We start from the raw sequence: 107,261 nt of genomic DNA, 5'->3' as shown, positions 1-107,261 counted from the left end.
TATGACCACCTGCCTAATATTGTGTCTCCCTTGTGCCTCCAAAACAGTTGTGACTCATCAGAGAATGGACATGGGCCTTCTGAGGGTGTCCTGTGGTGTCTGGCAACAGGATGTTGTGGGGGCCTTTGGCTCCTATGGGTTGAGGGGATAGGGGCCTCTGTGGATCATCCCACAGATATTTGATCAGTTTGGGATCTAGTGAATTTGGAGGCCAGGTCAACACCTTGTTCTGTTTTTCATGTTTTTTTTTTTAGTTGTTCCTAAACCTTTTTTGTGTGTGTGCCTGTGTCAGGCTGCATCCTGCTGCCATCAAGGAGTGTCATTGCTATGGGGTGGGGGTGCCTGGTCTGGTCTAGGTGGGTGCTACATGCATGCCAGGTCCAAAAGTTTCCCAGCAGAACATTGTATTGTCACAAGATGGTCAATGTTATTTACCTCACCTGTCAGTGGTTTTAATGTTGTGGCTGATCGGTGTAACGGTCGTGGCCCTTTCTGACTATTTGCTGGGGATTTTAAATTCAATCAATCTGTTTAAAACACTCGGCATAGCGAACGATTGTTCTTCATTGTCATCAGCCCCAGCCATTGGCTAAAGAACACATTAAGTGTTTAATGCCTGTTTTGACTGAGGATAATTGCAATGTGTACGGGTTCTCAAAAATCTGCATAATAATTGAACTTGGTAATCAGAATCACTGTGGTTCGCAAATTGATGAGGAAAGCCATAATCACACAATTATGCAACATCTTCCAGGCACAGAAACACACACACACACACACACACACACAGATGAAAGGGGCAGAGGTGGCAGCATGCTGCGATGATCAACAACATGATTATAAATAGATGCTTTCTGGTGATCACATTACCACAGTTTCTACACAAAGCAGCGAGACCGTACTGTAAAAACCAGAGAAGGGATACATCAGCGGGCTCTAAGCCACTGAAGCAGTGATCCGTTAAATTGAGAACACAAGGGGACAAAGTGAAAGGGTCAAGCACTGCCCTGAGTGGAGTTCACCATATTAGACCTATGCAGGAACAAAGGAGAAGCGGCGTCATCTGTATTAACGCAAGCTTTCGTGTTTTCCTTCGACAAAAAAAATAAAAAAAAACAACTATTGTAAACAGTCTCCTGTTTGGCAATCACGGAGAACATGTGTGCTCGCTAACAGCTTGCTTCGCTGTGGCTATGTGATTATACGTGTCTCTTCACATGTGAGTTGCCACGATGCATCAACTTAATTAATGTGAATGTGCTCGGAGCAGCCCGGAGTCATTCCTGCCCACGGTAGAGAGGCTGTTACATCACTCACACACAGAGCAGGAAACACAGGAACACACACACACAGCTGTTTTTAAGATATTTCCCTGCCCGTAAAATGTTGGGATAACGTTCTCCTCCTTGCGTCCAACACAAATCCCTGCACGTTTGCTGTTCTTGGTGAGCCGCTTCGGCCTCTTTCGCCTCCTGCACAGGGCTGTTTCTGTGAGGTGGTGTGTGCTGTGGAGCTGCAGCTGCTGAGCCACACACTGACTTCTGGCTGCATTCATTAGCTCCTGTGTTTTTTAGGAGGATCTGGCTCACAACACCGCACAGCCTTTCAGTCCTCATCTGTGTCTCTCCTCCCCCTGCCTTCCTTGCCAGGCTGCAGGAGTAAACTCAGGCGGCGCGTGTGGTCGCCCCCACGGGTGCACAGCGGCATTGGGTGGTAGTTCTGGGTCCTCACAGAGCCCGTGGCCCCGTCTTTTAAAATGTTGTCCAGCACAAATTTGCGATCAGAGGAAAACCCATGTAGCGGCTATTATTTAAAAAAAAAAATTAGTTTCAGCTCAGAAGAATTTGATTCATGTTGCTGCAGGAATGAGTGGATGTCCCCTCAGACCCCAAGGCAGTCATTAACCCCCCTCCCAAAAAAAAAAAGTCCAGGAATATAGCTGTGAACATACAGTTGTGACAAGCCTTTGACTGTACGGTGTTATTTGCAATCTCCGAGGCATTTTGTGAACCTTAACATTACTCGCGGTTGGCTGCAGTTCCTCATGTGTCACAACAGTTTATAGTCTGTCCTCCGTGGACGCTCGCTAAATCACAGAAACAAAGCCCGGGTCATTTGTGAGGGTGGAAACCCTGAAAGGCAGAACATTCATTTTTATTTCTGAGACAGGAGACGTTCAGACGTCCTCTCCTCTTCGGTTTCTCGTTACACCTCTACCACTGTCGGCACTGATGCATGTCAATATAGACGACGTATAGATGACAGAAACTTTCAAAAATCTATTTGGAAAAGTTGCCAGTAAACTAGCGTGTACCGTGGTTTGTAGTAGCTCCTATTCTCGTTCATGCTTTTGCAAAGTAAGGTGTTGTGTTAGTCGAGCACTCCCACTGCAAACCGTGCACAAAGACGTCATCTGCCGCCACCCGGCCCGCTGCTCGTCTATTAAAAGGCGATAATAAACTCCTACTTCTGAATGACAGCAAATGTCAGACAGCAACTCTGACTCACGCTGCGAGGATTCGTCAAACCTCACATCATCTGCCAGGCACCGGGGCTGTCAGGAGAGAAGAAGAGCCTTTCAAGCTGAACCAACAAACTTTGCACGCCGGTGTCTCCAAATGGCAGCGAGCCGCCTGCGAAAAACTATTTGAACTTCAAAACCCACAAATCCTGTGAGGTGACGTCAGCGAACCAGACTCAGCTTGCCCGTGTTTACCCAGCCAGCGTGCGGGGATGTTAAGAGGTCTAATTTTAGTAAGTCGGCTGTTTCGCTTCCTGCGGGTGGAAGATCTTATGGCGTGGTTTCTCTGCGTTTGATACCTGATATAATGATGGCCTGGATCGGCTTGTTATCCGCTAACATTTGATACGTTACAGCGTGACACTCACATTTGAGCAGCGCAGACGGAAAACTACCTTGAACATACCTCTCATGCACTGCTGAAGGGAAAGCTTCCAGCATCATTAAGCAGAAAGCACACGTGTACCACTAAATTAATGCATTATGCAATATTCCCTGCTCTGTTTCAATCTCCACCATCTTCTGAGAGGAATATCTGGATCTTAAGCAGCTAGTTAATACCTTAGTGTCCCTCTTCAGTGCTGGATAGATGGTGTACACTGGGTCAAAGGAAGTGGTTGCAGGCTGCAAACTAAAACAATGGACTGAAACGCTTTAAAGCAGTGTAGTGTGGCCTTATTTAAATTGCACATTTTACTTCCTGTGACGATGAGCTTTATTTGTACTGTAATGTTGCAGGTTTGATGTTAGCTCCTCATATGTTGCTATTCTTTGGGACAATAATGTAGGTAGGGAGGTTATATGGGGAGCTGTATCATGGTGGTGGCTCCTCCCAGGGGCCAGAGGGCCCTTCACCCTCTCCTCATTGGGATGTGTGTTGGCACAGTTTCCCCCCCCGGCTGGCATCCAGCAGGCCGGGGGCCCTGGGGGCAGGGGGAGGTGAAATGTCAAGAGGAAAATGCAAATTCATGCTGACAAGCGGTGCAGAAAACATGTTCTCTGCAACTCGGGGAACCTTGATATTTCACAAAGTCAAATGAACATGTCAGCCAACACTGCAGGGCAACGATAGGGTTATTTAAAGAGGAAGGAGGGCCCAAAAGCAGGCCGGCGTTACATCACAGGCAAAAGAGAGTGTTTACGCGCAGCTCGGCGGACAAGGCTCGGCTCTGTTGTGGTCGTTATCCCCCTTCCCCAGTCTGCCTCTGTCCGTGAGCCATCCCCGACTCTCACGGGGAGACGCGGTGAGGTTGGGCCGAGGGAGGAGACTCACACTGGTTCGCTTTAGTCAGTCAATACCTCTCCGCCGCGCTCTCACCCGCCGAGCCCTCTGTCGGACCCAGCTCCTGTGTGTTATCCGTTTCCAGCACTGACCTCCCCAGAACACCAGCCATGAGCCACGCAGCCTGAGCTCTGAACGGCAGCCAGACACAATCAAGAATTAAGAACCAGAACCAGCCTCATTAATGCAGGCTGCGTTATAGCTACGGTATGCTGTGAGCTGAGCCATGGCTTTCCTGGGTTGCCACGGCAACCACAGCCTTCACAAACAGTTTTTTTCTTCTTCTTTTCGCACCAACGGCTGGTTAACACTTTATAAATATCATAACAGGCTTTTTGCTGTGAGAATGTGCAGTCAGCTGGACCTCATGTCTCATGCATAGACGTGATCAAGAAGATCCGTGGACGTCGCCGCCAGTCTGTCGATCCTTATTCCTGACTTCCCTTACAAACACCAGCAGATTAAAATATATTGACAGATCTCTTTTTACTAAAACTGTTTCCGTTTGTTCCTATTCCTCCATCTCAGCAAGTCAGTCACATCAATCTAGGTGGCAACACTTTTCTCGAAACGCTGTTATTTTTAAGAACCGACAAGAAATAGATTTAGCCTTTGAAATTACCCAGCTCTGAGCAATTTCATTCAGGACTGAGGCAGGAATCAGACCTCAAGGCAGTCATTACATTCCCGAAAGGTCCAAGAATACAGCTGTGAACATACAGTTGGTGACAAGCCTTTGCACTAAAAATACTGTCACTGTGGAAGCGTGTCTCTCTAACAAAGCCCGCTGCAGACTCGTGTTAGTTTTTCTTTCTGTGGACACAGTGGATTTTGTTCACCATCTGTTATGCAAAATGAACGTGGAAGGAATAACCTACTGAAATCACAGCAACCACGCAGCCTGTGGATGTTGTTCAAAGGCAAAATAAATGTAAATCTCCCTCGTAACGGGTTTAATTAATGCGTGCTGCTTTGCATCAAAACTAAAATAGATTTATTTTTGCGGAAAACATGTCTGAATAAAGCGTATTAAGGTCTGAATTGAATCAATAGATTAGGATCGCATCCTTCAGAACAGGATGTCCTGAAGAGACTCCGCACCGCCTGAGATCATGTTCCTTTCCGTCGTGGAGTGCATGTACCGTCGTTGGCTGTGCTCATGAGTAGCTCTGTTTATGAGGTCATGCCTCCTGCAGTCAGACGGGAAAAAAAAATACACTGATTTGTTATTACGACTCAGAATACCGAGCTGGATTGCAGCTCTTGACAGAAACTCAAAGCCGCAAAGGAGAACGTCAGCGCTGACAGATTTAAACAGAGCGTGCACAGACCACGCTGCATTATGGCCAAGAGGCGATTGAATCAGACTGATAAAACCACCAGCAGAGCTACTGTCCTGTGTCCTATACAAGGACTAAAAAAAGTGGCATCAATGTCTGAAAGGTTAACATCACTGCCCGTGTGAGTGTGCCCATGTAGGAGCTAATTGCAGAAGGAAACAGCACATTTTTAGGCTGTTCAGCAAAGCGGCGAGGGCCGTACCCAGACTGAAAGAAGGCAGGCGACTAAGCGACGTGAAAAGATTTCTGTCACTTGACACAGCCGGCTGCACGTTAGGCCCGATAATGGGAATATCATTTCCTTCATCTCCTGTCAGCTCAACGCCCGCTCCTTGTCGCTGAAGCAGGATGAAAATGAAGAACTCCCACACTCTGTGACAGTGCTTGAGGTGTATAAATAAAGCCCTCAGAGCCGGTAATGCCGGGGTTTCTCCCCTGCAATCTGCTGCATCACCGCTAAGCTGTCTTTAATGGAACAGTTTTACATTCTGGGAAATACACTTATTAACTTTCTTGCCGAGAGTCTGAAGAGAGCTAATTATACAGCCGGCAGCTAGCTTAGCGTAGCATTGAGGCAAGAAACGTGGTGGAAAACAGCTAGTTTAGCTCAAAGTTAATGAAATCCACCTGTATCTTTAAAGTCACATTCACACTTTGTATGAAATGAATGAATGGATGTCTTGTCTTTGAGGGGAAAAAATCTCTCCAGGTGCTTTGGGTGAACTGACTGACTGAGTTTAACTTCAGATGCATGTGGTCGATCTGTGAGTCTCCCTGAAACAACTGATGTATTGTCTTTGAGGGGAAAAAAATCCCTTCAGGTGCTTCGGGATAACTGACTGAGTTTAACTTCAGGTTGATGTGGTCGATCTGTTAGACCCCTTGAAACAGCTGTTGTGACTGTATAACAGTAATGCTGTGTAATCCAGACCAGGCACGAAAAGCAGATGGTGAAATCTGTGAAGTGAAGGCTGACTTGTAGTAAATAAAACAGAATAAAACGATCTGAACACCACCTCACCAGCTCACCCTCATTCTGTCACACATGTAAATCTGTCAGGTCCGGTTTGACATGCACACGGCAACTCCACAACAACATGTGCAGCCCTAAGCATCTTCTTCAGACTCGAGTCACCGGGCCAAAAAACAAAACAAAAACAAAAAAAACTGTGCCGGTGCAACCAGATTAAACCATGAGCTAATTTGACGCGTTTTCAGCCTGGCTGCCGTCAGTGGCACAGATCCATAACTTATTGAAAGCTGATTAACCCATCAATCCTCCTGCTAGTGCCAGCTACGAACGAGGAGCTGGGTGGTTGTCAAGACTACTTAAGTGTGAACCAGAGACTGAGGCTTCCAGATGTGGGATCCGAGCGTTAACTCTCACTCCTGTCACCACGCGCTCCCGTCAGAGGGATACTTCAAGCTTAGTTTCACATTTTAAAGGATACACAAAGTGATCGTGTTTCATGGACGTACAATGGTTTACTGTACTAGGATTGAAAAAAGAGATGATTAGGATGTAATGAGGCGGAGGCTGTGGAGAGCTGTGGCAGCTGTGGCCACGCTGAACAAAGTGGCCCTCAAGAAACTGAATGTCATTAAAGGATGCAGCTGTCTGTGACCTTTGACCTTTGCCATGGAAATGTGAAAAAAACTAGCGTTAAGAGTCCCTGCAATAACATCTAAGCTCAAAGCTCTGCACAATGCCTCCCAGTGGTGACTTTTGGCAGTCGGACGACATCCAAAAATTTTCCTCAGACGCCTAATGAGCTGTACTTCGCGTCAGTGAACGAAGGAGACAGAGATGGAGGTTGGGGTGGGTCTCGTGCTGCCATGGCAGAATGGTAAACCGGAGCTGCCGTGATAGGTCCTGACAGCAGCACAGTCTTGGCCATGAGCGCAAAACTGCCTCGCTTACATAACCGGCCCATTGTTACCACTCTGTCACTGCCATTAAAATTCATGGGATTCACATGAAATTACGCCAGAAACAACTGTTTGCTGCCGCGGCTGCAGGAGGAGATGCGGGAAGGGCAGATTGGTCAAAGTCAAAAAGATGAAATTCGCATGAGCTAAATGTGGAAACACGAGACACACGATCGGAGCAATACAGTGAGAGTAGAGGATTTCTGCTCTCGCTACGGCCTGTAAACGTCTCGTGATCCTCGTCGCAAGGCTCATAGAGCGGCAAATAGGTAAATCTAAGAGGTGTTTTTCTCTTTTCAGGTTGTGTGATGAGATTCAGAGGAGAAAGGAGGATACACACTAGGCGTATGTTTGTGAAGATTCTCAGGTCTAGATTATGTCTACTGCTAATACGAAATAAACAGGACTTGCTTGAAGCAGGGACACACAGTAGAGTACCAGTCAAACCAAGCAACTCCGGGGCCTTGTGAAAAAAATAGCACACATACGTATTTGCCTTGGGCCCCCAAGAACCTAGGGTCGCCACTGGATTAAAGTTTCTTGAAGAAGTTACATCTCTCATGTGAGATGCTTCTCCTGTCCTGATGGACTGGTGAGAGCTCTGGGCATTTAACCTCTTGAGGGATGTTATCCAAGGTGCTAACATGTGTTAACTGCATATATGAAAGTTTCTGAAAAGTTGTGTTGTCGACCACAAATCAGAACTGAAGAAATATAAAATACATCAACACCTCAAACAAAGAGGGAATGATGCTGATGGACAATTAACTGGAAGTGCTGTATTTTCCATCCTGTCAGACCTTTACATTTTCACATTTATTTTACACCAGACATCTTCATCTCAAACCCCGTAAGGAGCAGTCTTAACCACCAAACAGATTAAATATCTCTACTACAGAATAGGATCGGCGATCACGTCATAGTTTGTGATTTGTTTTGCTGAAGCCTGAATGACACACACTCACTGTCTTTTACCCAACTTCTCTGTGAAGGTGACCTTGAGCAAGGCACTGTCTGATCTGCTCAAGCTGAGCAGAGCCGTTGACTAAGCAGTGGCTGTGAGCCTGTGGATTCATTATTCATTATCTTATTACTGCTTACCCTCTAGAGGGCCGTAGGGGGCTGGGGATTATCCCAGCTGTCATTGGACGAGAGGCGGGGGGTACACCCTGGACAGGTCGCCTGTCTATCACAAAAAATAAACAAACAATCATTAACAATCACATACATACGGCTAATTTAGAATCACTGATTCACCTGATAAGTGCGTCTGTGGACTGTGGGAGGAAGCCGGAGCGGCCAGGGGAAATCCAGAACAAGTTAACTCTGCACAGAAAGGTTCAAAACCCAGATCCTCCTCGCTGTGAGGCATCAGTGCTAACCACTACCTCACTGTGCCGACCAAATCAGGGCCGGAGTGAAAAAAATTTAAATAAATTTTGTAGTATTATGCGCCCCCCCTCCTCCCCCAAGCAGTAAAACTGCAGTTTACATCCACGCCTGTCCAGACTCAAATGTAGTGGAGGAAGGAATGTCGACAAAGATGACTTTTTATTACCAAGCACAATCACCTGAAGCTAAACATCAGCAAAACCACCGAGCTTCTGGTGGACTACCAAATTGTGAGATCTTGTAATAATTAGCAAGTCATTTCTGTGAGTTTTGGCAAAGTAATATGTTTTGTGTGGTGATTAACGCTGTACTTAGTTTATCCTCGAGTCCAACTGGACATATGCACCAATTTTGAAATGACCTTGTAAGGACCAGTGTGTAGGCTTTAGCATCACCACAAATGGAATATATTAGGTTTTCATTAGCTTTCATTAGCAAGTCCTCTTCCTCTGTTATGTTTTTAAAGCAGCCAAGAAAAAACAAACCAAACTCTAATGAGGGTCGTTTGCAATTTTTAAGTAAAGCCCACTGTGGCTTCTCCTATACGCTTGCAAAAGCAGAGTAGTATTTACTCGACTGCAATGTGCAACCCAGGGGTCGCGTTAACCGAATATTTTCCGTCATTGATTGTTTTTTTTAAAACTTTGACGGGAAAAAATCTGAAGGCCATCTGTGATTTTGACAGATTGCAATTCACACCCCTGACCACTTGGTGGCGAGTGACGTTAATTGGCTCTTGTCTCTAATCGCAGTTTCCATTCCAAACATCGCGGAACATTTGTCAGCGCACGACTTCCTGGTACACCGATTACACAGACGCACACGTCAGAGCTCGGCTAACCATAGACATATATACAATATATATGTAGCCGTTAGCGCTAGCAGTCTTGGTCCGAGTACCATTTAAAGTCAATACTATTCTGAAAAAGTACTTATAGTTAATGAAAATTTAATGCCATTGAATATGTCATTATTAGCATTTTAAAAAATGAAAGCGACTGGATTTTTATGACCCTGTCAGTCAAAATGACAGACAACTAAAAAGTCTAGCGCAACCTCTGGTGCAACCTCACCGCACTGGTCCTTTAAGGTCTTTCTGAGTGGTACACAAAAACATGACGTGTTGAGGAATAAAAACAAAATCTATAATTCAGTTATGGACATATTCAAAGCGCTACTGTCGACTCAGCGGCTGGATCTCTGTGCTGCAACTTTTAAAAAAAACCTTTAACTAAAACCCCAATGGGGCGCATTTAAACACGTGCACAGAGGGAACAGCGATAACATTTACTCTCTCACACACACACTGATATAATAATGCAGGTGTTTCCACACTGTTCAGATGGAATGATTTATTCATAATTATGATAGCATAATAAAACAATGAACATTGAAAGCACTGACAGTTGAACCCAAGGCCTCTCACACACAGCATGCACCACCCCGACCCCAGTGTCCACAGAGACACTGAACATCCTTAACGCCAAGACACTTCCAGCTTCTGGAAGTCGTCTTTTTTTTTAGTCTCTGTCCTGGTCAGTATTTTCTGCGTTCTTTTTTTTTTTTTTTTCTTTTTTTAATCCTTTAAATACATTTTGATATAAAAACAAGCCCACGTATGACAACCATGTTTGTGAACTGCCTCTCCCCCTTCTTCTCCTGTTAGTGTCCTGCCCACCCCTGCGCCACCGCTCCAGCCATGACAGCCCGGAGGACGAACATGATACTGGCCCCCGTAACCCCTCGCTTCCTGTTCACGTGCTCTTCACGGACACTTGGAAAAAAACAAAACAAAAAACAAAAGTCTCATGTGGCGATGGTGGAAGTGGGGGGAGACGGCACTAAAAAATAGTTTAATAACCTCCCTGAAAAAAAAAAAAAAGAAAGCAATAAAAAAAGTTTTTTAAAAAACGTAATAAAAAAAAAATGAAACCACAACAGTCCAATTAAAACAAGTGTTGGAGGGGAGTCTGGAGCTCTGTAGACTGGAGGCACTTTGGCACAGAGCGAAGGCCCCACACCTGACACCGCGACCGAGGGAAAGCAAGGAGGGAAGGAAGGATGGAATGACACAGAGCTGGGCTGAAAGGCATGCAGAGCCACATGGTGACACGGGGATCCAGGAATGATAAAGGGGTGGGGGTGTAGAAGAAAGAGCACCTGACAAACGTGGAGGAAAAGGCCAGCCTCCCCTCCAGTTAATGCCATGTTCAGGAGAGGAGGAGGAGGAGGAGGAGGGGAGGGAATACAAAGAAAGAAAAGGGATCTTTCAGGTAGACAAACTTGGACCAAGTGACAGAGAGAGAAAGAGAGAGAGGGAGAGAGAGAGAGGGAGAGAGAGGGAGAGAGCGTATGAGCAGCGGCAGGTTTAGAGGGAGGAAAGGGCAGTGGCCCATCGAGAGAGGAGGAAATTGTCTGGCAAAAGCTATACAACACAAACAGGAAAACAGTCCTAGTGTGGAAGCAGAAGACGGCTGGTGGACGCCTGAGGCTGGGGGAGGGGCACAGTATGGCAGTCCCACGGGTCAAGAGGTTGGGCAGGCAGGAGTAAGGTTCTCTGGTCCCTCTTCCTCCTCTTCCTCCTCCTCCTCCTCCTCCCATTTTTACAGCTGTGCTGGGCTGCGTCTTGCTCCCTCCCCTCCTCTGCCCAAATGCGCCTTCCATCTGCGCCCCCTCTTCACAGGTAGAGCTCCTTGGCTCTGATATGCTGCAGCTTCTCCCTCAGCATGCGGAAGGAGGGCCGCACCACGGCGTCCAGGGTCCAGCACTGCTTCATCAGGTCGTACACCACGGGCGGGCAGCCGTCGGGGGCGTCCATCTTGTACCCCTTCTCCACCCGGGGCACCACCTCTTTTAACGGCTGAGGGACACAGACAGCGCAGTGTTGACATTAGGCTCTCTGCTTCTTGATCAATATCTGACGCAACTGACTCAAAGGCACCGCAACATCCCAGGCAAAGGTTATTGTGACTGAATGTAAATGTGACACGTGGTGAAGCATGCGGAAACAATTAAGCTCCTAATTTACAGTACGCGTTGGGTAACATTTTCGTCACCTGCTCCAACAGTTTAATGGCGTAAATCTAATTATTTTGAGGTCAACGCTGGAGACCCAGACACTCCACTAGTCGTGCACAAAAAATAAATAAGAAAACCAAACACCAGTTGCGGTAAATAAAGCCTGCCATCTGCTGGCGTACCTCAGACGCTGGCGAGCGGCAGGAAGCTGGAGGAGGTACTTACAATTCTGGGGTAAGGCACACGGCCAAAGGAGTAAATCTCCCACAGTAGGATTCCATAACTCCACACATCCGACTTGGTGGAAAACCTCTGTTGGACGAAAAGAAAAGCCCAGATTCACACACTGTACGTAAAGGTATTCAGAGAGCAGGTTGTTTGTGAACCCAGCAAAATGTTATATAATCTTAATCTTATTTCTGAAGCTCAAGTAAGGAAATGAATACTTAAAAAATAGTACTTTCACAGCACGCTGCTACACTTAATATTAGATATTATATTTTCTAAATTTGGAAAATATGTCTAAGGACTCAAATTCCATAAAGCAATGGTGCATGCAACTGAAAAGACTAAAAGAAAATAACGTGGGGCAGCAAGCGTCCTCTCAGTCTCATAATTATAATAGTTATCATGAGACGATCTCCTTTTTCTGAAGGTACAAAGCAGTTCCAGATTAGTCCTCTTCACTGAAATACTTTGTCAAAGCAGATGATAGTCACTCTGACTGAAGCCTTTAAAGCACACTGTACGCTATGTATAATATAGCAACATACGTCATTTGTTAGCAGTCACACACTCACGCTAAGTGGGCAGAATAAATTTCTCTGGGTTAGAGCTTTATTTAAGTCTTCATCTGTGCTGGCAGTAATTCTTGTCTGCTTGACAGATGATTTGATTTAGGCGCCGCGAGAACACGTCCACTTGTTTTTACTGATCGGGAATTTACTCTGTGACGCTCATCTCGGTTAAACTGGGCTAATGACAAACTGAAGCTGACAGAAAGTATTGATACCATAATGATACAGCATAATGAGATGCATTAGACTGGGGTTATTAAAAAATAAACTTCCTGTCTTTCCTCCAATATGACACTTTTGAACCCGTTTTAAATCCCACCACCCTGTCGCTTAAATCCAAGTTATTGAAGCAGATTAATATAAAGGCCAAGAAAAAGGAACAGCACATCGGCCCAGGTCTGCTACCCCGTCCCTCATCCTCTCACCTTCTCTCTTAGTGCTTCGGGGGAGGTCCATTTGACAGGCAGCTTGGCAGTGTCCTGTATGGAGGAGGCCTCCTTCGTGAGGCCGAAGTCGCTGACCTTGGCGATGTTGTCGTCGGACACCAGCACGTTACGGGCTGCCAGGTCTCGGTGGACGAAGTTGTTGGCCTCCAGGTACTCCATCGCTTCACACACGTCACTGAAAGGAGGAAAGATGAGTGAGGAGTTGATGATTGAGAGGCCACAGGCGACTGCTGCTGCTGCTACTTTTATCGTCTGCTCTTTTCAGATCGCATCAAACAACAACTGCAGAGCGGAGAAGCTAGTCGGAAAGGAAAGCTATTATTCATTGTAAATTCACTCAGAGTAGTTTTAGTAAAATTGCAGCAAAAAAAAAAAACAAAACAAAAAAAAACACACATCATTTTATTCCTTCACTTGTTTTATGACAGTGCAGTAATAATATATTATTTAGCACTTTTTAATAGGTCAATTACTACACAGCTTTCCACAGAAAATTAAATATGAAATACTGAGCCGTGGTGATATTAATGCCAACTAATCTGTAAGTTTATTCTCATTTTACGGTAGAACTCACTGCACTGTAACAGGTTTCCAACTGTTAGATTAAAAATAAATGAAGAGTTTAAAACCCTTGACTTTTAGACAAAAGAGGCAATCAAAGCAAGCAACAGCATGACGGCTGCTCGAGTAAACAAACGGTTCTTTTATGCTTCCAGTCAAGAGTGTTACACTGTTCTTCAGAAACGCAGCTGAATCCCTGACAGCTAAAGCAGCAGCCGTTTAGCTCCAGACCCTGAAATGTGTTGAAAGCGTTTTGTACAAATCTGACTTACGGCTACAATCTTCAAGTACATGAGGAGAGATGAAGAGGACTCACAGTGAGAACTTGAGTAAACAGTCTCCCCCGAGAACAGTCCGTCCTCTGGAGCGGAGGTAGTCCACTAGGCTGCCCTGTGGCACAGTTCAGATTATTAGCGCAACATGTGGACACGACACTTACACCATCCTGCGCAGGTACACGTTTCAGCATGAACGGCCCAAGTGAAAAACAAATCCCTGACCCTGTGAGTGTTATCAGTTCTCAGCCGAGTTACAGTTGAAGAAAACCAATTTATCAGTTTTCAGATTCACACCTTTAGGGAGCCGTGGTGGCAAACAGAAGCCATGTGCAGAGAGACCAAAACTGGCTTATTTGAAGCCTCCACCTTAATAAATATAAAATTTCAGAATATAATATTGAACACAAAATTAACACAAAATAACTACAAAAGACTGATAGCAAGGTGTGCACCTTGGCAGCTTGTTGGTACCCCTAAAAATGTGAAGACTGACCTCTGTGAGTTAAAACCATTGGTGCATGAACATCTAAAGAAAGACGAGTTGAATAATGTGGACATGTGAATTTGCTGTATAGTACGGCTTGAACTGGTCAGGAATGATCCTTTCACTTGAACGTAATTCGTTAAATAAAAACACTTCTTTGGGAAATCTTGATTTCATAAACTGTGAGAATCTGGAGTTTATGAAAACGAGAAGCAGACGTCAAAATGAGTGACTGAACAAAACACTTCTGAATAACCAAAAGTTTGTGGAGAGTAGCCTATATTACAATACAAAATTTAATAATGCTCTTCACTTTCCGTGGAGATGAAACAAACCAAATATAATGTGTTAATGAGTGAGCTTTACGGCAGCTGACAGGCAGATTCTCTAACTGCTGAGTAAAGCCGAGCTAACGCTCATGATTCACTCATGACGCTTTCAACTGCTTGTGAAAGCGTCATTAGCATGATACCCATTTTCTCATTTAACTCTAACACAGAAGAATCTTGATATTAATGAGTGTGTAACCTTTTCCACATGTTTTAAAATCATTCAAGATGTAGGAGTTTTGCATGAGAGAAAAGCAAGTGAAACTGACCTTTGCCATGTATTCTGTGACGATGTAGAGACTGCCCCTCTCCTCGACAATTACCCCTAGCAACTGCACCAGGTTGTTGTGCCTCAGTTGCCTGTGAACACACAGATGCAGAAAAACTATAGGATTAAGCACGCAGGAAAACACTAAGAATACTCCTCACCTCCTTCAGACCACAGCCATTTTTTCCTAAGTAAACTGAAAAACAGTCAATGAGCGAGGACAACTTGACATTTCAAGGAGAAAAAGGTGTTCTGACAAAGATAATAGCTGGAGGATCTTACGTCATGACAGAAGCCTCGGCGATGAAAGCCTGCGCCGTGGCATCGTTTTTGATACACTTGACCGCCACCTTGGTCCCTCTGTAGTCTCCTACCATCACGTCTGACAAGGACACAGAGCAGGGTTGTTTGTTTTTTTCAGGTTTCAGAACAGTCTCCAAGGTGAACTTGGTTGCTGTGATCAAAGCTCTGATATATGTAAATAACAACACAAAGACCCGCGTAGCTCTCACCTCCAAACTCCCCTTTGCCAATCGTCTGGATGAGTTTCAGCTCCTTTCTGTTCAAGGCCCAACCACCTGCAAACAGAAGATAGAACAACACTTATACGCATCGATTTTTTTTGGAGTGCAATCCTTTGTTTTATATCGGCCCCACACCATAATATTTTTGAGTTGTTCCTAAACCGATTTTGTACGTGTGTCTGTATCAGGCTGCATCCTGCTGGGGATGGCTGCTGCCATCAAGGAGTGTCATTGCTATGGGGTGGAGGTGCCTGGTCTGGTCTAGGTGAGTGCTACATGTCTAAGTAACATCCACATGAATGCCAGGTTCAAAACTTTCCCAGTAGAATACTGAATTGTCACAAGATGATCAATGTTATTTACTTCTCCTCCTAAGTGTCTTTTGTGATAAGAGGTGATATAAGTTTCTTTACGTTTTTTTTTTTTATTTTTTATTGTGCACACTGAAGATAACTCTACTGTATAAAATGTAGTATAAGACTGTATAAACTTTTTAAGCAATAGCTTGAAGGAATGTATTTCTTTTCTTAATGCTTTGCCGAGCTATTCAACTGTCAGGCATATGGGAATACGTTGGATTGATTTTGAAGTCTACTGCACTCAGTACACTCGCACAGTGCACAGGGGATGTAGGAAAACACAAGTCAGATGGGAAAAAACTTTTATCACCATGGAATCAACAGGAAAAGTTATTTGGTATATTTACAAAACATGCAAAAAATTGTTTAAAAAAAAGGATCAGATAGGGACCAGACTGGAGACAATAAAAAATTCCAGGACACCCGTTTAAATCGCCAAAAATCAGGTTGCGTAATATTCTTGTAACAATACATTTATATGATTTATGAGTAAGCAGTTGATATAAAATAACCAGGACTATATTATACATATTCAAAAAACCTGATTAAAATATTCCTTCTAACGTTCACGGAAGCAATCTTCTTGTCAAAATAAGTGCTCTACTTGGTGACGGATCTCTTGTAGGAGGACAAGTCTTAATCCATCCCACCGTCGATCTTCTCTTTTCTGTTTTTCCGCTGCTTCTATAAATTAGCGGGGTCATCTGGGCACATGGATGAAGACAGACAGCGGCGGAAGACGACCCAGATTGACCTTGAGAGCTGGTGAAGCTCAGCAGTTGCTTCCAGTAACGCAAAGATTAATCACCCTCTGTTGATTAATGCTATTAGGACTGCCATGATAGCAGAACCTCGCAGGAGATGCAGGCTTTGTCTCTAAAGTGTGTGTGTGTGTGTGTGCACCAGACTTAATGCTTGTGAGGGTAGCTTGGCAGTATATAAAAACAAGCCCAACAAAATGTCCTCGTGTGCATTGGTGCCAGTGTCCCTGCAGAGCAGTGTAATGAGCTTACTCCTGGAGAACTCGTCCTGCGCTGCCACTGTTCCCTCCATCAACTTGGGTTTAATCAGCCTGGTACAAAGGCCGTCGGCGTCTTTGGTGTAGTGCTGGACACAGAAGTTTGAGAGAATTAAAAGCGTTTAGGAAAAAAAGTCAGCAGATGTAGAAAATGACAATGAAAATCCAGGTTCTATTTAAATAAAGGAATCCAACGAATCCAAGTAAAATGTATAATGTTGAAAAGTTCTGACACTTTGAGGGCATGTGTTCATAAATTCATTCAGATTGGTGAATCTGTATACAAGCTTTTGATATACAAAACAAAAGTGAGGCTGGTGTTTCCTGCAACGCTCTTCAGAGGAACATGAAGGCAGAGATGAAAGGAAATTCGGGATGCGAGGAGGCTCCCTTCACCAAAGAGATGCAACATGACAGGTTTAACTTTTATCAACATGCATCAGCGTCAGGGAGGAGGAGGGCTGTCTTAAGGGACGCCAGAATCCATGCCTCATTTCCATATAAGAGATGGAATGAAACAGGGAGAGCTAAACTGAGAGAATATACAGAATATTACCAAGCGTAAGAACAGCCTCTGAAACCAAACAGATGCAGCAGTGAAAGGATCACACGTATGAAGTGGATAGACCTCTGCTGGAGAGCGACAGTTTTAAAGTCGTCCCAGTGTAGGCATCTGAGGAAAGCCGTGAGGCAGCTCCCCCACTGGGAGGGGAGGAGATGGGGAAGATTTGCAGTGGGAACCAGCCAACTGAGGTGGGAGTGCGTGGGTGTGAGAGAGGTCGATGCAATCTCGCTGTTCACACCCTCCACAAACAGAACGGTGCAAACCAAACAAACCCTAATCAATACCTGCTTATCATTAAACCAGGCTTGTGGAAGGAGATTCCTTGATTTGGCGATTCATATTTCACCAGCTTTAAATTTAGAAGAAAGAGGAACTGTGTGACTCAAATACTCAAATCAGTGTCTTCCTAACAGACAGAAGAGGTTACATCGGGTCAGCAAACCTCTGTGTGATCTTCAGACCTCAAAAAGAAGAAGTTCCCCAACCCACTAAACCGCTGTTACACAACCGCAGACTGCAAGCTGCTGTCACAACCACCAGGGGGCAGCATGGTGAAGGAAGGACGTGCTCATTGTACATTATTCAGCACTCAGGATGAATATGGACGCCGCACATAATCACAAAATACACACAGATAGACACAATTCAGCATTCTTCAGTGATTTAGCGACATAATTTGTGACGTGTGCATCACAAATCTTGGAAAACATACAGTGAAGGCAGCTCTGAAAGGAGCTTAATCAGACGCGATTGTGTAACAGATTATGATTTGAAAAACTTGCATTCAGTCTCACTGCATGATGACGTATTTTTAGTACACAATAACGTCGGCTAAATGAAGATCTTCCCATATGTAATCAACACGCAAGGGTGTGATCACAGTGTAAAAATACACAATGAGCGTCATAGCAGACAACACTTTCACTGTGCAATTACACCCTTGGAAATACCAGTCGGAGTCATATTGTTTTTTTTTCTGCGTAACATTCCAGTGGAAGCGGTGATTGACAGGAAGCCAGCCCGGTAATGCCAACGTGTGTTTATGAGCGCAGCGTATATGTGGAGGTGAATGCGAAGCCTGCTGCGACCAATCACGGCAGAGCTGAGCTGGGGGACAGCGAGCCAGCCGGAAAAACACGCAAGAATGCGAGGAATCCTATCACAGGCTATTACAGAGAGAGAGAGAGAGAGAGAAGACACTGGGGAATGCAGATGGGCTACGGGATACAGACGCAGAGGCCGAAAAAGAGAAAGACGGTGAAGGGGAAAGCAGAGAAGCGGCAGAGAGCAGAAGGTGAGAGGAAGGGATTGAGATGGGTAATGAGCAGAGAAGAACAGGAAGCAATATGCCAGATATTCATGAGGGAACACAAAGAGGGCAAGAAGGAGGTGGAGAAAGGAAGTGGAGGCAGAACCAAGCCTGGAGGGCGTGAATGAGAGTGAGAGAGAGTGAGAGAAAGAGAGCGAGAGAGAGATTGTGGGTGACTGATAACGAGAATGCACCAGGGATGTAGATGGTCACTACGCCAGCTGGCACATTCCTGTCGTCCACTTCCAACACCCCACAAGGCAAAAAGATGAGGCCCAATTAAGAGCGCGACAGCCGCCAATCCAGCTCTTCTTCTTATCTGAGAGGACGATGGGTCTCTCTCTCTCTCTCTTTCTGCTATCATGACTCCTGTTCTGCCTCTGTCCTTCCTTTTAACTGGCTGTCAGCTTTTTAAAGAATCCCTGTATTTGGTCTGAGTTTGAGGAGAGTCCATGGGGATGCTGTTCATGTGTCCTCCTGCTTACAGACTTATGTAAACATACTGCTGTTCGATTAATTGACTGGAACTAGAACTTCATTTTATTATTTGTACCGATATAAGCTTTGGAAAATGAATTCCCAGTCATTATCCCCCATTACTTTAATGTGGAAGAATACTGAAAAATGGTAATGATAATCAAACACTAGAAGACACTATAAGATAATCAAAAATGCCATTTTAACCTTACAGAATTTCTCACAACCAGAGTAAAAACAAAACAATCTGGTGGCATCGCTGAGCTTCCTGAGCAACAAAAGTTGGCTGCAGAAAATGAATAAGCCGTGATTTGCTCCAACCATCTCCAACTCCTGCGAGGGATGAGCCAGGTTTGGATAATGGAAGGACGCAGCGAGCACTTTTGAACATGAAAACAGTTGATCCGAAAAATAAAGACTAGAAATGAGGCATTCTCGAGGGGTCGACACGTAGGCTTTTAACGACATTGTTTCATGATTACTGCTTGTTTTTTTTGATTCATCGTTTGTCAGAACATGCCCACGGGGACGTCTTCAAGACCTATTTTGTCCAAACAGCTGTCCAGAATAATATTTGGTTGACGCAGCAGCAAATCCACATAAATGAGAAGCAGGGAACTGGGGAATATTTGGCATTTTTTCCCCTGCTGATTGACTAATTGCATAATTATATCTGAGCCGTAGAGTTTTTCTGAGGAAATTCTGTTTTAGAATTACATTTGTGGAAAAGGCTTTTCTCCTGCTGCAACAACAGTTTCAGGGAGGACTTCATCTCCAGTAGTAAAAAGGGGTTTTCTACCTCTAAGTGTCTTTCAGGAGAGAGGACGTAAATGAGGGATGATGCAAACACACTGAGATTCATGAACAGAATGTCACAGGCCCAGCTAAACTCTATGAGCCTTTCCTTTTTTATTCTTTTACTTTTAATTAAGTTTGTCAAATGTTTTCGGGGTATTAAGGCTGTTTTATTAGAGCCTAGATCACGGGTACATTGTCTACTATCCCTCACCTCCACCAGCTGCATGAGGTTCTCAAAGTACTCCTCCTCGTCGATGGTGAGTTTGCCGTCGTGGTAGATGATGCGGTAGTGCTCCACCTTGCCGTCGCAGCTCACACACAGGGTGTAATCGCCGGGATAGTTGGTGCTCTCCCTCACCAGGAACAAACCCGTCTCCGGAGGGTAGAGGAGCCGCTCAGCCTGCTCCCGAGTTATCTTCCCGTGAAACCATCTGGAAGGAGGGAAGAAAGAAGAAACATGAAGGAGATGGAAAAGAGATAGATGGAACATCAGACAACAGAGGAAAGGATAGGACAGCAAACTGGTCAGGAGATACATCAACAAATACTACAAATAACGCGTGTCGGTAAATCATCAGTCATACAAAAGAATCACAGTCAGTTGCGTCATCGTTTGCAACATTAACCATAAAGCAAGATCTACTTCCGCACATCACGGCCTCCTCTAAAACGAGAAGTGAAAAGTGGGGTGGTAATTGGAAGCTGGCAGAACGACTTCCACTCCGTTCAGCTTGAGTGGCGCAGGGGTGGGGCCGTCTCGTCCCGGGGAGTCACTGAGAAAGTACCTGAACCCAAACAACAGGAAACACAGTGCTTGCAAACACACATGCAAGGAGCCTGGGGGCGGAGTCGGAAACTGACATGTAGCCACTGCAATAACAGGAAAATGCAAACACTGCTCGGACGAGGAGTGGACTAGGACAGAGCCGAGGCACCGACTCCTGACTGTGGTCAGGGTGACGAAGAGATGGACTGACTGTTCATCATACTCTGTAGTAAAAGGAGAGAAAAAAAAATCTGCTAAGCCAAAAAGCTGGTCAGAGTTCTGGTGGTTTTAATGTACTCTGACAACAAATAAAGCTCTTGCTTCCTGATTTAGAAGCGAGCCCTATAACCCTACTTCGCCCTCGCCATATGGCCTGGTGGATACATCTATAGGCTACTAATGGATGGATTAGGCAGCAGCTTCACGCAGCTCTGTGGTCTTTTCTTTACTGAACAGCAAATCTGAAAGCGAACTGTATCTTCTCTGTGAAACTCTGTGAATTTGAAAAGGACAAAAGCTGAGACCCTTTTGTTGGGATTCTAAAATTCCTTTCCTTCTCTAAAGAAAACCCAAACACAAAAACCATCCACGCTAACTCAATGGCGAAACATGCAGCACATCGTCCCACCGAAGAAGGCCCTCCTTGTGTGTAAGCTTAAATTAACCAGCAACAGTAGCAAAGCAAAGGGTCTCCCTGTCCATGTTGGCTGGTCAATGGGTGGTAATTAACGGCTGTAATTGATTTGGCCTGCTTTCCCGTGGCTCCTCCGTCACTCCCTACTCCTCCTTCATACTCGGCCTCCTCAGACAGCAGAAGCCCTTGTGGCAAAGCTGCTTAATACGGGTTGAGTTGATTAGATCAGCGCAGGCAGCTTCTCCGATGGACAGCAGCTCTTTAACTCCCGCTAATCCGAGAGCAGGCGCCAAGTGCGGACGGCCCAGAGGAACACATAGCCCCTTGGTGGACGCACACTCAAGGCTTTGTCCCCCGGAAATCAGCTGCACTTTTCAGACATTGCATCATTCTGCAATAAAAGAAAATCCCAAAAATGTGGTAAACAGCTTGAACAGGGCAACATGGGTGGAGGAAGCAGGACGGCGGGGTTGAACGCGCCGGCGTTCTACAGGATGGTGCTGTTGTGTGGGGTAGATGTCTGCCACATGAGGGCAGCAGACAGTAGATGCCAGTAAGGGAGGCAAGGATGGCCTTCTGCTGCCGAGTATCAACTGGTCAGGGTGAGCATGGGGGCAGAAGACCACAGCTGAAGCCTTATGTAAGCCAGAAGAGAGGGAGAGGTCTTCTTTGAAACATCTGCTAGTGATTCACAACAAAATCAACAAGTCCCTGTGGATTACAGCTAATGGCTGCAGAGGAGCAACTTCTGATGGTTAAAAAAACACTTTAACTATGAAGCGATCTCGAAGGCAGCACTGAGGCATTTTTGCACGGTTTTTCTTGGTGACCTCATGATCGATTGGTCTGTTTATTCCCAACAATGCAAGCAGAATTAGTGAGCGAAATAGCTGTGACTGTAGCACTGACTAATGACTAATGTCGACTGTAAACTTAAACTTAGATATCTATTGTTAGATATCTATTATGCTGCTTATTTTAAGATTAACACTGATAACAAACATACATGTACCGTGATTACATTTTGGTAATTGCTACTTATAGTACAGGAATGATTACACGATCAACATGAGAGCGACTATCTGGCTGACGATTAATTAAATTTAGCCCGAGCCACTGCTCAGCTGAACCTTGGATTTGAGTAATTCACGCTGTTGTTGTGTGTTGACAAAGCCCCCATAGCTGCACAGGGCTAATATAAAGTTACCAGCGGGCCGACTCAGATCACAGACAACGACACGCCAGGGCTGGATGACACATTAACCAAGTTCAAAGTGGTGCGGACAGACAGCATGAGGGGTGGCACAACGAAAGGTTAGAGCTTTCAGCCGCAGTTGATCAAGACAGACAAACGGGTCTAAAGTCCATTTAAATATTTCCTGCCAGCGAGATGTTAAAGAGTCATACCACCAACTACTAAGTGCCCCAGGAGCAACATAGACATGCCTGCCATGTATATGACTACCAATGCATGGGCGGATCTTTGTGTGTGTAGACAGCAATCTCCCTTTATCACATTAATGATTTCCTCCTAGGAGCATGAGGACAGTTCAGTGTTGCTGTACAATGTACGAAATTCACACGAAAGAACAATGGGGTCCAATTAACGTACAGCTACTGTACTGTATATAACCCCACATACACTCTAAACTAAAACATGCCTTTTGGGACAAAATAGACAGCAAACACAAAAGCACAGCATGATGCAATAATAGAAAACTGACAAAGAGAAATGAAAATGTAATCCAGCTTGGGTTTGAGTCAGAAAGCTTGGTATGGTTCACTGTGGAATTACACACGCCCACACAATCGTCGCGGGGGAAAGCTTGGATCAGTTTGTGGTCACAGGGCAATCAAGACAAAGGTCTGACACACAATCAACACTTGTTCTTACAAACAACTAGTTTTGTGGGAAATTCTGAATTTAAGGAAATCAGGAAATAGTCAAATACAAAAGAAGAGCATCAGCAGACAGTGTGCATACTGGCATTTATTGCTGTTCTGTGGTCAGTGTACCACTCAGTTCAGTTTGATCAAGCATCTAGGCTGCACGCAGAAGATGTTCATGTACATACGAGGAGCAAGCGCACTGCTGCAGCTACATACCTCTGAAAAAGCAACAGTGTGCTGTAAGACAACTCTGCTGAGTGAGCACTCTTACAAAGACGCATAAAGTAAACTACTTGCTTATATTGGCTCAACTGTAAGGTAGTTGTATTGGTTTGTGGGTAACTTGTGTTTACAGTGTAAACTAACCACTCCAGGAAGCGTTTGCCATTTGTTTTGAGACCACCATCTCTAACCGGGCTCAGCTTGGTTCTTTTGTTCCGCAGCGCAGTGCGATTGCTGTGTTCACACCAGCCCAAACAAACCAACCTGGGGGCAAGCGTTGGTTTCGGAAGAACAACCCAAGTGTGAAAGCACCCTTTGCTGGCATGTTACCAGATTCATATTCTGATAAGAATCAAGTCTGGCAATACCAGTCTAACATATACCTTCATTTCACAGAAATTAAGAACATTCTGATTTCTGAAGTCAACATACTTGTTTATTACCACTTCAAGGACAAACACAAAAGGTTCGTCAGCTTTCATAACTTTCAGCATCTCACAGCGACAGTATGCGGTGATCTGAGCAGCAGCTTGGCTCTCCTGTCTCGTTTCATTTGCATATGCCTCTCGTTATGTTCTCCTCTTTTTGAATAGCTACGGTTTCAAAGAGCCTCAAATGTCACTCAGATGTAGCGCGCAGTTGGTCCTGGCCTCTGTGCCAGTCAGAAACACGCGACTGAAGACAAGGTAAAACGCAAAAAAAGACTGTAAGAGACAGAATTTCCATCTTTTGAAGTCAGCCCTACGTTTTCCCTCGCTGTTGGGAGCAGATCAAAATGGGGGTACAACTACCTGTCACACACATGAGAATGGAGAGCATATAGTGTGTGGCAGATGTACGCATACAAGACGCACAGCTACAGTTATTATTTTGTTTATGGCTGAATATCATCATCTAGGAAACACTTCACCAATGTTGACATTCTACTGTCATTTCTTACAGAAATTACATTCAGTATGATGCTGCTTTGACAACGAATTTTACCATGACAGAGAAAATGTTGGCAGAATAATAAAAATAGCACATTACACACGGACTTGCACCGTTTAGCTGGGTAAATTCTCTGTTAGCGCTCCTGTACTCACGGCATGAGACTGAGCTTCCCTCCTGACTTGACGCCTTCCCTTTTCTGGACATAGTTTGCCGGGATGGTGCCCTCTCTGCCCACTGTGTTCCTTGCTCTGTACCAGTTTGGATCCTGAAACCAACACAACACACGGTTAATAAGGTATAGTACCAACTTATTGTCATTTTGTGGATGGGGTTATGTTCACCGGAATCTCAAGATTGAAAGCTGACATACTTTTTCATGTTGCTCTTTGTTTTGTACCCAACATACACTCACTGGCCACTTTATAAGGACCTCCTTTTGGCCTTCAGAACTGCTATTGTTCTTTAATGGCATACATTCAACAAGGGCTGAAAACATTCCTTAGAGAGTTTAGTACATATTGACACCATAGCATCAGGCAGTTGCTGCAGATTTGTTGGCTGCACATCCATTATGCGAATCTCCCCTGTCATACGCCAGAGGTGCTCTATCGGATTGAGATCGGGTGACTGTGGTGATCTGAGCACAGTGAACTCATTGTCATGTCCTAGAAACCAGTTTCAGATGATTTTAGCTTTGTGACATGGCGGTTTATGCTGCTGGTAGTAGCCATGGACAACAACAGTACCAAGATGATTCAAATACTCAAGAAAGAAAAGAATTTTAATACTCAAGAAAGAACCCCCACACCATTTCACCACCTACGCCAGCTGGCACTGTTGATACAAGGCAGGAGGATGTTGCAGCAGAAACCGAGACACATCATACCAGGCGCTGTTTTTCATGGCACTAGTTAACTAATCGACTAGTCTGAACAATTCCACCTACCCACTCACTTCCTCCTTCTCGGTTCAAACTTCAGCAGATCGTCTAGACTAAATGCACCGAGTTGCTACCATGTGATTGGTTGATAAGATATTTGTGTTAAGAAGCAGTTGTACCTTATAAGGTGGCCAGAGGTCACATTTCCTAAGTGCATGGTTGTTCCGACGTGTGTTGATAAGCAAGACCCCCTGTTTGCTTACCCTGGTGACTCCGATGATGGTCAGTACATCTCCTTTACAGAAGGGCAGATCCTGTTCATTGGCGGTCTGGAAGTTATACTTGGCTACACACTCTGTGCCAGTTGACCATGGCGCCTGCATGATGCAAAACAGGAAAGCATTATTAATAACTGAAGTAACTCCGGTTAGCATGAAGAGTTGAATGACACCAGTTACAACACACAAACACAGAGTCAAATTTAGAGGGGGTGGTGGAAATAGTTGAGTAGACATTAGGGTCTATTTTCAGTCATTAAGACCACTGCCTGACAGTAAGACAATATATTATTACCGGGGGAAAAACGCGCACATGTGATGAATGTTTCTAAAATTATTTCTGTGGGGCTGTGCATGCTAATATCATCCGAAAGAACAGATTAACACAACCCAGGGTGGTTAAATCAATTTAGGCAAAAGGCGGAGGACGCGAATGAAGCAGTGAAGTTGGGCAAAAAGGTTTGAAAGTTTTCAGACACTGGTGACAGCTCAACGTTTCGACAGGTTGTAATGACAGTTGTACATTCAGCGAGGCTATGTCCTGTTTTGTGCTATACAGGAATAAAATAAGTGCACCACTGTGCCTAAGAATATCAAAACTCTTAAAACACTGCACTATAGTTGCACTGTCAGCTAATCTGACTTCTATAAATATGGTAGCGGCAAGAAACAAATGACAAAAAAAGAGCGAGCAGCAAGCGTGAGTGAGAATGAGGAGAAAGGTCCTTGAGCAGGCTGCTTTATTCACACAAGAGACTGAATGTGTCTGAAGCAGTCCGAGTCTGCTACGTGGGGCCATGCAGACGCAGAAAAACCTTGCTTTTCCAGAATTATTCATTTCCATGTGGCCACATTTAGAAAATAACTTCATTAAAACAAGTTTTACAAGAAAGAATGTTAATATAAATTTAAAATGTAGCCTTGTGCAACCCATACAACAGATGGGAAAAACAACCACAGCTAAATTTAAGGCTGGATTCATACATTTTTATAACAACGTCACTTGTTCTCCCTAATGGAAAGTGCTCGACAGGAGCGTAGACACCATCATTCGACACCACTTCACCTCTTCAACGACATGCAAGTCAGTTCGATGGTTTACTGTATTAGTTTTTGGTCATGAGCTGCTAACATTACCAATAGGTCACAGTGCTGCTCCTCAAAATATCCAGGGTCAAGATGGCCCCTGGCTACATGACATCCTCCAGAAACCCATTTGAAACTTTAGAGACACCCTGTCAGTCTTAAGACCAAAACACTGCACAATGTATTTATGTCTTGAGGCTCATATTTTTACATATTTCACGTTATCAGCTGCAACTCAACTCAAAACAACCTCAGGAAGTTAGTAAAAGAGTGCAAGAAAAACACATCACACATTTTCAACATAGGAAACACTTCCATTACTAACAACTCCTTAAAGGCAGCTATTTCCACAATATGCTTTTTTTTCTAGCTTCCATGGCAATATAGGGTGTCATCCTCAGAGTAGCTGTGAAAGTAACGCCATTTGACTTAGCTGGAATGTGGAATTGAAGCTTGGTGTTAATGTGCTAATTAGGAGGCTTCAGTTTCAAAATGGGTCACAATAGATGATACAGAGACAGGAACAAACTATGAAGAAATGAAAGTTCGAGCTTGGCATTTACGACAGACAGGACCGGGTCACACAGTGATAACAACCTTCGGAAGATCGCGGAAGACTGTGCTATACTGGAACAAAATCTGGCAGCTGATGCTAGTAAATACCCACAGTCAAGCGGTTGATGTGAAACCTGCTGGACCAGAACAGCGGGATTGCCTCTCAGTAATTTTAACAAGTGACTAATTGGTAATGGAACTAGTGAGACGGTCAGCTAAAGAGATAGAAAACTGCGCACCAGTAAGGTCTGTAAATTAGGCTTCACTTACGTGGATCCCAGACATGATGAAGGGAGTTGGGCAGCAGGTGTCCTCAGGCAGGTAGCGGTCACTGTTCAGCTAGTACCATCAGAGCTGTAACACACAAAAAGCGAGGCATTAGAAATAAAATCAATAACTGGCCATTTACACTTCGTGTGGCTGACTTGTCCTTGTTGGCATGATGCATCTCAATGCAGGAGATGCCATCGTTTTAGAGTCCTCTTGTTACCTCAAAATATAGTAACATATGTAGGTTGTGCTGGAGGGACTGTGGGTTAGAGGGAGAGTTCATCTATATATTTTGGGACTGTCCTAAAAATGTTTATACAATAGAGAAAAATCACAGCCAGATTAACAACTGAAACTAAATAAAGTTGTTAGAATATGGGCACCACTTGAACAAAAATGATGAGATCTCTGATCACTCCCCAAATTTTATTCAGTTATTTATTTGGTTGTTTATCTATTTATACCTAATCTAGATTCAAATAACATCGTAAACTATTTTCATAAGCTTCTAGGTCTGTTTAAAATTTGACTAAGCAAATCAGTACAGGAGTTGATGTAAATGAACTAAGGGCAAATATGTCTGCACATTCCTATGTGCTGCAAGGAAATAATACGAACAAATGTAAAAAAATAAATAAGTGAATAAGAATCAGGACCAAAATATAGGAAAATGTGCCTAGAATATCTGCAGAACATCCATTACAAATGTAATACAGATTCTCGACTATAATATAATCCCTAATGTCGCTGATTCCTAAGGTATAGCAAATATTATCTAAATAATTAATCCTCCCAGGTTCTCTTTTAAACTGGATGACTGGACTGGACCAAAGTTGGAAATTCTGAGTCTATAGACAATGAAGGTTTCATATCACAGAGCCTGTAAATGAACTGAAGACTGCTCCTTGATATTAGCCGACTCAGTTGAGCATCAGCCATTTACTAGTCTTTCAAAGGTGACCTTGATACAGAGACATAATGTAGAGAGAGAGTGGCAGACAAATGTGGAGAGAGAGAGAGAGAGAGATGGGGGAGCAAGAGTAGAAGAACGAACAGGCATTAACTCAAGTCAGTGAAGATAGTGTGTCTTAGTTTCCAGCTGAAAGGAGTTCATATTCCTGTGATTTTATGACCAGACCATTACACGTGTCGAAATGTGTTAGTAAAACAATGTACAGTGTGCTAGTGTTCCTAAAATAATCCACATCAGTGTGTGATGTACTGTTTGTGTGTGCATGCAATAATGTCTGTGAAGCCATCGCATGAAAACAATATGAAGCCTTCATTGTTTACAGCGATAGGTCAGTGGCAGAATTCTCGATATGACAATAGCTTGAAGGTATATCGGTAATTGTACAAGGTCTCCCACGGTAGCCTCCATTCAAAGCATCTCACTTCCGACCAGTCCATAGAACAGGAAGTTGAAATGGGGAGGGTGGAGAATGAGGAGGAGGAAGTGGCTGACGCATATTTTCCAGTGCTTTGTATGAAGTAAGGAGGGGCTCTATTTGGAGACCAATACGAGCATTGGTCCTCTGATCACTGCCTCCTTTCAGACTGACCACAACCACTCTTAATGAAGTCCTGTCTGAATCGGGCCAATAAGTGAAAAAGACAACAACAACCAATTCATAGACTGAAGATCCCCCAGGGTATTTTAGGGGTTATCATTAATGACAGTCCATAGCTTTCACTCCGATTTTATTACATGGAAAGTAACATTTTGTCCACTGAGCATAAGCCAGTTGTTTTCCACTTACAAAGTAACTTAGTGTGCCGTGTAATTTTAGACCCATGAAAATAAAACGTCTACTTCAGAAGGCTTGGCTAGTTGCTGGCATTCTCCCTGAGAGCATCTATGGCGAAGCTTCACAGGATTACTGTATCCTGTCTTGAAACAGGAAGCAGTCTAATTGCAGACCACTGCAGATCTGTATGCAAAGTGACAGAGCCAAAAATATCCGAGGCCAGGCTGCTCTGGTGAACCAAGAGGGCTTCTTTCTCTTTGCCATTCTTTACATCTAAAGCAGAGCTGCTGGAGCAGTGAAGCTCACCAACCCACAGTCACACATGCTAGCCAACAGAGGAGAGACAAGTGAGCGCTATTCTTATCTCACTCTAGTGCTGAGGAATGCCCGAAGGCTATTCAAGAGCCTTCAGCATCACTCTTCTTAAGTTAGTCAAGTGGTACTCAACAGGGGCATAACTTCTCCAGTTTTCTCTAGTAGTCTGAAGAGCAATGGGACTGTGTACAAACACTTTACTGTGTTTCTCACTGACCACAATGTAGGTCTAACACACATACTGAGAAGGATCGTATTGTGACACCATGTAGTATATGTTTGACACTGAGAAAGATGGTCCTCAAGGTGTTATGCTACTGCTCGGTGCAACATAACACTTGCTGAATATCTATGTAGACACTCATGGCTGGCCACAATAGCACTGCATCATAAAATAGGCCGAGGTACTCTCTGCATAATGCTACTCTGTGAAATAAATTATATCTGGTGTGTGTGACCTCGCATCAAATGGACTGGCTTGGACTGAATACAAAGTGCTGCCAGTTGATGTGTCCTTGCATTATGGCAAAGGTCAAGGCAGAGTCTGAATAGAAATGACTTCCTTCCCCCAACTTCTTCTTCCTGTGTGTGACTGTAGCCACCGGTGTCATGACCACACACTAAGGTGTATAACAGAAGCCTTTGATACAGAACTGCTTTTACCTTTGTTATGCCAGACGACGGTATTATTGGTACTATCCAAAAAGCAAAAGATAACTGGATGTTTCACCACCCATCAAGATGAATGTTGAGGAGTTAAGGTTTTTGTAAGGAACATCTGAAACTCATGACTAGGGCCTATAATAAACAGATCTACCAGGGTGGTGTCCCTTTTCTTTCACTAATAGCCAGAAATTCCAGACTCAAGGTGTGAATGGGGATGAAACTTTTAGGAGACTCTGATTTGCACCTTGAGTCCAGAGTTTCCAGCCATTAAGAGGTTGTTGCAGTATCTCTCATTGAGAAAAAACTCGACAAGTCCTTTGTTTTAACATTTTTTTTGGGAGATACCGTGACCTGGGTGACTGAGGCTGACTCAGTCTTATCTGTCTTTTATTACAACCAGTATTGTGCGCGGTTTTGCTCAAACTACATGCACAGGTCTTTGTGGTTCACATCTGCTGCTGCAACCTTCTGTGCATGATGAATAAATCTAGATTAAAGTGATGAAGTGAATATGGGGTGATCGTTTAAGATTGTGTATCCGTATGATCTTGTTTCACAATATCTCACTATACTGTGCCTCCCTGACACATTTTTGCATTTCCACTGAACTCACCACACAGCTGCAGAGATCAATCAAAAACATCCTCTGACGGTGTGTGACTTTTCTATAAGGTGTCCAGGTATTGTTAAGAGTTCTTACAAGTGGAGGCAAACAAATCTATTCTGGAAATAAAAGTAAGACAAGGTGACTCCTACACAACTTTATCATGGGGAACAACCATCCGTGACTGCATTTTCTTCAGCCCGATTTAAAATAAGCTATATAAGGTAAACTGTGGGTTTACAAGCCCCAACATATGGATCAGACTCTAACTTTTTTGACATAGACAAAGTGAATTTGTCCAGAGCACTAGATCTGCTGGAAATATAAGAGTTTGTTCCTTAACTTCCCACTAAAAAGGTTTAATCTGATTCAGTTAGGCCTCTGCTTGTCACATTGGTTTCATTTAAAGTGGAGTTTGAGAACCTCTTGGCAGTATTTTCTTCTCCTCGCTAAACACAAATTTTTATTTCTTACAAGAAATCCTTTTACAGATCCACTTCAGGTAGATCAGATGCTCTGAAACACAAGAGGCCGGCTTGAAATATTGAAATAATGAATGTTAATGATGGATTTAAAGCTCATATTCTTATTCACAACTGGCGGTGCTGCCATGAAATCATGCTCAACTGGATATAAAAGTTTAAATCACTATCCCGTAATGGCACAGTTAATTCTTCCGTTTCTATTCAGTGGAGCAGCTCTAGATGTATCCCTTAATGGTGCCAAGAGTCTTTAGTCTCCGTATTTTTGATTAAGTAGCAAGTTTTGGACATTTATCTCCCACTCTAATCCAGCGCTTACTGGCCGACACTCAGTCCAAGAATCACAGCACTGTTTGCATGGATGCCTTGCCATGTGCAAGCAACTATGGGAATGTTTAGCTGATTGTTGCTCTGTCAGCTCTTCCCGGATAAATAAAAACTTAAACAGAATTACCAGAGAGGTCTGGTATTTTACTCAGAATGCTGCTGCTGCCGCTTTCTAAAACTCCTGTGACAAAGCCTCGGGTTAAGCAAACAAAAGTCTCTTGACCAAGGCAGGGCCAAGGCCATCCACCGATAATAGAAAAGCTTTTACCGAAAGTTCTGAAAGTCTGCTTTAACTTGTGGTGACAAATTAGGTTGGTACAGATGTATGTCTGTCTAAATCATGTCATTAGTAGTCCTGAGGAAATTCAATTTACTGAGCCAACAACGGACAGCATTGTGTGTGTGTGTGTGTGTGTGTGTGTGTGTGTGTGTGTGTATATATATATATATATATATATATATATACATATATATATATATATATATATATTACCAGGGACCAATTCCATCAAATTCCATGTCTGGTTAGTCATGAAATGCGAGGCAATTTGCTGCTAAGAGAGCTCTATATACCGAACACAAAAGGTTCCTCACAGTGTCACGCATTCTGATTCAGGCGCAGCTTGTCAGCAGATAATGTGCTTTCAATGACAGTAGTAGACCTCCCTACAGGGTCCTCACCTGACACAAAACTCTTCACCCTCAATACAGTTACATGTCATGTGCTTGACTCTTTAAAGCGGTCAACTATGACAACGGCGCCCAATTCAAAATGAAGAGAAATCATCACTCAAGCAGTGAAAAGGAAAAGAAAAATGGAGAAGAGAAAAGACAGCAAGACGTTGGTAAGTGATGCAGAAAATAATACTAAACAGCTAACTGAATGCTGCTGATACAGCCTTAACTAAGGGGGAGAAATTTGAATAAAATTACTTCCATTAGCATCACATTATTTAGTTTCTTCGTTCTTTATGGTTAACCCAGCTCTGTTGTCCCTGACCAAGTCCAGTGTGGTCACTTTAGTCTAAGGCCCTAACAGACTCTAGGATCACCTAGGATCACATTTGCTATAATTAAGTAATTTGTTGATTCATTGGGAACACTTTTCTACACTGCCACAATGGTTTAATTATTTCCTCAACAGGACTCCAATCAATAGCTATGTTTTGTCAAAACATTTTTTCAGTCTTCATTACAGCCAGGCAGTTAATCAAATAAATTGATTTACTGACATTACGACTTTCTAACCGACCCAAAGATGAATTTGGCAATCTCTCACAAAGGCAATCAGTCAAACCTCAATGCTCCAAAGCTGCCTTACATTTGCCTATAACTTTGAATCAAAGCTTTTGATAAAATTGTCTATCTATCTTAACTTACTACAAAACTACCAATTACTGTTACCAGTCTTATCTAGGGCTGAAACGATTCGTCGAGTTACTCGATTAACTCGATTACAAAAATTGCTCGAGGCAAAAACTCTGCCTCGAAGCCTCGTTAAATTCCTATGACGCGCACTATACGCGCAGGGATATGATTGTTCCACACGGACCGTTGTTTTGGAAGCACCTATGCAAGCACACCACTAGCGCGAGATACATTTTGAATTTAGTTGGCGCGATGGCGGAGAGTAAAGATGCCCATAAACAGCAAAAAATGTCTAAAGTTTGGGATCATTACATTCTAAAAAAGGAAGAGAACAAAGTGCAGTATACCGACCGCGACCGGGCCGGCCGAAGGATTTACGCAGCGGATCACAAATTGAGCGGCCGCGAGGCGAACGCGACCGGCCTGAGCTTATCAGAATCATTGACGTTACTAAATTCTCTGCACCCTCATCTCTCTCACTCTTCCTCACGCACAGCACGCGTTCACAAACAAACACACAGGTTGCTAGGTTACCATAGCAAATAGGCTCACCCCAGAAATGATGTATTATTTGTTAGTAGCCTAATGGTAAATGCTGCAGGTGTAGAAATCTACATAAAACGGATATTTACTTTGATGTCAGGGCTAGACTACAGCATGAAACTTGTTGTGCATATTAATAAATTAAATTGCTTTTTGTTTTACAGTAAGTTCGCTTAACTGTATTGTTATGTAATTGTTGGCACTGGCACTTTTAATGGGTAAACTGCAATACATGGGCTTAGTTTTGGAGCCAAATGTTGGAGTTGGAGTTCTCTGTTTTTTTGAGAAATAAAAGGCAAATGCTTGATCATTTTACAGCCACATAATTTTCGTTATGCATTATTTGTCTTGGTTGTTTAAAAACGTAAAAAAAATATCCGATTAATCGATCGATAAAGTGCTAGATTAATCGATTACAAAAAGAATCGATAGCTGCAGCCCTAGTCTTATCTGTTCACCAACACACAACTTATTCGTTTCAACATATTAAACCTGACAATGCAGAATACACAACTGCAATGAAAATGAAGTATTGGAATTTTTTACTGAGGCAAATGTGGCGCTTGTGATGCCGTTTTCAGGTGACATTGAGCTCTTGCTCTTGTATACTCACATGCAGTACTATACTACTACTATATATACTGACGTGCACTCACTGGATGGAAAATAAGTAGAGGAAAATCAGGCCATAATTATTCTACCATCAACTAGATATGACGTGTGTTATACTCTTATTGACAGAAGATTGAACGTGTCAATCTTTGACAGATTTTAGCCTCGTCAAAGTCAGGTGTCTGTCTTTTGGGGGTTTTCTGGATGTCCTGAAACCAGACGTTTGTATCCACAGACACAAAGATAAACATCTGCTTATGTTCAGACCTTTCTGTGACTGCCTTCCTGTCTGATCTGACTACTTGGCCACAGCTGGGACGGATGCGAACAAGCCCAGACACCCAGCTACACTTCCCTCTACAAACAATCACAATTAATTCGTACCAAAATTAAAGAGGAACTACTGAAATTTAAATTGTAAATAAACACGCCATTTGAACATCATACCTGATGTGTGCTTAAAAGGTTTATGCGGGGTATTGTAAAACCACAGGTCAATGTGTAGACTGTCAATTATATGACCATAATATAGACTCAACGATCTCTCACATGGGCGATTAATATAACATCGTCCCAAATATGGTACCGATCAAGCCTCGACTCAGGCTCACTACAAAGTTTGTATTGTAGAGTGCACTGACAGAAAAAAGAAAGGGGGAAAAACATGGAAATGCGACCTAGTGAGTATGCAAATATACAATACAAGCTTATAAAAAAACGCTCAAAGGTCTGGAGCCTCTGCAGAGTGGACAGTATGGAACTGTCAACAACAAATGACTCGTGGCTGAAACGTATTTCCCCTTATGTAAAGTACTCGACAAGAAAGCTGTTCGCTGTTGGAAATGATGAACGCGTACATGGTGCATCAGGTGTGGCCTTTGGTACACAATAAACAAATATGATACTCGTAGATGGCAATAATTGCTAGCGTGAGAGTGCAGGTGTTTGTCTCTTGACCATTCTGCTATTCAGACTGTGAGCTTTGACTTTTGACTTTGAATAATGTTGAACCGCGTTGAAAAACATGACTCGCAGAAAGGAAATACTAAAGGTCAGTTTTAGTGCAAAAAGAGAATAGATACAAGTCTGACGCACAATCTTTAAAAGCATAGTACTAACAAGACAGTGTCTTCCTTAAATCAAAGCATAGAGCAACAGGCTGACAGTTCAGTAGAGATAGCATATCTGAGAGGGCAACACAACTACGAGGGCCAAGTGTCAAAAATGTATGGGAGGGGTTTTTTATTTTATTATAAAACCCAGTAACAAAATGGGCCAGAGACTCAATCGTCCAAGGACGGGACTAAACATTAAAAGACATGCCATACAATTCAGCATTGCTGTAGCAGTACATGCAGTAATGCAGGGATGGGAGGGACAAAAAGACAGCCTTTAGGGTGTGCATGTATTTTCCGCTGACCATCTACCCAAATATGCGGATATGTGTGTGTGTATCTGCGTGTCAAAAGACCACCGACACAAAACCAGGAAGTAGGTTTCATTTAGTGCAAACGCAGAGATGATTTGCACAGAGATTTAATAAGCCTCCGTGCCCTCATGTTCTTTTCATCTGGATGAGCTGTCTCCCACCGCGGCGAGCAGTCACTGCGGGGTCTCCACATGCTTCGGTGATCACATGACTCTGATAGACAGCGTTTAGTGCAGAGGTGCTGCAAAAGCATTGTGCCGAATAGAAACCAGTGAGGTGCCTTGAGCTAAAGATCGGGATACTTTCAGTTGGTTTTCATCAAGACTGCTGAGATCAGATAATACAAGGGTCTTCTACTTTGCATATTTGTTCATTAAAGGTCTAAATAATTGTCGACATAAATCTACTTAACCTCGCTATAAACTCTTGCTGTGATTGGGTTACATCCGTGTGCTGCACAAAGTATGGGTTTATGACAGTGCGGGCTGTCTATCCAATAGCCCATAGTCACTTGACCATGCTGTGAGTGTCGTCTAGGGTTGAAAAATTCCGGGAATTTTCAAAGTTGGAAACTTTCCATGCGAATTAACGGGAATATATGGGAATTTACGGGAATTAACGGGAATATATGGGAATAAACAGGAATAAATAAGAAATTTACAAAATTGAAGGTTGGCCCTTAACAGGGAACTTAAATATAGTTGGGGGGAATATATTGTAGCATAGTCTTGGCTAAAACAACCAGATTTAATGCAAGTACACTCCTCAATCGCATGCACACAGCACACTGCTTACTGCAGGGCTATTGAGGCCACGCCCCCTACATGAAGCCTGGAGGCCACACTTTTGAGCTCAAAGCACAAGACTATTGAAGCCACACATTTGAGCCCGCGGACTATATAAAGTCAAGTAAGTTTTGATAATATCATGGGGTAAATATATTTGATCTATAACGTTATTAATGTTTAACTTGCAAATATTAAATAAAAATGTATTAATACAGTAGCTAACTATCTGGTAAGTTAGGTGCTAAATGAAAGCTATTTTTGAAATGTCATGTTTTTGTATTATTTTGCATGGATGTCTGCTTATGACAAAAAATTTTTACATTTATGTTTGGATATGATACAGTTTGTTTAAATTACCCCCAATTTCCAGTTAATTCCCATAAATTCCCAATAATTCCCATAATTCCCATAATTCCCATGGAAAGTTTCTAATTTGGAATATTTCCAAAATTCCCCAGTTTAACTTCCCATGGAAAGTTTCTGGAAATTTACCGGAAATTTACCGGAAATTTTCCACCCCTTTGCAACTCTAGTGTCGTCCCACGGGTTTAACAAAAAAGACGATCACAAATATACTGACATGTTGATGTTTTTTTGTTGGACCCAAGATGGGTTATTGGTTGCTGTCAATTGTAATACATTACATAAGATAAAACGTTTAATTGTTGTGGCGAAGGTTGGCTTTCGGTCCCGACGCCTTCATGTTTTGTGCTGATTTTTGAGCGTTACTCTCAGTATCATACAGCCCTGTTTGTTTATGTCTGGGTACATAAGACCACTGAAAACAACTTAATTCTGCAATTTATTGAGCGGAACTGCAGCTATGATAAAGTGCTTTAAGTAAGCACTAAATCCCCCAATTAAATACAGTATAACTGATTCTAATCACACCACCTACTCGGTAGTGTAACTGGAAAGGTCGTCAACAGGAACTGTTCACCACAATTCACACCCTTAGCAACACCTTTCAAGTAAACAAAGATTAGAAATACATTAATAACTAGAAACGAACACAACGACACAAGTTTGGTGAGGAGGAAGCTGAGTTCTTCCTGCACAAACTGGTGCTTGGTGGGAACCCGAAATCTCAAGCAGAACTGAGAGGCAGGAGAGAGGCAAGGGTGTTAATGGAAACTAGTGGTTTACAGTCAGCACAACTGTTTGGCTCCGTCTGCTATCTGCCACATGAAACATTTCTCACCATCATCACCTTTATTTAACTGAGGGACTGATTTCACTGTCCCACAAGAACTTCCTTTTTTACTTCGGCTGCAAAACAGAGACATGTGGTTGCATTTGTCTGGGTTAAAGTTCTTTAGTGGCCTTCTAAACCTTTATTTAAGTTTACATGTTGCCCAAAACAGCCACAGATGTACATCAGCTAGTAGCTGCACAAGGGATATTAGGCAGGGGTATCTTACAGTTAATTGTTTCAGAGAGGAGAAGAATCCAATGTTAATGGCATTTTTGCTGCAGGGATTCACCAGATACTTTTGGATTTTAACCAATAACGTCCACCGCACAAGAAGACTTCTGCAACACACTTTACTTGCTTTTTCCGAATAAAACATCCATTTTGCTTTCCTCCTTCTAATAAACGACTGTAACACATGACGACTCGATTTAATAAGTCACTAGGTCGTAAATCTCATTATGAAGAGCAACAAAGTACAACACTGGAGTACTGGTTGTGAGGAAAATTGCTGTTTAAACAGGTTCAGTCTTTTAATACATTCTTAATTTAAGCAAACACAACTAAAGGTTTTGTTTTTAACACAACCCTTCTGCAGGTCACATGTTAACGCTGTTAAGCAAAAAAATTGCATCCTTTCTCTGCAATAGATTAAAGGAGTCATGTGTGTGTCTAATCCATAGCCTTCGACCTCTATTTTTATCCAGCTGCATAAAAAAAATAGAGCAGTGGTCGAGAGGAACCTCTTCCACCTCAGTAAGTCAGCCAGATAAGTGGGGAGACCAGAGCCCTCCTGTCTGCTTCTCTGACGTAACAAGTGACAGGCTTGGGCTTGCCACTCGTGACAGATTACAAAAACTCGGGAGGCAGGAAGTGGAAGAAAGAAAGGAAGAGGGAGAGAGAACCCCCACCCCCTTTGAGCTCTGGGAGGCTGCTGGACTGGAGAAAGCAGAGGGGAGGAAGGGTAGCAGTGACGGCTTATTGTTTAAGCTCTGTGTGCTGCGGTTCCACTCTCAGCGCACACTCATCCAGGCCTGGCTATTTATATCCTCTCAATATCCATGCAGGCGGAGGCAGGCTGCAGTCGTTTTCATCATTGCATACATTATGGAGCACTGAAGAGCCTGCCTGCTTGGAGTGTGTCTGCTTGTACTACTTCTCTTAAAAGATCTCTCCATTTATAACTGGACAATATCTGATGATGTTTCCAGGATTGTATTATTTAAGTTTTAGATGCATGAGTGGAAAACCAAAAGTACTTTCTATCAGCTCAGGTTTAGTTGACGAAATACACTAAAAGGGTAGCTGCATTTTCATGAGACAGATGAAATAATGTGTGGTCACAATCGAAAGTAGCGACGTAGGCCAATGATGTCCATTACACAAATCTGTTGTGGAATCTATTGATGTGCTGCCATGTTTATGTTCATCCCACTGCTGCTTATACTGTAAAATAGAGCAAACATGAAAATGGCCAACCAGAGCGGCACAACCGCTACGTACAAGCATCTCAGCACAGAACCTGCACTGGCCTCAACGTCAATGTTACATTGAGTTCTGTAGTTCTGAGTCCAGGTTGGTAACTAGTGCCTTAGAGTCATTGTTGTGTCTTCACGTGTTGCGTTACTGCTCAAGCGCAGATGCTAATGGCTATTACTGCTGAAGTTTATTTAAACACGTACAGCAAGCAATGCATGCTATTTCATACGTTTTATGTTAATTAATATTAAAGACAATATTTGACTAAAAGTTTGAAAGATTAACGTTAAAAGTTAAGTTCATCATTCAACGGTTAAAGGGGAACTACTGTTTTTTTTTCAACCTGGACCTTATTTCTAGCATAAAATACGATCATTCACTCACCCATATAACTTTTGTGTCATTTGCACTCGTTCAGGAGATAATTAGATCAGCGTATATCCATATAGTGGGAGTGACTGGGGCACCGAAACACAGCCTCTAAATAACTCATTATCTCCAGCAAAACTCGTTCATTTCGGCAATATTTTCTTATGATACGCTGGACTCAATTCACCATTGGGTCCAGAGTTACCTGTTATCATCCAGGTCAGAAGACATCATCCGGGGTCTGTAGGTCAATCTACAGACCCCAAATTACAGGTAAACAAGCCGACTCCCGCTATATGTATATACGCTGATCGCCGAACGAGTGCAAATGACAAAAAAGTTATATAGGTGAGTAAGCGATCGTATTTTGTGCTAGAAATAAGGTCCAGGTTGTAAAAAAACAGTAGTTCCCCTTTAAGTAACCAAGGGCTAAATCAATTACTTAGAAAATATTCTATATATTAAACAAAGACAAGTTTTTAGACTATTGACTAATTGAAAAGAAAAAACAAAACAATAAACAGGATAAATCAATTATTGTTTCAGTGACAGATCCTACAATTCCCATAATTCAACTCAAAAAACACCATTTAACAATGACATCAGAGTCATATTCTCAACAAAACACAGTTTTAACAGTTGTACTGGTCACATTCATATAAAATGAATTCTCTTTGGACATTGCACTGGGCTAATCTCAGAGAATGTAAATGCATTTGCAGACTCGTTTCAGAATAAACACTGCCAGTCATGAAGAACCTTACAAAGGAATTTTGCTCTTTATTCCGACTATCAATACAGTCACAAGTCGCACCAGCTCTTTCATTTAATACCTACCACACAGCCAATACAACACGCTGAACAGAAAATGAGACGCAATGTCCTTGAAAAATGATATGGTACAGTCTTCATCACATGGGTTTAGCAATAGGGTGGAACACAGTGAGGAAGAAAAACAAGCTCAGAAGTGCTGTGTATGTGGGTGTGTAGGGGCAAATTAACAGACCTCCATCCATCTATTGATTAGTTAATAGGAGACGGAATAGAAAGCTTACTGGAAATGGTTTGCATGTGTTTGCGCTAAAATGCAAAGTGGAACAGAAGGGCAGGATGACTGAGGACTACTCCAGTCTGAGTGCAAAAAGACATGTGGAGCCAGATGACTGTAGGACACTCCCAAGTTAGTGATTGGAGGTTTGGGGTGCAGATTGACAGCGAGAAGGGTCAGGGTTCTGGGAAGCTCCGTGACAACACATATACAACCACAAAAGTACATATAACACAGGCATAGTCTATGATGCCAAGTACATATGCATAAATGCTCTTCCACCATGGCCTAATGTATGTTGTGCTTTGCATGTGTATACATACATACAGAAGTGGCTTCAAACACCCTAGGAGGCGAGGGAATGATTGTGAAGGGAAGGGGGACACCGCCTGCTGCTTTCATTGCCTCTCTCCTCCTCCTTTGATGGCAAACTATGACAACTCCTTTATTCAGAGCAGAGGAAGAGACGAGGAGGCAAAGCGCGGGGACGGAGACACAAAGAATTTCATCAGAAGCAGCCTCAGCAGGGTGCTGGTACAATACGGCAGCAGCATTAGCGGTAACTGCAGCTTCAAATCTCTTTAATAAAAGAAGCATTCAGCGGCAGCAGCACTGACACCATGGAGAAAAATAAGACTCTGTGGACTCAAAAGAAGGGAATGAGGGTGGAGAAAGGTGGCAGGGTAGCCAGACAGGGAGAAGCTGAACACAAAATTGCAAATGACAATGGAATATTATTATGGCTCAGAAAGGAGATTATACAGATTACCTGCGCAATAAGTAATCCCAAATTGAGAAAAAAGATTAATTCAGTGTTTGGAGACTAAAAATAAGGTAGACACAGTCAACACAGTGACTGTGCTGACTGAACAGAGCTGTGAAAACATTAAAGTCATTGGGTTGTGACAAAAGACAGACAGCAGTCAATCATGTGCCCGTCCTGTACTTACTACATAACCAATCTGGCACAATACCAGACACTGCTTGAATTAACTAACAGTGTTTTGTAATCTAAGAAGGTGAATTTGAGTTTTAATCACCAGGTTGGAGAGGTAGAGTGAAAAGAAGATAAGATATATGAAACGCATACTACTACATTTGCAGAAAGCGCCAAACAGATAATATAAAATCATACGGTAAAAGACACTCACAGATGGAGGACAAAGTTCCGGGGAGCAAGGACATAGCAAAAGAGGAGGAGTCGGAGGAGTGTAGAGGAGTGTTGGGTTTAGGTGCCAGAGGACGGAGGGAGCTGTCGAAGACTGCCTGGTTACTCGGCGGAGGGCTGTATGTGCCGGCCCTTAATATTAACAGCAGTCATCTGTCGGTTCCAATGCCCACCATGAATAATAGAGTCTCCACCCAGTTATGCCAGCACTTTGAATTATTAATTCACAACCACAGACTTGCATTAGTGCACACTGCGGGGGCACTCTCCACTGCGGGGTACAGGCACATTTGCCTGCTCAGGCTGAACCACATGTGAGCGCTCGCACACATCTGCATATTCACACACACTGACACGAAGTCAAATTACTGTTCTCCCTGACACGTCTAGCAGGTTGTTCCTTAGAAAACTCCACCGATGCAGAGCTGCTGATACAACAACTAAAACAGGCTCTTGGGAGCTATTGTTATTATTGAAGCCTTTCAGATTCAATGATTAATAATCATGGAATTATTCAAGCATCAGTACAAAGGTCTATATAATGCAGAAAATGACAATATCCCGAAAAACAACAATAGTATTCAGTTTCCTCTCTCAGCCATTCCCTTCAAACTATCTAGCAGAATAACCAGTTAATAATCATTCCCATTTCAGCCACAATAGTCCAACCCAAGAGACAATATTAACTAGGTCATTGGTTTCTTTTCATAGGCTAGGTTAGGAAATTTAGCCTAATTAGCTGAAAGAAGAACTGTCAGTAGTAAATCAGCGCAACGCTGCTTTGACTGCGTGTCACACATTGTGTCAAACAGAAACCAAAGCACATATCGCCACTTCTTACATTTGTATCATGCCCTATTAAGTGCAATTTAAGTCGTATTAAATCATATTATAGCTCCAACTAAAATTCACATGCAGTGACGTGCTCATAGACAGCTCCTACTATCCAGCATTGCATCAGCTGTTATGTGTACCCAACCAAGACAGATTCTCTTACACTTCACACCTCTTTTGATCAAAGGAGAAAACAACTCTGGATCCCCGCGCGGAGAGCCAGCCAACACGAGCTGCCAAACCATTGTCAGGCAAGAAAACACAATGTAACATAAGAAAACAGAAGGAGAAGCCCAGAGGGAATACATTTATATAGACCAAAAGAACACACAGCTGTGTTTAAGTGTTAGAGTGCATGTGTGTTCTGCAGAGCGATGTGTAGGCTGGGAAAAAAAATGCATTTGGGCAGCCCGTCTAAAGTCTGTTTTCACCTGCACAAGAGGACATAGGGTGTTGAGGTGATGGTGTGGGTGAGAAAACCCATGTAGACAGTGAGGCGCACAAGAGGCATCACAGAGGAGACTTTCTGCTAATGCAGAGCCGGTGTTTGCAGAGGCAGCAAACAGCAAATCTTGCCTGCAGAGAGCAGGGCTCAGGGATCTCTTCAGTAAATTCCTGAAAGTCTGACACACACTGTACGCCATGATGACCCTGTTGGCTCTCACAGTCAAGGGACAGGTATACGGGATTCAAGAGAAACCTTTCTGTAATCCTCAGCAATATTTGAAGCGTATTGGACGTAAGGTCATTCTAAGAAGTATGGGCTAACATCCAATATACTTCAAATATTGCTGAGCATGATATAAACTATAGTTTGTCTTTCCGTCCCAAACATGTATACAGAATGCGATGATATACAAACACACGCCATCTCCCTGTTCACTCTGCCGGAAGATTTGGAAGATTTGCGACATTAAGGGCCGCTCCAAAATACAAGAAAAATAAAACCCACATTCGTCAATTTAGTCCAAATAAAATAAAACTACTGAATGAACACAGCCTTAGTGTTTCTCTGGGATCCTGTCAGAATCATCATGACTATTGTTTTATGTCAATTAACATGTCAATGTAACATCTTAAAATTGTCAGTGTCTCCCTGACAAACATATGAATATATGGCCATACACTTATCAGACTTCAGGATTGGTTCTGGGACAATATGAACAAAACTACACTTTACTACTACAAGAAAATTACAGTGACAACATGAAGCATCTCCAATGCCAATAACAATACACAGTCTTCTTGCCGCCTGGCTGAGCTAAATCCAGGAAACTTATTTGGCAACAACTATAAAAATAATGTGCAGCCAAACATTTATCCAAACTCTGACCCTTACTTGACACAATGAGGCTAACACTGGAGTCAAATTAATACGCAGGGAGGGGCCGGTGTATCTGAAATGGTCGGTACATTCTTACGCTCCCAGGAGACTCGAGAAGGAGCTTTGCAGAAACTCGAGACGGGTGGCTTGGTTTTCCTCTGACGCTGACCCCAGCGTGGTCTGGACGTCAGCGAGGATAGCGGATGTTCTCTGTGTGCGTGAGTGACGAACATGTGCGCGCAAGTCGGAGTAGCTTGTATAGCTAGATGAGTTAGAAGGCAGAAAAAAAGAATGGAGACACATGTGAAAAATGTAGTTGTGTAACAATTTCTACAAGAGTGGTGAATAGGCTTCTTACCAGCTTCCCACAGCTGAGCACAGACTCCTGTAGCCAATGCAAATTTAGCTGTATTACTAAAAATGATATACATCAACAACAGCAGTTACTGCGTCGTGCCTACTAATGCATCCCTTACATTAAAGGCGCCATTAGCCAATAAGTGTAGCAGGACCACCAGATAAGACATGGTTGGCAGAAAAACAAACACACTAATCCTCAGTGACTGGTGAAGAACACGATGCCAGCTTCCTCAATGACAAACCATTTATTTATTTTTTTTTAGATCTTGTATAAAAGCTAGATTTATAGTGGCGCGTCACTTCTACAGCGTAGGTACGGCGTAGCTCCATATAGCCTGACATACACCTCCCCAGAAAATGTAAAACGTCTAACATGTGTCAGCAACACAGGCTGCAACAAGTGTGATTGGTCAGGAATACATTTCCTCGCTCGCATCTCTCAGTGGCTGGACAAGGATAGAAAATACTCCCTTGTTCAGCCTCCCACACACACCATCTACTCAGATGCCTTCTCTATTTTCTGTTTTAGCTGTGATTTCCAAGAAGTAACCGCTGTTAACATTTCATTAACTTCAACGTGAGTCGCCCACTTCCAGTAAGCACTGCCTGAATTACACTGAGCAACCAGACACGAGTGACTAGTCCCTTACTAGCATGTTAGCGGAATAAATACAGAGCAAAGTCAACACACCGGAGTAGAGTTATAAATGCTTCCACCAGCATAGCCCCCTATGTCATCGGCTCTACATAGGCCAGTTGTGGGAGTAAAAACTCAGGTCAAGTCACACTATTGAAGGCAGCATTGTAAGTGGTGGCTTAAAACACATCCGATTGTGGTTCTTGTACACCTAGGATTGCGATGCAAGAAAGATGGACCATCAATCTCATCAATCTTCTAAATACATCATTAAACACCCATTTAAGGATTCATCTAGCTAGCTAGCTAGCTACATGCTGGCCTGTAAATCATCAGCTGGTGTATCAGCAACATGCCCAGATGTAGGCCACAGTCAACACCAATCTTCTCAACACTGCGCAGATCTTTCATCTGGAAGAAATACGTCGCTTTTATTAAAAAGAGTGCCTGAGGGAAATTCCACGCACAAAAACAAAAAAAGATCAAGTGAAATCTTCCCTGAAAGGAAAACGCTGTATTGAGGTAGAACTGATTCAGGTCACTTTACTTTTCAGCAGTCGATGTGACATCATTAAAGCGGAGGCGTTTACGGCGTCTTTGAAGCGCGTCTGATGACTCAACTGCACAAAAACTCCTCTGGAATGCATCGGGCAGCAGATGAAAAGGAGGAAGCTCTGGAACCTCCCTGCTCAGACAGGATTTATCGTCATCATCGTCGTCATCATCATCACAAGTGAGTCGTCCTGTGTTCTCTTCACACCAGTCACAATACACTGCAGCAGGGTTTTATGTATCTATAAATGGAAAAAACACACACATCTACAGCCTGACTGCATTTCCTCTTTACTTCCTCTTATTGGCCTAAATATGAAGCACTTCAGTGAAGCATGACACAGGTGTTGAGCCCAGGACGGCAGACTGATCAGACAGTTTTGGTAACTGGGGGGGGGGGAGTCCCAAACAGAAAGGACATGTTGGCAACAAGACTTTGTTACAGTCCATTTCCTGCCGACGGTGTATTTGTGCCTAGGGTTCAGGTGGCAGACTGGGTTTTTTTTTTTTGGTTTTTTTTATTTGCGTGCCTGACATAGTGTGCATGTGACCGAGCACAACACTGTTTAGACAAAGCATACAACACAACACAAGATATAGATAAAACACATCTATTTGTGAGAGGGAGATACGCTCTATGCTTAATGACTGACCTAGTTGATTATTTCTGGGAATTCAAATCAGTTTATAGGTAAAAATGAACAGATGGTTAGGCTAATCCACTGGGGGGAAAGATCCGGAGAAAACAACTACATATTAAAAGGGTTAGGACTTGGAAATAAACTTCATACAACAATATAAACCATTTAAGACCTAACCTATAAAATAAATCAAGTCTGTGCATGTAAACTTTGGGTGTAAATATGAAGCAGAAAACAATGTGTCAAGTTCACTAATTGTGACACTTCAGTTACAAGTCAAAAGTCTGAGCAGGTCTTTGCACCTGAATCACAGTGGCAGTGAAAATCCAGTGACAAAGCCTTCATTTCCACATCCTCACAGGTACAAGCTTGAAATGGTAGTGACCCTAATTTAGGCCCGTACCCACACCACGCAACTGCCATTGTAATACTTGAAAAATTGATTACAACATGACTTTTCAATCTGACCCCCTTTTTCTGTGGATTTTAAAAACCCCATTTACTTGCAAAAACATTTTTTCCTCTATTGTGCATACAGGCAAGATAAAAGTTGTTCAAACCTGAAATTTCCTAAGGACAAAAAAAGCTAATCTTATCAGACCAATGGTGCTAATGTTAAACAAAGACTGGGGCAAAGTACACGATAGTACAATGACTGAGGCTACTGGTACCGTAACTAGTAACCAGTTAATCGGAAAAGATCAGATGCCAGTGGGATTCTATCTCAACAGATCACGCTAGCTGGTCATCATGGTTTGCGTCAATGTGACTAATCAGACCAGCAAATCACAAAGAACAAAGAACAAAAATCTTTCAAGCTTTTCAAAAGGAAACCGAGGCTCATTTGGTCAAAAACAACCGGATATGTGAAAGGTATAATTTAGGGCACACCACAGCACACAGCACAAACAGCTTATTAGCACCAGTGGGTTCAGTGCCCATGGAGGTTATTAGTGTTTTGGAAACACCCAGAAACCACCATACAGTCAAAATGTTTAACACAAAACGGAGGATAATGGACTTAAAGGACCAGTGTGTAGAACTTGGTTGCAGATTACAGACGAAAAATATCCCTCTCTTTCCAAGCATGTAGGAGAACCTATAGTGGCCATCACTTCAATGTCCCTGTAGCATCAAAGCGCCATTGTCCTTTTCTGCTTTAACGGCAGCTGACTAACGGCAAAGCTGCCAAAAAGAAAACGAAGAAGAAGAAGACAACTTTTTCTTCTTCTTCTTCTTGTTCTTCTTCTTCTTCTGTTTTAGTGGCGGGCGGCTTGCGCAATGGCGGCCCAGAATGAACAAACACTGAACATTACATTAAAACGTAACGTAAACCTTCTCCTTCCTAGATTAGCTTTGACATCGCTATATTCGAAAAGCATTTTTGACGGCACTATTTGCACAGTCTATACGTGATACAAGTAAGATCAGATCAGGACTTGATCGGTCGATATTGAATATTAAAACATCGGTATCAGATCGAGGGCAAAACTACTTAATCGGGACAAAATACAACACACTCCCTCTAGAGTAGGGCTTGGTATCGCCAATAATTTCGTGAAGGGATTTGATTCAGATTCTCAGCGTCCCAAATAGATTCAGTATTGATTCATTTAGAGATATTGCAGTTTCGAAACTACTTTCGAAGTACACCACCGACCCCAGTGGTGAATCTTATTTGTATTCTCTTAGATCATGTATGCACTGTGCGACTGGAATAGCGCTGTCAAAGCTAATGTAGGAAGGAGAGGGTAGCTTGATCCTTGGCTCCAGAAGTTCAAACACCCTACAAAATATCCCATCCTTTAAAAAGGATGTGTTCTCTACTCCAGAAATGGGTTGATCATCCATCCAAAGAAAACTACTATGTACTACATGCTGGTTGGCTCCACCAAGTAGCTCTCAGAACACAAGTGGGACGATTAGTAAAGGGTGAGGCCATAACGAAGATGGTGACTCTGCAGTTTCAGCTGATTTATTTCTTGGACCCAAAGAATTTTTTACCACGCCATTTCTAAATGATTACCTCGGGTAAAAAAAATAGTATGGGTAATAAAACATTTCTGCTGCAGGTTAGTGGAAATGATCGGGGTGGTCATCAGGCTCCCTTTATGACACAACATTACTTCATAAATGTACAGCATGCTATCACACAAATAATATGATTTCTTCACATTCAAAAGAGAGCCGGGGCATTTACAGTGTGTTCAAAACAGTCTCTTATCTTTGCCACCACAGCTCCTGAAGCAACAAGCCATTGAAAATAAACACAGAAATGCTAAAGCGCTGGAATATCATTATCCTTTTGTCAAGCGGTTCTCAGTAGGAAATCTCCGGGGCCTGTGGGCGTAGTGAAAGACTAAGGCATGTGTCAGGCCTGCAGTTCTCCTCATTGCCTACATTGTGCAGCTAGCCAGCAGGCGTGGCGGGAGAAGGCTCCCGGACGTCAAGGAGCTGTCAAGCCGCTGCCCAGATGGAGAGACCTCGCCGAGTTTGCACGCAAGATGGCAGCCACAATGCCGCTATTCTGCTGGGCAGCGTGATTGCAAGGAGGGAGGGGGGTGAGGCTGGGGGGGGCTTGTAACACAACTCAGCAGGTGCCGAACTGAGAAGAAGATACAACGTAGTAGGAACAATTTTTACTTGCTGATTTCTCGAGGCACTGGAGAAGGGTTTATAATTTATTTTTAGGAGTATTTTCAGTCAATTTTCTATTAACAGGGAGGCTAAGACTGGAAAATAACCTTCACACTGTGCAAATATGATCATTCGTTGATTCATCGGTTCATTGAAAGATTTGTCAAGAAACAACAAATGAATCTGCAACAACTAGGGATAGGTAACTTATAAGGACAGAAAGCAAAAGGCTCGGCTGGAAGGGATGATCACTTTGCCCTAGTTGTTCACCAATTCTGTCACTGAACAAGTTGATTAATCAAAACCGAAATCTGGAGAAAAGTTGGAAATGAACATAATCACGAAATGCATACGTGTAAACTATATTTGCTTTACTACATTAGCAGTAGAGATGCACTGATTACAATTTTCCCGGACGATTCCGATTTCCGATTTTTCTTGAGTTTGACCTGCCGATACCGATTTTAGCCGATTCCGATTTCATTTTTTCTAACCACTTTACAACACACACAAAGATTTATTTTCTCTTCTTTAATAGAATATTAATATTATCTTTTCTTTAATAGAACATTTTTTGAACAGATAATCGCTATCACTATAAAAATAGAACTATATAAATTACTCCTGGTGTGGGGAAAAAAATAAAATAAAAATAGGCCTATTTGTGGAAAAAAATGTGTAATATTTGAGTTACATAAAGGCTTTTTATTTGTTTTCTTCCTAATTGTCCTTGAAATAGTGGTCAAGAACCCCCCCACCCCCAACACAAAAATGGTTTGGCCACTGATCAAAATTTGATGTTGCCGTTTGATCTGAAGTTCAGTACGCTCAAAATGTCCGGTCAGCACTAGTCCGGTGCTCAGAAAAGGAAAGAAAAGAGAAGAAGAGAAGAAAATAGAGGCCTTAAAGATTTTCTTAACAAATATTTAAAAAAAGGTGGTGACGGTGAAGCTGGGACTAGTAAAGTGAACGTAGGTTAGAAACAGCGCAGCCAACATTTACCAGCCTTGTAACGTAACCTAACAGGCTAGCTCTAATGCTAACGTCCATTAGCTTGTATAAAAGCCCGACACAACACGTTAACTTTGACAGAAACAGTTGAGTTTGGTAGCTCCGTCAGAGAGGAGAGAGATCCAGGTGCAGTCAGGTGACAGAGAGAGTGATGCGGGAGGGGCCCGCTGTCTCGGAGCGGAGGGACAGAGTCAGGCTACCGGTGAGAGAAGAGAGAGAGAAGGCGATGTAAATTATGCGGCGCCCGAGTGCATTTGACCGGCAAAAAATCGGCATATGTCAGACTGACCGGCCGGTCTCCGGTCATGGCCGATCACGTGAAAATCGGCCGATTCCGGTCACCAGCCGATAAATCGGTGCATCTCTAATTAGCAGGCAATCCAATATCATCGTTAACAGACAAGAGCCAGAAAGAAAGCAATGCCTGGTAACTGCAAAGAAAAACAACAACATCCTGATCACTTACCAGCTGAGACGAGGAAGTTACTGTTCACCTCACAAAACAGATGTGCACAGCTGTATTGTATGTTGCACCTATTCAGTCTCTATGGGGGCAGAATGGCAGAAAAAGAGGAAGCAGTGCAGGTGCAGTGGCAGTTCCGTTGCCAGTTTCACTTTCTATCGCTCATCCCATACAAATGGACTGAAGCATCCAAAAAAACGACCTGCATCTCTGCTTCTCGCAAGGTCTACTGTAAGAACGCATTACACACAATGTGGAAACACTTCATCAGATACCACACTAAAATAACCGAAATACATTTGTGTATAAACCCACATGTGCTGCTGTCGACTCTCTGCACTTGGCTTTTTAGCGACTAACACGCGACACGACAGCTTGCTGAAATGCACACAGCCATGAAATAAATAAATGATGCTGAATCTATGCAGAGTGACGCGACGCACGGCACTGTGCAAAGTACGTCTGGCACCATCTGTGGTGTTCTTGCTGATCGCGAGTGTCAGTACACGGTTAAACTCGGCGCTAAAGTCGCCGCGATCAATCCCGCCACTGTTATTGCGCGTGCTGCTTAAAAAGACAGTGAGCATCGGGGAGAGGAGTCTGGAGGGGGAAATCGAGCTAAACGCAGCCATTGTGTTGAGGTCAGCAGGGCATTGGACGGGCTTCAAATGTCCAATGAGATGGTCAGTGTACAGACAGAGGAGCCATTACTTCCCCTGCTGATCACATAAGCCAGGCTCAAAGCTTAACATGAGACAGTAACGCCACTCAGTTCCTTGCAGATTTTTTCGGGAAGATCTGACAGTGTTTGCCCCCTCTGCCTAAAAACCATAGCTCGTCACTTAATAGAAGGGAGCCGACACGTTTCGAGGCCTGAAGACTTGTGCTGTCACCTCTAGTCCTCGTCAGGCTGCACTTCGATTAGGCTACTCTGATGTAGCCATCAGTCAGTCAGTGAAATGGTGAGAGAGCCATTGACAAAAAAAAAAAGACAGGGGAGGAGACAACTATGGTCGAAGAGCTCATCTGTGAGGCTTCTGCCACCTGTTTTAGCTGGGTCTGACTTAACAGATGGAGACCTGCACAGTCTCACTTCTTAGACCAGAGTCAGTTCAGAGGGCTGGCACTTTTCTCACATACAGATTACATGAATTTACACAATAACAAAAAAAAACAAAAAACACTTAGCGGCAGGTTGGCCCTGACAGACGAAAGCATATGGATTCCTAAGATGCTGTTGTCTGGTTCAACAGATTCCTCTGGGGATAATGAATGCCAGGCCCTCACGCCCCCACCTCACTCCAGCCAATCCTAGTAACAGATTTCTCTAATAGAAAACTCTTAAGCTCTCCTGCTGCTTCATCAGCACTCACTCTAGCAGCATGGGAGTTAAAAACAGGTGGGCAAGTATGTGGGAGCAAACAAAGGGCATCTATTCTTACAACTGTTTTTCTTTGTTTGTTTTTTCCAGTCCTAATTGTGGAGTCGTCTTTAAACCGTAACATACGACATGGGTCTAAAAACAGAGTTCCGTAAGATTAACGTGCAGCAAATCCAGAAAACAGCAAAGTGTGCAATGCGGCCATCTATCCAATCAGACAGTCTTTTTTGTGCCAGGGCTACTATTCAGAATATAATGCCGAAGCTAATCCCAGGTCAAACTTGCTGAGGGAATCGGTTATTAAAACAGGCAACAAGATCTGAACAGATGATATTCCAGATTTGGAGCCACCACAGTGAGCTGATATGTCAGATAACGAGCATGGGCACAGAGATAATACGCTAATCATGAGATTTTCCTCCCTGACAACTACCCAGGAGTAAGATCGGAGACGATTAGATTTACTACAAAGCAGAACAGTCAGTCTTCACCTAAACTACACCATGGGAACAGCGTGGAAAAGCCACGATAGACTGCAGACAGTGCACCGCTTTCGTCAGTCGTGCCGTGGCTTGCAAAGGTATGTGCATTTCAACATGTCAGACAGTTACCTCGAAGCCCCGAGTGAGGATCTAACAAGCAACGGCGAAAGCTGCGGGGAGAGCAGGATACATGCTGGTGTGCTATCAAATACATATAGCGCTGAATAAAACGCTCCTGAAAACCTTTGTGATTGCGAGCATCCACTTTGTTTACATGTCCTTGAGCAAGGCACTTGAGCTCTACTCCTTCAAGGATGGTGTACTGTAGCTTAACCAGATGTCTTACCTCCCTGTGGAGCTAAAAAATAAGCAATTTCCCTATGGGGATAAACAGAATATCTACAGTTTTACAATTATTTGACGTTATTAACAGGGCAACTCTGTAGTAACATATTTATTCAACTACTTAAAGTGACATGCATTCCCATAAAACTATTGCTGGCTAAGATTGCAATGGTGGATGACATGTTAAATCATGATCTGTGGAGAGATACGGATCAGTGTTTCCTCAAGCCAAGGGGCCGGACCTCCCTCGATCACCGTTCTAGTGCAAGGAGGCAAACACCGTGTCCATTATCGGACGGTGGACCAATTGTCTCCTATTTATCGTCCCGACTTCTCAGCAAAAAAAAAAAAAAAAAAAAGGTAAATGCCACAAAGCCTGATCACAGCATTTGCACAAGTCTAACTAGACAAGGTGACTGTTCCAGCGACACGCTAGGTGATTCTCCTCTACAATCAGTGCCAGTTCATTTTTACATGAAGTCAAATTGGCGCATCCGCCTGGCCGCAAAACAATGAGACAAGGATTCTTGTTTGCTAGTTTTGTGTTTCCCCACAGAGCACACTGAATAAACACATCTGACAGCCACAGAAAAGGGTCAACACCACAAGAAGACGTAGAAGGGAGCAAGGTGTCCGATTATGGAACCAGGACGGGGGAAAAAAATGGGGTGACTCTGAGGTTTTGGGCACAGCCGCAAAATCGCCCATAAGATGAACACAACAGTAGGTATTGTAATGCTAACAGCTGACTTGTTTTGTTGGTGTGCTTTCTCCTCTGCTGACAGATCTTCTGTTTGTATTGGGCAGCAGACGAGAAGGCTAAAAATCTGGCAGGACCTAGCATAACGTTAAACCGTGTCCGATAACGGATCTAGTGACGTTACACTACACGTTAAACTAGCGGCTAACGCTAACGCTCAGTGAGGTTTAACGTTAGCTCCGCACAGCGGCACACGGTCACAACAAAACACTTCCACGGCCGCTACGTGAAGCTAAAGCAGACCCGAGCCAAAAAAAAAAAAAAAAAACGGAACACGAGACACGGTAACGGCATCCCCTGGCGACCCCCTACCTCCCCGTGCTAAAACGTTGCAGCGGCAGAAGCGGCAGCAACAAACCCCGAGACAAAACAAGTCACCGCGCTGTGGCCAACTCACCCAAAAAGATACCGCTGTGCTGTCGACCAGATGTTGCTGCAAATTAGCGATGAAGGCCCATTAGGAGGAGTCCTGCGGGCGGGGGGCATCCAGTTGTTTGCCGTGTTCAGATTCAGACAATCCCAAACGTGGCTTTGCTTTGACGGTTGTCTGTGCTCTGTCCGCGTTATGTGTGTATGTTTCGCGTGCGCGCGGCGGAGCTCTGCGAGGAGGCCTGCTGCTGGAAGGAAATGGTCTCCGCTCCGTCAACGGAACGCGCATGCGCGGGAGGAAAGGCTGGCACGGCCGCCGGGCGGACGGTCTGAGAGCACAACCATGCGGCCAACAGGTAGGACTGTCAACCGATGGCACACTTGTTACAGGGGGCAGCTTTCCATTGAGCTAAACAGGCACGTAGCCATAGTTTGTAGTACTACTACAGGATGGATATGTTGCAGTATACTAATACATCTTCAAGTATTTGTACCAAAGCCACTTGTTGAATAAGTTCAATGGGGACTTTCATACAGGTGTCTTTGATTGACATGTCCCTGAGGATAATAACTAAGCATTTTAAACCATCCACAGAGGATGTAAGCACAGCTGTATGAATAAAGTGAATAAAGTGGGTAGAGTGCAGACAGGGTAAGTGTAAACAGGAGTTACAGGGTGCCAGCTGTTCAACTATTTATAACCTGTGTAGTCCACCTGCATTGTAAAATGTAGGTTGTCCTAAATAAACCTAATGTATTAATAAAATACAGGTGTGTTAATGATGGCTCAGTTCCACTCCCAGCAGGTACAATGACAGGACTTCCTCTAAACGGACACATGACAAATCAAGACGTCTGCCTTAAAAATAAGATTAGCCCGCGAAGAAGCACGATGGCCTTAACAGTTTGACTTCCAGTGGTGACACACTATTACAGCAGGTTAATATCACAGGTATAACTGATAGCTGCATTCTATGCTCCAGTAAGTAGTTCAGATCACACTCCTGGTAGTCGTAAAAGGGCTTTAGCCGTACTTAATGTTAGAATTAAAGCTGTGCTTATCAAGCTATAGGTCAGAAATGCCGTATATCTCCTTTACTTTTATGCAGCGATTATGTATATTAAATCTTACCATCTGGATATCTAATATAACAGAAACCAGTAATTATATCTGAAATTAATAAAGTGTAATGAAAGGGCAATATATCCATCATGCAATTTTGTGTTAATGTGAAATTTCTTCTTTCCTACTATCATGCATTTGTGGTCTACTACTGTATGGCGTGTTAATAGCTGCGTGTCCATCTCCCTTTCCCTCCCTTCATCTCCCAGCAGGACCTAAGTGCAGTGACTGTGGTGTTTAGTGTATTTCTTTAATGACCATGACCCAAAAACCCAAGTAGACAGAAAAATGCAATTTATTTTTATTGATTTATAATTTCTCACTCCGATGAATCTCAGGATGAGACTCATCTGCAACCAAATGTGCACAGCATATTTTAAAAACACGATTTCATCACAGCCATGACCACAGTTAACGTGTTTTAGTCTTTGCTACAATGGAGAGAATGCACACACAGGAGACTGAAGTCGCTGGGACTGTTTTACTCTCTAATTTTAAATATTAACATGAATATTCAGATTATCTATTTAGCCTGTCTCCACCAGATTTGTACAACATGTTCAGAGCTATTTCTGCTCTGGCCAAGGTCTCAAGAGATGAAGAAGTACAATTCCCTGAGCTGTAGCTGTCAATTAAAAAACTTTTTTGCTCCCCCAAATTTCTTGGAACAATTCTTGATTTTCTTCTTCTTATTATTATTACTATTTTTTGGCAAAAGAAGTCCTGCCATTTCTATAGGTACAAAAGTACAAAAAAGATTCATTAAATACAAAATGTTGTAAGTTACAATAAGTAGGTTAAGTGCTAAAACAGCAAAGCCCACCAATCAGTCCCTCTCACATTTCTCCTTGATGTGCAGTTTTCTGTAGAGTCACATAAGAAGAACATGACACAAGGATGTAAGTACTTGGCCCCCAATCTAAAAACAAAGCTGTTTTTTTGTTCCAGTAAAGTTGACATTTTGTTGATGCAAAGTATTAACCCAAACCTTGCTAAAAAGGTAACCAAAAGAGAAGCAGTTTGATGGATGATTTTAATGTAAGTGGCTGAATCTAATGTTTCAATACAGAAAATGCTTAACAGGTCCCTTTCCCTACACCCATCTAGCCACTATCCCTGGAGATGAATGTGTTTTAAGATGTTTTTTTAGACATTGCAATTTGTGCTACAAATTTCTGCAGAAGTTAGGAAACACAAAATAAAATAATCCTCCAGGAATGTCTGCTACCACTTTTCTTTTTCAGTGGTTATGAACTCAAAGAGCAAAAAGAGTGCCATCAGAGTAATCTAAATGCAAATATATAGTTTCTTCATAAACAGTTCCTGAGATGTATTCAAAAAAATAAATAGAAATATAAATTCTGTATAATACCACCTTTCGGGTCTAACATGCTACAACCATTACTTGATGAAAAAAAAAAATACGCATATAAAAAAAATGAAATGCAACAGACACAGACCATCAACTGTGAAAGATGAATGGCATTTTTGCACTGACACACAGCTTTAGGCTGAGCTGCGCTCCAGGTTCACGGGGTCGGGATTCGACTCCACATGCAATCTAAAGAAGGAAACAGGAACTGTGTCCTTGCAGCTTTGACTGATCACAGGGTCGGAGGTCAAAGATAGACTCATAGTGGTCAGCATTTTGTAAACACATCCACAGAGCCCTTATCAAAACACGCCAAAGAACAGGAAACCTTTCCCTCTCAAAAACAAGAGGTGTCTCACGCAACATGTGGCGGCTGCTGAGAGAATGAACCTACAGCTCACGCACAGTTCAGTCTCTCAGATGATGCTCCCAAATTTGTTAAAAGTTGTAGACAAACTGTGACAAAGTTTCAGTCATTCATTCCCACATACACTATGCCTTAGCCTTAGCCCCTACTCTGTTATGCTGTGTGTAGAGGGATAACAAATTTGCATCCAAAGGGTGAGTGGTAGCTGATGCCAACTTCTTGGTAAACCCGCTTAGGGATGCCAATGTCACAGAGGTAGACTCTGCTCTCTCTCTCTGATAAAGGCAGTGGCAGTCCTAAAGAGAGGATCCACTTTGCCTCCACAGTCTGATGCTGTTCGCTGACTGGGGGATCAATACTTAGGACTGGAGCCCGGTTCTGGTTGGCCCAGTCAGCAGCTGATTGGTACCAAGACTGCTCTCTAAGCAGTGGGTTCTCATGGCAGTCCAGGCAGTTGATGACCAGATCGACTGGGCTTACGGGCAGGTCTGAGAAGCAGGAGGAGAAAGAAAAGTTAGTTAAAATCATGAGAGAAAACGGTTTGGTTCATGTGATTCCAAACCGGGCACAAGAAAAACTACAGGAAAAGCCAAATCTGATTTCTGTAATTATAGCTTGAAATAAGTAGAGATTTTGTTGACCCAGAGTGTTCTGAGCTTCCAAGGATCAAATGGATCATGAGAGTTTTAAGTGGTGTGACTCCACTAGAGGGCAGCATTTGTCTGTGCTGTTCTGTTTCAACAGAACAACATGAAATGATTTTTGCACAGGGACTTGTCTCTAGTTTATCATCTTGATCCTTTACATCTGAATAACTGAAACCAGTATGGACAAGGATTTAATCACCCAAATACTCTGTTGGTGCGTGTTACCTTTCATACTGGCCACCTGCTTGCCACTCGTCCTGCTGAAGAGGCTGACCTCACTCGTGACGGCCTCCTGCATCTTGACGAAGTTGGGCAGGAACAAAAAGACCTCCACTTCATGGTTGGCCAGGTGTCTACCGCAGCTGATGCCTTGGGCTCCCTGGATATGGGGCCCGCACAGAAGGACCACAGTGGGTCTCTGGTGGACATTTTTTGGGGTGAGCCTGGGGATGTTTGAGAGACGACAGAGATTTCTTAACAAAATGACCACCAGTGACTACTTCTTATAAGGTACCTGCAGACGCTGCTCACAAGCTCATTTTCTACCCATCTAACCCAAGTCTACTCTACTGTACATATAACAATGTAATAAGAGCTAGGTTAAAATATAAAAATATGTGCCACTCACTTCAGATTAGATAAAGATTGCCCCAAAAAGCTCTTTAGAAAACATTAACAAAGGTTACTAACCATGAAACATTGACAAAGCTTGTGTAAAAAGTAAAATATCTGTAGAGTTGGGCAATTTCTTGGTAGTGTGGCATGTTTACAACTTCAAAATGTTTTTGTTGGGTTTACTTATATAAGAAAAGAACCATAGCCTGTGACATTATACACAGGTGGTATCATTACTTGTACTTTTTAGGGGTAAAGTGAAAAAGCCAATAAAAACAACAAATAAAAGAAACACTAAAGGTTACATAAAACGGGGAGAAGGTCATCCAATGGGAAGAGGAAGATGTTTTTTTTTTTGTTTTTTTTTTAATATGATAATTACTGAAGACTGAAAAAAAAGCCAAGATTTTGGAGTTAGATTGGTTTAGACAGTTTGAACTAGGATGCTATTTACGATAGCTCCTCATGCAATGAAAAAATTAATTGGAGAATAATTGTGTAACACAGATGGTGATCTTAGTAACCTTCATCTGTTACTGTATTCATTCTTACAAGCAGGTCGTACTCTACTTTGTAGATTTTTGTAGAAATGCAGCAGCCCACCAGGAGATTCTTTATTGTGATTACGAAAACTTTGAAGATGACAGTATCTGGATAAAGCCCATCAGCTATGTAATCATCTTGTGAAAAGGTTAGTTTTCAGCCTGCAGACATGAAGGGACACAGTTGTATTTGCAGTCACCTACAAAATAGGCTGCAAATGGGTGGCATTAGTTATAAATTGCTGCTCATATGTGCAGGCAATTATTTGGATGCTTAAATAAAGGCATGTATATCTCTACATGTCTGAATAAGGATTGACCGAGTGAAGAATGAACTGGGTGTCTGTTGGATGTCAGTAAAACAGTGGTACACCACTTCAGCGTCTGTGATCCTGGCACCACAATACAAAATGAAACCTGATCTGAGCTCACAGGTAGTCCCAGTGTAAATCTGAGACGCGCAAGAATTACAGTGCTATATTGATAAAAGGATCTGAGACAATAAACCAGTTTGTTATATGAGCCACAGCGCTCGTGGTTCTTTGATCTTAAATAAGACTTCACTGCTCATAATGGTGTAGGTAAACAAAACCAAACCGGACTGCTTCCGTCTATTAAGATGTTCTTGACCTGCCGTGCTACCGCTCAATGTAGCGCTTTTCTGAGGAAATAAAGCTCGAGGGGAAGGGGGGCAAAGGCTAACACCATCAAACCTGTGTAGAAACGAAGTAGTAAAAATGATTGCCATGGAAACAGGAAACATGACTTGAAAACAGTAAGTTGACCAGACCACCTCTGACTGTATAACTACTGAGATAGGGATGTTTGTCTCAATATTGGCCACTTTTCTTAGTATTATATAAATGAATAACTGTATTATTTTACATGCTTACCAGACATGAGATTGGTAACTCAATTATCAATAACTGACCTGTTTGGCCCACCCAGCAGCGTGAGAGCCATCTGACTGGAACAGACACCTATCGTCTCCAGCCTGCGCTCCAGAGACAGGCCCCAGCGCTCTGCAGCCGCTAGTAGACGCTTGTGAAGTTCATAGGGCACGCTAGGAACCACCAGCCCCGAGTCTGCAGAGTGACAAAGTGAGATTAGTGCGTTAGTGTGCCATTTTGCACTGTCATGCCACATGTAGCAGAGCCTCAGGGTTTTGAGGGAAATAAAAACATCCTGCTCTAGAAAACCATTTGAAGAGACCTTAATTAAGTTAGTCACAGAGATAAACAAATAATTGACGTCATTATCATTCCTCCATTGCTGTCAAAGTCACGTCAAGCTCCATGCCAAATCTAGGCAAATGAATCTCACCTTGGTTAGTGGTAAAAATATTCTACTGATTACTTTACCGTAAGAGCACGGTTGACATTTTGACACAGTGGGATGCAGTAGCAGGCTGACATTTTGGGATAATAAATGATTCAATGGGACAGCTGAACACTTTTTAAGAAAACAAACACAAAAAGTATCATTTTCTGATGTGTAATACATCTTCATAAGTTTTGTGGCAATTCATCATCATCAGTGCACCCTGACAACTAGAGCTGGAGCAGAAGTCAAACTCAGAAACCTGGCCTCTAAGATATATTGGTCTACAGATAAAGAGCTCTGAGGATCTCAGGGGGTGGAGGTTACGTGAAAAGAAACAAATATCTTCATGCGAGTAAACTCTCAAACCCTTGGGGGAAAACCATTCCTCCTCCTCCTGACCTGTTCTTGTTCTCATCACGGAAGATTCTCCATTTCCTCTACTGTTTGTCACTGCTGTGTGTGGCAACAAAGGGAAGATTGGCAGCCTTTACAAAACATGACAAATATGAGGCAGTGAGAGTGAGACGCCTATTCCCCACGGGCCCCGAGTTCACACGCACCACCACATGGCTTTTGACCAAACCCTAACCCTCAGCTGTGGGACGGGGTAGCACTGGGCTGGACCCCCCACACTGGCTGCTGTCTCAGTCAAAACATACAGCAGGCTAGCGTGACAAAAAAGGGGACAAACATCATACACATATGCACACCTGCACCTGTATCCCGACAGCTTGTGGTGAGAGATTGGGCAGGAATTAACGTGGGAGAGGCATGCTGGTGACGGGGCTAGAAAACAGAAGGCATTTAGTTTCTGTTGGTTCAAACTTCAACCCAGTCACGTATACCTCAGATATATGTGATATATGATAACTACACATTTTAGTAGGGATTTGTCATCTTGTTGCTTTCAGTAGTATTTTATCTATGCAAATGTGAAATGCATTTTAAAGGAGACCTTGTTAGGGAGCTTGTTCATAATGAAAATGGCACAAAACTGTCAGCACAAACTCCTATTAGGGGCAACAAGAAAGCAATGCTGTGGCTTTGGAAAACTTTTTTTTTTTTTTTTTTTTCACAGTCGCGTTTGCCCGATAAACATACACAGAGTAAACTACCTTTTCTTGCAGGGACAGTCAAATAAAGCTTGTTACTAACAACAAGATGACAGTGCTGAGGCAGTGTCATTGATGCTTTGAATACACTGCATCAGATGGATGAAACACAAAAGGCATAAAAGTGAATGATCCACATTACCACAACAGTAACCGAGCTTGAGGTGAATGCCTGAGCGACTGACTGATGGTCAGTGTTTGAAGGCCGCTTGTACGGGACAGAAATGATACAAAGTGCATATTGCACGTGCAAAAAGGTGAAGCTGCAATTTTACACATGCTAAACAATAGTCTAACAATTTATTGGTCTCTGAAAGATCTCACGAGTGCATAAAACACGACATGCCCACATAATCATTTCGGTAATGGTCCCTCAAATTTGCTCACTTACATTCTGCAAGTTCGTATTTATTACCAGCCAACATATACACATACTAATACATTTGAAATGAGCTAATCCTGTCTGATCCGTTGATTGTATGACCAGACAACTTCCAGAAGAACAGAAGTTGCTGGGATGAGTCCCTTGCCACCACAAGACAGTAACAGAGAGTAATAGAAAGGTCACATGTCTTTCGAATCGTGCCTAGCTCCCCAAAGGTAGAGTTTGTTACACCTTTTTGTTTCTTTTGAGAAAAACGCTTAAATCCCTTTTTTACACTGACATCATGTCTTGTCCACCCCGACCTTTTCATGACTATTCCCTTCTTTGTGTTTCTGAAATACTTTATTACATAACGCCAGTTCAGTCTTTTATGACTGAACAAACTGAAGTGTGTGGAAACCTTAAAAGAGGCCGTGCTAATCCTCAGCTGTCAGTTCCCTGTGGCACATTAGAAGGGTAATGAAAGTCAAGCTGGGGGAACTGAACGGCTCAGGATCCCTTTGATAAATAAATCTGCTGGGAGGCAGTTAAGTCCTTAATGGCCTCCTACAGATCACTGGCCTGGTAGCTGAGAACTTGGGTTGCCTCATTGGCGTGCACAAATTCACAATGACACACATGCACACACCTCATCCTACATCACAATCATGCACGCAAGGTAATGTACAAACACATATACACCCACAACTTTAAACCCAGACATGCAACGCGATCAGTGACACGCACATTCTGCCACACCACACACACACACACCCTCATACACAAGATAATTAGATATAAACACGGAGACTCATGCCGTGCCTGAGTGAAATTTAGCTTATCTCTGTGTTAGCCCGGCTTCCCTCCCACTATTCTTTTATTGATACCGCACTAATATATTTCAGCAGCAAATAGAAATCTGGAACATGCCAATTCTCATGTGAGTGATAAGTACAAGAAAGTCAACTGCTTCTTGACATGCAAAGTGCTGCCTTGAGTGCCAAGCTTGGGGGAAGTGGGAGAAGCACTACTATGCACTAATTGCTTTTCAGCCACCCCTCTAGGTGCACTTCTTAATAACTCTTGCTGAAGTTGCCGCTACCAAAACTACCCCCCCCCACACCCTTCCACACGCCATCGCCTCCTCCCCGACACTCTCTCACACATGCAGTGATTTATGCACACACCCACTCTCGGTGTGGCGTGAAAACAAACTCAACAGTCAACTAGCTAAACCGGGTAGCCATGAGTATACAGCAGCACTAAAATAAACTGAGCTGGAAGCAATCCTTCAAGCATGACAAGGAAACCGACGGGACTGAAAGCAATACACGCTGCTTGGATATGGGCCATGTGTGACTAAGACTTTTACTGGGATAGGCAGGGTCAGACAAGGCTGTTCCAGTGCTCTCTGCTCCACCACAAGAGATGCAGAGGTAGCACGATGGCGTGCAAATTCATGAAAACAAAAACAGTCATCCTAATGTCGTTGGTGCCCACAGTTTATTGTTTGTGCCATGTTGAGTGTCCTGTGAAGTTTATCTTCTGCAGGTCTGACTACCGAATTGCTCCAAGTACACTTAATATACGTGACAGTTTGCAGTATTTTTATTTTTTGATTTATGATTCTGTGCATCGGTATGTAAACTTTTCTGCAGTTTAAGAACTTTGTTGCAAGCTGTCAAACCTCGAGTGCTGGCCTTCTCTTTGCATCACAGCAGTTTCAGTAGAAGGTCATTACAAACATAGTGGTGATAAATATATAAATAAATGGCTGATTAGGAAAAGTGTTGCGTGCTGTAGCGATTAATTAACGTAACAAGTGTTGATCGTGAATGATTTAACCTAAATGGCTTGTGCTGACTGGAAACATACCTGTAATTATCTGCAAATGGTTGCTCACAAGATCTTGGAGTGCAACCAATTTAAAGATCTGTAGGCACATGAACAAACTGCTTGTAAGCGCGCTGGAAAGCAGCGCTGCCATATTCTGCTATTCGCATCTGCTCTAGAGAGTCTCTGTGGAGTTCTTTTCAGCATGCCCAGCAGCAGGAGCCGGAATAATTTAAGGTGAATGTAAAAATTGCGAGGCATATTCGATGCATTGTTGCATCCAAGTTGTAATAATAGAAAAAACGGGGCTGTAATAATACCAAATTTACTTTATGCATATATGCGCATTGTTTTCTTCAAAGTAATATGGCATAAATAAATAAAAAGGTTAACCAGCTCACGTCTAACTTGGTTGTACTATGCGTTGTGGTCTGACTTGTTTGTGCTGAGGTTTCACTACAGGAAAACAAGATAATAGCAGAACTAAACTTACACAGACAATGGTCTATAGAAACAGGCCTGTCAAATTCCCATGTCAGTGCCAGTTATGTCAACCTAATCTACAGCTGGGTACTTTGTTTTGGTTTCTGTACTCTCCTATTGTTGATTTATCTGTTTTTGGCAAAGATTCCAGGTCAAGAGCACTGCGGTTTGTTCCTGCTTCAGAGGTGCTGTTTATGTAAGGTTGTGCGGCGGTATACTAATTACAGAGTGCAGAGGATGGGGATTATGATGACAGCCCTGGGAAGCAGATCTGCCTGCACGGTAAGGAAAGGAGACTCTGCCTGGCAGATGTCTGCTGAATGGTGGGCAGACGCTTCCACTGAGCTCTGCTGTGTCTCCGCAATCAGACACAGACAGACAGACAGCCTGTGATAAAAATCGAAGCACCATCAGCTCTACAACGTCCCTTCACCTTTCAGGTCTACTGCGTAAGCGTTATTGTGTGCCATTCACTTATCTTGTCTCCATATTAACCAGTTATGCAACTCTCCCAGAGTGAGCTAATGTGAGAAAGGACAGGCTCATCATTTCTGTCGGCTAATACCAGAAGGGGTGTGGGAGGTCAGAAGTCGCGCCCATGATAAACAGTAACCAATGATAACCAGTCTGCCCTAAGGTGAACTCCCTCCAACCAATGGGGGAAACAAGCCTCCCGTCCACTGTGAGCCCCTCTTCATAGTCCATGTTGTTTTTCGTGTTGTGTTCAATAGAAAGAGAAGCCGCAGCACATTCTTTGCAATACTGTGGGGTCTATTTAGTGGCCAGTATCAAGAGTATAAAAAAAAAGTTAAATATATTGCACCTTTTGGCAAGAACTGTTACTGTGCTTCCCAGTTGTGCTTGTCAAAACAGCGTTATTATATAACCAGATGGAACTCCTGGCCAAAGTTAAAGCGCAGTGGAAAAAAACGACTCTCTCCAAAACAAACTGTGTTCACAACGTCGGGACATTCACTGATAAAATGCCCCGAAGACAGATTTCATGTTATTTCATGTTAACTATCGAGTGAGAAATTAAGGTAGGGTGATGGTGTGCTATCATCTTGGAAAGAGATAAATATAATAGCTGGGTGGGAGAAGGTGTGATAGCAAGACTGTCAATAACACCTTAATTATTTTTCTGTTCTCATATCATACTGTATACAAAGCCTTGTATAAATCTTGCACGCACCCAATTCCCCTCTGGTATTTTGACAAGAGTAGTCCCTCTCTCCATATTTTCTTTCTAACCTGCCAATGGCTCTGAAGGACAATTGTTTCTTACTTAAAATCTCTAAATGGTGAAAAACTGATTTTTATTTTTTTTTTATTAAAACCCAGCCACATGATTAAAAAGCTAAACAGTGTCTGTGTTACAAAATATTTTCCTGTCCTGATTTGGAACTCTATTGAGTGTTTACAGCTGCAGGACAGCGCATGCCGGACCTTCACAGAACTAAATACTGGGCAGCTGTCTCAGTTGTGGTAATGAACGGGACATGTCAGTCAGAGTCATGGTGTGTTTTTTTTAATAGTTCTAGACAACACTGTAGCTCAAAGTGGCACACAGGATGATGTTATTTCCGGCTGTGACAATGATGGATTCATTGTTTTTTTTTTAGTTTACATTTACTGGTGGGGTTTTCTGTGGAATTAACTAACAATAGAAAAAACACTGCCTGGCCAAAAAAAAAAAGGTGCCACCAAAAAAAAAAGAAAAAAAAAAGGTCACGCTGTAATATTTCACTGGACCACCTTTAGCTTTGATTACAGCACGCATTTGCTGTGGTATTGTTTACATAAGCTTCTGCAATATCACAAGATTTATTTCCATCCAGTGTTGCATTAATTTTTCACCAAGGTCTTGTATTGATGATGGGAGAGTCTGACCACTGCGCAAAGCCTTCTCCAGCACATCCCAAAGATTCTCAATGGGGTTAAGGTCTGGACTCTGTGGTGGCCAATCTATCTCTGAAAATGATGTCTCATGCTCCCTGAACCACTCTTTCACAATTTGAGCCCCATGAATCCTGGCATTGTCATCTTGGAACATGCCCGTGCCATCAGGGAAGAAAAAAATCCATTGATGGAATAACCTGGTCATTCAGTATATTCAGGTAGTCAGCTGACCTCATTCTTTGGGCACATAATGTTGCTGAACCTAGACCTGAGCAACTGCAGCAACCCCAGATCATAGCACTGCCCCCACAGGCTTGTACAGTAGGCACTAGGCATGATGGGTGCATCACTTCATCTGCCTCTCTTCTTACCCTGATGCGATGGTTCCCCACTATCCTTCCAGTGTCTAATAATGCGTTGGACAGTTCTTAATCCAATTTTAGTAGTTTCTGCAATCTCCTTAGATGTTTTCTCTGCTTGACACATGCCAGTGATTTGACTCTTCTCAAACAGACTAACATCTTTTCCAGTACCACTGGATGTGTCTTTCGACATGGTTGTTTAGGAAATGAGAAGCTACTCATTGCATCAGTTGGGGTTAAATAACTTGTTCAAAGCCAGGCCGTGTATAAAATATCTATAGTTTTTAAGGAAGTCAACTTTGGCTGGGAAACTGCAATAGACATTTTGGTTGACAGTTTCTACAGATTAAAGTAGTACAGCATGAAGTCTGACACACAGCTTGCATGTGTGAAACCATACTAATGCTTTGTGGTCAACAATGTGATTCTACTATGTCTTTGAAACTTTAGACATAAAATATGACAATGCTCTACTGCGCCCTTCAAAGGGACCAAGAAACATAAAAGGCCTTGACCACATATGTGAGTGTGTATGCATCTTCTACTCACCAGTACAGTACTCTTTACCCCCATGCTGGGGCACTGTTATCTGTCTGTATGTAACTGGCTTCCCCTCCAGAATATTCTCATCGTGCCGATAGGACAGAGGCTTCTGCTCAGCATGTGTGCTGTGATGCTGTGCTTTGTTTCTGTGGCTACTGCTCCCATCAATCTGGGAAAAAACAGCCGCCTTGTCGAACAGTGCCAGGTTTCCCTCAAAGTCAAAGTCAGTGTCCAGGTCCTCATCAGTCCCATCACCAAAGCACTCGTCATCCTTTGCCCTCACTGGTCCTCCAGCGCCTCCATTTCTCAGATTGCTTCTCCTTGGTGGGGCCTGTGTGGGCCCTCTGCTGTTAGATGAACCTGCAGGCACTGGAGAACACAGACTCAGATCATACATCACAGAAAACACAGATTTGTGTTTTCAAAATTGACAGAGATTTAGGACCAATTCTACAGATGGGACATTGCTATTCATTATAAAAAATAACAATTTGAATATCCCATTGCAAATTATTAGTAACAGGCAAATTATATAGAATGTCATCATAAAAATACAGAATGAGAAGGATCACATTCTTATTAAATAACAGATTTATAACACTGAGAGCACATTCACACTACCTTGGGGGTCATATTAAACATACAGAAGGTATTAAATCGCACTAAACTGACACTTATGCACTGAAAGAAACGAACACATTTCTTTCATCTGAGTAGATAAATCTGTACCTTTATCACTTCACATTTAAATACAGTGAGCCTACTATTATTCATTATTTCATAAATGCATGCATATTCCATTAAGAGGTCTGCAGGTGCTTTATTATGCCACTGCAGCCCTTATTATACAGCTCATAATGGTTGAAGCGATAGGAAGGGTTTTGTCTCAGATGATACAAAACAAAGTAAACACATGGACACTGCGCTGACAGAGAGCTGTTGAATGGGTGCTTGTAGTGTAGTGTAATATATCATTACAACTGCTCAGCACTCCTGCTCTCTGTGGTATTTAGTTATAGTAATGTATTGCGTTATAATTTCTACTATAATGGTTGACATCTATGAGTCTATATGAACCATTTCAGTTCTACACGTAGCCTAATATGCTGAGAGCAGTTTTATGCCTGTAAACAAATGTTTTATAATTATTATTTCACTTTGACAATAACGATACGGCTTTATTCGGAATGATATATTACACTGTCATGGTGTATTATGCAACAAGCCATCAAAGCGGGATATTGACAGAAGGGACTTTTCGTGACAAACTGTTCAGCTTCAATGTGGGGAGACCAGTTGTGAAATGAAGGCAGGCTTATCCACTGAGGATAAAAGAAGTGGAAAAATACAGTAGCGTCTAGGCAATCTTTAATTAGATGTTAATTAGATGAAATCTAACTCAAATTAGTTGTTTACTGGCTGCTTAACAGTTGCTTTTGGGGGCTTTTAAATAAGGGTGGGAAGGTCCCTTAAAAAAAATATCTGAAGCCATTTGGCTGAAAAATTTATAAATTTTAAATTTCATCCCACAGCAAACAAAGACTTTTAAAAATAGGAATTAAAACACAATTTCTATTCAATCAATTATGCTTGCCACACAACAATTGACAGAGAAATAATGAAGAAAGATATTATTTCTGTTCAACGGATCCTTTACGAGCAAAAGTGACAAATGCTCCCATCAAATTTAATTTTGCTGAGAACATTTAATAAATAAATTTAAACTCCGAATTTCATTCACAGGAAGATAATCCAACAAAAATCTGCAACTTTTAATCTCTAATACAGAGTGCAGTCAGCTGTATAAAAAGAAAATTATAACACACACACCTTGTAGTATGGATACACTGGACTAAACCATTTAAACTGAGGGTGTAAGACAGGGAGTAGGAGGCTCTTCTTTGGGTTGCCACTGACCTATTTTAGCTTTAAACATACATCGGTTGCACGTGTATATTTCATCTGTCACTACTACTCACATCGTTTTCACGTGAAATAAGCTACGAGCAGTCATGCTAAACAGTAAGTCACTGTGTAAATGGTATAATCCACACACAATAACATCCTGCACTGAGCAGTTTCGAATTCTGACGAGATGGTTGTAAGTCCTTTCAGCGGGTGTAGCTCTGACTGCTTCTTATCCTCTCACGGTTGGTTACCATAACTGAGAACACAACACCGCTGACACACAAAACATACAATGGCCGACCGAGCAGCACTCAATAAAGTTTACATACATGTAAGCACAAACAAAAAAACAAAATGAACCAAGTACAAGAAAAAAAGAAAAACTGGAAAAACCTGGCCTTCAACCCCAACCATCCACAGCTCTCACGCTAACCAGGAGACAGAGAGGCACAGTCGCACGCTACTGTCAGTGTGACAGCTAAGGTACTTTGGCCTCTCTCACGCAAGACACTGGAAGGCTCAGTTATTGTACACTGGCGCTGATACAAAGCTGCAAGCAAACTGAGACCTAATTTGACACCTGACTCAATATTAAAATACAGTGTTGCAACCACAACTGCAGTGACAAACAGGACCCCCTTTTCTTGGTCTTTTTTTGCAGCTTCATTCAGCAGTGAGGTGGTGTGTGAACATGCAATTAGCGTTTCCACCTCTGTCCTGACCAAACATTATAGCGTCTAATTCCCCCTCAACACAGATGAGTCAACAATGTCTTTATTTACAAGGAAGTGTTTTGTCATGCTATGAATCAAAAATTTGAATGAACTGGGCTGAGCTCCAAGTCAAACAGGCTAATGAATAACAAGTACCGTAGACAGTGAATCTCAGTGATTTGGGTTTAGACAAATTTACCACCACAAATTAGCACGACAACAGAGGCCGGGAAGATTCCCAAAAAAAATATGGGTTATGGTAAAATTTCAACGTAAAACACTTAGTGCTTAAACTGAAACAAGGCCATTAATTAGGCAATATTTCTTCTTCTTTTCTTTTTTTTTTTTAAAGTCATCTCTGTGGTTGTAATTAAACTTTCTCATTTCGTTGATGATGAATATTCTGTTACTAATCTGTTTTCACATAAAAACCAAGCACTGAGATAGGAATGTGGCAATAAATGAGAGACTGACAGTGACAGCGAACGTTTTATTTGCTGTAACTATAGACCACAGGGTTTAAATGCAATGCGATGTCAAATGCAAGAATAAAGTAAGCAGCGTTAAAAACCTTCGTCTCAATGGAAGAAGGAGCAGCTAGAGAAGGTAGTGGGAGCAGAACTACAATGTGAACAGTACGGATAATAAATTCACTACTCCACACAGACACACAGGCCTTTTGCTGGTCTGAATGACTCAACCAGCTGCGAGAACCTGAACTTAAAACATGAATTTATTCAAGTTTTTCCTCGTGTCTGTTAACAAGGCTTTTAAAATGCACAGGCGTCCCCAATCAAACCGTGAAACTCTCAGAGCAAATTTGAAGCCAAACAAATCACGGATGCAAAGCAAAGCATTTGCAAGGTACGTAAAGTTTAGACATTTTCTGAAGCAGGGGTTCATGGGAAAACACCAAGAGGTATATGATTTCCGTCCGTGTACAGCGGTACAACTTGCTGGTTATGGGAACACTTTTCAAAAGGGCAAAATCTGGAGTTACTCTTCCAAAATGCCTGTTTAATGAGATCTGCTTGGGTCTAATGGAATTCCACTGTGCTTCTGGAGACTCATGCATCACCCAAAAAAGAAGTCAGGTTTTTTTAAATTCACACTGTACTTAGAGCTAAACAGTGACCCATTATTAAACGGCAATCTCATTTCCTACTCCTCTTGAACCTTTTTACCGGACACCACCTCTGCCATGTTTGACTTAGCAGGGAGATCCACTGCATCAAAACAAAGGCTCCTTTTTCTCATTAAGTCGTTTCAGGAAGAAAAAACTCTAATCTGCATGTCATGGTGAAATTAAAAGCAGATCAGACAGATCATATCTGCCGAGCGCAATCTAACAGTTTGTCACTCATGTTTTACTATTATTTCACACCAGCATGCACCACAATATGTGCAGTCTTGGGGTTTACAATCACCGCTGTCTGCGCTGTCATGTTAGATCAAACAGTGTTTAATGTTTTGACATTGCGGGTACCCTTCACTGTGCAATCTGATTTGAGGCTCACATTTCAGTGAAGATCGTATTGTTTTCCATCTTCCTAAAGTAAATATATAGTGCAATCACAACAATAAAGAGAGACTTCGTTGCTTAAGTATCACGAGAGAACTGTGATCTAAATAAGTCAGAGTTAATTCACAATTTATATTTCATTTTCAGACCAGCATTATTCCTACTCTCCCAGAAAGATCAATTGTAGATATTCAGAAAGCATTTCTGGAATCTGGGATCTTGTGTAAGCATCAGCCCACCCTCCCTTTCATTCTTTGTGGCCGGGGGCTTCTTGGGAGCATGGCATTGCGTGTGAAAGGACCAGCCCTGCCCAAGCCACTCAGCACTTTGGCCCCATGCAATTTGGGCATTAGCTCCCTGGCCACCAGCCTGAGAGCTGGAGATTAAAATAAAAACCCAAAAGGTAAACATTGCTTCCACAATTGATATCGCTTTGGCCTTCCGAGCACACTGGGACAACATGGCTTCCTGTCGGGGAGGGGGTGTCGGTTTCCTGTGCTGGCCAGGAGCGAGTGAGAGAAAGGAGATGGGGAGAGAGAGAGAGAGAGGACAGGAGGGCACCGAGGCACGAAAGCCAGGCTTTACATAACTTTCTCTTTAGGAGCAGACACGGAGAGGGAGGGGGAATGTTTATTGATCTTAGTCACACACATATTGTAAAGAGGAACTTTGGTACAAGCGTTTAGCACGCTATGGGAATCTTAGAGGGGAGTAATAGCAAGGAACTGTGAGGTACCGAGCTCAAGTTTCTTCGCTTGAAAAAAATGATACAGGAGGAGGAACAGAGACTGGGTTAACAACTTATGATCCTGACTGATTTACTCAGTAAATTAAATAGACTGGGGTCCTGTTGTGCAAGTTTCAATCTCCGTGCTCGGGGGGGTAATTTATAAGAATATTACACAGTGTCAGAGGCCAGTTTCTTGACCTCTGACTCCTCCATTGTTTAGTGATCCTGAGTGTGAAAGTGAACTGATCTGGCAGAGGCCACAGAGCCATCCAAGCAGACTTCCTGCTGACTAGATGTTGACTACAGGAAATGCTGTTTTTAACTTTATCTAATCAGGAAGGTTGAGTAACACATTCTGATTTTTACAGCTACGTGTACAACCTGAGAAGGGAGAATCCAGATTAGTCCTTCAGCATCTGCAAAGCAGCACAACTGTGATGGCAATTTATTATACATTTTAGATATGAAATATGAGATTTAATCAAAAACACTAAAAGTTATCCTGAAGTTATCACTTGTTTAAAAATAGATTTGCAAAACTGAGGGTTTTATAATTAGCTTTACAACAGTTAAAATGTAAAAAGCAGATGTGTGGCAGTACTTTGAATATGCAAGATGTGTCAACTAGAGGTATAATATTGTATCTCTGATACTAGTGACAACATATGTTTTGAGAAAATCTCTTTCATAACTAAAACTGTTATAAAAAATGAAGTATTGCTAAATGAATCAATACTGATTCAAATCAGGATCAAAACAGTTAGGGAAATCAGTAGCAATGCCCTGCTCTAAAAGACACCTTACTATAGTACGACACAAACTATTGCACAGCAATAGTACAGAAGTGAATCCAGCTCTCTACTGCACAGTCTAAGCTGCAATATAAACAATAATATAAACTTGACAATGGTTAGGGCCACTCTGTTGGACCGCATTCCTGTTCCTTCGTCACTGGTTTCTTTAGACGAGTGCACAAGATGGTAGCATAAAAGTAAATATTGAACACACGTTATCTTAATTGCATCAGTTTTATTCCTTTGAAATTCTTTCTCACCACCGCCAAGCAGTGACCAAAGCATACTGAAGCCCGGTCAGGACGCGGGAACTGTAATGTTTTGTGAATCCCACATTTGATACTGGGACACATTCTGTGGCTGAAAATGAAACTAGTCCCCGACAAATACACAACTTGCGGCTGTTTGAGAAATAACAGTACTGACTTGTTTCAAGAAACAAATGAGCTCTTAAAAAGATTAAATTAAATATTTTTGAAGTTTTAAAGACTAATTTCTTGAGAAATTCGGTGTTGTTCACGCTGTGAAATCCAGATTGTTTCCAGGTGTATTTTAGAAATCAGTCTGTATAAATTGATGGCTTTAAATAATAATAATAATATTTGGGTTAGAATTTATTAATGGGGACATCTAACATTTTTCCATGTAATGGAGTTTAACTACTGCATACAAGATGTCTCCTACATCATTTAAAGTTCATTTAAAGGTCACAAGGTCACACATTACGCTGGAGTTTTTATTGGAGTCATTAACATACAATGAAATTCCAGAGACGTCACACTGACCGAAGCACATTTCTGTGGAGGAGGGCTATAAAGAAATGCCTGCAGCCTGGGAAACAATGAAGTGTGTGGAAAGTAATTAATCATCTGATATCTCAGAAATTCAAAGATTATTTGATCCGTTGTTTCTATTGTACAATCAAGAACAGTGACGTTGAGTGAGTTTGCATTTTTGCCCTATTTTTAGTAGCAGCTTTCCGGGAGTCATAAGAGCGATTGGGTAATATGTGACACTAATGTGTGTCAGATTTTCCTTCAGTCATTGAACAATATCAATTTTCCGCTCTTCAACAGAAGAGTACTGTGAGGCCATCGCAGTGGTAAATTCCCGTCATAGAGTAGAATGTGGCTCTCAATAGGTACTCTGTAACAACAGACTCTTTCTGCGATTTCAAAACTAGGAAACTTCACCGAGTCTCAAAATAAATAGCTTTTCCCATCTCATGAAACCTACGTAAAACTGTATTTATATTTTGGAACAACTGTAAAATACCCTGACACTCCTCTTTTATCGTACCGAACAATCATAGCCTGGAAGACACCCTGAAGTTCTCCAGTTCATACAATTTCTGTGGGGGAATTTCACTCTATGGTTGCCCTGTTCGGGACAACAGAGCCCAGCAAAGATCTGCCAGGTCAATCAAATCATTCGGGCGGGCTTCATGTGGTAATGGACGGAGGAGTAAAGTAGTCATATACGTCATTTGAGCACAGTTTTTTTTACAACAAAATGTCTGCCGTTGTTGTTCTGTTGTTGTGAAAGATATTGACAGTGAAATAACTTCGGTGGACAAACAATGAACAGCGATTAAGCCCTTCAGCAAGAATCATACGTCAGATAATTTGTTGTCGGGCTACGCAGAAGTATTTTTTTCTTTGTGTTGGTTGAAGTACTCCCCATAATGAATTCCAAATGTTTCAAACTTTAGCACCTGCCTTCTTGAGTTACAGGTCACAGTCATTCCAGAACAGTCTTTTATTTGCAACTAATGCTTTTGGAAATCTGAACATATACTTGAAGACCACAGATGTCATATGAACTGATCTTTATGTTCAGCCATTACCTGCGTATTCAAGCTTTCAGCAGAATTCACCAACAAGAATTTCAAAATTATTTAGACTTTTTAAATATAACAAAGGACCAAATTATGTATTGAAACTATTTGCTGCCATTTTTTTTGCAACTTGTCAACTATACATAATCATGACTGCTTTTAATGTAATCAGTTCATCAACATGGACAACATCAGACAGGAAGAATACAATGGACTAATTAACCAATTTAAATCAAATAAAAAGTTTTTGTTGAGATGGACATTGACTCTAAACAACACCAATATTTGCTCGCTATGTGCTCCACCAATGAAACTGAAGAGAAGGGTGGTTAAACCTCAGGTCATCAGTCTACCTACCTCTGCGTAGGATGGTGATCGGGGCAGTGCTGGAATGAGAAATGTTGCCCGTCGCATGAGAGCGAGTGGTTCTGTTACTCTGGGCATGACATCCTGCTGATAAAAAGCTGGGTTCTGTTGCAGCAGTCTGCCCAGAGGTGGGTTTGTTGACCGTGTTCTGGATATCTAGGAACTTCAATTCCTTGATATCCATGGCACTAGAAGAAGAAAAAAAGAAGTCAGAATATGGCTACAGTCATGTGAAAATTGGACATGGAAATTGTTTTTGGGTATATCTGGACACAAACTAAATAAAAGTTATAAAATCTATTAATTCAACAAAAAATATCAAGAGAGATGCAATTCTCTTGTGTCCAGAAGCCAATACTGACCCTTTAAAATAACTTATTGTTCATATTTTGCATAACTGTCGACCAATCTCTGTCATCATCTTGCTGAAATGTCTGGCCACTCTTTCACGCACAATTGCATGTACTTCCTGTTCCTAATCTCCCTGTCATTATTTCAAAGGATTCAAATCTGAGCTTTGACTATGCCATTCCACAAATTTCCACTTCTTCTCTTTAAGCCATTTCTCGGTAGGCTTTCCTCTGCTCTGTGAGGCGGCAAGTCCTTGAAGCAGCAAAGAAAGTACCGTATTTCCAGGCTGATATGAAGGCCTGGGCTTTACCCCTGGCACGCTTCCCGTGCAGGTCAAATTAGTGCAATCTTGTTTTGATAGTAGATGTTCGTACTTTGATACCAATAGCAGCATGATGAAATTTTGTGGTTTTATATTAAACTGTGTGCTCTAACGCTAAATCTGAAGGGGCATTCCGTCCTGGACATGATGACAACATCCACTTCACTAGAAAAGAGAACACTAAATTCTAATTTTATGGCTTTTTAGGGTGTGATAAATTTAGGGGGGTACTTTTCCACAACGCTTTCGATGGGATGAACTTCTTCTCACATTACTGTACTGTGTATGATTGTCTAACAGTTGACACAGGGTAAAACACATAAAACTGACAACATGTGGGGCCTCAAATGTACCTAAGGAGAATCGTGAAAACACGGTGAAAGAGAAAGTGTCAGATGAGAAGGTATGTCTAGTGTCTTTCTCCTTTTATTACCTGAACGTGACCTCGGGAACGGGACACCTGGCGCCATTGTGATAGGGTTGTCTCAGTGAGATAGTTTGGCTGCCATGATCGACAGACGACACCTCTCCCTGATAAACTCCCAATGTCACCCCGCAGTTTATAGACACAACACTACCCAACCAGTTTGTGGCCATTCTGCGCACTGGGATCCTGTGCTTCAAAAATAAAAAGAAGAGACATTATGTTATATGTAATTTAAGGTGTCAGATTCATCAGCTTTAACAAACACTGCTCAAAAAATTAAAGAAACACTTTCTCAATGGGGAAAAACTTCATGGTGGACATCTACACCAAAGAGGCATAACATTATGACCACCTTCCTAAAACTGTGTAGGTCTCCCTTGTGCCTCCAAAACAGTTGTGACTCAACAGAGAATGGACACGGGCCTTCTGAGGGTGTCCTGTGGTGTCTGGTAATAGAATGTTGTTAGTGGGGGCCTTTGGGTACTATGGGTTGAGGGGAGGGGCCTCTGTGGATCATCCCACAGATACTTGATCAGTTTGGGATCCAGTGAATTTGGAGGCCAGGTCAACACCTTGTGCTGTTTTTCATGTTTTTATTTTCGTTGTTCCTAAACTGTTTTTGTGTGTGTGCCTGTGTCAGGCTGCATCCTGCTGGGGATGACTGCTGCCATCAAGGAGTGTCATTGCTAAGGGGTGGGGGTGTCTGGTCTGGTCTAGGTGGGTGGTACATGTCTAAGCAACATCCACACGAATGCTAGGTCCAAACGTTTTCCAGCAGAACACTGAATTGTCACAAGATGGTCAGTGTTATTTACTTCTCCTGGCAGTGGTTTTAATGTTGTGGCTGATCGGTGTATATTGATATGGACTGGGTAATGTGTTAGGAATGAAAGGATGCCTCATCGTTTGATGGAAACCTACAGAGGGCTGAATTCAAAGACACTCCAAAAATCAGAGTGAAAAAATTAAGCGGCAGCTTCGTCCATTTCACTGAGATTTCACTGCAGAAACTCAAAATGGTACTGAGGAGCTGGACTGCCTGTGCAACCCCTGTTGTGTCCAGGTATCACCTCAAGCTACCAGTAGCGACACTGACCCTAACCAAAGGAAAAATACTCAGAAAAGATGAGGAGGGAAACAAATGTCAGTGGCCTCCACCCGCAAAACCAATCCTGTTTTGGGGGTCTTCTCATTGTCGCCCCTGTAGTGCACCTGTTGCTAATTTCATTAACACCAAAGCAGCTGAAACGGATTAACAACCCCCTCTGCTACTTAACTGCCCAGAACCATATCCCAGACGTTTATGTGACTTGATGCTATACTCTGATTAAAAAGTGTTCCTGTAATTATGCAGTGTATAAATGTTTTATAGCCTTATAAGAGTATCAGAATGAATACATTCAAACTGGACTACTTTGGTGTTATTAAATGAGCACATTTGATTTCTTGTACATTTGTTCATAAGCACATTTTGTACATTTTGGCTTTCAGTTTTACTTATATTCTATTTTTTATTTTTACTTGTGGTTCTCAAGAGTGTTTTTATGTGCAACTGATCTACTGTGACCAAGCAATTTCCCTTGTGGATGAATAAACTCTGTCTAAGTCTAAGAAATTCCTCACAATAACTGTAATATGCTGTTGAGCTTAAAGTCAAACACTGCTGTATGTACTATAGCAATGTATCTAGAATACGGGTGACTACTACTACTACTACTACTACTACTTACAGCCTGTAAGTACTGTGAAATAATAATTTAAAAAGAAACTTTTATCAGCACTACTATCTAACAGCTTCTGCCTGGTGGATTAAAATGAAGCCTTGCACTAAACTGTCTTTATGTATGCTTCTCAACGTGACGAGCTTTGTAGAAACATTAGTTAGCTACACTTTATATAAAGGTGTTTTTGCGTGTCGCTTAAATCTGTCCTTGACAGAGTCGAAAAGTTAAAAACTAGGGTGAAATAATCTCAGTTATAACATCCATTTGAAGGCAGCATTCTCGGGGAAATCACAACATTTGTCTTTGCTACTACAGAGCTGCGTTAGCTAGCCTAGCGGCTAACATTAGCTGCGCTTCTGTCTAGTGTTGTTTTTTATATATAAATGCGGACTGTCCCAGGCATATGTGGCGATTTGAATACATTTGAATATCCAACCAAATTATATTCAGTCACCAATTTATAGATTTACCTTGTCGAGAAATGTGTCTTCAGATGTCAAAGCAAGCCAAAGCCGAAGTTGTCGTTGTTGTGCTGGTTTCCGGGTTAATACGTTACGTCACTTCCTTTATTTCCCACGTGGGTTTGTTATGAAGTTAAATCGGTTCGTGTGAAAGTTCCGTTTTGTGAAACCATTTATTTGAAGTTCGTTGTATTTGAATTAAATCTTTTTTTTTGCACATATATATTATTTTCTTTTCACAATTTGGTGTTTTATTTCAAGTCAAGCAAACAAGAAAGGATTATTATAGCACTTTTTTTTTATTTGTGTGGTTGATTAAAGGATTCCACAATTACACCCTTTACATGTTATACAATCAATGATACATTAGAAATGGAAATACAAAAACTGAACAGCCATATTCCATCACTTGAATTCTTTTGGTGTTCTGACAACTCATACAGATGCAGAGTAAAACTATGTCACCTCAAATACATATATACAAATGTCATAATTAAAAAAAAAAAAATGACTTACAAAAATCTTGATATACACACAAAATCACATTTTGGGATACAAATAGCTTCAGTGTCTCATGTCCACAGTATAATGCAAATAATTAGCTTACAAATGTGAATGGTATCATAAGATAATATCTGTTCACTTCAGAGCCCTGTGTCACAGACAAAAAAATGTAGTTTACATTGACCTACATAGTAATGTCCATGGAAGAAAAGACATTGTTTGTCCGAAAGCTGAACAAGGCAAAAACCTTTTTGTGTTTTATAGTTACTAAATAGGAGCAGCTTTGTTACTGCACAGCACAGCAGGAAAAACTGCATCTCTTTTTACTTCACTGAGTGGCACCAATCATGTGCCCAAATGTCTCTTAGCAAACAAAACCATGACACAGAATAAGATCTCTGACAATCTGCATGAAGCAAACTTCACTTTTATGCTTCAATGCCATTAGCTCAAATGTGACATCCAGTGCCTTACATTTTGAGGAGAAAGATGCTTCTTTCACTGACTGTTAACTTGGCCATGACCCTTACATTCTCAAGACTCAATTTTACTACCTACTGAGTCATACATCGTACATTAGAAATAGCTTCAGTGGTCACTCCTCACTCGCGCTGTGGCTCTCAGTTGGCAACGTTTGTGCTTCATTGTGAGACCATACTCTGGGGTCATGTCCAGTGGCTCCCCAGGCAAGTTGCAGAAGTGCAGCTTTTGGATGAGGATGGCCAAGAACAAGTAGACTTCATTTCGTGCAATGACCTCACCAATGCAGCGGCGCTTTCCCATGCCAAAAATCATCACTTTCTCTCCATCTACCTTGTTGACCTCAGTTCCATCAGCACTGAGGAAACGGTCTGGGTTGAAGGATGATGGCTCTTTCCACAGCTCACTGAAAGAGAACGAAAACGTAAACCAAACTGCACAAACAGCTCGAAACACATTAGAAATGAGACGTTTAAGCTCTTGATTCAACAAGGACAAGCTGAATGTGGGGAGACTGAGGACTATTGCCATCTTCCTTTAAAACTTTAAAATCAGTGGGGTGCCACTGTGCAAGGCCTCTGCTTTAGTAGAACTGTAATTGTAAAGTTATGAAAGTAATAAAGACACTTACGGATCATGGTTGATCTGCCACTGATTGATGAAGACACAGGTGTCTTTGGGAATGTAGTATCCATTCAGAGATGTGTCTTTTGTGGTGCTAAAAAGAAAGGAGAAAACGTCAGACCATTGCATATTTACAGTTTTCATAAATGTTCAGGTTTCTGCATTTGAGTGGCTCTGTGATACTTTACACGTTAGTACATTTTTTTTGTATCTACAAGAGATGAAACTCACCAGTGTGGGATTGTGAAGGGCAGGAATGAAGAATGCCGAAAGATCTCCAGGATGAAGGACTCCAGAAGGGGTAAGTTGTTTCGATCAGAGAGTACAGGTGTCCGATCCAGGCCTACGTTCTCCTCTGGAAATTAAAAGAGAACACTGGATGTTAGCGTACGTTGAAAAATGGAGATAACACTCAATAACCATGTTTGTGATTAAAGTCTAAGCCAGCTGTGTCATGTACTTACTCAGTTCTTGATAAAGCCTCTCCTGTATCTCTGGGTAAGCCACCAAATACATCACTGACCACGACAGGGCAGTGGAGATTGTGTCAAAACCTAATACACAAATAAATAAGATCTGTGAGGACTCTCTTTAAAAAAAAAAATACATAAATAAAAAAATCTGTGACAATTTATTATCAGATCATTTAACATGTACAGAAATTTCACTTACCAGCTCCAAACAGGTCATTGACAATTCCTACAACCTTCTCATCTGACATCTGCACATTGGCATTCTCGTCTAGCTTCCTGTCCTCACAGTGATCAATGAGGGAGTCTGTGATGTCACGGATGTTGTCCTGAAACAAGATCATTCAAACACATCAATACAGCTCAATAAAGTACTGAAACGCTGAAAGAGGAAACAGTGTCTTCAAAAACTAAAGATAATCTATAACTTAGTGCGAGGTTTACCTTGTTGAAGGTGGCATAGTGCTCGCTGACAATCTTTTGAACAAAAGAGATGAAGCGGTCATTGATGCTCACAAACTTCTTCATTGTTTTGTTTGGCAGGTACTGAAGAATAGGGATGAAGTCTGCTGGGTTGCCACTGCCCACCACCTGGCCGAATTCATCACTTAGGTTGACCAAGCTCAGCAGCTCCTGGTCATGGTGGTCGTAGCGGCGGCCGAAGCACATGCCACAAATCACATTGGCAACAGAGACAACTATATAGCGGAAGGGGTCGAAACTACCATCAGCCTTCATGACGGTGTCAAGCTGCTGGATCAGGTACTTGGCCTCTTTGCTAATGTGCTCCTCCAGCACACAGGAGTACTCTGGGGTTGTGCCCTCCAGGGTGGAGAAAGAGCGCAGGGCACTGTAGGCCAGCTTTCTGCGGGCGCGCCAAACACCAGCTTGGTCCGTACTGAAGGCCAGACTCTTGCCCTCGCTGATAAAACGGAAACTGTACAGGTCAGGTCTGCCAGCGAATTCATCGCCCTGTTTGATGAGAGCCTGTCGAACCGTTTCATTGCCGCTCAAAACGACGACAGGACGCATGCCGATCTGGATCTGGAAGACATTGCCGTAGCGCTTGCCCATCTCGGTGAGACTCAGGTAAGGTCTGCTGCCCACCTCGAGCACGTTCCCAATTATAGGCAAGGGCTTTGGACCAGGCAGCCGAGAAAGCCCCTCAGGAATTTTATCTTGGAAAGACTTTATGATCAGGTAGACCAGACACACCGTTACCACGGCCACCAAACTCTCAGACACCGACAGCGCTCCAATGAATGGCAGTATCATTAGCGCCATGATGCCAACTTTTTTTTTGTTTTGTTTTCTGGCTTCTGCACAACCTGTAAATTAAATAGGAGGGGCATTAGAGCAGTGGAGACAGTGGAGGCAATAAAGTATTGTGCAACATCTGCACCTTAAAGTTCGAAGCAAATGAGAAATCTGACATGCGTTTGTTTGACTTCATGTCTTCACATGCTGCACAAGACTCTTTACAAGTGGTAATCTATGCAGAGTACTATGCTTTAAAGCAAGTGCAAGTTTATATTTTTATTACCACCATGTTATGTAACACAAAGATTATTAAAACGTGCAAATGCGAGTGAGAAATTCACGTTTGCTAAAGTTATTATATTCAAATAATCTCCACTCAGCACACTCAGCTACTATACCAGTTATAAATCACTCAGTCCTCTCATGCATATGGATGTATATCAAACTTACCTGTGTCGAAAGGTGAAGAATGAAGAGAGCTGCGGTCCGAGACTACTTTTAAGCACTAAAGTATCGTTTAGAAGAATTATTTTTCGAGTTTACTCTCTTAATGTCCCTTAAGCAGAGATGGACTCTTGCTTTATAGTGCGCTCCGCAACTTCATTGGTTGCTGATCATGACGTAATCTTTCTCTCTCCCTCTCTCTTTCTCTCCCTCTCTCTCTCTCGCTCCCTCCCTCTCTTCCCTCTCTCTCTCTCTCTCTTCTCTCTTTCTGTGTGTGTTTGTCATGAATGAAGTTTGGAGAGAGAGAGAAAAAAAAAAACCTCACACGTCCGCGCGCATTAGTCGTTTGTAGCAGACTGAGCAATTCGGCGTTTGTGTGTTTTTTTACAAAGTCTTGGATCTTGAGGGTTTTACAGCCTAAAGCCCCTTTTATGTCCATTTTATTAGAGACATATACGGCATAATAGCCGTCAGTGTATAATTGCCTCCGCTATAAAACAATATCCTGTAGTATATAACAGTGCTCGGCTTAATGCGTGACCTACTGTTCTGCAGGTTGATTTGAAAAAATATTTGCAGCACTGGCTTACACTTTTGTGCAACGCTTGAAGTGTATATGTGTTTAATCGTTTTAATTAGTACGATGATCTTTGATCGAGCTTTGATTCCACTTGTGCCAATTTTGTGTTTGCCGGTTCAGATCTGTAATCCCCCTGACTTTCCTCTCATGCAGAGCTTGAACCGGTTGTAGAATAAATAAATCAAATAAGTTTCCCACTGGGACTTAAGTTTTCTTAAATCGTGACAGTTGATGACAGGCTGATACATCTCTGCTGCCCACTCAGTGTTACGGCTCACCTGACCCTTTGCTAAGACGATATTTTGATGGGATGAAAAGTGAATCATTCATTTTTAGGAAGCGATGAGATAGATTTCAGAGAAGAATGATGTGTTTAATGTATTACGTGGACTATGTCAGGAATCTTTTATTATCTGGAGATAATGGGATATCACATATTACCATATTTTCATAGTGCCTATTTAAGTGTCATAGTTTCATGCTTGGCTGCCAGACTCAGTCCCGAGTGCGCACAGCACTAAAATCCCTGGTTTGGGGTGAGATCAGGAGTTTGTGACAACCTTCACAGCAACCTCGCATGCAGGTTTAAGTCCTGATAAAACAGTCAGATGCCATTGCGTGCTTGTACCTGTTAGCTCTCCGCTGGAGTTAAAGATTGACCAGTTGCGTGAGAACGCAGTGATCAAACCCTCACCTCCCCTTTGAAGAGGATGCTGGGGAGAGAGGGAGGGAGCGGGGCAATCAGGCAGCACGGCTGGAGTGCAAGGGTAGATGAGTTCAATTCCATTCCTCACCGTAGCCTTTTCAACCTTTTGTAACCAGATTGTTTTTGAGTAGGTATTTGTTCAAGAGTTCTGCTTCATGTCCAGAGAAAGCTTTGTGCAGAGACAGGTTATCTGATGGCTTTATCTGATGATGATTGAATGTTTTGGAACCTTAAAAATCCCACCGCACCAGGCATTTTTATAAAAAAAAAAATGTCACTGAATATAAAAAATCCCAGGTTATAAATTCAAAATGTTCAACAGAACTTTTATAGAGTTTTGAAAGCTCCAAACTGCAGCCACTTCCATGTTGCGCAGTCTCTTAAGGATTCTGCAACACAAACATTTGAGTATTGTGTGGCTCTGCAGATATAGGTTTTCATGCACCGTGATGGCTGATGATCAGTTTCTGTCATCTGTTCATCAGATCCTAGTGGAACCATGACTCCAAAGCTGGCTTTTCAACACATATTGTCATTATAGTACACTCTACTGCACCCCCAAACAGATAAATATATATTCGGAGTAATATTTAGGTTATTTATTATTATTGGCTAAATTATGCAATATCATTCAAATGTCCTATAGATTGATTTGTGTTTTGCGTGATCCCTCGCCGTTTTTTTCCCAAAAAGTTATTTTACTCTTAAAATTGTCTCCTTTGTGCATCTGGGGCTAAATATGAACATTTTGACCCGTGGACTCTGAGATCTGGATCAGACCACAGCCACGTGAGAGTTGATGGAAGAAGGGCGAAAGTCTCTGCACACTGGACTGGACACTGATGTCCTGCTCAAGGTGTTGTTCTCTTTTACGGTCGACTAACTGCAGCCATAGCGACTGGTTATCAGGTGGTTTAAACAAGTGTTGTGTGAAGTATTATTCAAGAACCCAGCCAATCCGGATAAATTAAACCATTTATTATTAACTTAATTTGCATTTGAGCTTTTAAGTTTAAGTCTGGTGGTGCACTTGCTATTCTTATATTCTGCGGATCATAAATCTTGAGTGCACGTGATCTGAAGTTGCTTCACAGCACTTCACAATTTCACAAAAATAATAAAATATAGATCTATAGTGAGCCATGAAAGTGCTCTGACAGAGTATAACAAGAAAAGCAGAAAAGAAAATATTATCAACAAATTCCCTTTAGCCGAATTCATCCTGTTCATGTGTCCAACATGTGTTTGCTTTTTAAGTTCGAATTAAGTTTTACTAATCGGAAGATTAAGTCGCCACAGCGAGAAAGGCTACTGAATGCATCTTTTATTTCTTAAAACTAACAATTTGTGGATTATCAGTTTTATTGCTTAGACAAACCCGTTTGAACACGTTGATTCAAAAGTACGAGAAGTAGCAAATTCATGCCAGGAAAAACTTTTGCTTTTATTTTCATTTATTTACAGTAATCCGCGGGACTCGACACTGTCCCGATCCTGTGGGACTGTGTGTTGACTCTCTGGGGACTCTCGCCGTGCGCCTCGGCGCTGCGCCTCTGGTGCTGCAGGTTGCGTGAGAAGCGGAGCTGCCGTCCAGAGGGGAGGGTCTCGGTCTTCTGGACAATCCTAAATCTGCTTGGTCAAGTCACGCGAAGGCAGCAGCCTCTGGAAAAGACACAAGGGTTTTAAACTTGCAGAACAAAGAGCGCAGGACGCGAGACTCTCTTTTTTTCCCTCCTCGGGCACGAAGGTGCACATACTTGCGCGCTATAGCTTCTGTAAATGCGAGGATCTCAGGGCTTTGGAGTCATGCAATCTGCCACTCAGGCTTCATTCATTGCAGTCATGCAACACGGTGGGGCTGGGCTGAGCTGCTACACAGGCGAGCATCCACCAAAACAAGTTACGAAAATTGGAACTTAGACACAAGGTGAACTATAGGAAAAGGCTGCACAGGCCAAAAATAAGAATACGGTTCAATAGAAAAAATTCAAAACATTGGCATGAAAAGGTTAAGCGGTAGCACGTTAACTTTCTAATTTCCATCCTGCAGAAAAAGACAATAGGCTACTTGCCTCTTGACTCTGTATGTGTGCTCTTGATAAATGCAGCTTTAAGCATTTGATTTGAAATGTAAATAATAATAATAATAATAATCCTACAGAGTTCTACAAGTTAATTCTCTGCTGACAGTTCAGTTAGACAATATTTAAATGTTACTATCCAACGTTTATTATTGTAGTCCCAAAATGTTCTGTCCATAATATTTTTTATAATATACTGTCAAACAAGCTTCATTAAAAAAAATTAAAAATAAAATATATATATATATATACAAGCCAAATTTGTCCAAAAAATTGCAACTTTTATAATCACCTTGCAAAAGTTTTTTTTTTTTTTTTTTTTTTTTTGGCAACAACATGTCAATCTGAGTCAGCAAAGGAGAAACAAATTTATTTATTTATTTTTTATTTTTTTGCAATGTTATAAATTCAACGTACATGAATCTAGATTCACAATAAATGATAAAATAAACTCTGCTTTCCACAACATTCAGCACCTAAAGCGATCCCAACGCACATTGATAAACTTCATCTGTTGCTTTTTCAAGTTGTGTGCCGAGTGTGAGTGCTCCCCGGGGATGAAATTGAACCTGATTAAAGATGAATGCGGCTGTGATTGTGCGTGGACCGCCTGAGGTGAGAGCTGGCTGCATTCTCAGTGAGCAGTGAGGCTGCAGGAGTGTGTGTCAGATCACAACAGGTGAGCAGCGTTCACAACTGGGGACGGCGCGACTGTAAATGTCAAACAGCTGAGCCAAAAAATAAAAAATCTTCTCACGTTTCTAGATATGTACACATTTTAGGCTCGTATTCCTTCCTACTGCCAGGCCTCAATTCCAAGATTGCAAAGAAAGGTTTTCTGCAAGAAATGGTGTGAGGAACAGAGCAACTACAGGTGAAAGACATTTGTTTCTGTAGTAAAAGAAAACTACAGGAGCAGTAGAGGAAGGACGGGGACGCCTAGAAGTGAGTCATGGGGGTTCCATGATAGTTTACTAATTCTTAAAAAGATTAAAGAGATTACAGGCTGCTGCTAGAAGTGATCAACAGTGCTACTGCATAGATCCAAAGCTGTGTGTCAACATGCAGCACAGGGAAAGCAGTAGTCAGTCTTGTAAGAGGGCAGAGTTGAACATTGGCCTGGAGGTGTTTGTTGTTAGTGTCCATTTCACAGAAGTGAGGGAAAAAGAAAAAGAAAAAAAAAAAACAGAAGAAAAATGTTTTGCCCACAGCCACCTCTTAAAGAATTTTTGGACATAAAAGTAGGTGTAATGACTGTGAAGGCTGTTAGTTCCTACTCACGCAAAGTCTGTCACGTACACACCTTCAGAGCAGGTGTGTACCTCAGCCTCAATGTGTGAGTGTCTTTCTTCGCATACCTGCGCTGTCAGGTGATTTGTTTGCTGTTTGTGGTAGTTTTCGTGACTGAACATCAGTTGAAGAATGAATCTGCGGTCGACATTAAGCTGTAAGACTTTTATAAAGCCTGTTTGTAAATGAATCATGGTTCGCCAACCCAAACACCACTTATGGTTTTTAAAGAAGTCACGCGGCCAGTAGTCCTACGTTTTATTTCATTTAGAACAAAAACACTTTTTAGCTTTAGTTTTTGGAACTGTTTAGATAAAAATGTCCTTCTGAAAGAGCTCAACCTTAATTAAAAAACTTGCAGTAACAGACCACGATGCCACACCCTTCTCATCAAAATATATTTTCTACTTTTAGTGGATTTCCAGGGTTCTTGAATGATACTCCACACAAAAACTCGCTTAAACCATCTGATAACTGGCTACATTTGGTCGACTGTAAAAGAAAACAGTACCTTGAGCATTGCATCAGTGAACTGGCTGCTGGCCTTGCTTGCGTGTGCCCCATCGAGCAAACCTTAATAGGATTAATTTGGGCCGCAGGTCATGACACCTCACATGAACGTCGCCTATGACCTAATACAAATTTACAGCAGATCCCGTCCACTGCGTTGTGCTTGTGAATTAATGCGACGCTCTGCGTGTTTGCATCAGCTTGTGCAATATCTCATGCTCCGTGAACTGCTTTTGATCATGTCTGCATTATTATGTTATCTGTCGCATGATACGATCAATGTGCAAGTCTTTGCTGCACGCACAGTGCTTAAGTTATCTTTACATTAGGTTGCGGCTACAGTTTACAGCACACCTGCCTGGCTGGGTGGTGATTGAACACCTGTTGAGTAACATGCACATGTCCTTACTTATAGGTTTGAATATATAGCTTAACTTTTTAGTTGAGTTCCCATTTGTTTGTTTTTTTCTGGTGTAATTTAAGGTTTAGGTGTATCATGAAACATCACAAAACAGATGAAGATGATAAACATTTAAATGCAGAATATCAAAATGGAGACTGGTAGTTTTTACCTGTGGAAGTTTTATATTAATGTTGTTTCTGTTTTTTTTTTCTTTTTTTGTTTATTGTTTGTTTTTTTTTGCAGCTAATTTCACAAACTTCACGCTAAACTGAGCAGGGTTTCTGTGTAATCTGAAAAGCAACTTGTGGTGTAGTACAATGTGAAGCGAATGAAATGCAGAGGAGTTGAATTCAGAAATGTATAATGGATATACATTTCATATATATGGATATACTGTATACTTGGTACAAATATATTGAGAAGTTGGACTTAAAAGTGTGTGTAAATATGTGCAGGATATTTTCTATTTTCTTGCCGGACTATATCATAAATGATGGTGGTTTTTTTCATGTACTTTTAGAGAATGGACCCAAATAACTCTGTCAACCACATTACCATAGAAACAAGCTGAATAAACAGACAATAGTGATGTTACACTGTTGCTGTGATTAATCAGAATTATATATACTCAACAGGAGTAAACATCGTGGCTGTCTTGAGATTTTAATGTGTGAAAAGCACCAAATCCACTCATTTTGTATGACTTTGCGTTAGAAACAATACAGTCAAACGAGATTCTCTGAAAACATTCAGTAGTGGGTGTTCACTGGGGTTTAAGTGAGCTCAGTATGATTTGGAAGTGTCATTATCTAAATACCAGCGAGTGGAGCAACAGGTGGTTGCTGTTTTAAAGCACAGAGTCGAGTTGATCGCTTAAGGTCAAAACAGAAGACGCAATCAATAGATAGCGAGGTCATCGCGTAAAACCAGCTGAACGGTTCATGCTGATATGTCTTTCGCACGCAACCGTGACTTCAACGTAAACAGATTGCACGTCCCTGAAAGAAAGGAGAAAGAAAAAAGAAAAAAAGACTTTTCGCATAGACCGTGTCTGCAGCCTGCGTGCGTTTGTTTGACTCAAATATTTTGTATGTGGGCAAAAAGTTTCTGAATCACCGTCCTTTCCTCAACAGGAATACCAGATTAGTAACTGAGCTAATGGTTTCCCCTGCCTCCCATCCCCTCAGCCCTTCTATGCCCTTACGCAAGCCAGCATATGCGCGCTGCGCGGCAGTAACAATAGTTGCGTGCGGAAATATCTCGGTCATCCATCTTTCTGTCACCTCTCCCTCTGTAGCCGTGCACGAAGGTGCTATAACTGAGCGTAAATGGGCAAGGCCAACGAGGGAGAGATCATAAAGGAAAAGCCCTTAAGATAGCGTGTCTAAGTAGAGTCATGACCCGCACTGCGAAGAAAAGAAAAAAAAAAAAAAACGAGTAGCACGAAACTTGGCCAGACACGAAGCGTGTGAATGTGTGAATATTTGGCTCGTGTTTAGCTGAGACTTGAGATGGTTGCAACTCACACATAACCTCCCAACTGATATAAATGCTTTAGCGAAACTCTGATCTTGATCTTCTGATAGGAAAGCGTGACATTATGATGACTGAAGTTTGTGGAGTCATCAGGACCAGACTCCTTCAGAGTCCCCTGGTGCCCGCTTCAGTATAAATATATATATGCTTTTCTTTCAGGATTCCACATGGCAACACACATAATTCACCATGGTCGGACAGGTGTTTACAGACAGATAAAGAAGTGGAAGTACTCCTCTCAGTATATCCAGAAATCAAAGGCAACCGGACTCGCCAGCCAACAAGTCCAGTTTCCTTTGTTTCAGCTTTGATTTTTGGATGACCTGGATGACCGAGAGCCTTTACAGACATCCCTCCATGCACCATTCACAGAATTATTATGAAGGCACTGCAGTCATATTGTCTAAATCAGGAAATGCCTGCACATGACATAAAATCTACAAAACTGCATTGTTTAAGACATATGTGCTATTTTGGACAAAAAGAGAGCAGAAGTTTCTAAGGTCGGAACCATATGTTGAAAACTCGCCTCTCCGAGCCTGTGTGAGGTGATATGGTGGGGGGGGGGACCGCTGCCGACTGCAGGCAACATTCATCAATGCTGCAAGTGAGTAAATGAGTGAATTGGGGTCACGACCCTAATTAACTGTCTGGCTATGACCGCACTTTGGCGCCACGGTTAAAAAAAAACATAAAAACTTTCTCCCATGATGCAAAAAAAATAATCAAAACAGACAAAACAGAGTGAAAGAACCAGGTGGCTAGAAGCACAATTCAGAATAATGATTGATGTCTTTCTGTGTCTGCAAAAGCTAGTCATAACAACACTGTAGCCTTCTATTCAGTTTACAGCTGTAAGCATTGAACATTAACATGGATGATGGGAATGATTCAATTTGCAGTCTGGAAGTTTGTTTCCCTCTGACTTTGAGCCTCCTTTATATCTAAATATAACCTGATTGTCAAGCAAACTTTATATGCAAATTATGTAATTGTTGTTAACATAGTGTTTGCCGTGCAGCTTTCATTCTGTGCGGGCATGTTGGCAGCGAACGTTCAAAAAGACCTTCCTGTGGGGTCCGTGCAGACATCTTTATGTGCTATTTTTAATCTCATATCTGTTGCATCACAATGATCCCATCAATTCAAATAGTGTAGAGATTTGAATTGGTATTTGTTATGGTGTGGACAGTTTTTTTTTTTTTTTCTTTTTTTTCTCTAAGGGGAAATAAGATATGGATAAGCTTGGCACGCAAAACAAGTCATGCATGGCACAAATTAACCTCTTCTGCCCCCTACACACACACACACACACACACATTGCCCCCACCACAACCTTCATTCTCTCTGCAGTGCAAACCAATGGGCCCTCAACCAGCCTGTCATCTACTGGTTAATCCACAGAGCGTGATTTCAGGACAGAGGTCTCACTCTGCTGAATTTTCATTGAACCACAAGGAAGGGGCAGTGCTTCTGTGCTGGCACAAATTAGCAATCAGTTCTAATCACATGTTTTGGGCTATAGGTATAACCTCAATTACACCAAACTTGGTCTTTTCTTTTAGACTTGAGCGTTATAACCCAGAGGACTTTAGGGAATTACATCGCTTTAAAAAACTGTTTCTTCTTTTGCAGCTTGAAGTCTACATGGTACCTGCACATGAAAAGACAAACTTTGCATGTGCGGGTACCATGATAGCATAGATAAATGTGAGCCTGTGTCAGCTGGCACGGCTACTGGCAAGCTGAGATAAGCTCAAAGCGTGTGAAGTGCAGACAGAAACAATGTAAATCACACAACAAACAATATAGATATGAATAAATCATAAATGGATCTCTTAAATAAAAGTGCACTGTTTTATACTGTGTGCATAGAAATCTTACTTTAATGTATTATATGCCTGATATGTGACTTAATATAAAGTCAAATATTTTCCTTCCATTGGTGAGCTTCTGTACTGTACATGCTGGTTAGACAGTTTGGTGACAATAAGAGTTGGATTGTTTATGACCATCAACAAACAAAGAGGTAATTAAACACAATTACAACATACTATAATCCGATCTTCTTAGAAATCCTCAGAGACCCTTTAACTGGTATTCCCCTGCAACGGAGACAACAATCGCTGCAGACAACAATAAAAAGCACAGTCACAAAGAACAAGGAAACCGGGAGGGAAAATGATTGAGCAGCAGCAGCGGTGTAGATGTTAAGTACGGACAAAGTGGACCTACTTTTTTCTTTTTTTTGCCTACTAAGGAATTCCTTCCGCAATAGACGATCTACGGGTTAATCATTCTGCATTGCGTGCAGACTGTGTTTGCTCGGACAGAGCCAAGGGTCGGAAGGTTGTGTACAGAAAGAGCTGAGGGAGGTATCGGTCACCCTTTTCTATCAAAACAATCATCGGCCGTTTTTTTAGACGGCACGCAAAGTTGTGTTAAAAAAAAAAAGAAAGGGAAGAAAGAGAAAAAAAAAGTTTGCCCTCATGCGTTTATGGGCCAACTGTGTATTCCGCTGAGGCAGTTAGACGGGCTTCTTAGCGCACGTCCTCCCTTCTCAGTTAAGTCTCCCGTCCCTCAGAAATACTTTCCAGGCTTGCGTGTAGAAATACAATAAATAAATAAATAAATAAAATTGCACACATTACATTGCATGAGCTCGATGAAAGCTTGACGCGCACTCTTGAAAACGTAGTCACGGACTGAGTTCATCTCCAACTGCTGAGATAAATGCATGTTGATGGTGTGGTGAAAAGACAATCAAAAACCTGGATGCATGTACAGGGAAATAAACCCCGGGCTATATTCCATAATAAAATCAATCTCATCCAAAATATAATTAGGGCAATTGTAAAAAAAAAATTGTGCATTTCTATTGTACATTACCCATGTTTGAAGGATGTTTCTGATGAGAATGTATTTGTTGTGGCTCAGAAAATATCTGCAGTGAGCAATGTGGCTTGCAAATGCATCATTTGCGCTCTTCCAGAGGCGGCTGAGAGACTGTGATAGGCTTTTTTGGGGGGGTGTTTGTGTGTGTTAGAAAGAAACAATGTGCGGAGATAAAATAGCGGGAGCACAAACTGTTAATATTTGACAAGAGCCCCCCAAAAAATGTGACCAAAAGCCCTTCTTTGACACCCGAATTACTAAAAAGAAGATGAGGACATTGTGATAGGACAACGGGCTGAGCCTGATTTAAAGAAGATAAAGCACAAGTTCTAGCAGCTCCTGTAAGGAAATGCATGTGAACAAATGTTTCTCAGCAGTGTTGTAGTTTTTTTTTGTGGCGCTGAGGTGAGAGAATGGGAGCAGCGTGTCACTAGCTGCATCTGCTTGCTTCTAGCAAACTCAGTCTGGATCCACAATGCACGGCACACCTGCTATATAGGTTTTTATCATTGTAGTTGGGTGAGCCACACCCAAACAGACTGCTCTAAAATCACAAATACTGTGTGCATAGTATGTTTCTTTTTTTCTAAGTTTCAACAGGCTCAGAAATAATGTTGTCTTAACGATACTACCCAGAAAGCAGAGGTAACTTAAATATTTTGTCAGCACTAGCAGTTTGCACGTATGAAAGTTTTTCTTTACTCACTTGTAAAGTGGTCATGGTTGCTTAAGTTCAGTCTGCAGTCATTATTTTTAATGACTTGATTAAATCTTGCTCAACCACCTCCGAGCTGTTATAGCCATCATCCAATTTGGGCTACTGGGTTTTCTGCACTGTAACAATGAAAGACTATTATTTCATATCAGGAGAACCTGATCTGGGCCCTCAGCCGCCAAACTCTCGGTGTGCAACGGAGAACGCAGCTAAAGAAGGTGAGAGAAGCGCATGCGGATGCCCGTAATTGTTACCAGCTGCCGCCAAACAATGGGGATATATAGTGTTCTTGTCAAACCCACCTTGTTTCCATGTGTCCCGTGTGTGTACAATACATCTACTGCCACAAAACTACCAAAAGTGGCTGTGGCTTGCTCTCTCACCATTGATTCTGTATTTCTACCGGTGCACCCGGATCTATGGTACACAATATCTCTTATGCCCTGCAGTGTCAAACTGTTGTTGTTTTCAATGCTTTGCTAACAAGGAGTTATAGATAACTTTCTAGCCTTGCATGGCCAGACTCAATCCTTATCAGAGTGTGAGTCTGTTAACACTCCATTGGGATTTCATTATGAGGCGTGTTTCAACTGATACCGAAAAAAACAAAACAAAAAACAAAACATACCTCTGCGTGCAACTGGATAGTCCTACACCCAGTCAGAGCAATGACATACGTGACTTTAAGCGCATTCAAAGGATGAACAGTTAACAGCAGGTAACAGCAGGCGCTCTTGACAAAAGCCGTAATCGTTGTTAACTGTTCATCCTTTAAATTTATTTCCCTGTCAATATCTTTTACGACAGATGCGATAGCAGACTCCAAACAGCTCTCTTCTCTGACCGCGGTCATTTTGTTGTAAACGAATTAACTTTCATGGCGCTCTGATCTGTCCATCTGAGCGCCATCTTCGGTCCATCACGGCATGAGCTCACCCAAACAGTTTGATTGGCCTGGCCGATTTTTTTTACGGGACATAAAAGTTCACTGGAGTTTGCAGATTATAACTCTTATGCATTGGGATTAAACAGAAAGTCTAAACATGCAAAACTGAAAGTTATTACCAATAAGTACAGCTTTTGTGTGAATTCAGAAAAAAGGAGAGAAAATAAAAGGTCCAACATAGAGATAAATAATTCCCTCGCGTGAGGAAGTTCTGGTTGTGCAGGTACACGTGTAGCACTGAGGCTATTGTGTGCCAAGCTTTATCTCCTTAATCAGTTCTCTTTGCCACCAGTTAATCATTTGTGCATGCCAGCGCTCAGACACACTGGATTCATTACACGCAGTGGGAGAACAGAGGCAGGATGACGACACCGTGGCTGATAGTGCTGACATAGCCGCTGGACAGTGGTGTAAATTACACAGCCACTGGCCCTTTTTTTGTACCGGTGGAAATAGATTTAATCGTGTGCATTGTTGAGCACTCCAGCATCTGATCCCTCTGTGTCTCAACATGCCCTTTTATGCAACACACTGAGTGACACGGAGGCAGATAAAAAGAAAAAATATGAAGGCCGGCACATCGGGCCACTAGCCTTGTGTGCGCTTGTGCCTGGCGTTGCACACAGTGTGCATGTGCACGCTGATGCTTGCATGTGATAGGGTCGCACTTATTTTTGAGTTATTTGAGGTGATGGCATGCAGGGTTTATTGGCACAGCGGTGCAATATGAAGACAAAGGGAGCAAAAACAGCACACTGCCATTATGCAATCTAGGAGGAGGCAGTTAAAAAGTGAAGAAGTGTGTTAACAGTGTTGGCTGCCGTGTGTCGTGCTGGCATGTGTGATAAGTAAAGGCAGTAATCCAACAGCTTGTTAGCTCACAGGCCTCACACAGCAGGAGATTAAAGATGGTGATCATGATACGGGGAATGTTAAAGAGACACGACAGACACTACTGGAGCAACTGCCACACCTGGCTCATGTGTATCGCAATGCTTGCGAGAGTGTGAGCATGTTGGCCACTGCAGGTATGCGTAGATGTGGGGATGCGTGTAAGCACAGACGTGCGTTTGTGTGAGAATGAGAGAGAGAGAATAGGCTAGATGTTTGTTGCCAGTGGGTGTAACCTGGCTTAAATAAATTTTGATCCCTGCAGGGCAGCAGGGCTTGTCATCCACCCATCTCTGGGATGTGAGCATCTCATAAACACAATCAACAACGCTTTATAAATAAAACGAAACAGTTTGTCCAATCACAATCTGCAGGCAAGCCTTCAAACTAGCCCGCTTAAAAAAAAAAACCCCAAAAACAATTGATGACGATTGATGCGGAAATCACATTTCATAATATAGTTTGTATTAAGGAAAAGTCTGTCTCACAAGGAAATGCTGCGGATGTCATGTCACATGTGGTGACATGACAGAGTGTTCACACAGTCTGCCCTCCAGGGCCACATCAAACGACGTTACAAATAGATCTGCCAACAGCCCAGTGCCCTGCCTGTCAGGTGAGAAATGATTCTGATGTGATCTCGAGCCAGCTCTCAGCTTCTGAATGTCATTTATGAGCAATCATAATTGTAGTTGGGGAAAAAAAATAAATAAAAATGAAACGGTCTAACACTGATTGTGCTGGAGCTTTTTAGTGTCGGACTGAGAGGCTTTGATGTGCATTTGCTCTGCACGAGATCATTCTTGATGCTTTGGTACAGTTCTGTTATCGGATTGAGTATCACTATATGTCCTGTGTCATTTTATGAACACCAGACTCAGAACGGGTGTCAGCAGAAAAGATGCATATCATAATTGCTGTAGATAGGACATTAGCATCTGTCAAGATTCAGATGAAGTGTTTTGTTCTGTCTCCAGGCTGTAGGTCAAAAGTCACCGCTTTTTATATTTGCACAACAGACCAATATCGATGCATCTTGCGTTCAACATTTAATAAGTTACTGTTTGAGAATATATTTAACTTAACGTTCAGCATTACATGACCGTGTGCTGATGTGCATGTCTCAGGCATGACATCACCTCTCCCAACGCAAATGTGGTAAAAACCGTCGTTACGTAAAGAGCTGTGATCACTGTGCTTGCGTGCAATTGCAGAAAACGACTTACCACATACACACCGTTCGTGCATGATTCAACTTCTAAATTTGACGCTGCAGGTCAGCCTCTGTCATCGCACCCTGACACCACTTGACCCACTGTGTAAAAGAGCAACCAACAATGACAGGATACTCAGCTATAGGCCGGAGTTCATGGGATCATGTATCAGTGTACAGTTTGGGAGTCGTAAGTTTGAATGAGTCCGTCGCTATTTCACTCCGTTGAAGAAATGTTTTGACATTTTGGGAAATAAACTGAAATGCTTCCTAACTGAGACTGAACTGAGGATTTTTATGCAATTCTCATGTCTCTCTGGCAAAAACGAAGCTATCACTGGTTAACCAATCTTACCATAAAGACTAAAAATAAAGGAAAGCAGCTGTGTGCATTTAGGTTTTTATACAGACTTTTACCTTATTACAGAGCCAAACAAACACTTTCTTTGTTAACGTTAAGCTAAGCTAGCTAGCTGCTGGTAGTAGTCCAACTATAGCCTCATATTTTCTTGTAGAGGCATGAGAGTGATATTGATCTTTTCATCTAGCGAAATGCTGACTGCTCCTTCAAAGGATAATCACAGGAATTGCTTTGCCAAGAACTGTGTTATCATAACTAATAGAAATGGCAGCCAAAACCAGGAAAAGAAGTTGCAACAAACTGGAATTGTCCCGTTAAGTCTGTACGTTGATTGCACGTTGCAACACCTTGAAGCAAACAGCTTGGGAAATATGTAAACACCTACAGAGGAGTTATCCTTAAACGCAGATGGGATGCCTGCGATTTAGCGCAGCGTGTACACGGAGAGAGGTCAGTAAAGACGGGGAAAGAGGATGTTCACGCATGGGTGTGGTGGCAACTATGTCCCTGGCTAAGTATACGCCTCAGTTTCTTGTGCACAAAGGTAAGTGAGTAAATGTGCTGGCACGCCACTTTGCATTCCAGTTCCCACTGCGTGACTCATAGGTTTGCTTTCGAGCAATGGTGTATATGGCCCAGGCTTGCATAGTTAGGGGGATCATTTGCATGGAGAGGTGGAATAGCTGCAAGAATAATTCTGTTAAACGATAATCTGCTCAGAGGCTAATAATGTGACAAAGAAAGACCTGGAACAATGCACAATATAGTAAGCATCTCTCTTAATCCTAATCTGACATGTCATACATTGAACAGGGTGCTCCATATGTAATGGCAGTTTTACTGATCTCCTTGTTTTTCTGGATCGGTGTTATAGAGCTCCAGGCTCCATAGTGAGCACATAAACAATTTTGGAGACACTCCCAGGCACAAATGAATGAAAACGTTTTGTGAATGACAGCAGATTCTTTTGAAGAGAGTTTCCCCTGTCTGTCTGTCAGGGCTTTTCAAAACGTGGACATGGTGTTTTCTTTAGCAACTGCGGGGCAGAGCAGAACTCTGACAGCACTGGCACGAGAGCTGTTTTTCTCAGTCCGACTGTGATTCCTATTGCAATTTAACTGTAGTACATATAAGAAGTTTTGTTTGTGAATGCAAAGGCAAGGCAATGACTCTTTTAGGAACAATATAATACAGAGAGTGACAATAGGGAATAAAGATGCATCATTTGTTTGCTGTTGTCAACATCCAGTCTCTGTTACAGTCCTCTAGCGCTAACAAAGTGAACACCCCTCACTAAAACTGAAAGCTGCAAATCTTATTTAGTTTCGTGATATTTTTCTGTTTATGTCGGTGTTGATCAGAAATACAATAAAGAAAATAAAGAGTCTACATACTGAGATAGACAACCAAGATGGAAAAATGAAATCAAACAGAGATTATACACACATATTAAATATGCAAGTTTCCAAATTCAGATTTAATTCTCTCGCTGCATTACAGTGATCCATGGTAAAAAGGTGTTCCTCCAGTGCAAGCACATGACCGTGGAGCCTTTTCAGATCACAATGGGAAAAAGACAAAGCCTCCCTTCGCTGGTCTGTTGGATATAATGTCATCAAACAACGAGCAACTCTCCTGACCTCTACACCTTGAATTCCCTGTCACAGCTAACACGAACGGGAGAGAAGACGCCCTCGTCAGACACTAGTACACAGCCTCAACTTTACAGACCTCCTGCCAACGAAAACAAAGCTCTCCAAATGAATGGCTCAGCGCTGATTAGTGCAAAAGTGTAGTCAAAGCAAGAATATCTTAATTCTAGGGTTGTCCACTACACGGACTCCCTTAAGACAAACATCCTCGGCCAATGCTATATTTCAGACGCTGGCTCCACCACAAGAAAAACACATTTTAACAACTCATTGCATGTCTGGGTTTCTCAAGGAAAACATGGACTTTTGCTATGACTATAGGTAACAAAACATCTTCTCACAGGTTGTCCATTTTAGGAGACCAAGGAACACAATACAAATGCATATCATACACATTTAGACACAAGATACCAGCCGTGGGCAGTTTTATTTTACACAAGTCATTATCAACACAACTATCAACCCTCTTCAAAAGACTGTCTGGTTCCACAGCGTGTGAGTACAGTGTATGATTCATAGTTATGCAACAGAAAAATAACATTAACCTATAGTACACAAGAAGCAAGGGTTGAAGCATGAATGCCATTGGGAGCAGTGCCAGGTTTAATTACATGCTCTTGTTTTATTCACAAACTCTCATGACCCGGCAGGCGCAGCCCTGTTGTTAGCACTACTATTATCAAGAGAATAGGCATGCTGTGTGTGTGTTCTTTGCTTTTATTGTGAAGGTGTGAATCCATGTGTGAATAGATACTGATACAGTGGAGAGATACCGTCCGACTCAGACATTTGCTATGTGGACTAAGTAGGGAAGAAAAGAGAGAAAGAACAACATCTAACATACTGGTTTTCCTTTTATGTGCTTGCTTCGCTTCGCTCGCAATGCTGAGGAAATGCCACTTAGCCTCCAGGATGACTATATAAAAGAGGTGCGATGAAACGCCACCACGGCCTGCCAATGTTGCCTGATTTCCATGATGGACTGTAAATCAGACGTCCCCTTTAACTGCCTGTCAAGCGTTTTTATAAGAGGAATGTTTCCTGCTTTATTCCCCTCCCTGACATGTCATGTTCCACCTTCAGTCTGCACACCTGTTCATCGAGGCACATTAGCACCTATGTTCTCATACCAGCGCATGCAGCATACTGTACATGTCATCCATTCGCACCACGAAAACGGTGTCTGCCTTCACGATTAGATCACAGGTTTTGCATTTTTGAAATCATAAAATCACATAATTTCTGTGGCCGTCTATAGCATGTTGGTCAAATTACCTACAGTACATAGTCCTCGGTGAGAGAGTAGCACTACAAAAATGAACTCTCAAAAAATTCAGAAATATTTGTTTTTTGGGTTGTGATAAAAGTTCTTGGGCTTCATCGCACCGTATCACACTGCACTACATGCTCAGGAGTCATTACATGACCTGAGTACTTGGTAGAGGACTTTGCTCATTTGATAACAGGTGGTGGTCATTCGTGAAGGGAAGCTCATGAACCTCTGTGCCTGTTTGTCTGTGCAAACGTTGGTCGACAAGTCTGGCCCGTTCCCACTCTATGGTTGGCCTGTTTATTCACAGCTGTCTGCTATCAGTGCTTTCCAATCATTGTGGTGATGTAATTATTAGTTGTTTTGTTTGTTTTTTCTGGCAGGTTCTCTCTTTCTGGGTGCACCAGAGACGTACTGCAACAGCTTGTAATTGGTGTTAACTCAGGCGAGTTTCCGTTCGTCGTTTTTAAAATCAGTTAAATCAATTCTAAAAACCAAATGCAGATGCTCATCTCACCAAAGTCATATATGTTTAGACTACTGTTGAGACAAATCCAAACACTGGTTTTGTCTTTTTACTGGCTGACGGCTTCTACATTTTTGACTTTCTTTCAGAGACTGTGATATAATAAGAATTAAAATATATATGTATCTTGTGTTTACACACAAAGTTAAAGTAGCAGTGTTAGTAGCAATTTAACTGTGACTGACATGTAACTGGACAATTATGGGAGGTTGGTAGGTTGGCAATAGCTTTCAGATAGAGAGCTCAGAATGATGCTATTTAATCAGATAAAATTCACCTATAGACCTGTTTGTTGATTTTTTTACTTTCACATTCTTGGTATTTTGTTTAAATTAAATGCATCCAGCGAGATGGTCCCGGGTTCGGATCCATGGGCCGACTGGGCCTTTCTGTGTGGAGTTTGCATGTTCTCCCTGTGTCTGCGTGGGTTCTCTCAGAGTACTCCGGCCTTCTCCCACCATCCAAAAACATGCTCATTAGGTTCATTGGTGATTCTAAATTGGCCGTAGGTGTGCGTGTGAGTGTGAATGGTTGTCTGTCTCTCTATGTTAGCCCTGTGATTGACTGGCGACCTGTCCTGGGTGTAGCCCGCCTCTCGCCCGATGACAGCTGGGACAGGCTCCAGCAGACCCCGCGACCCTTCACAGGACAAGCGGTTACAGAAGATGAATGAATGAATAAATAAATGCGTCCATTAGAATAATGGAGTAAAAAGACATGGCAGCGATGCTGAGCTCTGTTTTTGCAGCATAGATTAATCAAATTCATACTATTTACCCCAATGTTAAATATTTTATTGATTTCGCATTGGAATGATTATGTCTGTGAGGTAAGGTTGATGTAAACTTAAAGAGGATTAATTCACTAAAGGAGTTCCTAGGTCAGATATCAAATTCATTTTCACAAGAAAATTCTTAAATGCAAGTAAAAAAACAAAATAAAAAAATCATTTAGCAACATTTAACACTCCCATCTGCTCTGTAAGAGTGTTTAGCACATGTGGATGGGAGACCAGCTTCTGTATAAATCTGTGAATGGTCGTTGAATAAATAACTGTTGCAAAAGTCAGACTCTGGTCTTCACGCTGTTTTCCAGCTAGTTCCAGGCAGCTGCTGTCTAAGCAAGACCTTTGTTATGGTGTGAGTCATTTTGTAATGCTACTGGTGTCTGCACACTGTTTGCCAAGCTCTAATTGAATTATCATCCTGTTTTCCAGAGCAGGCCACTTGGAAATTCCACCATTATAGATACCACTATCAAGCCAGGAGGCCCGGAGCAAAAACAACAACAACTTGTGAGACTCTGATGTGTGTTCTTATGTTTCTATATGCGTGTGTTTGCATCTGAACCAGTGTCAGCAAGTAAAGTGACCGTGACAATCAAAGTGATTTGTTCGGAGATTGAGTGCTCCAGGTGCCTAAGGACCATCGTTTATCCACACGAGTGTCATCGGTTGATTTAGTGGTTCGTCGGCATGCCATCACAGTTATCCAGTTGTGGTTTGGCCCAAAAGTAGCAACAAGTTCCCTCCTTTATACAACAAGTAATTGGAAAGCACACGTAGGAGATTAACTGCCACTGCAAAGCAGCACTGTCGATAGGAGATGTTACAACTTGCATTTGTTTTGAAGAATGTGAAGGCTGCAGGAACACACGTCATTAAAGCAACATTATTATTTTCTTAAATGAAAAAAGAAGAAGAAAAAAAAAAGGCTGCTATTATGTTGTTGACAGGGAAGTGATTGACAAAGTGACTTAATGCAACAACTGGCAGCTGTGAGGAGAGAGTCGGTTTCTAACATTAATCAGTGTTCATCATGTGCACGTAAACACTTGTGAAACAGACTAAAAAGCTGTAAAGATTAACTGAAGCAAAAAAAAAGGGCGTTTCCCCAAGTACCAATATGTATATTGCACAAAGATACTAGAATTTGCAGTTTCGATGCATGTAAGACATGCAGTTAAACATGTGATCAAAGGTCAGAGTGCAAATGTAAAATACATTTTCCATAAGAGCACCCAAAACATTAATTGTATTTTCTTATTTTTCACCGAACAATGACAACAAAACTTCTTATTCTTAAAATTCTGCAACTCTTCGGTCATAATATGCACCAGTATGTACAAGTCCCTCTGTAAATATTGTTATTAAAGAGTTAGTATAGATTTTCTATAGAGTAGTATAGACTGAAAACCTGTAAAACAGCTTTTTATACGTAAATTTGTTATCTTTTTTTGAACTACACACAACCTCTGATAGATATCTATCAGCTCTGGCAGCTGACATGACACATGTTCCGGTGAGAAACTGCAGCTTGTGGCAATAACAATGGCAACGCAGACCACACACAGTTAGCGCCGTAGCGAAATGATCTGTGTGTGTACCAACACATCAGAGAGCGAGAGAGTCCTCTCACATGTTAAACTGTACAATAAAACGCTGTATGTGCCAGACACTGGATTCATGCCAGATGTGTCACATTAAAGCAGCAAAATCATATGAGAGATCACAGTAGTGTAAACAGGAAGGGCGTCACTCTGGGAACTGAATATTTATATATGTAAATATCACCGCTCATCCACACAGGATCATGACGAGACTCTCTGCTCACCTCAGTGGGTAATTGTGAGCGTGGCAACATGATGGACTTTCCATACAAATCAATCGGTTCGCTCCACTATCAGCTGTCATCAGTTCCCAAAATGAAACTCTAAACACGGACACTTGACATAAATCACTCACAGTCTGTTGGAGGGTAAAACCATCCACAGCCTGGATAAAAATCCATCACTCAGACAACTGGACCTAATAGCCAATTAGGAAGTTATGCAACTAACAAGCGTATTTTCTTTTCGGGAAACTGACCATTTTCCACTGATTACTTTTGCAACTGAAGCTTTTGGCTAACGGGTTAAGCTATTGAGAAACTCGCCCTTGCTTTGACATCCATTTAATAATTCTGGTGCAGATTTCCAGTGTCCCCTTTTTAACCCTGTATTAATTTACAAATTTTCCACTTGGGGGCAGCACAGAAAGCTGTTGAGATAATATAGGTAACTAAATTATTATCTGCTTGCAAGGGACAAGTATGAGCTGGGGACGTCCCGTGATTTAGTTCACACTACATATGTGTTTCCTGTGACTCATTTGCACGGGATAAGTTATGTTTGTTTTGCTTAAATTTACTGACATTATCCCTGGTTTTACATTACTTATCAGTAATACCGTTTATATAGTCTTTGACAGCTTTAGTTACTCTGCAGATTCAGATTCAGATTCAGATTCATCTTGGGGGAGAATTTACAAATTACCTGGCAGTATGTAAATCAGCTCCAACTTTACTGATGTGATGAGTATATTAAAGCGCCGCCGCTAAATTAAATCCATCACGTCAAATGATTCTGCATGTCGTCCATCTCATCATCCTTTGTGACTTTGTTCTTCTGATGGTTTAGACTTTGCTTCGTCTCTGTGAATGGGTCCACGTGCTGTGCAGTGACTTTTTGACTTTGCATCCAAGCGGCTGTCCAGACTTTGATTTATAAAGCGGCCTTCATAATTCTCGAGTGAGAATGAAACAAAACCAAAGGTCATTGTAATTTTTACTTTCCAAATTACGGATACGGTCAATTTACGCGGGATTAAAATCACAGACGACCTCTTCGGTTATTATTACACACTGATTTGGGTTCCCAGGTAAAACTAGTTAATATGGTGCACATGCTTGCCGACAGTTTCCTGTTTAGACCTTACCAGACACAGAGCAACAACTAATGTGGAGCTTTCGGTTTGTAAATCCAATATCTGCTGCATTTTTGCTCCATTTTTATCTGAGAGATATCTCACTCCAGGCTGTATGGCGCATAGGGAAGAAGTAATGTTTTTTTGTGTGTGTGTGTGTGTGTGTGTGTGCTTTTTTCTGGAAATGTCTGCAATGCCGCGGGCTGTAAAAACAAAATAGTAAGCTTAAAGACACTAAATGTGTAAAGTGAGCTGAGGGGACCTGCAGCAAATAAAATAACATCTTTTAAGTCACAAATGTTTTCACTAAATTGATTGATAGAGCTTTAAAGAGAAGCAGGGGTTCATAGTTCATATATGATTTTCACTTAATTTATTTCTCTATTCCATGCTCTTAGGAACTTATATATGGAAGTTCATTTTAGCGTGATTTGTGAGTTGGCTTTATGATCACCGTGCAAAATTGTGCCTGGCACGGTAAGATGTTCCACACCGTCAGTCAGTAGCATATATGTTTACACCTGTCATTCAGAATTTGTATGCCTCTAAGCATGTAAAATGAAAAAAGGCATGTTGTTAAAGTGCCGCTGCCACAGGCCAGATCAGCAGGAGGTCGACCAAAAAGATGAAGCTGTTGTCCTCACGCAAGGCAACTCCGCCACCGGAGGCAACACTCTTTTTTTTTTCCCAAAACACAAGAAAGCCATGGACTTGCTCATCCGGTTTTTCACACTCTTGGCACTGCTGCGTGCAAGCGAACAGCTTGTAAATGACAGAGGAAGCCAAGGTGTATAGAGACCAAGTGCCTCAGGCGAGGGGAGTTTACACAGCGTGTTGTCATTAATCCGCCCTCTCAGAGTTTTCTATCCAATTCTGCCATAACGATGCCAGTCAGGCGCAACTTTCCTGTGAAGCTAAGGAAAAGCTTTGGCAACTCTCGGATATGCATTCCTAACAGATGTGATATTGTTTCTGTGTGAAATCAGCCAGGAGGCACTGCAGTGAGGAATCAAATCATGCATGTATCATTCATGTGGCAAATAAATCATGCTTTTCACACTGTGAGAAAAAGTGTAAATAGTCTTCTTGCAGCTCTTGGCTGCTAGATTGCTGGAACAACCGCAGTTTTAGTGTTAGGTCTCGATTAGGAGAGCAGTGCTTTGGAAAGAGTCTCATCCAGTGGCTTCTGAAACAGACACCTGTAGGACAACAGATAATACATACTGATCATGGGATTGGTGGCATGCTTTTGACACAGCTAATAGGTCCATTACTCATCAGACAAACTCAGATTCTCAGGCCTCTTAGCAGCTCCATTAAGAGCAGAATGACAGAAGTCGGACTACAATCGGAAGAGGGTGTGCCCAGAGACACTGGACTGGAGGAGGAACAGGCTTCGGAGAGTAAACTAGGGTGCTTAGCACTCAGCCTCAGGCACGTAACTCAGATTTAAGAATGAGTTAGCGTGTCAAGATAGCGTGTCTTGCAGCAGACCACGCCTGCACCTGTCAGGTGTTTCGTGGCATGCCTGGGTTTCGTGAGGGAGATCATGTGTTACGTGCATGGCTGCATGTTATATTTGCTTGTTCATGCTTTCCCTCTTTTTTTGTTGCACGCAGGTGAATACCCGAACGATGATGGACACTTGTGATTTCCCTGCAGTCGTTACAGATCAATGGAAACACCTAAATATTTCCAAGAAGTGCAGCGCTTCACCTACCGGGCCAGGAAACGTCTTTCTGAAAATTTTATGCTGACACATAAAATTTGGTTATATAAACTGTAAGATTTATGTGTTGCCTCCAAGTATCCTAATTACTCGTGTTCCAGGTTGTGCTGTGATTGTGCAATGTCACGTTTTTTTAACACACGATCTGTATTTAAAAAAGAACTGTATGTAACATGATCATGTTAATGTCTGTGACATGATCTATGATGATTTTGTTTCTTAAAAGTAATAAACGTGATGATAATAAAGCAATTTTTGCCCTTAGAGGGAGCAGGAAAGGCTGTAGACACCACAGTGACAAGTTACCACTAATGTGTCGACAAACAGCCCCCTATTTACGCATTCTGGCAGACATGTAGTAGCAGTAGGCTTCATCTGACTGCTTTTTATGCCCCATTGTACAGTAGCTGTGTTTTGGTGCAAGTAAACTTCCATTTCTTAATTAAAGGTTTAACGCGTTCCCTAGTTTCTAATTGCTCCTCTGTCATTTCATGCTGCACAAGTAGTGTGTGCAGTGTGTTTCTGTGTGCTTAGTTAAAGAAAACAGTTGAAAGGGTTTAAAAAAAAAAGTGCAGAGACAGAATCAAAGCAAAAAAGCTGCAGGGCATCAAATCAAAGCAACGAGCAGAAAGGCGAGTTAAAGTTCTGATGAGGGGAACTGCAGAGCTGGTTGATAGTTCTCTGTGGACGTGCCAATGTAAACTACCCCTTTTTGTAATAGACGCAGCCATCTATGCCGTTTAAAATGTAAAAATGGAACGTAATTTGTCTGGGCAGGCACTTGCTCTCAACCTCTTGGATTTATTTATTTATTTTTTATTGTGTGTTGTGTCCTACTAGATCACAATAGGCTGATTTTCATTCACCCTCTGTCGTTGCATAGAACAGCTGAAAGGTAGAACGTGATACGCTCACAGTGAGTGCAATTGTCTGTATGTGTTCCTCTGCTTTGATGACCTCTGACCCCCACTGGATTGTCCACATACACGCACGCTATTTCCTGAAAAGATCAGCACAGTTTCCACTTATTGTACGTGTCTGTTCTTTCTGTCACTAGGTGGTTTCTTCATGCGTTACAAAGTTCAGATGAATGATAAATGTGCAGCTATGCCGACCTGCTACTGGGGCCCGCATTAACTCCTAAACTATTTTTATGCTTTTGTGCAGGAAGCTTATTTATGCTCTTTTCAGGTATTTAAAACATGGTGACGACGCAGAGTGGCAGTCTGGTTCAGGATAAATAGTGTACACGTACCGTATTACGGCATGGCAAAAATGAAGAGCAGGGAAGCCTCTGGGAGCCCCCATACAAACAGTACCACAAAAGTCCCTGATATCATTGTGAAAAATCTGATTAAGACCTACTGCTTTCTGGGCGGGATGAAGAGATATAGTGAGCGACAGTCTTTTTGAGCAGAATCTGGTGAAAGGGGAAACTATTGACGAATAACTTTAGTCATTTTCCTACACATACCAATCTCACTGGCATACGCTGCAGTAATTTTGTAAGCATTTTGACGACTTTTTTATATAACAGTGGAGAAACAACAGGAAATGTGTGAAGAGAGAGATAGTGAATGACCTGAAACAAAGAATCCCAAAGCAAACCAAGGATGTTGCGGTCCATGGTCAGGTCACCGGGCTGCCCCACATTTAAAAAATATATTTGTCCTTCCTTCATGACTGATGGCATGTGTCTAAATAACATGGATTTTTAATTAAAACCTTTATAGCAAAGTCATTTTGGCATATTATTAATGATGTCCTGCACTGTTATAAGAGGAGGCTAATAAATGTATAAAATCCATCCATTGTCTTTTACTACTTATCATTTAAAGGATCACGGGGGGGCTGGGGTCTATCCTGACTGGCAGTGGGTGAGAGGCAGGGGACATCCTGGACAGGTCTGTCACAGGGCTACAATAAGGAGACAAACAACCATTCACACTCACATGCAGGCACAGAGAGAACATACTCTGCACAGAGAGAACACACTCTGCACAGAGAGCCCAAGACATGACTCAGGACCTTCTGTGCTAACCACTGCATCAACGTGCCATGCCAGTATATAAAATCATTTCCCAAATCTGTGAAATAAATGATTCAGTAAATGAAATGAGCTTTATTTGCCATTTATATGCTGTATTTCTATACACGCATACAAGGAATTTCTGCCTACTGCCACCAAGTGAGCACACTTAAAGGAATGGGTAGCCATGCAAAGAGCACAATACATAATTTACTTTTGTAAAACCACTGTTATGGCCCTTTAATACAGAGCTGGAGTCCGTTTTGACTGTTTCTGGTCAGCTAGCTCAACATGATAACGGAACGTATTAACAAACATGCACTGAAACACACACACCGGCAACTCCAAAAACACTCGCGTTTTACTTGAAGACGCACTTCAATTTACACAACACAGACATGCACGCGAGCCACTCTCATGTGCACAACAGGACCAGACTATTTGAAGTGACAGCCCTGTCGTGCATGAGGTGTATTTATGGACGGCCATAGTGTGCCAGTACGGAAATTCTTCACATACTAGGAAACATCTGGCCAAATTTTATCTGTTGTATCTTCATTCTCGTCTAAAGATGCCAGCAAGTAGTTACACACCCCTGCTTGCTGTACAGCATCAATGGTGTCTGGCATCCCAGGTACCTGGATTCAAAAATACTTCTGTAAAATTTGTTATGTCACTGATAGTCAGAGATATGATTGTTTGAGGAGTTATATAAAGAGATAAAGGGTGCACATTTTTAGACGGCCTCTGACGTTACCGTCTCAGGATTCCATGCGTGACAAACAATGCTAAGTGTGATGAATTTTTTATACTGTACAGTATTAAAATGTAAGATAATTAATTTATTGTCAGACAGAAAATAGGTCAGTTCCTGCTGCTTATTGTAATGGCAGCGACAGATCCATTGTCAACTGATGGTACGTGAACTTCGTGTGTGGGGTTGCACTACGCTGACCTTGTCTCTGCCGTCCCCTACAGGCTGAGATGGAGGCCTCCAGTTGCATGACAAGTGGTGAAGGAAATGAGATAATCTCTTTCATTCTCTTGCCTTTCTCTTACTGACACGGTTCAAAAATTGTTTCATGTTGTTTTTCCTGATCCCGGTTGCCCCAGCAACGGCTGTACTGTGAGCACTGACCGCACGGCAGGGGGCGGAGCTGTTAGGTGAGAAGCCTGTCAAGTGACGCACAGGTACACAGATGTAGGTATCGGGACACATACGTATGAATACTCAAATTATTTATACTGAGCAGAAACTGACTTAAGAATAACATCAGTGTGTCTGCACGCCACCGTAGCAGAATCTCCTTAGAACCATTCACGAGGGGAAAAGCATCAAGCGCGGCAATAAGCCTGACGGCGAGAACGCAGATCAAACATTCATTTTTCAGACACACTCTGGTTCAACCGTCTCCTCGGTGGTGGGCTCAAGCCCAAACAGGCCCCCACTGACAGCATGTACTCTATAATTATCCCCCCAGCTGTTTATACCCAGGCATTTGACCTCTGACCCAGGATACT

General features: G+C 42.2%; 3 protein-coding genes across 4 annotated transcripts; all 3 read right to left on the bottom strand.

Annotated features, from left to right (window-relative positions):
• Positions 1–9,210: 9,210 nt before the first annotated feature.
• cskl (c-src tyrosine kinase-like) lies at positions 9,211–53,565 on the bottom strand. 2 transcript variants are annotated; one of them, XM_084541671.1, is made up of 13 exons: positions 53,172–53,565; positions 27,210–27,293; positions 25,284–25,397; positions 24,293–24,405; positions 19,907–20,126; positions 16,542–16,635; positions 15,158–15,223; positions 14,928–15,027; positions 14,647–14,737; positions 13,603–13,676; positions 12,705–12,900; positions 11,708–11,794; positions 9,211–11,324 (listed from the first exon to the last, which is right to left on the bottom strand). In XM_084541671.1, exons 2-13 carry the CDS (start codon positions 27,222–27,224, stop codon positions 11,142–11,144), a joined length of 1,353 nt encoding a protein of 450 aa, XP_084397797.1. In that variant the 5' UTR covers positions 27,225–27,293; positions 53,172–53,565; the 3' UTR covers positions 9,211–11,141. The 2 variants fall into 2 exon arrangements, with proteins under 2 accessions (XP_084397797.1, XP_084397798.1); XM_084541672.1 differs by lacking the exon at positions 53,172–53,565 and having other exon boundaries at positions 27,210–27,615.
• A 978-nt stretch (positions 53,566–54,543) lies between these two features.
• LOC311485852 (enhancer of mRNA-decapping protein 3-like) lies at positions 54,544–76,966 on the bottom strand. The gene is made up of 7 exons (XM_084541515.1): positions 76,893–76,966; positions 74,705–74,889; positions 73,590–73,786; positions 65,735–66,097; positions 58,741–58,894; positions 56,878–57,095; positions 54,544–56,493 (listed from the first exon to the last, which is right to left on the bottom strand). Exons 2-7 carry the CDS (start codon positions 74,866–74,868, stop codon positions 56,159–56,161), a joined length of 1,431 nt encoding a protein of 476 aa, XP_084397641.1. The 5' UTR covers positions 74,869–74,889; positions 76,893–76,966; the 3' UTR covers positions 54,544–56,158.
• Positions 76,967–77,169: 203 nt separating this feature from the next.
• Positions 77,170–80,785, bottom strand: cyp1a (cytochrome P450, family 1, subfamily A). The gene is made up of 7 exons (XM_084575061.1): positions 80,672–80,785; positions 79,406–80,289; positions 79,164–79,290; positions 78,956–79,045; positions 78,723–78,846; positions 78,499–78,585; positions 77,170–78,273 (listed from the first exon to the last, which is right to left on the bottom strand). The coding sequence occupies exons 2-7, from the start codon at positions 80,243–80,245 to the stop codon at positions 77,976–77,978; spliced, it is 1,566 nt and encodes a 521-aa protein (XP_084431187.1). The 5' UTR covers positions 80,246–80,289; positions 80,672–80,785; the 3' UTR covers positions 77,170–77,975.
• Positions 80,786–107,261: the final 26,476 nt, after the last annotated feature.

The sequence above is a fragment of the Chelon labrosus genome, assembly GCF_963514085.1.
Source record: "Chelon labrosus genome assembly, chromosome: 3".
NCBI lineage: Eukaryota > Metazoa > Chordata > Actinopteri > Mugiliformes > Mugilidae > Chelon > Chelon labrosus.
The sequence above is the reverse complement of the archived record's forward strand: the minus strand, read 5'-3'. Positions and strand labels throughout refer to the sequence as shown.

Coding starts and splice junctions, on each gene's coding strand:
- cskl (XM_084541671.1), bottom strand. Junction 14,738..14,927: donor GCCGAGGCTTCTGTCATGAC/GTAAGATCCTCC, acceptor GTGTGTTCACAG/GCAACTGAGGCACAACAACC. Junction 11,795..12,704: donor CCGAAGCACTAAGAGAGAAG/GTGAGAGGATGA, acceptor TTCGTCCAACAG/AGGTTTTCCACCAAGTCGGA.
- LOC311485852 (XM_084541515.1), bottom strand. CDS start 74,868: ATGGCCACAAACTGGTTGGGTAGTGTTGTGTCTATAAACTGCGGGGTG. Junction 57,096..58,740: donor CTGCTGGGTGGGCCAAACAG/GTCAGTTATTGA, acceptor AAACATCCCCAG/GCTCACCCCAAAAAATGTCC. Junction 56,494..56,877: donor GCAGGTGGCCAGTATGAAAG/GTAACACGCACC, acceptor CCTGCTTCTCAG/ACCTGCCCGTAAGCCCAGTC.
- cyp1a (XM_084575061.1), bottom strand. CDS start 80,245: ATGGCGCTAATGATACTGCCATTCATTGGAGCGCTGTCGGTGTCTGAG. Junction 78,847..78,955: donor GAGGCTTTATCAAGAACTGA/GTAAGTACATGA, acceptor TTTAATTTCCAG/AGGAGAACGTAGGCCTGGAT. Junction 78,586..78,722: donor CCCTTCACAATCCCACACTG/GTGAGTTTCATC, acceptor CTTTCTTTTTAG/CACCACAAAAGACACATCTC.